General features: G+C 40.3%; 1 protein-coding gene and 1 long non-coding RNA gene across 2 annotated transcripts; one reads left to right on the top strand and one right to left on the bottom strand.

Annotated features, from left to right (window-relative positions):
• Positions 1 to 11,301: 11,301 nt before the first annotated feature.
• LOC122872278 (beta-1,3-galactosyltransferase 1-like) lies at positions 11,302 to 112,481 on the bottom strand. Its single transcript, XM_044188277.1, has 3 exons — positions 112,143 to 112,481; positions 67,915 to 67,970; positions 11,302 to 13,619 (listed from the first exon to the last, which is right to left on the bottom strand). The coding sequence occupies exon 3, from the start codon at positions 13,351 to 13,353 to the stop codon at positions 12,367 to 12,369; it is 987 nt and encodes a 328-aa protein (XP_044044212.1). The 5' UTR covers positions 13,354 to 13,619; positions 67,915 to 67,970; positions 112,143 to 112,481; the 3' UTR covers positions 11,302 to 12,366.
• LOC122872279 lies at positions 36,914 to 39,881 on the top strand. Its single transcript, XR_006377062.1, has 3 exons — positions 36,914 to 37,035; positions 37,756 to 38,136; positions 38,597 to 39,881. It is a non-coding gene; the product is annotated as an uncharacterized LOC122872279 (long non-coding RNA).
• Positions 112,482 to 115,377: the final 2,896 nt, after the last annotated feature.

Below are 115,377 nucleotides of genomic sequence, written 5' to 3' on the forward strand. Positions count from 1 at the left end.
ACAACAACACCATGTCCCGAAAACTGGCCAGCTACACACAGACTGCATAAATCCCATCAAATGATGATTTTACTGCACAATAAACCTGACTCCGAAAGGACAACGACCTGTTAAATAGGGGCACGGCCGCCCATCAGATACAAATCTCCTTGAAAAAGCACTTGTGCTCACCTACAAGTGTGTTACAAGAAATTTAAATCTAACACAATCCGATTTTAGGACTAACATCATACCTAGCTTGCTATCCGAACGTTACTTGCTGCATGGTTGTCGACTCAGTTTGTCAGTCTTGACAGATTTTGCGCCTCAACTAGCTACCGTATAGCGTATCGTTTCGTCACGTGATCAAATAGACTTGCCATTGGACAACGTCAACATACATATTACCCAGCAATCATCATTGCATATCTGTATATGACAAAAATATAAAAGAAAATAAGCAATTATTAGTTTAATTAAATCGTTTTCTTTATAGTTTATGTAGAATAAGAACATCATTTTATTATAGATTGCTACTGACTATTTGACCAAAATAAAGTAAAAAACCATGATGGAGATGGGTTCGCCTTTTCCATGGCATATATAGCAAATGGCAACCATATATCATAACATTTGAACTGTTCTTTGAACACAGGTGTAATTCCACGGTGGCATTCGATATCAGTAACAAGCGCCGTTTTTCTACCATACATGTTATCGTAGGGCCGCTCTCTAGGTGGGCTTTATCTGTGTTTAAGCCCCTGTGGCAGGGTGTAATTATTGTACTAGGCCTATTTGCATAAGTAGTTAGTGTCACAGTGTTTAGTCAGCCAGCTGAATGCTAACAAGGGGAAGGACTAACTGCAAACGCTGAAAGTGAGTGTTGGCTGTTATCCTAATTTGCTATTAACATGCAAGAAAAAAGCAATACATGAAAAACAGGTTAAAAAACTAATGTCAAAACATTAAAATTCAATGCCACACAAATTGTGAGATTAAACTGCATCAAATTGCCAGCTCTTCAGCGGCTGCCTCACCCAGGAAGACACCCAACAAGCAGAAAAAATAAAATAAAGATCAACTGAGATGAAAACGAGCCAGAGCTGTGTCATTTCTTGAGAAACTTTGTTTGGCTGTAATCTCTGTGACAAAACCTCAAAGAGCGCGATGAAATAAAGCAGCCCAATAACATGAAAGTAAAAGCGGTTGCCAGGTTCAATGATTCCAGGTTGGTGAGTCACCTATTTCCTCATCTGAGCTGACACTGTTGTAACAGCCTCCTGAGGTGGGACAGCCGGGGGAAAGGGTGATTTGTCATGATTGGAGAAAAATGTACACTCCTTCCGAGTGTGTGTGTGTGTGTGTGTGTTGGAGTCGATATTGCTCCTGACAGTGACATAATTCACATGTGTGAGCTTCTGTCTAGTGTGAGAGAGAGGGATGTTAGTGAGCTGTGATGTGTTTGCAAGAGCGTGTACCCACGAGCGTTTGTGTGTATGCGTGCGTCCATGCACCCAAACAAAATGTTTGTGCCCACATATTTGACTTACCTTACAGTGCCAGGCAAGGTTACGGTTATTATGACCATAAAGAAGCCTGGAGCAATTCTCTTGGCAACGGTTATTGTGTCCTGCGATTATCTCCCATCAGCCCTGAGCCGTCACATCCTCCACAATCCCCCACTGACGCGGGCCCACCGCCACTTAATTTCATTGTCGATTATCTTCCAGAGAGCAGGGAAGAACAGTTCGCCTGTATTAAGTAAATTGGAAGCGACAGGAGTGAGGAAGAAGCCTCTGATGTAATGTAACGGTTGACCTTGTCTCCTACCCCCAATCTGACCTCAGCCTGCTGGGTAATGATCCCCCCCACACACACACACTTTTCAAAGTAACGGCACTTTGTTGAATCCATTTTGGTGTTTGATTATTACTAAAAAATGTTACAACTGCACAGTCTCTGTAGAGGTAATATAATCTATTTCTTCACTTTCCTCTCCATCTCTTTCACCCACACAGACACATTCATACGCTCACATAAGCAACACACGCACAGCACCTTGAGTCGAGTATGAATAATGGCAACTATTAATCTCACGGACACTTGAGGTTTGATTGAATTTTCCGTCAAGTTAGCCTTGACACCGGGCAGGATTTTTCATCTATTCAGGCTTCACATTGTCAGTCATTTTTTTGCTGTATACCTGCGTGCAGCACATATTTGTGTGGTAGATGGGAAGGACTGCAAACAGAGCAAGCTTAGCAGTCCAGGGACGGTAGAGGGAAAATGAGATGAGATGATTACAGGAGGTCAGGCAGAGCAAGACCGACACAACGCATCATGTCGAGAAGGGTTGAGAAAGGGAATTATGTAAAAACTAACCACATCATGTGGACAATCAGTTGCTGTTAGTCGATAATTCCAGTATGGGATGTTAGACCTTGGTTTTGTAAGTTTGGCCTCTCACCAAATGCAGCAACTCTGCAGAGGGAGCGAAGGCCATGTTGCCCTGCAGGTGCTGGAAATCTTCCTGACTGGCAATTGTTATCTCAAAGCAGTGAGGAGTGAAGGTCTCTGAAGCGGGAGCTGCATCTCCGTTGCCTGATATCAGACAGAATTGTCAACTCGTTATACTCCATTTCCATCTTCACTCTGACATTGCCTCCACTTTAACCGATTTCTGTGTGTGTGTGTGTGGTGGTGGTGGTGGTGGTGGTGGTTGGGGGGGTGGGGTGGGGGTGGGGTGGGGGTGGTGGTGTTCGATTTTCCCTAACCAATCACTAGAGACCAACGTATCCGCCTGAATCTAACTTCATTTTAAGTCGACACTCACAACTGTTGTTGTTCTGCATTCAGACACTTTCCAGATTTTCTATTGTACTTTCTGCAATCTGAAGAATAAACTACTTTGTACTAAAGTGGAGAGTTTAGTTCTCCTGTATCTCAGTGTTCCTACAAACCTGTTAGTGGGGTTTTTGTTTTTTTAATTTATAGAAGACTGAAGAAGAAGAAGAAAATCAACCATGACACGACATCACTAAAAAGTGGTCAGACAGGGCAAGAAACAAAGCCAGTCAGATGATCAGACAGGTTTTATACAAGCTCCAAATTAGCCAAATTTATTTAAAAGAGAAAACAAAGGCTAGCATTAAAATTATTTCCCAAAATAAACAATAAACAACATCCTTGTTCAACTTTGAGGAATTATTAACAACGCTATGGTATATACCGTTTATCATCTCACCGCTTCTGTTTTTGCAAACCTATCACCAGACAAGAACGATGATATTAGACAGTTATTCTGCAAAACCCCGGATTACATTCAATGACAACCTTTTTTGTGTGTCTGTGTGTGTGTCCAAATGTATACATTTCTCGCTTTCTACAATATCTGTGCATGGCAACTACGGTGTGGTTTAGGTTAGGGAAAGATCGTGGTTATGGCAACTAAAATATGGTTAAGGTATGGTTAGGGCTAACTGAAGTTAAACTGGTTAGAGTAAAAATCTGTCTATTGAAGTTCACATTTGCTGTATCTTCATTCTTTTTCGATGCAGAAGAGTGACAAGCACAAACCTTTTGGCTGATGTCTTCCTCAGTGTGCAGGCTCAGTGACTGTCACAGTCCATCCTCAACAGGTAAGCAGTGTCAGGTGCACATAATTAGAACAAATCAAGCGCTGGCATATAAAAGGAACATATAGAGCAGATTACAAGGGAACCAGGTGGCATTACATTGACTTGGGGAACTGACTATTGGAGAAAATAGAGAAAAAGAAAACAAAAAAAGAAAACTAAATTAATGTTACGCATCTAAAACACCTGGTGAAGGTTAGGGGAAAATCATGGTTACGGTAAATAAAAACACAAATGTTAATTGCAGGTCTGCGATGGGACATGATCTCTGGTGTCCTGCATGGAAGCCAGATGTGTTATAAACACATCCACCACCCCGACCCTCCACACCATCACTTTCTGCCTCGCTACATACAGGACACACTGCTTCCTCCATTGCCACTGAACCTTGGCAATAGACGTAACTCTTGAGGTGCAGAATAGCCCAATACGGACGTTATGAATTTGTCTCAGATGTAATCTTAAATGTAATTGGGAATCATGGTGGTATTCTGCCTGTTTGAATTATCTCTAAATTTGTGTCATCTTGTCAAAGCCTTTGGCAATTTTGGTCAAGAAAGTGGCATTTTATGTAGCTAATACTTGAATTGGCAATGACTTGAATATGAACCAGAGTACTGGTGGTTCTTTCCATCTTGCTGAATTTAACAACTGGTTGCAAATGCTGTGAGCTATAGACAATTAGTAAATGTAAGACTGTTGCTGTGAAATGCAGAAAAATAGGAACTTAGTTTTTGATGCGTATTTACTGTATATGTAAAGTGTCAGGATAAAAGCCCTCACCTTGACAGGCACAAAATGTTTGCATTTTCCTCCATGCTGTTCCCACAAAGCATTTTGTGTTGACAAGTTCGGAGAAAAATGTCAAACAATTCAAACAAGAAAGCGTCTGTGAGGTCCCCCCCCCCCACTCTCTCTATAAATTCATGCATTCCATCTCTGCAAAGCCTGCTCGAAATAGCCTTGTTTTCACATTTAAAGCTGTGTTGTCTGTCAACAGCATGGATCCAGCCAAACAGTCTCTCAGGCATCTGCTGAGGATTTCTCAGGCCTCGCAGTAAGAACGGAATCAGACAGGGGGAAACTTAGAGAGAGGGAGGCAGATAGAGTAGATGGAGGCTTAAACCTGGCTTAGATTATCTGAGACAGAAAGAGATGGGAAAGGCAGTGGGAGACAGAGAAATGAGGCCAGAAAGTGAAACGCAAAAAACAAATGGAGAAAGAGACAGAAAGCAGACAAGTATGCAGTTAAAGAGAAAACATAGCCTGCCATTATTCTTGTGAAACACCTTTACGTGTCACAAGTGAGATTATAAATCTTTTTCAGCCATCCATCTCCACTCTGTACTTTTTTCTGTCTTTAAACTCTCCTCATCTACCCCTCCTGGAAAGCAGTCATCTTCTCCTCCTTTTCCTCGCTCTCGAGGCATGTTCCCAGTGGTTTGTGCTCTGAGGCGCAAAATTGCCTGTGAGCTGTGGATCAGGTAGGGAGTGAGATGGCTGTTTTAATAGAGATTAATTACATCCCAAATTAGGCAATAAACTCCCCACGGGTCCTCTCCAGAGTGGCTTGGACCACGGTTAATGACTGAAAAAGTCCATGTTTAGTCTACAAGCACACTACGCTAGCATCTTAGACCCGAAGTGTGGTCAAAAGTAACTCAATTCGCTATTGCAGATGCGACGCATGAGATGTAAAAGTGACCAAACCTGATAAATCAATGTTAAAAGTCTTAGCACAATGGCTTGTAGGAACTCAATGAAAGTCAGTGACCCAGTACAAAAGACCATGGGGCTTTTACAGCAGGCAGTGAGAAAGAAAGAGAAGTTTGGAAGTAGCAAACTTCAACTATGGCTGTCAAATATCATGTAGGAATAGTTCTACATTTTAGGAAATAGGTTTATTCACTTTCTAGCTGGGAGTTAGAAGAGAATATTGATGCAACTCTCATAACTCAACATATTTATCTGTTAAATTGGCTAGAGCCAGGAGACAATTAGCTTAACCTAGCATAGAAACTGAAAACGCGGAAAAAGCCAGCCTTGCTCTCTCCAAATAAAAAAAATGCCTCTAAATATCACTAATTACAGTAACAAATTATATTTCATTTGGTTAATCTGTACACAATGTAAAAATAATAAGTTTTGGTTTTATGTGGAGTTATGTGTTCACTTTGTGACTAGCTGTTTCCCCATTATTTCAGTCTTTATGCTAAGCTAATCATCTCCTGACTCAGCCAGATTTAACGAACAGACATGAAAGTGGTATCAATCTTCTCATGTAACTCTCAGCGGTCTCTGTTTAAAGTCTCGGAAAGGCTAACGAAAACATCAGTATGGGACTTATTTAATGTTATTTTGCGACCTTGACATACAGTAATAACACAAAGGTGATCATGAAAATAGAAAATAAAAATGCCGCCAAAACCTCTTCATGGTCACAGAAAACATAAAAAAAACCCCCACTGAAGAATGTCAGAACATTCTCTTAAGATCTCAGTATGATTATTTAGTGACCAAAGCAAAGTAAGCCTTAATGTGCTTATCATGAGATTCCAGATAAGTCCATCTGTTGATCTCACATTGGAGAATTGGCCAACAAAGGCAAGATGTGAAATAAAGTAGCTCTGGGATGAAGTTAAGAATCCTAAATTTCAACTGCAAAAAGAGTTCATGTTGTGGCAAGAGTTTGACTCTGTTCTTTGAGTACATGCAATAATAACTAATTAACTATTTTCCCAAAAGTATCTTACAATGTAGCTTCAGGCTTCAGCAGCTTCATTTCACTAAGCTCTAATTATGACAACAAGGATTTAGTATCCTCCTATCACATTAGCCTGATGATGAATGCAAAGTGGCCAAATTCTGTATCTTTAGAGTCTGGGAATAAATATGAAAGGATTGCAATTGCTACTTTTGTGTTTTTAAGGAAGTTATGTAGCTTATGTATATTTAAGTTTGAGATCTTGTTGTTGAAGCAAAGATTTTGAATCCCAAACCCGTTTTATGCTCAATAACTGAGTTACTAAGCCTCTGACATCAAATCTACAGCAAGCCTGTTACGGGTGCCTTGTTCCTTTACCTGCTCTCTGAATCAAGTGAACCTGATATTCACAAGCCCATCAGGTATTTATGAGACTCCACTCTCATGCAAATGTTCCTGCTAAGCTTGCAGCTGGTCATAAATATGAGCCTGCTGCTTTCGGAAGAAAGTGAGATTGAGCTCCGAACCTCCATCAGTTCCAAGAGATCGGCTTCCGTCCCAGGGCATTAAGAGTTAATTTATCCCTCACGCAATTCGTATTCAGCCTGGCTGTCACACTTATCTCTGTCAAGCACTTGTGCTGCCCCTGCCTCACGTCCTGATGTATGCGTCCTATTTAAACCCCATCCATCTGTTGTGGATGACAGAAAATAATTCATGCTGTTGAAATGCTGTCATCGACATGGACAGATATCAATATTAATGCCAGATATCAATATTAAGGTTTGGTTTTACATAGCTGAGTTGTTCTGCAGCAGGGGTTAACTTTCTGCTACTGGACACACTTGGAATGATCGCAAGATGCGAGCCATGCAGAATGTGATTGCCTATAAAACACAGAGTGACAAGTACGTCATTTATGCAGCGATGCAAAGGCGAATGCAACGGGAAGCACAAGTCTGGAGCTTATTCTGCCCCGCTGCCATTGATTTGTTTTGCAGAGAAGTAATTTCAGAACAAATTTGAATGTTCAGTCTCAGAGGCAGCCGGCATCCAAAATCGACTTTTGTTTGATGTATATTTATCAAATGTTTAAAACCTGGCAGACAGGACGAAGATTAATAGCTTCTGTGCTTTTGATCGCTGAACTGCATCAAGTTTTGACCTTTGAGTCTTAGTCACACGGAAATATCAGTTTCACCTTCCTCCTCCAGGTGGAAAAACTAGTGACTGCTGCCTGGTGCACGTGCATGCATGGACATAGACATCTACATGCAGGGTCAGTTCAATGGAGAGGTATAGAGTGGCAGATTTTTGTAGTGGTCCTGTCTGTGTTTGCCATGTGCTCTTATGTCCATCTACTTCTTTTAAGCAGGCATTTTGGTGCAAAACTCGTGAGTTGACACTAATAAAGGAAACGGACAACAAATAGGATTTGAAGTTAAAACCACTGTGCTAAAGTGATGCTAATGTCCCTTTAACTACGGGAGACTTTATTCCTGAAGCTCTCAGCAAGGATTTAGTCCAATAAAGCCTGAAATGACTGTTTTCATGGCGTGATTTGAAATCGCTGATTCACACCTCACACTACAAACTGCATTGACTGTATATGGCAGACTGCAACCATCAAGGAGAGGGTCACGTGAACGCATTGCTTGAATCACAGTTTGTCCAAACTAAATAGAGGTGAAAGAAACGCGGCAGGTTGATTAACAAGCTTTACTGTGTTTTTCCTTTTGCTGTACTGTTTTACTAACTTTTCAAGAACTTCTTCACCTTTTATCCTCTTCTACAGTTTCAGTAGAGAAGCTGGGATTTCTGTTTCCAAATTAAAACAGAAAGCGTTAGAAAACAGAAAACTTTATGCAAAAATAAAATTCAAAGTAATTGTGAGGGGAATGTGAGGGGTTTGTGAATGGGCTTGTCAGCTACATTCGCACACTTAACACGAAACTACACATCCTGACATCACAGCCAGTAATCAAGCAACAAAAGACTATCCTATCATTTCAGGCCACGTTGAAAGCCAAACCACACGCACATCAAGTGGTCATTAAGGGAAGCTGCAGCGTCGCGATGCATCCCAGCACCGCTCTGATGGCACTTTTCCTGGAGGAAGAAGAGGACGTTCAGCGTCTCCCCAGCTGCTCTTAATGAGCGCTTCTCTCTCACCTTGGTATAACTGCACCTGCACACATGGCAGATTGCACACCGCCAATTTATTCCACGGCTATTTACTCGTAAACACACATCTTCTGTGCCTCAAAGGACAGGTCAGGAGGAGGTCATGCTGACTGAAAGGCTAAGGAGAATGTATTTAGGACAAAAGAGTATGCATAAGAATATGAATATGTATACGAGGATTAAAAAACAATGCTTTTTCATGAGATGTTCTCTGCAGCGGCTTATGCAGCATTAAGAAATTTGCCTCCAACCTTTACACCATCTAACGAGGCTACAATGCCAAACCAAGGTCTACTCTGTGCCCAAACAGTTTTTTTATTTCAACTCAAGGCTCCACAGGCCAGCCTTTCGATGCTTTGTTTTGAAATCTGAGTGTTCCCAATTGTCTAGCACTCCGCCTCGCTCGTTATGAGGTTCATTTACCACAAGCCCCGGAATAATCACTCGCTTTTCATTTTCCCCAAGCTTTAGCCTTTTAAATGCTCTACCACTGGGTTGTTTGGCCAATTACAGAGCAGACTTTCTATTACTCAGCATATTGTATCAAATTGCATATGCCATAGGGGGTGATCAGAGGAATGCAAAACACAGCACTGAAGATAAGAAGCTGTGAATAACAATTATTTCACATGTATACTACTAGACAGACTATGCTTGTACATTTTTTTGGGGAAAAAATAAAGTCATTAACTGATAACATACTGTGGCTGTTAGGGGTTGAATTCTTTTCTTTCTCACACAATAAACCTAAAGAACAAATGCACCCTAAACTGATACACTGGAGTAAAACTGTTACAATTATATTTTAGTTTTCGAAAACTGTTTTAGAAACTGATCAAAAAGAAGTATTTCACGTAAAGACACCAACCGGGAATAGTTTTATTATGAAGAAATCATAACAGCAATGGTGTGTTTTCTGCCTACAAGCTCCCACAAGATTTTCGAGCTAAAGTGTTTGAGGAAAGAGCCTCGCCACAAGTGCTTCCACATTTTTATGTTTATCTTTGCAAGTACAGAACAGAAGACATTTTTCATTTCTCCGGCACCAAATCCTGCAGGAGTGTTGCTGCTCCCTCGGATGATGATGCCTGGAACAAAGAGTTCACAAATCCAATGCGCGCGCACACTCACTCACACACACACACACACACACACACACACACACACACACACACACACACACACACCTGTAGGCACACGCAAACAGTGATGTTGCCTGGTGCAGCTTTGTCCATACACACACATGCCTACACACATGTATCTGTGCACCTAAAATGCTAAAGATAAAAAGCTCTTGACCTATGAGGAAAATGAACAGAACAGATCAATATTTAAGTTTTCTGTTTTTTGAAGGCATCAAAAATGTGTATAACAAAACGAAAAAACAAGTCTTATTTCTGTTATTCCGTTTTGGGAATTTCATCACCGTGCACGCGCTCAGAAAGTCATGACTGCTGAGAAGTGCACGCTCCTTGTAAGAAAAAGGCGAGAAATCAGACATGTGATGATTTCAGAGGAGAATTACTATTCATGACAGATAAATAACCTAGCAGGTTCACCAGTGATGACACAGGGCCATATAGGCATTATTAGACTCAGCAGATATCCTGGTTATAGGGTACGGCTGAGCATTGTAATGATATTAAATCAATCATGGGCTACGTTTTGGAAAGACATTCAGGGTTGGTCACTGAACTCTCACTGAACTGTACAATAATTTATGCAATAATGATCGCACAGTATTAAACTCTTAATGAAGCTGCTTTGATGTCCCTGTAGAAGGCAAACATGTCAAATCAAAGAATCATTAAGGAAAACAGGAGCATTTTCCCTCATTGACTCATGATAAAACTACAAACTGGACAAATCTGCACTGCAAGGACAACTGTGAGGACAACAAAGCGTAAAGAAATCTTAGACATTTTTATTGCCAGACAGAATTTCTGGTGAGTCTAATAATGCACCTGTTCACTCTTAGGTTTATAAAGTAGGCTACAGTCCATCTGCCATCACTGATGAACCTAACAGTGAAGGTTAGCATCTGTAGTAACTGTACTTCTCCTCTGAAATAATTCAAATCCCTAAAATGTACCATAAAATGGAAATAAGTGACTTCATTTTCTATTTCAAACTGCAGTACAATTTGCAGTTTGTGGCTTCGCATGCACATGGCAGAGAAACAAAGTAAAAAAAGAACAGAAGAGGAAAACACAACAAATGGAGAAATGAATTAATCTGTTTTCATATTTCAGACTGAATGAAATAATTGAATGAACGGATGATACACCAACCTATATGGCACACTGAAAACAAAGAAGGTTTATGTATTTTAACAAAGAAATCCATTCGCCTCAGTAATTCCTCTTGTTAAGACATTATGGTTGAAAACGGCCACTCAGCTGCCAATTACACAGATGCTACATTTGATTTAATCACACATTGCATGCAGTCTGCTCGCCACTTACACACACACACACACACACACACCAACACCTGCATGGAAGAAGAGCGCGGCTGTGTTGTTTCCAGAGTGGCACTCAGCATTTGCCCGTCAGTGACTTGACGAGAGCTGGGACCCGCTTCAAACTGAGCACAGCTGCTGCAGTGAACAGCAGTCCTAATGAGACGCTTTCATTTCTACGGCTCATGTTTTCCAACAGTCATACCGAAGCACCTCAGTGTAATCTTGTTTCCACATATACACGCGGCGCGGGGTGTATTCATTTACAAATTCTGTGTATTAAATCGAACAGAATAAAAAACCTTTATATTGAATTCTGTAATAAATACAATATCAAATCTTATAAAAGCGGTTTATTTAATCTCAAGTAATTGAAAAGAAGAACGCACTCAAAATTGTAATATTTGTCCTTGGTACCCACAGCTCTAACAGTACATCTGTTCTCCTTCATGTTCAAGTAATAGAAAATATAATAGTCTGCAGCCTGTTCACAGCACTGCCTGAGACAAATAACTGCACATTACACATTGACAGAAGTAACATTCACTTGGGAACGCAAGCAGCCGATATCTTCACGCTGTCCGGACAACATTTTTTTCATTGTACAATACAATGACCTGTGGATCTGTTGTAAGAAAATATGTCTGATTCTGAAAAGAATATTACAGAGGCAAACAGGTCCGGTCATTAATACTCCTAATTCCGCTGTTTTCCTAGAGTAAGAGCAACATAATACATGTGTTTCAGCCTATTTAAATGAGTCATTACACTGTAAACTCACCATGGTCCTCACGATGACGACAGCTGCTGCAGTGCCTGACAGTACATCCAACATTAACACCTTGTTCAGAAAGTACAACAACTGAAAATACATGAGGAACATTCATAATTAGTGCTTCTGATCAACCCAAGAGACGAATGTCTGAGTTCAAAGAAGTGTTGGCATTTATTTAATCTGCAGTTGAGTAATTGGGGACAGTTTGTGTCTTGTATAAATGAGTAGTATAACACAAGCCTGTAAGCTTCCTGTCTTGTATTTCCCTATAAAAATCATAGCGCTGCTGGCAATGACAACCAACCAGCTGAACATTTTGCACATTTTTGGAAAACATATTTCCAAATTTGTGCCTACTTTGTGAGTCTGAGCTGAGTCGCTCTTATAAACACTTTGAAAGTGAGGGAGGACATAGAACACAGAGGACTTTGCTTTGGCCTTGCACTATAGAGACTCCTGGCAAAGCAAACAAGTGCCTGGACAAAGGCCTGGATGCTTCGTCAGTACTCTTCCTCCAGCTCAGTGCTGCGTGCTGAACAGTATTTGCCAATGCCGATGATGGAGAAGCAGGTGATAGGAGGACATTCATTTCCTCCCGACTCTCCCACGGGTGCTACTGCTAACAGTCCTAACATTTAAGGTGTTTCTTGCTGGTCATGTCGTTCCAGATGCGGTGCATCTCCTCGGGGGAGATCTGGTGGACGGTGACCACCCGGCGGTAGCGGCAAAGGCTGTAGGCCATCTTCCAGTGGTTGAAGCCGCTGTTCTGGAAGGGGTGGATGCCCAGCTTACGGAGGCACACACCGACGTACACGTCCTCCAGGTGCAGCAGCCTGGTGTGTAAGGAGGTCTTGTATATGAGCTCGGCCACGTCTGCCGAGAAGATGTAGCCGGTGCCGGAGCAGAAGGGTGGGTACTTGCTCTCTGGGTACAGATCCCTGGGCATGTACCACTTGCTGCGCATGTCTCTGATTGGCCCACCATTGATGACGTAGCCGGTGAAGTACCTCCTTCTGGGCTTGGTTGTGGGCTTCAGAAGGTTATAGATAAGGTTCTCCATGTTGACAAAGATGTCACTGTCTGTCTTGAGGACATATTGAGCCTTAGAGCAAAATGTGGCCACCCAGCGCATGCCCATCAGCGTCTTAAGTGTCAGGTTGTGGTAAGAGTCGATAAAATCCTCCACTACAACATCGTGAAAGATCTGACTCTCCTGCTCCACCATCTGGTTGAGGACAGCATCAGTGCTGCGGCCCAACAAGAAGAGCGTGACCACACGCACGTCCGGAAACGTGCTCTCGTCACCCCATGTCTCTCGGATGGCCTGACGGGCGTCGAATTCCTTGTGGGTGGTGCTGATCAGGATGACGAGGAAGGGGGGCTCTGCTTCGCACTTCTTGGCCTCGTTGATGAGGTAGCCGAAGTCGTGCGGGTTGAGTGAGCGCGTGCGGATGTTACTAAAGGTGGCGTTCTTGTTCACCTTTGGTGTTTTGCGTATAGGGATAGTCAGCTGGCCCATGTAGGAAGTGGAGGGGCGGGACACACTCAGGTACCACAGAGCGCTGGCCCAGCAAACCACTGTCAGCAAATATAAGCAGGAGACCTTAGAAGGCATCGCTGTTCACTTGGCTGTTGTTACCAGTGGCAGCAGCGTTGGAAACGTTGAGGCCACGCCTCCATGGGTTGTCTTAGATTTGGCGGCGCAGCTTGAGGCTGCCTCCGCAACACAGCTGACATTAATTTTAGATAATGGACTTCTCTACTGTGTAGTGTTGGTGTTGTGATTGAAAAGGCGTACTGCAGAGATTTCTTATCATGTCCACGGCCTTACTGTGTCCCATTACAGCTCGCACGAATGCTTTGAGCTCTCTGTGACAGCATCTAAAAAAAGATGAGAAAACAGACAGTCAGTGGCAACATAAATCATAACTACATAATGAAACCGCAGCAGTGAGATAAGCATGTTGACTGGAGGTGTAACTTTTAACATGCCCTATCTTATTTTCATGAAAAGGCATTTATGGCAGCGAGGAGTGTGACATATTTAAAAATATTTTTTATCCCCTTATTCATTACAGCCCATAACATCAGTCCACTAGTAAGGCAGGAGGCACTGTGCCACAGCCAGTTACCCTATCCTTCTATCACTGCCTCTGATAAGAGCTCCGAGGTCTGAAGAAAGTGAATATCCCAGGAAACTCTCTCCATTGATAGGGCCTGCTCAGCCTCAGCTCCGTCCACTTTCTGTTTGCAAACTCTGTTTATCTCCCTCTTATCCCCCTTGGACCAGACAAATGCTGGCAAATCAGAGCCACTCCGGCAGTCTGAGAGGAGGAGGAGGAGGAGGAGGAGGAGGAGGGGTGAGACAGAGAGGGAGAAGGATCAAGGCAGAGAAGGTGAAAGTGAAACGTTCTCATGGGAAAAGATTAATATCCACTTCCTGTCATTCTCCCGGTCTCACTCCCCATTTACACCCACCATTTCCCATCTCACCCATCCTTTCCATACCTCAATGTCAAGCTGAACTTGGGATGTAGATTTTTTACATATTTTACTCTGTAATGAGCTACTCCTTCGTTAGCTGGAGAGGCACTGCTGTGGAACTGCAGCAACTTTTAGAATCGCTGCTCTAATTGGACACACTGACAGACCATAAGGGGATGAATTTAAGCTCTAAATATGGAATATGATAAAATGCACATTTATTATACTCAAATGCTGTGTGCTTCCTGTATTTAAATGTCACTTTGTATTCAAAGGCACTGATGGATAACCAATTCACAGGATTTGTGGTGTCTGAAAGCCAAACTAAATCTAATCCTTCTTTACAAACAGACTTTTATTTGCTACAGACATAATCTCTTTTGATGTAGCAGCAGCCCTGTTCTTATTCTGGGGGAATACATTTTTTTTTATACCACGCATAACTGATGATGAACAAAAAAGTGGTTTAGATCCTATTAGAGATACTGAAATGTGCAAAGATGCTGCTTGTGCTCTGTTTTAAGATTGAAGGGCTGAGATAAAACTGGCTCATTCTTTTTATCAGACTCCAGATATTGTCGTGTCTTGCGGGGCGCAATGGTTCTTTTCATCAGGACTTTTCTCTTATTCCTCCCCCCTCGGTTTCTACTATCTCTTCTCTCTCTTTCACTCCCTCTCTCTTTTTCTTTCTGGAGCAGAGTCATCAATCTCATGGTCCAGTAGAATCCATCTCATCATGGCTGCTTTTCCACACCTCCTCCCTCTCAATCACTCCCTCCTTCTCTACTTCAGTGGGTGCTTGATCCATCTTTATATGTCTGTCTCACTGCCTCCCTCCCTGTCTTTCTTTGTCTCACTCTCTATCCTTCTGGCTTTTCATTGTTTTTGTCTGTGGGACTCCTTGTTTCAACTTTCCCCCTACTCCCTTGTTTTTTCTTTGTATCATCTTGAGCTACCTTTACATTTTTTTCTGGGATTCATCTCCTCACAGCTCGCCTCTAACTTATTGACAGCTTCTATCGCAATCAGTCTCCCTAAAGCCACTCAATCTCAACTTCCACCACTTCTCCTCCTCCCTCTCTCTCTGACAAAATCACTAAATCATCACATTCATCCCCTTTCCTTGACATTGCTTCCCCCCATTCTCCTCATCCTGTTTGCAGAGCAGCTTGTTGTCATTTCCTGAGGAGGGTCTATTGGTTTCATAATCCTCCAAAACTACTACAAGCTCATTTACTGGAACCCAGAATAACTGATATCCTCATTTTGCGATGCACCTCACGAAAAATCCTGAGACCTAACTTCCCGTCAGAACAAATTGAAAGATGGCTGTATCATTTGGTGCTCTTGCTTCACTTTGAATTACATTAGTACTCAGTAGAAGTCCTCTCATGAATATGTCACACTTCCAATAATATTAGGACATGGGATCATAGTTTTAAATTGTGGTGACACAGTTCTTGCTGTGGGAAATAACAGTTTTAATTTGCGGTTAGCAGAAGCTAATTATGCATGGCCAAAACAGACCACACAGTCTACCAATAGTCTGGGAGAGGTTCAAGTACCCATTTGTTGCCAGATGAAGGACATGGAATGATAGCAGATAGTATAGAAGTGGATCCTTGTACATGTGTTTTGGAATTGCGCATTATGTTGCTTGTGAGGGCAGACCCGGACTGGCCATCGGGAGCACCGGGAGAATTCTCAGTGGCCTATGTGTTGCTAGCATAAACAACAGAAAAAATATTTCAACAAAACACTTACAGTATATTTGGTCTATTGTGAATGGAGTGAATGTGGAGATTGGCCTGGACTGAATTATTATCCCAGTCCTGCCCTGTGTGGGGGTGTAAGCTACTATCTGTATCTGTTTATTTCACAAAACCATCTGTATTCAGAGTCATACTGGGAGTGGATGAGGACTACGCCAGAAGTAGTTAGAAATGGTCTGCTTTATTTTTTTGTGTTAATATGTTTTCTACTTATACCTCGTTTTATATTTATACAAAATTGGTGCAGCATGTCATGCTGTTATGTCATTTTGTTAATGCTTAATGCTTCTTATTGTGTGTTTATTTATCTTCTCTGGTGTCACAATGATGACAGATGAATACTGACAACCAAGTAGAAACAGGATGGAAAAGAGACGCCTGTTACCAACATATTACAGGGGGAGATGGTTACTGTGTGGTTGCTATGTTTCATTCACTTCACACTAATGAGGAACTGCTAAAATATGTGGAATACAACACAGGCACATAACACCTCTTTATAAAGACTTTTTCACTGTCTGATGTATCAAGGAAAACCCCCACACTCAATGTTGATGCGGTACCATGGTTACCAAATTATTTGCATAAATATATACATTGCTTAAAGGTCGCTTATGTGATCACATGTAAGGTTGTTTCCGTGACAGTTCACGGCCATAAGACGGATTTAATGTTAGTTTAGCTTTTGAATTCATGCTAAAATCACATATCTACACCACACACCACAAACAAACTGAACCAAATGGGCAAACACACCAGACAGGTTGGGTGTGAATGCATCCTATGATAGAAAATTAGAATGCTATCGATGAATAAAACAGGTCAGAATACCTCACTGGGCCATACATGACCCATTAGTTTGAAGTGTCTATAACAAACACTGAAAAAGCTATTGAAAAAAATCTGAAAAGCTCTCTTAGCCATTTTGAATACAGGTAAAAGCTTCATCCTGTACTGACCAACAAATCTGGTAAAACTGATGAAAATTACTGAACCCCGCTGAATGTCTGAATATCAAACTTACAACTATCTATGCCTCTGGGTTTTTATTTTGGTAAATCTGTACCATGGAAAGTCGTGCTGATTTGGCTATTAGCAGCTCATGTTCACACTGCACAGACACTGTCTTGACAGATTTATTAACATTTATCCTCCATGGATATCAAAGTTCCACCACTGTCAAGATTAAGTTTACCATTTGATTGTAGGAGTGTGTGTATGATCTCTGTGTGTTTCCTTTTGACTGAGTTATTAAGAAGTGGTGTGACATTTGTGGCAAATTGCATCAATCATGTGACAGAGGCAGCACATTAACTGTTCATATCCGAATAATGTATTTGTTTACACCTTAGTTGCTTGTGATGTTAATGTAATATGGAACTGCCTAAGAATAGGATTTAAGTACTACAACTACTACTTCGCCAGCAATACTATAGATCATAATAATGACTACCCTGCTAAAAAAATGGCAGTTAAACATGAAACAATGAATAACTCCAAAATACCATAGTGCAATAAAAACAGGCATTAATGTGTGAAAAGCGAAGGAAAAAACCATTGAAGTGTAATAATTATTAACACCCATTCACAAGGCTTATTGCTAATCTACTAATCTGAACTGGTTGTCATGACAGCACAGTGAAAGGCCATAGGGGGAGAGAAAGACTAGTAGGAAATGGTGGGGGAGAAATGCAGTCAGTCTGCTGTATGGCAGCATTAAGTGCTAAAGAGTTTTGAATGTAGCCCCCAAGGAAGTCAATTTAGCAACCTCATACTGAGCTCTGCTGCACTGGTCGCTGCTTCATTACGCCTCACACTCCCCATTATGATCACCTCTGTGTGGAGAAGAAGACAGCTCTAAACATACTTTTGTACAGTGATCAAACATTTATCCGGTTCTTGAAAGGTAGCCACTGAGAGTAAGGGAAGGCAGTGCTTGGTACTGTCTAGTGCTGAGACAACTGCTTGATTGACAGAAAATCAATCTAATGTACAACAACTTTGATAAATGATTAATCATTCGTCATTTTTCAAGCCATAAATGCCCAACATTGACTTGTTTCAGCTTCTTAAATGTGAGGATTTGCTGCTTTACTCTGTTTTATATCACTGTAAATAAATATCTTTGGGATTTGGACTGTTGATCAGACAAAGAAAACAATTTGAAGAGAGCTATGAAATGTTGATTAAATGTATCTGACTCATAGATGTAGGCTACTAAGCTTTAGAATACATTTTTTTCAAGCTACTTCCTCCAAATACTGGTGTTCCGGACGCAGAAAGTTAAGAAGGTTAAAATATTGATATTCAGTAGAATTTAACTGGAAGATTCTCCTGAAATTGACGTGATGATGAGCTAGATCAATTCTCTAGAGAAGAGTCACCACTCTGTTGGTCTTGTTGAACTACAAACAATGGACGAATTAACGTTAGTTAGCAACAGCTGATATAATAACGCAAAATGCATATTTCCCCCCCGTGCGTCTAGTCTGTCTGTCAAAATATAAACAGTGCATCCCTGTCATTGATTGACGTGTGGTGCAGAGTGATGTGATGTGTGCAGATGCTGTGCCAAATCGACAGCGAGTTAATGACAACAACATTAGAGTAAAATAATAGACCTATGGACACACTTTATTTAAATTCGGCAGAAAGGAAAACACACTGTCGTAACGGGAGACGGAGAGACTCCCTGTGGCTACAAATAAGGTGGGAAGAATACAACCAACCTGAAGAGACACCTTTGAAGTTGCTAACTGTAAGTTCTAATGCTAACTAAACATATACATTTGCTAACGTTAAGTCAGTGTTACTGGGCAGTCGGCTATGACAACTTGTGACAAATTTGCTAGCAAGCCACATTGGCTTAACAGTTAGCTAACATCAGTTCGCTAGCTTCAAAGCTTGTGAGTGAAATATGCAGGGCTTGCCAATTAACATTATAACTTGTCCTGGACAAGTAAACTTTTTGGTCAGACAAGTGAAATGCTTTTTCATATATTGAAACATATGGGGAACAACCGTGTCGGCTTTTCAGACCTGTTCCCCAAAGTGTCAGTGCGCATCACGTGTTGCTGCTGTAACGTTTATAGCCTGCAACTTTATTTATTTATATATTTGGACAAGCAACTTGTAATTATGCTCGAACCGTTTTCGCTTACTTGTCCTTACTCCAGACCTTACCAGAAAAAGCTTAATGGCAAGCCCTGAACATGCATTGCAATTACTATCGAGTCAAACTGTTGTTTCTAAGATTACAAAGCAATTTATTTGGAAGATATCTGTGTATGATTTCTTAGCTCTAAGGCCAGGTAGGCATATCAATAGACTAATTGTTTCAGCACTAGTGTGATTTTAATGGTACTGAATTAGTTTAGTTTAAAGAGAGAAAACACTTTGACTAAAAGTTGACAAAAACGACTTTTCATCGACTAAAATGTTTTGAGATGTCGTCGACTAAAACTAGACTAAAAGTTTGAAGGATAAAAATGACTAAAATGTGACTAAAACAAGCATTTACGCCTAAAGACTAAGACTAATCTAAAATAGCTGCCAAAATTAACACTGGTCTCTTTGTTAGACCCTTACTGTCTTTCAAACGCCACACTTCCAGTTATAATGCAGGCTCTCTGTTAAAAACTTTAAGTCTCCAAGCCCAAGCCGAGATAACCCTGATGAAATCACGATGACATCAACAGGGCTGATGTAATAAGACTTGTCCTCTGACGTTATGCAACAGTTTTAACAGGCTGAGTAGCACTCCACATGACGAGTAAACTGATCTTTAATGTTTACAATTGGTGGTCTCCCTTTCTTTCCTAATTAATTGGCTGATAAATCATAAGCGGAAATAATTATCATAATTATCACCCTAGTACTGTCCACTGTTCATTAATTATACTAAATAGCTTATATTTATTATTTAATTAATTAAAAAAAAAAGCGAGCAGGGCCTTGTTATCATACATTAAAGAAATCAATTACACATTTTACTGTTATATAGTGTTTCTGCTTGGCGGATCACAGGAACTTTGAATAGACGTGAATCATTTGCTCAGTTGTCTTTACAATCAGGTGACCTCTATAAACCGGAGAAAAATGCCCAAGGGCAACAGAGATGTGGGAGTTTCAGTCTCGTTTAATGTTGCACCAGATAATTGATTGCAGTCATTAGTGCAGCATAGAGTGACCTTGCTCGCGGGGGGGGCATAACAGAGAAAAAAAAGAGCTAAACAGATGTGTTTCTGCAAGGTGGTTTAATGAGACTGCAATGTCTACTGTCTTTGTTGCTTTGGAGGTACATGTGTGTGAGAGATGAGCTTAGAGGGCAGACACATCTGAAGGTAAATAAATCATTTTCAGAGCTCAGGGATGACATCTAACATTCACGCTGCCTGCTTCAATATTGCAGATTTAATGATTGGCAGAGGAAAACAGGAAGCAGTCCCCATCACTTGCGGTTTTCATGTCTGCTGATTTAAGCAACGCTGTCAAAACGTTTTGCGTTGACAAATTCTTTACATTGCAGCATTATGATGTGGTAATAGTATCTGAAAGCGAGGCATGACCTGTATATATCGTAATAACAACAACAAAATAGATAATGGAAACAAAAGATGATTGCTTCTTGTGTATGAGGGAGTTGAAAGTGTTACTCAGGACCAAATTATATTTATCAAACCCACAATGACTCTAGGATATGTGACATTGTCTTAGAGTGCCTGCATATGCTTTATGATTACTGAACAAACAATAGCTTCTCTGGAGTGATAGACTTAAACACACTTTCCCCTCGACCACTGAAACAAAACAGACTCTAAGGCCAATGAGAGCTGCATATGAATATTGTGATGATATATTGTGATTGTGATATTTTTCAGAATTTTAACTACATTTCAGGATTTGAACAAACCTTTCTTCATTGATTTAAAGTATATGAGCTAGAAATGTAAACATATCAAACACACACAAAGATTCGAGGAAACCTTCCTCGCAGATGCTGACATGAGCTGTCCATAGCCCATGACTCAACACCTTATCTCAAGCTCCTGCTGTTGAATATGTGATAAGCTCAACAGGAGGTTTATAATTGTCAGCAACAAAAAAAAAAAACTGTCTTCTGTTCAATGTTTGATCCTCTTTTCCTCCAATCTTCTGCCAAGTCTAAAACCCATTATGTCGGCTTCTAAACATTCAAAAGAGGAATTAATGTGTGAGGAATTTAACAGCAATGTCCAAATTGGTTCATATCCCACCTAATATGAGAGAAGCACAATTAAAATGTCAGGGCTGGAAGACTCCCAGTGTGGCAATAACTATGCTTTTGTTTCCTGGATAATAAAGGACTCAATGATTGCTGTGGAGCAGCACAGCCAGCCGTATAGTCAGTATTACAGGCCACAGGCTGGACACTCCGGGTTTAGTGGAAAGCCTCTGAATGCAAAGCAGCTTAGGAGTGACAGAGGAAATGGGATATCAATAGCAGCCAACAGATTTGGCTGCTGTACAGAAGCCTGATGCTCCATCCCCACTTCAGTGCTGACTTGAGCCCAAACTGTGCTGGGGCAAATCGGTCTGCGGCCAAGCAGCGCTTGTTTTAACTCACTCAGAGAACTGATGCTTGCCTCAAAGGACATTATAATGATTGCCGAAAGTTAAAACTTGTTTAAAGGCAGCTGAACTTATCAGACAATACTTCATTTGTGGTGAGCTGTGACTCCCACCCACCAGGTGCTTCAAGCAGGTTAAAACGAGCTGAGAATTTTGTGCGAAGGCTACTGTGCTGGTGGATGAGTAAGCATGAAAAAGGCATGGGGTTTGGTCCTGGAACACAGCTGCATTTCATAATTACACAGTCAGTGTTTTCGCAAGAAAAATGAGTAACCACAGTTGCATTTGGTTTGTTTTGCTGCGTCACGGACCTTAATGAGAAATAGCACTACGTGTTGCTGAGGAGGTTCGGAGAGGGGTTTTTCACAGCAAACAGCTTCAGCCGGCTCCCCACACTGGCCAGACCTGTGCTCTGAATGCTAAGCTCCCTCATAAATTGGAAATGACAACTTGATTCATGCAGGTAATACATTTCACTGTCCGACTGGGTGACATTGCTGTTGTACAATATTCAAGCTCGGTGCTGCATCGGAGTAAGAGAGGACGTTGTTCCGAGAAGACACTGGAATTATGCTGATGCCATTGAGGCATACTAAGCACCCAAAATGAAACATTATGTGATAACAGCGGGTGAGGACAAATGCTTGACGAACAAGGAAACAAGGCAGTAATAAGGTTTCTGTTAACGTGCTGCTGAAGGAAAGCAAAGGTTAAAGCAGTTGAGGATTGATATGGGAGAATAAGGTGGTGATATCCTTCATAGATCTGGCTGTAGAAGTCAGACTTTTATAGTATTGATGAAATGTATCAGCTGTAGTCACTAGAGAGCCCTGGTGCCAGGGGCAAGGCAGTGTTTGCTTTTTTAAACTTTTACATTATCCAGGGCACAGTTTTGCTGAGCACACACTCTCTTCAGAAGTGGCCTGCCTCACATTCGTACACTCACACCTGAGAGCAGCTTGGTTACTCAGTACAAGCACCATGAATTTATCCATTTTGACAGATTCCCATTAGGATTTTGCCTTATTTTTGCATTATTGCACCAAAACAGCGATTATTAAGGTCCTAAATGACATTTGAATGAACACTGGCTCTGGCAAAATTCCTATTCTGGAATTATTACATTTCACTGCTGTTTTGACATAGTTGACCACATCCTATTGTTGGACAGGTTGGAAAAGTGGGTTGGGCTCACTATGGAAGTTTTTACCGGACTTTATTATTTGTAACCCACAGAAGACAAATCTGTAGCATAATACACAAATATTTCACTATTGACAAATGTATTTTTTAAATTAAAAAAAAAATACAGAGCAATTTGCAAATATGCATAGGGTTAGGCTTACTCTAACCCTTTAGTGAAAACTCTGAGGGAAACTCTGGGTTTTCAGTTCCAGAAAGAAAGGTAACTTAAATTCTGGATCAGTTACCATGGTAACTGACTCTTTGAACCTAGCCTGCTTGCTGGAAGGTTTCTCTGTGTCTCCTCCATCTTACAGAGCCAGACACGCCATTTCATTTCCTCATTCATTCACTCTGTATCAAAGCGCTATCGAAGCGCATTAGTTAGCAGAGGTTTACTGTCAGAATCTAAATCCTGGTTGGACTAACTGAAGTTACTACTTTTGTGCGCTGTCAGTCATTTCTTTGAACAGCAGTTTTTGCCCTCACATTCAAATATTACACAGCATCAAGTCAGCTCAGAATAAAACCTCTGCATGTCCTTCTGTTAGACAGCTGTCAGTTTGTTTGAGCAGTTCCACTAAAATGTTTACTGCACATAAAATGTAATCTCAGTTTAAATGGTAAAGAAACTGACAATAATTTAAAAGTGAAATGCTTTGTAAACCACGATGTCTCTTGGTGTGTTTCTACTACATGATTATGGGAATGATGTGACATGTGGATTTTCTCCAGATATCGCTGACCCTCTCATCCCTTTCTTTCTCTCCGTCCTCTCAGCAGCACCTTGGCCTCATCTCTCCTGTCCTGTTACCATCAGCGGACTCCAAGCCACCATCAGCACTGCATTCTACTGCTGCTCGACGACGCTGGACTCTTCTCTGATTTTCATCTCCATCTAAACTTTTCTGTACAAGTGTATAGTTTACTTTTGAATAGTTTATCACAATGTATTTGTTTTACAGTTATATTTAAATAAATACGAGCCTACTTTTGAGAATTGTGTCTTGTAGTAAGCAGTCTTGTATGAACAAATTATAAACCCAATTATGGCAAAAGTGTTGTCTTCTACTTGTTTGTTTCCGGATTTTAAAGGCTGCACTAACCCTACTTTACTGAATTTATTACACTGTTGTAGCTGTTCTGTTATTTGCCTCATGCCATGCCATATCCGCATTAATAGGGGCTGGCCAGCTCTGTTGACGGCCCCTATTGTATTAACTGGTGTTATTATTATTTTTGTATTTCTTAATAAAACTGCCTTCCCATGCATTAAAATGCACAAATATGGCACATGATGATGGTGCTACAGCACTAGTCTGAAGTTTAAAGTGTTTAAAAAATCATTTAAAAAAATCAATGAAACATGCGTCAGCAGGCTGTTAGTCCAAACAAGAGGAAACTTGTGTACACTGGTACCTAAACTTAACACATGCATACTCAAATATACATTTCTCTTCACCCAATGACTATGGTCCCATTGACACACTTTGTCAGTCCACTGAAAAAAATGAATGACTGGATGTTCCAGAATTAATTTGTTATATAAAGACCAAACTGAGGTGATTATCTCCAATCTAGATTTTAGCAGCAATATTAAATCTGTTACAGCATTAGCCTTTTATCATCTAAAAATATAGTAAGAGTAAGAGTAAGAGGTCTACCAAGGTAAAATCGTGAACTTGGCAGCTTCAACTTCAACTGCATTTCTGACCAAGTCAGAGAATTGACTTTAACATAATGCTACTAGTCTACAAATCACTTACTGGGCAGCAGCCAAATTAGATTTCTGACATGCTTTCTCCGTATGAACCTTGGAACATTCTGCTGACTGTGTCAGCACAAAACACAGGGAAGCACAATGCTACACATACAGTATATGGAACAGCCTCCCTGATGATCTTACACACTGTCCAAATCTGACCATGTCCAAACTTAAAACCTACCTGTTCACTGCCTATTATTGAGTTTCCCCCTGCTTTGGCTTCCCCATTCACTATTTACTGATCTCATTTGAAGGTTGAATAGTATTAACAGGATAATTAAGTTTAAAGCTGAATAAGCAGATAAAGATTTTATATTCAGTCATATCAGATAATGTGTAAATCAGATGTCTCTTGGAGTCTCAACAGATGCAGAGGAACCTTTGTGTAAGACTGAAAAACAAACCGAGAAGGGAATCAATACAGCGGCATCCTGCAGCCGATGTGCAGACACATCGAGTAGCACCAACCTCTTCAGTCGACTGTTTTCATTTAAACACTCTACCCTTCCTTCATCACTATGCTCTCTCCCTTTCACTTGAACACTGACCTTAAACCTGTGAAAGTGCTTACAAGAATCTTCAACACTAAAGGCAGCAGTCTCTGACGAGCTTGTAAATTCTCTGCTATTGATCCGGCTCTGGAGGGTCTCTCAGGGTGTTTCTCTGTAATTTTATTTTCCTTTTGTTATATCCATCAGCAAAGCAATGAATCAGACTTCCAAAATATTGTGTGAGTATAATATCCTGAAGACAAGGAATTCCATCAAAAGCACCAAATGCACACACAACAGACATACACACAGTAAACATAAAAAGATAAACAGTGAGTGACAGTGAGTAACAGACATAGACTGATAGAAAGAGAGAGAGCTGAAAATATTCAAATCACACCACTAACATTATCATTCTGAGTGATCACCTTTCTCCCATCATGCTCCTCTGTCCATATGGCAGCAGTTTCTATGGGGATGAAAATGCCTCAATCTACCAGACACTTAGCGATGTGGATTGCATACATATTACTTTATTCATATGAAGTGTTTCACTCAAAAAAGGAGGCAACCACCAATCAAAAAAAGTGGCACTTATCAGCTCATGATGAATAGGACAAAAATTGAGATAAGCGATGTTCCATTCTGAACACAAATGGGTCATTTCAGCACTTAGTTGATAAAATTAGATCACTTTTAAGTACACAATCCTCTCTACTTTGAGTATAATGAATAATATGAGACAAAAAAAGATGGGAAAAAGAAAAATACCAGGGACTGTTGCACTACAGGCATCAATTACTACTAACACACATCTGCACACAGATACACACAAAACCGCAACACCAATTTTCAAGTGGAGCTCTAATATAAGGCTAATTAACTCATGGACTTCTGAACAGATGCATTTCTATACACAAATATTATTCACATTAAGTGATTTACCTAGGAAAACACCTGGAGGGAGCTGATGGAGACGGAGGCTTAGCACTAGTCCAAACATATGAGTTGTGCTGCTGCCCAATGGCAGTATTCCTCCACTGTGCTTCACCCTGCTGCAGAGCTCCAACCTCTATCAGGGGACGGACGAGGAGTTATCGGGAACACCATCTCAGTGCTAGCAGATGGGTAGAGCGTGGAACAGGCTGAACACATCCCATTATATAGCAGGGCAGGACAACTGCACCTGTCTAGATAAGACAAGCGATGCTGGGAGAACGCACAAGATGCAGAGGCAGAGACGGTACAGGCAGACACACTTGCAGGTTTTTTTTATCTGACATGCTCACCTGCAGATGTCCTCCACTGTCTCTCCAGGTAAAAAACAGTTGTGGTCTTCATTTTTTAGGCCTATGTGCACACACACAAGTGCCTCCCCACACACACCTGCTTGGTGTCTTCGCTGTGAGCTTCTGTTAGTTGCTCTGTTGAACCTGAGAGCTGAACGGATGCCAGATGAAGGGTCCTGTGGTAATTACCTTGTCTTCTAGCCTGTCCACCACACACACACACACACACACACACACACACACACACACACACTTGCACACACACATCCCTGCCACTGCTGATGGCAGCACAGGCTGAGGACATGCAACTTCAGCACTCCTTCCGGTAAATAACACTCCTCAGGGGCACTGGGCACACCACACACATGCACGCGCATGCACGCACGCACGCACACACACACACACCCACACACACACATACACACACACACACATGCGCTACTAGAGTGCAGTGTCTCCAGAGCTGAGGTCTGCACTGTCTTCTATACTGTGTCCAGGTATAACTATTATAAGTGCAAACACAGGTAAGAATTAATATTATGATGGATATTCACTTATATGAGTGTGTTTTGTCCATAAATGTGGGTTTAGGCAGGGAAGCACCGGACAGCTGCTCAGTGAGGACACTCGAGGCTCAAATGATTTGCCTGCGGTGCCAATCAAAACTGAATCCATACAAAACATACATGTGCCGAGACACATTTCTTCACACTCTTGTTGTCTCTTCACAACAGACTTGAACAGACAGTAAATATGGCAATGCTGGTAACAGTATCTGGTAACAGTTTTGATAGAATGACTCAAATATAGGGTTGGGATTTGATTGCATTTTATTGAATCTGAATCCTTGTTAAATCCCTTATCGAATCTAATTAGGCTCAGTTTTCAGCAACTAATAATAAATAACTAAAACTGTTCTGTGATCAGCTTTTGTTATCTGATAAGGCAGAAAGTTTTTAGTGGCAGCCAAATTAATGTTGTCAAGGTCAAACTGAGGTGTTCATTAAATGTACAGCTATCTGACACATTGAAGTAACAGCTATAGCCTACTTACTTTCACAACTCTTTTTCTGCTGAGTCAGAATTATTAAGTTGATGAGCTTAAAGTATTGATATTATATTCACAAAACTTAAAAAATCAATACAGTTATTAATCAGAGCACTCACATAAGAACGTAGCACTAGCAGAGCACTAAATATTTTTGGAATTTATGAACGATTCTCTGTCAAAATCAGCAGGGGGAGGCGCGTGGAAACAGCTGTTTGCGGCTTGCTCGCTCCCTGCGCTGTCCATGGTTCGGAAACAACAGCTAAGCAATAGTCACATGTATCTCGGCCAATAATCTGACGTAGGTAATTTAACACACTGTCCACTCTAGAGCTGCAATGATTAGTCGATTAATGGATTGAAGTCAATCAACAGAAGTCCAGTTACACTATGATTTTATGGTTGTATATGTCTTCTACTCCTCACATCTCCCATATATTCATGCTGAAGTCTATTAATACTTTTGACAGACTTGTTAAATGTGAGTGTGTGATTTGACAGGCATAAGTTGTAGATATGAAAGGTGGATAATTAGATTTTCATTAGAAATTCACTTTTAAATAAAATGTTTCTTTCTGCTGCTCTAACCTAATTCACATTCTTGTTTCATTTTGAAATCCATGACCATAAACTATTCACAAATCCTTGGCAACCAATTTCAATGACTATACAGTAAATCAGGCTGGTATTAACTACAAGATAACAACCATTTACATTGAAATGGTACATTTGCATAAATATGAGCTAAGATGCATATCTCCTACATGGTGAAATGACATTTCTAAAAATCAATTAATAATAATAATAATAATCCAGACAAATGGTGGCCGGTGGATGTCAAGGGAGGTAGATAAATATTAATGGACACGTTCCTCTCTCCCCACACACACACAGTGATGCACATGAACAAACATACTAGGCTGCAGAAATCGTAGCAGGTACTTTAGCCGCTCTGATGTGTGTGTGGATGGCGTGATAACCCTCGGGCCCTCGCAGGTGATGCTGCCTACTCCAGCCAGCATGAGGTCCGGTCAGAGGCCATGCTGCTCAGTATGCCCTCTGTAAATAAATGATTCCACCTGTCAGACCCGCTAAGCTTCAGCTTCACAGAGGTGAGACGGGGGAGAAAGCATGTCTTTGAGTCAATTTTTCTGTTTATGTGCCATGTATATGTGTGTGTGTGCGTGTGTGAGTGAGAGAGAGAGAGAGAGAGAGAGGGAGAAAGAGTGAGCAACAGAGGGCAGAGCAAAGTGTGGATACTTTTAGCTGAGTTTGGTTTCGACCTAAACCCTGACAGAAATACACACTCTGGTTTTCATTGTTCTGTCAGCCTGTCGGACACAGTTTGGCTTAAAAAAAACCGCACACATACCCTATCAGCATACACATATGCACACACACACACACACACACACACACACACACACACACACACAAACAGAGCAGACTGCAATTCTCTGAACTTTTAACCTCTGGCAAACACATCAGTATTGGCTGGAGGAGTATTCAAAGAAGTGGTATTAACCTTAAACTGTGCTTTTTTTTGTGTCAGAGGAGCCCTGAGGAAACACTATGCGATCAGAGGGATTGTATAGTATGTAATGTGTGTGTGTATTAATGTGTGGAGTGAGAGAGTGTGTTTAAGAGCCGATCCGAGGAGGGGAGGAGGGGAAATACAAGAGCGAGACACGGGCAAGGAGTGTATGTTTGTTTATGTGTATGTTTTACAATATGTATGAGTGATTGTGTAGCCATGATGCCATAATGCACCCTGTGACAGTGTTACCATGGTGACTGCAACACGGGAAGGGCAGGGGGGAAAAACACGGAGTGGATCTAAAGGTCTAAGCATATGTGCGGAAACACAGAGAAAATGATATGCATCTCCTCCAGCAACAGGAAGATGAATATTTATAGTCTTCGGAGTTGGAGAACTGGACAAGGTTAACTGGTGTGGATACTGGCTGACTGTACCTCCAGCTCAATGTCTGGATCTCTGAATGCCACTTTAATGAGAGCTTTTCAAACATTTTCACCTCCAGGTCATTAGAGCCATTGTTACATAGAGGAAGAGAAAAAAGAGAAAGAGAGAAAGGGAGGGAAGAGGCAATCTGGAAAAGCAAGAGAGAAAAGGAAGAAAGAAAAAAATTGGAGATGAAGGAAAGATGTGGGACAGAGTAATGGGGCAACCCTAAACCTCATAAGTACCATTTTTACTGTCCCATAGCACAAAATGACCATAATATATCTGCAGTGGGTTTAATAGGGTTGTTGATCAATACCAGTGACTCAACGATTATCTTGCCAAGTGCTGAGGCTTCAAGTTTCAAACCTTTTAAATAAAACACACATTAGATGATTTAACACTACTTTAAAGTATTTCTCTAATTAGGATTAAGGAGACATGCAGTGAAGTGGTTTAAAGTTAGGCTTTGGGGAAGTGAATCTAGTCCTCACAGGTTGAATCTTACATTTTATTTTATAAAAAAGCCTCCCCGGCGTTATTAATATTTTTGATGGACCCTCCCCTTGACTCAGAAAAAAAAAAACATGCAATGACCTCTCCCCAATAGAGAACATCAAAGCTCCGTGTGACTTTGTAACAGTTCGGTTTATTGAGGAAGAATAGATGATGAAGTGTGTGAGCTCCCCCCACCACCACCACCACCAAAAAATGTTTTAAATAATAATGTAATGGCTTGAACTAACGACTACTAGTCGACTAGGAAAGGGATAACTGAAATAATATAGAAATCTGGGATGAGAAACATTAACCTTTACATTGGAGCACGTCAGTGATGACAGGAAGTGATCCAGTAGCAGTCTCACTGCTTATGACGGCTGTCAGATGGGAGATCCATCTGTGTGATTAGACGCTGGACCGGCTGACTTTCCTCTGGGACCGATCGATCTGAGCTGGCAGCTGCGATAACCCCCCCAGTGTATGTGTAGAATTGTGGGAGAAGAGTGTGTGTAGACGGGGTTGCAATATACAATTTCTTCTATTCTATTCTTCCTAAATTTCTTCTCCATTACATCAACTGGCAAACAAACAAATGATAAGGCCATCATGCAGATGCAGAAAAAATGTAGTTATAAAAAGCACAGAATGCACTTAATTAGAAAGTATTATGATGTACTGAAATCATAGCACATTAAACAACAAATTGACAAAAATATCTTTGACTGACAGACAGAGCCTTCAGTACATACAAAATGTAGAAACTGATGCAAAAGCCTTTAACTTCATCTATCTTTTCATTTTCATTCTACCTCTCAGTCTGCTTGTTTTTTTCCCTTCCTTCCCCCTGACACCTTCATCTCATCTTCCAGCTTTGACCAACTACAAAATGGCCTCCATCAAAGCAGAATCATTCAGCTCCTTGTAGAAGTCACTTGGGTTTAGTCTTGTTGATGGGGCTTCACTAGAGGGGCACCGTGACAGATGAAACCAAAGCGACTTCTCACAGCATCTCTGATTAGACCATCTCTCTCCTTTTGTTGGCTATGTGGCACAGGTCATGTCTAATCCATTTGTCATCAATACGGGAATGCGGCCTGCTCTGTTGGGAAGATAACTAACTGATTTGTCCAGGAATCTCAGAATGAGATAATCCACAACTCATTTCTCAGTTCCTTTATCTGCTGTGACTCTGACTCATTCCTCACAACGACTGGCTGTCTGCAGGAACTCAGGAGCGAATTCACAAAGAATAAATTGCAGCCGCTGATAGCACCATGAATTGCGCATCGTTTGCAACACTGCGCTGTCTCCAGGTCCGATTCACAAAAGATGTGATAATGATATTACAGAGCAAACACGCCCATAAAGTTTTGCAGCTGAGTGCAATTTGCCATTGTTTTGTGTCTGTTAAATGTTCATCTGCAATTTTCTGTAGTGGTCCCAGTAATATTTGTTCTTATGTACAGAAGTAGCCCTGCGACGAGTTGGCCACTGTCCAGGGTGTACCCTGCCTAAGGCCCAAAGTCACTGGGATAGGCTCCAGTCACCCGCGACCCCTAACGGGACCAAGCGGTAGAAAATGGATGGATGGATGGATGTACAGAAGTAGCATATCACATGACATGGTTAAGCAAAGTTTTGAGTCAAAAAATATTACTATAAATGCAGTTGGATAGTTTGATTTGAAAGAGAACTTATTGTAATACTAATTCTAACTATCCTAATTATCTAACAACTCCCCCTGCTCTTTCATTCGTTTCTATCTGCAGGACGTTCTATGACTCACTCTGTATGGAGTGATTGTTATTTGAGGTGCTTTAACTGTGCGCTCTCCCTCGTGCCTCTGGGCGCATAGAGAGCTGTTTTCTCCCCTACTCTGCTCTCTGCTGGACTGTCACAGTGCGTAACCACCGTCTCCGTTTCTCACAGCAGTTTTATGTTGTTTTACAGCTTCATTCCCTCATGGTGAATATCAGCTATTGTGCGCATATGATGTATTGTGATGCGCTTCAGTTACCACCAACTGTCTGAAGAGGGCTGTGAATTTGACCTTGTTTTTCAATGAGGCTCATTCGCATAGAATTTTGCGCCAAATGTATGGATATTACCTATTTTACATACCTGCAAATAACAGCAGAGCAGGGAGACGCTGTTTGCTTGGCAGCGCAGTTAGAGGTGCAGTTTTTGGATTATTTTTGTCGTATTTATGCAGGTTTAGTGGCCGCAAAAGCCGCGCAATCCTTTTGTGAATTCGCCCCTGAGCCTCTTATGAGAAACACCAACACCTCTTTCACCTGGAGATTGTCCCTGCAGCAGCGGCCGTCATGACCCCGACTCAAGTCAACCAGGTGTCAGATCATACTTGCAGATTTGCTGGATTTACTCATGAGCCAACAAGGTGTTATAAGCCTCTATCTGCAGTCCTGAGGTACCGCGCATTAGAAATTTGATATCTTGGCTGGCAAAATTATATAGCTGCTATATTTCTAATTTCTAACCCCTAAAACACAACATCACAAAAGAAAAAAAATTTCCAACGTTTTTAACCCTTTAATGGTTTTCTCTACCTTTTGATAGTGCACATTTTGTGTTCTCATTTCTTGTTGAAAAATTTGGTGTAAGTATCCCTGTGGAGATTTTGACCACTAGTAGCGCTATGGAGAAATGTTTTTATGAGTTTTGTTACTATCATCGATGACGTGATTCACACTCCTGCTGCTGGTTTTATACTATTCCGACTTTGCTAAGCTATGCTATAAAAGATCAGCTTTGCAAATGTTTTATGAGGAAGGAAATCTACTCAGCATGTCTGTTTGACCTCAAGGATACACACAATGTGTTCCTTTCATTTGGGCTTATTACAGTCCTGCGACAGCCACAGATACCAGATTTTCTTTTTTTTCAGGGCCTTAAAGACCCACACTTCCATGCGTGTTTTAGGAGCCGCACAGCAAATTTTGTTGTACAATGTGCAATGACAACAAAGGCATTCTATTCCATTTATTGATTGCTGTCAGGATGTAAAGAGAATTTCAACAAATACAACATAAAATGGTTCTGAAATACATTACCTACCCTAGCTTTCATATTCAGAATCGTGTAAATGCATACCCCAAAAAAGACAAAAAAACATTCTCAACCAATTGGTGTGGGTGATGCTGCTAATATTGTAATATTAATGGTATTAATGTTTCAACTAAGACAGATTTAAGCACACAGGGACATTGACTGTGTCTCTGGGAGCCATGCCCAAAGGGAGCGGTCAGATTGATCTGTATAGGAAATACACAAAAATAGGATCCTGTCTTGCTGTTACACCACCAAACAGCAAGTCTGATCTTTTTCTACAAAGACTGAACCGTATAGTATGACTTTTTGTTATTTTTAGTTTTCTTTTGTTTTTAAATAAAAATATCTTTTATAATATCTTTTTATATCACTTAAACATAGATAAATCTGTGCTGATTGTTGAAATTGTACCTCTGCTGTAAATGGATTGCAGTGACTGAACTATGTGGTCAGTTGTTTTTTGTTGTTAGTGTCCATGGGAACGTTTTTCTGTGTGGGACCAACAGCAATTTTAGTGAAAACATTCAGTCTAACAAAGAAAAACCTTTCTGGAGTCCATGGCCATTTCTTTGGGGTTTCTTTCAAACCATTCTGTTTCCAAGCATCCTCAAATCCCATATCTGTGAGGCTGTCAGGTCAGTGTACTTTTCTCTGCAGCACCTTTATCTTGTTCTGATAAACCAAGTGAAGATGAGGAAAGTAGGAGTCACAAAGTCCACAAAGAGAGAGGACAAAGACTTATTTTACTCTCCTCACTGCACTGACAATCATACCAGCCATTTAAATGAAGCCTCTTTTGCAATCTTTTCAGTCTACACATGACGATAAGTGTTTTAGAGTAAAACAGTTACCCTGACAACAAACTCTGCACATATTCGACACTGCGAAAAAGAGTAGTTCAGTGTGTACTTGGAAAAAAGTGTCAGTTAAATTGTTGTCACCTTTTCACTCATTCTTAAGTATAGCTTTCAGTCTGCTGAGGGCGGAAAACGGGAGGCAGGGGAGGATTGTGTGCAGCAGCAAAAATGGCTGCAACACTTCCCTCCCTCTCCTACAAACTCTCAACCCGCTCACAACGTAAACATAGTTGTTCACTGACCTCCCTCTCTTGCCGCAAATTATTTGTCTCTGTCCTTGAAAAGAGGATGTCTGAGATGTCAGATCAGAACTATCAGCACTTCTTGGTTGCATAATAGCAGTCACACTGAGGCAGAGTGAGTGTTGAACTCGCCGTGTCGAGCCTCAATGAGGCACTTTATATGATTGAGTTTCTGCTCAGTTTTTGATGGAATAAATAGTCGGCTAGGATTTGTTTCCAAATGAAAAAAGCAAAAACCTGTGAATCCATGCCAATAAAGTAAAAGCACTGACATAAAATCAACAAGTAAAAAGGTCTCCCTATGACTACATAATGAAAACAGGTCGATTTTTCTTTCTTTTGGGGCTTGATTAAAGGACTCTGCTAGTGGTTTTGCATGTGCTGTTGTAGCACATCAGTTTGAGCCAGAGTAGAACCATAATCACTGTGAGTTATAAATGTAGGGTAGGAGGCAAAGAACTTTAAGGTGATTGTATCACTTGAACATTTAATTTTGTAACTTTTTCAGCAAATTCAATTCAGCAAAATATTACGAAAGCTAAAATATGGTTGCATGCTTTGGGAAATGACCATAGACTGTATAAAAGAAGTAGAAGCGGATGCGGAAGTGCCTTAAACCTGCATTCTTTGTAATGGCCAGTAGCAACTCCACTGGTTGCAAAAAGAAGTCCGATTGTATAGAAGGCTATGATAAAATTAACCCAATTCTCACTTGATTTATTACCTCAGTAAATGGTTTCCTAATGAGTTTTGGTCTCAATCGCTAGTTTCAAGTCAAAAATTTGCATCCCAATTAATATCACAGTTAGCGTGAATAACGGATGCACCTTGCTAACCAAGCTAGGTAGCTAGCAATAGCGTTTGGCTAGGTAGAAACCCTCGTTCCTCCCCAGCTCCACCCTCTCATTCCAAATATAGTCACTTCTGGGTCCAAAAAAGATGCCAAACTTAAGGCTTCAAAACGGTAGCCAACATACAAATCGGTGACTTCACGGTGGCTAGGTCCACTTCTTTTATACAGTTTATGGAAATGACTGGAAGGTTTAACCAGATAGTAGTTATTTGGCTTAAGCATGCAAAACCACTGGTATGGTCCTTTAAACTGAAAGGAAATCCTGTAAAAAGCCTTTGTTTAAGCATATGCTCAAAATTAGAATGTGTACATGTTGTAGACTAGACAGTTCACCTGAAATGTACTTTCTCCAAGGAACACCTGGGGTACAAGGTTACACATGGTGTTGACAGAGGGGATAAAACAGGTGCTACTGCATATAGATTATGCAGGCTTAGTCTATATACACAATACTAATTAAATCATCTGTTATAGTCATGAAAATTGTCATGAAATATGTAAGATCTAATATTCTTCTACTATGTAATTGTGTCTATTAAATCTGTCTTTTCAGAGCACTGCACTCCAACCATAAAGACAACAGAGACTAACACTTAATACTGTGGGGTTTTCATTTGTTACCGTTCAATAACCAGGCCTGCATTGTAGCTTCCATTAAATCACTAATAAAAACACCCATAGTCAATGTTAAGAGTTCACAGATCATCTTTCTATCAGTTTAATTAGGCTAATTGATATTTGCTACAGTGCTCATTGTAATTTCATTTAATTAAGGGAAGCATTAATAGATGAGAATCATAAAGGTTGTGAACAGGAATCTGCGCTCTATATTCAAGCTTAATGGATTCTTGATCAAAAGGAGAAGAGAATGTGAATGACATTTTATTTAATTTCTTAGTGACAGCTATGGTGAGAGTGAAAATCAAACTACTGCTTATATAGTTGCCCGAGCACCAGCCCATTTGCTCTCTTTGGCTAAGCTGGCCCTCTGGAGAAAAAAATGTTTTATTTATGCTGTTGTGGCTGCATAAATATGAGTAGCCCATGATTGGTAAAGTTAGACTAAATTAAACCGCCATATCATCCAAACATTTATTACTTTTTGATAGGCATGCCTCCGTGGGACACAGAGATGGGGCGGCCCTATGCCTCCTGTCCTGTGACACTGTAGCATCCAAACTCTGTGAGGGTCCTGCGGCTCCGGTGAGTCTTTTGAAGTTGTGGTAATGATTAACGACAGATGGTATAACCAAAGGGATGCCCTGTCAATAAAAATCGCGACATATGCTTCAGAACAATGCGCAGCTTGTCGCATATGCATCTTGTCGCGCAATAATGCCTTATATTATGCTATCACGTGAACCAATCTTAGCTAGCTAGCTAGCTGGCTAACATATAGGCAGTCTGCTGATGGAGGCAGCTAAGGAGCTAACTTTGCAGAGCTGGATTCAGACTATCAGCAGTCCAGCAGGTGAAGCATTATGATAGAAATGTCAAGCAACCATCTCCTACATAATTAATTTAATGTGAAGTAACGATAGGTCAATCAATGATAAATACACGGTATATTAAACCTGTGTGTAGTATTGTTAATGAGTTTCATCTTTAACATAATGTGCTTTTCTGTAGGGGTCTAACTCCAAAAGCTCCAGTTCAGAGCGCAATGGAGAGACCGAATAGCTATAGTGAAATATGGGATGGTAAGGCCAGAAAATATGTTCATGAAATCCTATATGACATTTTGGTCTGTATTCCAATACATATTTTTACATACAAAACTAGATATAGTCTACTCCAGTCTAATTCCTGGGCTTCACCTAGAAGCATTGAGTCAAGCCACTGTTAACACATGGACATAAACGTCCATGAAAATTCTACTGGCTACAATGAAGTGTTCAGTTGTCTTAGTGCATTTTTTTGCAGTGAGAGATGAAAGTTGTACGTTCAGAATTGAAATGATTAGAATTGTTGAACCAACAAAGCATATATAAGGTACTTGCTATTTTAAATAGTAGTTCCCATGCCCAAGTAATTTTGAATGGAATGAATGGAAAATGCTGGTAACAATGGCATTCTTAATTCTGATTCTAATGATTCAATTTAAGATGAGGCGCAACCACAAGGCTCCACACCAGAGAGTGAGGTAGAGCATACTGAGCCACATCAGACAGGTAAGAGGCAGAGGTGGTAATGGCTGTGGCAGAGTGAGAGAGAGTTACTATAAAGGGCCATGCCAGTGTAGAGAAGAGAATCAACTACTTTAATCAAATAATTACACTTTAATACACTCGTTAAGGGGCACCGCCCGGTAAACCAGGAAAAACAAAGCCAAGTTAATTAAAACTTGGATCATTAAGTTGATCAGTCTCTGAAGAAGGGTTGAATTATTTTTGAAAGACTGACCTTGTCTTCTGCTTCCAATCACTTCTGCTTAATCACTTCTTACTGATTAAATGAGGGCATTGTTTTACAGCTAAATGCCTAATAACTGAATGAATGAAAGATTAATAAGGTATATGATAAAATAACAAACACAACAAATGAAATAGCAGATATTGAGTGATGAAATAAACCTGATCTTATTGGCAATAGTGAGGTGAGGTATGTGATTTGATTAGAAAAATGACATGCTAACGTAACACTAGGGCAATTAACTTTTCTAAACAGGAATTCATATATTTTATTCGACATCAACTCTTTATCACAGCAAAACCGTGGTTTAGCCTACTGTTTTGAACTGTTGGCAAAGATGAGGCGATTCCGCAGGCTTTCCGACATGGTGTGCAGGGATGAATGCACTGTGCACCAACAGCTGCCGATGTCATCCAACAAGCTTTTACTAAATAACGGCATAAGTAGGAGACTCCCTCTCTCTGTGTGTTTCTCTGCAGAGCATGTGCGATTGTCAGTAGACCGCAGGTAGAGCGAGGGGAGACTGTCCACCGTTAATACACCTGGGCGGCCCGACCAAGTAAAGTCGATGTGTGGGAAACACTGCTTGATCCTTTGTAACCTCACCACTTCCACTACTGAAGTAGCTCCCCTTTTTGGAACCAACTCAACCGTGGAGCCGGTAGCAATGTTACTTTCGCTTTCAGCCATGCTTGTTGTTGCTGTGCACAACATCATTATGTCAACAAGTCGAAATGTTGCCATTATCACAATATGATTTTTTTTTCATATTAAAAATGATACAGGTATTATCATGAACGATGTGATATGACACACCCCTGCTCATGACTGTACCCTGAATATGAAGCTTCAGCCTGCAGGTGCTTAGCTTAGCTAGTATAACATAACTGTAAAACTCCTGTAAAACCACAACTTCTCGTTTTTACATTTCTGTTTGTGTACGGATTAAACAAACAAGATATAACATGTTTACTTGTAACATTTAGAGCAGCTGGAAGGCAGTTTTCTTTTTACTTTATATGATATGTAAGAAATGAAGAAAAATTCATTCAAAAACTTGAGAGAAAATAATACTAAATATAAATCATGAAACTGTAAATGTGACTGCAAAGTGAAATCTTTACCAGCTGAAGGTGACTGTAAGCACTTTATCGTATCACGCTCATGATTCATACGGTCATGTTGGCATGTTGGAGGAGGTGGCGGACTGTATATGTGTTGACTGTCGGCTTTTACAGCTGGGAGTTAAGGACCTGCTATCTGTTTAAAGTTGACGTTTGTACAGTGCTCATTTGTATCATGCCCCCCTTGTTGTTTTAGTGCCTGCGAAGAGTTTATGGGCCGTACATCAGTTGTATCAGGTGATGCATCTATGAGAGCTACTTGGAGTTATCCATCTTCCCACTGCCAGGCAGAAAGGTTATGCTTAAAATTATGTAACACCATGACTGAGAGAGAAAAGAAGACACAGAAAGACATTAACTGTTACAACCAGATACTGCAGTTTTTTTAATTATTCAGAAACCTCTCGTTTTAGAGAATCATGTTATCCCTGTGTATTACAGTATAAACTGTAGAGTGAAATCACAGAGCTCATTCTTTTGAATCTGAAGAGTAAGTGAGCAACAGCAGCAGACACTCAATATCTCCCAGCACATGTAATCCAATAACGTCTTGTACGGACAGAATCAGGGAGGGAGCGGCTGTGGGTGTAAATCTACCAGTCTCTGATTGCTTAGCTACACCACACGCTGTATAAGACACACACACACAACACACACATATCCATTGCTGAGGAGTAAAGTCAGAGTTTGGATTCCTTTGAATGCAAAATAAGCATAAAGACAACAATGAACCTGATTAAAAACACTTGATAATACTTCGGCACGGATGAGGTGACTTATTTAGATCTGTTCTGAAGATACACTTCAGTCTGTTGGTTTACTGTAAATGGAGTTTTTATTTTTTATTAGGAGAGCTGATGATTTATTTGTAGACTGTGTGTGTGCCCAGAATATATTTACAGCGCAAGCTTGATTCTTGCCACAAAACATTATTTTCATTAGGACATTTGGTACAGTAAATACTGTATTGTTTGTGAACAGGCCTACTGTGTTCTAAATTCGATTAATTTCATGTATTGTTTTTTATGTGTATTTCTTATTGTTATTAAAGAGATATGGAATGACAGCTGTCAGTGAAGAGCTATGGAACCCAGGTGGTATTATGAAATGTCATAAGCTTGGGTTTTTAAATATGATTGATGGTGTGATATTAAGGATTAAGAAAGACACCAACAGTGCCATTTCTGGGCATTTTGGTGCCCTAGGGGATCTATCTTTTCACAGCCAAATATTTTAATATTTTAGTTTGTATTTAATCACATAGTCTGTCAATTAGTACTTTTAGATGTACACTAGTGTCGCTGTTGTGACTTATGGTTTTAATCATATTTAGGATAAGATAAGCAACATGATTGCCGTGCAGGAGTGTCTCTGACTCCTCAACTGCTGATGTGCAGGTATTATCAGTATCTGACTTTCACATATGGATGTTCTGACCATGTCTTAGGATCCAATATTTAATTTAATTCATTTTTTTTTCACTATGCATCTTACAGCACACTTAGCCTACATTAAAATCAGTATAAGTATTTTTGACATATTTGACAGCTGAAAAAGTTCTGTATTAAGAAAACATAACCTGCATAATAGGTTTCCTTTAAAAGGTGCCCTGTGCAGTTTTCTTATAAACAAACAAGAGTTTCTGTTTACATTCAGTGTTACTCATCAAAACATATTGTGTGTATCCTTGAGGCCTGACAAATGTGTTGAATGCATTTCCTTCCTCATAAAAAAATTGTAAAGCTATTAGTGATCAAAAACTCCACAGGGTACCTTTAATGGTTCCCTATAATATTTTGTATAGCATCGTATAGTATATTTTTTAGAATATCCACAGAGGGAGGATGTCAGTGCAGATCTCTTGTGGCAGGAAGGTCTGGACAGAAAGACGCTCCTCAACCGTAGCACTGATAAAATACTTAACTTTTCAACCAACGGCAGCAGCTTAGGGTGTGGTTCACCTGCAAAATGTCACTGAAATATATGCAAAACAACCGTGTTTGACATCTAAAGTGGTTCTGCTGACATTGCTCACTCTCATTGTCATCATCATCTTTTATCATATCTTTTGTTAACCGACTAACTACTGTGTAACTCAAGTTGCACACATACAGTATCCAGTTCCTGAGTCTCATCTCGGTTTTGATCATAATATCATATAATACCATGTTTACATAGAGCTTTAGTAACCTGGTTGATCATGTCCCTGTACACATGATCTGTACACAGCTGTGTGAGCAAATGATCTGCAGCGTCACAAAATATGCAGCAGCGAGCAGAGTGTCGTCCTATTGAGCCAGCCTGCAGACTCCTCTCAGCATCAGGTGCATGGTGCTGGGTGAGCTCCAGGTTTATTTAACAATGGGCTACTGAAATTATTTACAGAAAATTAGCATTTTAAAATGATGATCATTCGGGATCATCAGGATTATTGCATTATACATTTGATTATATTTAGTTTAGTTAGATTAAGGCCAGGTGTTACATGCAGTACAGTCAGAGTGAATGTACTTTTTCATTAAAAATGTAGCCTTTAACTTTTCATTAAAGCTTGATGCTTTGGATACTTGGTTGGTTTAAAAACACTTGACATGACATTATATTTTATCTCTGACCCTCAACATCAATAATTACCTCTTGTAGCTAACACAATATAAACAGTTCAAATTAGCATATTTTATGTACTGAAAGTAGGTGTTTTGGACTAACGGCATGAAATAAACATAAACAGTAGGGCAACTGAAATTTGTCTTTGTGTTTGAAAGTAAAAAGGATCCATTAATGTGAAGTATTGATAAAATGATAACTTAAATGTTAACATACGAATGCTTTATGGGTCATTTTTCCTGTTAGCTCTTTAGTTAAGTTTTTAAAGATTTGAGATTTATTCCTCTCCAGCATGTAGGGGTCAAAACATTCACTGACAGGTCCGTATGTCTCTCATGTTGGCCTCATTTAGCTCTTCAACAAAGTAAGCAGACAAGCTTAAGTTTCAATTTAAATGGAGACCGGCTTAAGCTTGCCTGCCGTGTCAGATGGAGTACACAGGGACAACAGGATGAGATGCAGGGTGTGATTAACACTTTTGATATCCACCACCAGTTCTCAGTTCTGTTGTCTTGCATTCTCTTTCTCTCCTTCTTGGCTTTCAGATTTAAGATAAGATAAAACTTTAATGATCCCTATGTGAAAATTGGGTCGACGGAGCCGCAAACAGTAACGAGACACAGCGAAGAAATAGAGAATACAAGAGCAGAAGCCGGTCTTCTAAACATATGCCAACAATATGTTAAACATCGGTGCATGTTAGGGGAGAGCACTGTGTATAGGTGAGGTGTGGAAGGAATTACACTTCAAAAATATTGTAAAAACATAACTCTGTTTGGCTGCTGTCTCGGACATCTTTAACAAATTGAAGCAGCTGTACAGTCCACACTAGTGCATTTACTCTTTAACTGTGACAGGAACAATCAGGAAGAAAACAGCAAGTCAGTCCCTCTGTAACTCCCTCTTTGGTTCAAGAGTTGCAGTTTGGTTAAAACAAGCTATATATAATACATACGAAAACATGTAAATATAAACAATATGTGTCTCGGACATCTTGGATGTAACACCTTTCCACTGACACTTAAACACAGCAATTAACTAACACCTAAACATGTTCAATGCTTTTGGTGGAGGAAACATCATATATATCAGAGGTTTTCAAACTGAGGAGGAGGAGGAGACGTGAGGCAAAGATACTGAGTGAGGTGAAAGAGAAGTTAGTTATTGTGGTTTGGCTGCTGATTTAGTCCGCTCACCAACACAGTCGGCAGTTGGAACTGCAGCAGAGGATGAGACATACAGCTCATGGACACAATTAAGGTGCTTGAAATAGCAAAATGAAGCAACTTTTGATACTATGGTGTGTTCAGACAGAAAGCGAAGCAAATTTTTGTGCTGCGTCACTGTCACAAATTTAACTGCTGGACTGTTCACCCCAAACAGACAATTTATGAACTTTACATATGGACATTAGCTGTAAGCTAGCTTGCAGCACAGATTTGTGTGTGGGAGTGTGTGTGTGTGTGTTTGAGTGGCAGCTCAGCCTCTGACTGATCTCAGAACTCAGCAATTCATTTCCCTCCACTCTCCTCATTTTCATCTGGCCTCTGTACAAATATGAAGAAGATTCATCAAGGCCTTGGACTCTTTAACATTTTTTTTTTTAAGTTTGAAATTCTTCAACTTGTGCGGACGTGTCCTTGTGTCATTTTGCGCAACGTGGATGAATTCACGTCTAATTGTGAGTTTCCACGGACTCTGTATGAAATCTTGCTGACTCTAAAATTCGCCTTGCATTTTGTTTGAACTAGGGCTGTCAATTTTTCAAAATAGAAAGTTCAAATATATATGAAATAACACGTAATTTGTACAAATTAATTCAAAACCAACCCAGGAAAGTGTCATACCATTGTGGAAACGTTCATGGGGATGGGGACAACCCCTAACATATATAATATATAGAAGAACAAATGGACAAAAAAATTAACTGACTTGGCTTGGGGCTTCAGCCTTATTCACCACTAACTAAAAGGGCCCCTTTGTTGTTCTGCTTCATTTTCTGTCTTGGCCATCAGACACACTATAATAACAACAAGAAATCAGTGAAAAATATCTGAAGAGCTCTTTTTTCCCCCCATAGCAGTGTTCAGCAGGAGCCAAATTCAGATCAAATTGGGTATTGTGTGCAACTGCAGTAGCTAATCAATGTGTCAAAAGGTAGGATTTGGCAGTGTATGCTTTGGTAAGAACCAGAGCAGAGCTAAAAGAACTTTAGTGTGACAGATTTAGACTTTCTAAATGTTCAGACTGTGGTGACACATTGGAAACAATGAACACTGTTTTTGACCTTTGAACTGCACATTTTATTGATTGCCAGACAATGTATTTTCCTCAAGCAAAGGCAGGCAGCATGACCAAGTTGCTAAGCATTGAGAACTTACCCAACCAAGTGTAAAATCTTAATTGGATGGAAGCTGTTCAGGGCCTGTATTTATCAAGCATATCAGAGTCTGAAATCAGTCTTAACTGGCCTAAAAACCCTGAGTGATGCAAGGTTGGCCTTTTGGGGACCTGGAGTAAAAGGATTTTATCAAATTTCTTAACTTCTATCTCGGCTGATATTTAGGAGAGCTCCAGAGTAGTCCTAACCTGTTAGGAGATGCAGGAGATTGCGTCACGGAAAAACGCGCATTATGGCAAAAGATTTATCATTTTTTTGTGCCTGGCCATGTGTGGGATGAAAAAGAGACCACGTGCAAAGACCAAGCTCCTCGCAAACTTAAAGCAACAGGGAAAATGCAGATTTGACACAATGACAAAACAATTCATCAAGAAAATGATGGCTTCATTGCTTGCTTAATCTATAATGAAAATAACTGTTGTTGCAGCCCCAATTTTAAATTTCTGATGGTGTGGTTATAACATTTGAGAAATGTTCTTATTGTTATGGTGTATTGCGCAGAGTTGGGGACATTACAGAAATACCTCAAATTTCCCCCACCTGTAAAGACTCATACGTTAACAAGTGTCACTGAAAGGGGGATTGGACAGTCGAAGAACAACCCACAGAGGGTTAAAACACGTTGTTTAAACATGTATCTTGTTAAGCCACCGAGTGGCTGGTAAGTAAGCTATGCATTAATATTTTTGCATATATAACCTAGCTATATACTTAGTTACCTATATACATTAAAACTACATATAAAAAGGTGCTATTTTCAGCATTTTGAATTGTACCACTGCAACTGTCAGACTACAATACAGTACCTCATCATAGTTTCTACCTCTCCTGGCAGAAAGTCAGAATAGGAAGCTTCATAAATACCTCTCAGTCCTACTCTGAGGTGTTTTTAGTCCTGGTTTAACTTCCAGCACGATTCCTGTGAGAGATTCAGAGATGCTTGATAAATACAGGCCCTGAAGTGCTGTTTCTTTTCCAGTCTCCCTATACAGTTCACTTAAACTTTAACAAATTGAAGCAGCTGTACAGTCCACACTAGTGCATTTACTCTTTAACTGTGACAGGAACAATCAGGAAGAAAACAGCAAGTCAGTCCCTCTGTAACTCCCTCTTTGGTTCAAGAGTTGCAGTTTGGTTAAAACAAGCTATATATAATACATACGAAAACATGTAAATATAAACAATATGTGTAACTATTGCACATGAACAAAACTAGAGTGGGTCCTGGGTATTTGTAGAAATTGTTAATGTGTGTTGAATTGTACATATACACCACATCGCCTTCCTACTGTAGATAACATGGATATGTGCTTTACTGTTCACCTTATCACAGACTCTAGGCAGAGGAGTCTTAACACAGTGACAAAGTGCAGGATTCCCGTGCTTTGTTGCTTGTTCTTATTATCACTATCATCATCTGGATGTAATTTATGGGTGGAAGTAGTGTACATCCAAGATAACGTGTCCCGAGATATGAAGTGATTCATTCATTCACTGATTCATTCATTCATGATGATATTCATGATATCACTGTGAAAGTAATACCCCTTTCAAACCCACATTTTTCCCTCTTCTTGTAGCAACTTACCATGTTTACTCTTTATTTTTTTTAGGAGGAGCTCCATATGTATTATGTTGGTCTGATTTACATGAACCCTTTTTAATCTGAATGAATTAGCATTAAAGTATTTTAGCACACATCTACAAGCACACAAACATAAATCCACACGTGTATGGGAAGAGACCACAGTAGGTGACAATGATGATGGAAAAAACACATTATCCTGCGGCCACAGTGGTAATTGTGGTTTCTAATGTGGGACCAATTAGCAAGAAGACCCATCAAGCTGTACTGCTCTGAATGTGCAATTAGATTTAATTACATGATAGAAATTTGGCTGATAGCAAGCGAGGATGAGATGAAAAATACATGCTTATCTCTCAAAAGTTGCCCTGTCTTTGAAGTTCCATATTGATATGCTGGTTAATATTAGCAATGTATTTCAAAACATGAAGGAGATGGCCTGATACCAGAGAAAATGGCTTGTATCGGAGGGGCGGTGGGGGGCTGGAACACCGCCCTGCCCTGATGATGGCCCGTCAACCCGCCCTTTGGATCGGGTTGTGGGTTGCCAGGTTGCGGTGACAGATGGGTTGAAATTGTATGTAGTGTGGACTGTGTTTCATAGACTATCTGGCAACTTGGGTGTCCCAAAACTTGTATCCGTGTATGACAATTATTCATACGTTTCTCAGGAGAAACAACAAAACGAGAGGGTGCCGGGTGATGGCCTTGAAATATGGGAGAAACCCGGGAGTGTTGGCAGGTTTGTATATGTGCCTTGTCTCTGGTGATAGATAGTAGCTTGAAAAAACTGTTCAAAACCTCAAGGGAGGATATTTTCACACAAGTCAGACACTCTGCTGGAAATCACAGCTGATTCAGGTGAGACACAGCTTGAGCTCACTCACGTATGGTTTGGCTGCCCAGTTAGTGAGAGCTGTCAGCTCTGCTTTATTGTTAGTACAGCAGCAGCGATGTAGTGGGAAATGAAACAGGTGAGCTACCTCTACTCGGTCAATATCACTCATATTTTTTCCAGAATAGTGTAGTTCCTTTTTTATTTTTGTTCATTTATCCTCTAGACTGATACTATGAACCACAATGTTTGCATGAATTTTTTTATTTAACATTTTAACAATTAACCATTCACAAAACCCCTACGTAAACTTAGCAACCATAACTGGGCTCAGCAGGCATGTCGAACAGAGCAGCACCGCGCCATAGCAGCACCGTGCAGGAGCAAGTTATTCAGACCATCAGGGGGAAAGCAAGAAATTTCCACAACTCTATAATATTGTAATTTACTCCCATGCATGCTGCTCAGAGTAATCTCAGTCAGCAGCTTCTCTGGCAGCAGCGCACTGATTTGTAAACTGCTTATGTGCTGTGCTAAAACAATTTGGCATAGCAACAGTAACTAAGGGGGGTTGGGCTCAGTGAAGGGTCAATTCACTCCTAAAAGGAATTAAATATACAGCAAGCATTGCTTGGGTGAAAGTATTTAATACAATAATTGTACAATATTTTTCAATTACTTCACAGAAATGATGATGATCAAATTTGTAATTAAGGAAAATAAACCCATTACCACAATGTCACCATCAACATCTTGATTGGTTTTAACTACACTCCAAATAAAATGTTTGAATATAACTGAGGAAACTACAATCTGAAGTCAGATTTTGCAGAACAGTGTGGCCCTACTGCGCAGTGTTCAGCATTGATGCAGTAAATCAAAGACAAACTGCTGGTCGCAAACAAGTTTGAGCAGTGCTGCTGAGTTTGGCCTTGCTGCCTTGCTTTGTCAATATTTACCTCTTATAGTTTGATCTCAGCTACTATTGTAAGTTTGTCTTTTCCCTTAATGAGATTGTTCTGCTGATTCTTCATCTGCCGCACTCTACGATAACCAGGAGCCATGCAAAGGCGAGCCAATCAGGCCTGGATCTGAACTGAGATGCCATAATGAGCATCATTTTGCAGGCCCGCCGCAGGACAGCGTAATGCCCTGTCAGTAACCTGCTGTGTAGTAATGACTGTGTACGTCACTCTCTAATGCTACGTCCTCAAACATACACGCAAACATAGATATGGATGGAGATGTACACCCATGTGCCGGCAAACAACTGCATTGTTTAAAAAGTGTTTCATTATTTTCTTTAACCCAAATACACTAATGGCCAATTATTTCTGATATTTTTCCAGCGGTAAAGCTAGCGAGTGTTTTAGCTACAAATACCCAGCAGACTTTGTCCTGTGAACTGTGTTGCTTCATGAAGGCTTTGTGTGTGGGAGTAAATTTTCCTGCGGCCAGTGGGAGACGGGGTTCATCTTAAACAGGCCAGGCTTCTCTGCAGCACTGACATTTGTAGGACCTCGTAAAGTATAAAGCTGTATTTCTTTTCCCCTTTAAATAGGACGTGGCTTTCACCCTGGTTCTTAGTTGATAGTTTTTCAGTATCTACAGTGCATTGTTTCCCCCAGAATATTTTTATGCCCCTGGCATTAAAGCGCTCCACTAAATCCAATAGCAGTGACATTGTTTTAGGTTGACTCCAGGTCAGCTCCAAAGCAGGTCTCAAAAGGCCCAATCAGAGCCTTTTTATATTTCGGATGTTGGATGGGATTTATTGATCATTCAATATCCTAAATGAATCCAATTTTTTTGGTTTTTATGTTCAATGTAAAAAAGGAAATTATTTTTCACTTAACAGATTTCTGTATTTGTGTTTTTGTCAGTGCTCTTCTCACTGGAAAAATGTGATGTCACATACACCAATCAGGATTTAGCAATATTTAAATAGGACACTAGCTGAGTGTTTTTTAACTTTAAATATGATTGTTGCTTACTTAGTCATGAATATTTAATGTTATAGAAAGCAAGTTTCCAGGGGCTTTAATGTAGTGATGCTGTTAAAGGTGTGTTTACATCAGTAATTTTGAAAAGAAAGGAGTAAAACATGAATATATTTTCAATTCTGATCATCTAATTTATAAATCAAACTCTTCAAATATATGTGACTCTAACTGTCATTTCATATGGACAAAAAATTACTAACTGGGCCTTTAAGGGTGCCAAAATAGATTTGTAGGAAATCATATCAAATGGGGCCCCGGATTGGTAAAATTCTGTCCTTAACAATAAACAATAATAACTATGATAAAATAAAGTGAATAAAAATACTAAAATATTGCAAACTTGACCACAAGTTAGATTTGTTTCCTAAACTGTGCACATTACGCAACAGACTGCAGTGATGTTTGGAGTGTGTTTGGTTCATTAGCTGCTGAGGTGCTGCAGAGGATGACTGACTGCTCTTTGAACATGTGGCTGCGTCGGTTTGGACTAACGTCGACATATTGGGGACATCAAAGAGAATACGTGAGAGGCTGAGAGGTACGGCACGCCATATTGGGGTGACAGAACCTCCAACACGCACGCCTGCCATCAAAGTGTTTGTGTGTGCATCAGAGAAAGAGAAAGGAATAGATGGAGAGAGAGAAAAGAGGATTTGTGACATTTTGCATATGATGAATATTTGTTTGTTTTTTCAATTTTCAGCTGCTGTTCAACCGTTTGTATTTGTGTTCTTGTGATTCAGATGTTTCTTTGCCTCAAAAGCTTTGACCGTTATTGCTTAAACGAGAAATGTCAATAACGCTCTACTGTCGAGCTTTAAAACAAACATGAAATGTACCAATAATAGTTTTGCACTTTCATGCAGCAATAACACAAAATTACAGTAAACGCTGTTCCTCTGCAACTATACTACTCAGCAGAGATGTATGGAGTGTAGAAGATTCTGAGGGCCTGCACAATGGGTTACAATTACGATACTACTGAAGTAATTATCCTGATTCTAAATGACAATGGAGCAGTTGCTCCAACTTTGCCAGAGGGACGGCAACAGTCATTGATTCATGGGATTCATTTGCATACCGAAAATATATGTGAAACTATGAAGTGAATCACAAAGGAGACGATAGAGAGAAAATATGGGCAGAAAATGACAGAGAAAAAGAGACAAAAGTGGATGTTAGGAGACGGAAATATCACACTGGCGGAACAAACTATAGCGAAACATCAAGAACAGGATTTCTTACCGCCGATGTCACAGGGGATTGGGAGCAGAGGGAACAGAAATACAAGTCTGTGACCTCAGCCAATAAAAATATCTTTTGTAAACCTAAAAGTCCCCTGTGACACCCATTGTGGGGTTTTATGATCTCCTGTTGCAGCGCAGCAGCCTCCTTATTCCCTGTGTGGATGTCACTGCTGTCTGTTTACCCGCACATAAAGAAAGACAACAAAACCCAGCAATAGAGGGGGCTTCCCGTTGAGATGCTGCGCTGGGTTAGAGTGACGGCTGCACTCTTGAACTCTTCGGATTCTCTGTCTTACTCAGACAAAAGGCATTATCACACACACGGGAAGAGCTGCTTCTTGAGTGTAATTTTTGTAGTTATGTATACATGTAAGTAAGATGCACAAATGATTCTCCTTGTTGCCACGGATGCAAGTATATTTTTTACAGCTGACTTTAAACAGCCTGCAAGTGCAAATAGCAAAACCAAGACATAGTGTGTAGGTGTGTGTGCGTGGGTGTAGTTGCACTCGTTATGCGTCCAACTGTTCCTAACAATGCATCAGTGTACGTGACAAAGTGTCTCACCATTTAGTGGGCCACTATTGAACTCCAATACTCTTCTGTTTTGTTTCAGCTCAGAACAATTTGCACCCATGATGGATTCAACACTGTTCCTTCTTATAAATTTGTTAAATATTTAAAGCTAGCGAGCGTGACCTACAGTGTCTTGTTACTGCACTTGAATGACAACGCCGACCCCGTGCTCTGGGTGAAATGAAACGGAAAATGAACAAAGCTCTCGCGGAAAACGTCTTAATGACTCTTAATTATCTTTGCCGTGGTGCCAAGTGATACACTAGTCATGTAGGACACGCTAATCCCTCTTTCGCTAACTACAAATATTGAGCAAATGTCTTTATCCACAACTTGGTGTAGAGAATTTAAATTCCTCTGCAGGTGTGACAAAGAAATGCTGACAAGACAATAACTTAACTCCCACACACTGATCTGTTTATTTAAATGTCCTGTGGAATGAAGAATGCCTTTGTCAGTTGTCTCTACATGAAACTGTTTTGCATGCCAAAAATATGTCGGTGTTTTTGCACGTGGATATTTCTATATCAAAATCTTGACCTTTTTCCTATCCATCTACATAGATGGAGAACGTGTTTCCGTACAGCCAATCAGATGGCTTTATTTTAAACAATGTTAGCATAAAACAGTAACATCAGCGTTCTATCATGGATGGTCTCACTGACAGACAGCATAGCAGCCAGCTGCACAAGAGCCAGACTCTGAACAACAACCCGCATTAGCTTTCCTGCTTAAGTCTCCTTCTTATTGAACCTAAAAACACGAACACACGTCTTGTCCTGCACCTTAGCTTGTTGAACGAGCGACCAAACAAACATTCACCGGGGGAAAAGTGCACTGCAGTTTGCAGGCTAGATAGCTAATGAGCTGCTCAGCTGCAGCACATTAAACAGCGTGTAAACGTACCTGCAAATGTCACTTGGGTTCGGTTAGATGCTGGTGTGGTCCTTACTCTTTAATACCACTGCTAATAAAAGGCTGTCTGTCCAAGGCTTGTACGCTGCAGCGCAAGTTTGTTTACTTTGTCTCTCATTACCCACGGTGTAACACCGACACTCTGGCGGCCTGCCAGCTGCTGTCAATCAAACACAGACACCAACACGACCCTCCAGCAGCTGAGAGGAAAAGGACAGTACACACCCAGGTTTAAAGGCCATGCACAGCTATGGTCCACCCACACAGGTGATTTCACTTATTCTTGCTGACCTATGCTCAGGATGAGGTTCATATGCGCAAATAAAAATCAGGTTCATCAGGTGAGGGAGATGTCAATCAATAGGCATTTTTTTTTACAGAAGACATTTTGACACATCACAGCAGGAAAAGCACAGGTGTAAATAATCAAATTAAGGCTGAATTCCATTTAGTAGCTTCAGTGTCAGGGTCCTGGTATAGTGCAGTGCACGCTGGCTCACTGTCACACTGTCATGGCTTACTGGGGCACTTGAATACAACACAGCCATCGATAATGTTATTAGTGCTTGTCCACACAGCCCAAAAGAGAGGCCTGATCAGACAAAATAAGTGAAAACACCTATATGAATGCACTTATAACCTAATCTGTACGCTGGAGTTAATCACCTAACACAAAGAAATGAAAGAAAAGCCATACAATCAAGTATGCATCAAAGATGATGGCTGTTTCTGTGAGAGCAAGCTTTCCCTCAGAGAAAAATTAATTACTTTTCACATCCCCATCAGTGTCTCTCTCATGACCCTACATGTAAAGCATTATACGTTACACGAGCACAAAGTGTGTCCTGCAGAGCCAGCGTTAAATTACACAGGCGTAGGAAGGCAAGTCTTTACACTGTATGACAGATAATTTTCTGTTCTATTCACCCAGGGTTGTTTTACTCCCTCCTCTCATTTCATGCACAATAACCTTCTTAGATCAAGGGCTTATAGTTGGAGTGATATAACACATGAACTATTACTGAATATCTTATAGCACTTCCATATTAAATTTTTAATTACATTTTAAATGGGCTGATATTTAGAGATTCCTTTTAACCACTTACATCATAAGATTCTAATATGATCAGTAGGTTGAAGTTATTTTTGTGCAAATATCTTTATCAAAAGCCTTTGGGCAGATTTGTTCATGACACACATTTAAACACATGTTTACACTGCTGTGGGCGGCTGTCTGAGTTCAAAGATGTGTGAGAGGATTTTTAGTGTTCCTTTATGGAGAAATAATAATGGAGTGGGTGTTAATTATGCTTAAGTAGTTAATTGCTTTTCTTAGCGAGAATTTGATGAGTTTATAACTCTGAAATAAGCTGATTTCCACTCTTAGAAAATACAATTTGGACTAATTGTACTTTCTAGACCCATCGTGAAAAAATGTATAGCATTTGATCAGCAGGAAGGTAAACATTTTTCTTCATCATCCTCCCTCCCAGACTCCTGATTGCTATCACGCCTCCACACAGGTCCGTCAGTATCAGCATCCCTCATAGATAGTTGCTGTGCAGATATGCATCACACATGCACAGCCATAGTTTACCAGGGAATCTATTCATCTTCCCCGTCTGCTGTGTACATTTCATAAGTGTTATCGGGTCCGGCGTGGCATTAAGTCGCCCTGGAACGGAGCAGCCGCTTGTTTGGAGCCCATTTATTTTCTCGTGAAATAGTGTGTCATTACATTCGCTTCATCCAATTAAAGGGGGGATGGAGGAGAGTGAGTGAAGAAATATATACAGAGAAAGAGGGAGGAGAGAATGAATGAATGTATAGTTTGATTTACGTGTCTGGTCATTCACATGACCCATCAATCAACAACAAACCAAACATTCCCATATGTATGTCCACCAGCATGTATTGACCTCATATAAACATGAACAGCCTACATATAATGCCCCAGGAGAGGTCCAATAAGAGAAATTAAATAAATATATGCACACACAGCCTCATAAGTATGAACATAATATACAGACATAAACAATCTTATCTGAGTGAGCTCTTACTTTTAGACAAATGATTCTTCACATTTATAATCTTTCTTAAATAAACAATACATTCTCAAGTTTGGTTTTTGCCAGATTTCTTCTGCCCCTTTTTGTATGCATTCAGCCCTGACATGTTTCCCTGTTTTTTGGAGATCTTTTTCCTGTTATAAATCTGAAATATTCCAGTCAGTCAGTCAAAATAATATAATTGCCCTTTTATGTACATGTTCACAAACCTTCTGTAACCCCATATTCCTGACACACAATCTAAGACAGGACAGATACATGTCTGATACAGTTTGGAATATGTGCAATAACCCATATCCCTCAGCATTTTAGTTTTTCCTATACCAACCAAACACGCTGCAAATACAGAAAACACAAGAAGGATATTTACAAGTACAGATGAGACGTGAAATAGCACCATTTCATTCTATTGAGATGTCAGCTCCTGTTGAGCCATGCCAGTAACACTCCTTCAACTGAACTCTGGGTGAAGCGAAGGGAGGTGGAAGTACACTGTGAGAGTCAGAAGGAAAAAGCAAGAAGAGAAGAGAGAATGGAGAGGGGTAGGGGATCCTGCACATCTCTCCTGTAGGCTTTGACACCGAGCTCTGTCCTTGAGCTTGCGGCCAGCGGAGGGTCCTGTGGTAACTTACTGCGGGAAACAAGGAGGCTAGATCACTGACGCATCCGCCAGCCACAGGACAGGAGAGTAACCCTGCGTTACAGCAGGCAGCATTAAAAAAAGGTGAAAACTAGTGCTGGCCACATCCTTAAATTGATTCTGTACTGTTACTGTACTGCACCCACCCACCTGCTGCAAGCACACATCACCACCACCCACCCACACACACATGCTGAATTACACTACCTTTAACAATTCAGAGTCTCTCTGATCTCTCTAATCTCTGGATGTACAACATCACTCTTTCTCCTGGTGGATTTATATCAAAGCTGAATGCCAGAATAGTGACAATAATAAAGGATAAAGTTTGTAAAGTAATGCCTCGGCATCGTGTACATTTTGAAAAAGTTTGTTGTTTCACAGTTACAAGAACCTGTCCAGCTGCTGCTTTTGGATGTGGTACAAAGCTAATTGTCACTTAGCTGCACACTACCCTTTATGGAAATATGTTGTCTGTGAGGATGAAAATGGTAGCAAATCTCAGCTCACACCTGCCTGAATTACCAACAGTGACCATTTACCACTTTGCTGATGAGTGTTATATTGTTTTTTCCACATTGTGTGTGTGTGTGTGTGTGTGTGTGTGTGTGTGTGTGTGTGTGTGTGTGTGCGCACACAGAAGCTGCTAAACTGAAAAGGATCCTAAAATAAAATCTGCCAATGTGTACAAGGCAGTTCTCTTTTGTGCACCCTGTCAGATGGAAACTTTGTATTTCTAAAATGTCTACTTTTCACAGAGGCAGCCTTGTTTCCAGCCTTGAGCACCATGTACTTTTCACTCAGCTAGTGGGTTTGGAAATAGGTTTGAAAAGACCAAAGTTACATAGCTTTCTGACACAAGAACACCATGTAGTCATTAAGCTACGGTTACAGCTGAAATCTGCATCTTTCTGTCCCTTCTTGATATGTGAAATCATGACATATCATGACAACATGAGGTTTTGACTCTCTCTCTATATACTTGCTGCCTTTGGTGTGCTCCTCATGCTTTTGTTGTGTTATGCCAAGGTGAATGAGCATGAAAAGGTGAGAAAAACTCAGCCCTCGCTACATGACCGTCCTTCCTCCTCGACAGACTCGCTCCTCTAACTTCTCTCAGGGCTCTCAGTCCTTCCTGGCAGCTGGGACTCCAGAGTCCCTTTTGTCATTTCCACTTCAATTACAGCCACCTTCGCGACGGGAGCCCCCATGGCACTGAGCATTTTCAGGTGTCCCTTGAAAGACGAACCTCTTCGCCCGGCAAGAACATATTTGTTCAGTTTACAGAGTGATCAAACAGTCCAACACATCTCTTGAGCCCTGTCTGAGTCCTCCCCTATCTTCCTCGACATGCTGTGAGTAATGAGAGTGAGGTCTGAGCCAAGCCGTTTGGCTGTGTAATCTCTTTCATAATGCCCTTCATTGGAGGGCCAGGGGTCATAAATAAACAACGGAGTGAACGGCAACGCAGCGTCACAGACGGCTGGGAGGCAGCGTCGAAGGCGGGCAGATTGTAAATTGGTCTTGCCCAGGAGCAGGGGTGGGGGGTTATGCCGCCGATGACTGAGAGGGTCACGCAGTGCCATGGTGTGACTGCTGCAGACACTTATTATGCTGAAGGTGTAATGGGCAGGGAGGGAGAGGAAGAGAGGAGGGAGTGCTGAATGGCAGAGCTGTCTAGGGGTTATGTTGACTGCTGGACCTTGTGATGATAGGGAGCCCCCGTGGGGAGATGGGGGACCTAGAAACAGCGTCCCTCTGCAGATGTACTCTTTGTGTGTGTGTGTGTGTGTGTGTGTGTTAGCGCATGACTGGACGTGCATGTGAGGCTGTGTCTGTGTGTGTTCGTGCATGTCCCGGTGTTGGTCCGTCAGCTGCAGGCGTTTCTCCTCCTGTAGCTGTGAGAGGAGCGGCTAGGTGCACATTTGCAAGTAGTGGGCCTCGTTGCTCAGTGTCAAAATGGAGGACAGGAAGGAGGTAGGCAGGTGGGTGTGTGGGGGTGGGAGGAGTGTCATCATTGTCTCTGTGGGGAGGCTCCGGGGACCTGAGTCCTTGTTGAGTCCTTGAACTCCTCTCTTTTCTGCCTGCTCACAAACACAAAATAAGTGCCTGCCTTTCTGAAGCACAGTCCTAAAGAGGAGGAGGAGGAGGACGAAATGTTTTTATGAATGATATGTTATGTGCTCTTATGCTATAACAGGTTCAGCTGTTGTGCAGGGGGGCAACTATAACTGTGACAAGTGAATTTAATTCCCAGGTGAATTAATGCACCTATCCATCTATCATGTGCTAGTTATACTATCCCAGGCAGCTACAATGGCTCGGCCCATCAGCCTTTTAAGTCCAGCTTGCCTGGTTAATGGACTCCTTATGAATGACAGATGGCAGAATCAAATATAGCAAATACAATAGTCCAAAACCTCAGCCCAGTATACCCTATATTAGTCCAGTACGCATACATCTACATACCAGTAAATTTACAAATCACATATACAAATCATATATATTAAGTTAATTTTTAAAGTTGTGCAATAAACATGTACAGGCTGTACATACTGGACAAAGATGTGTTTATATCTACCAGCATGTCGATTATCCACTGTAATCTGCATTGCCTATACAGCATTCATTCCTTTGCACTCCCATGCACTGTTGCACTGCTGTAACCTTGCATACAGTTTACAGTGACAGCTTGACCTGTATATAGACGTTTGTTATTGTCCATGGAAACCGGAGGCAAATTCCTTGTGTGTTCAAACATCAGGGTCCAAAATGAGCAGAGAAGTGGTGCTTCACAGATAAGGGGGTGAGGAGAGATTGGCTTTTTTATGACAGCAACAACAATACAATGAGCTGCAGCGAGTGAGTAAATGAGTTGAGTACACGTGTTTTGTTTGCAGAGTGTGTGTTTGTGTGTGTGACAAATTAACATTTTAAAATAGAAGTTGAGTCTCCTTACAACGGTGTCTGAAATTTTCATTATTATAGTTCTCTTTAAAAAGCTCATTCGATGGGCAATTAGTGATTACATTGTTTTTTTAAGTTATTTTTTTGGGGCTTTGCCTATTATTTTGATAGTGCAGTTGGCCAATAATGCTGATTCTGACTCAGAATTAAGCCCATAGTTCACGATTCTGCACCTCTCAATTTATATCCAATGCCAACCTTCAGTGTATTAATTAATCAGTTAGTTGATTAACAGAAAATTAATCAGCAACTATTTTGATTATCGGTCACTTGTTTGAGTCACTTTTTCAAAAATGCCACGTATTCTCTGGTTGAAGTTGCTTTAATGTAAGGATTTACTGCTTTTCTGAATTTTATGTGATTGTAAACTAAATATCTTTAGCTGTTGGTCGGACAACATAGGACATTTGAAGACGTCACTTTGGGCTCTGGGAAATTGTGTCAGGTATTTGTCACTATTTTCCGACATTTTATAGACTAAACGATTCTCAAAAAAATTATCTGCAGATTCATCAATAATGAAAATAATCATTAGTTGCAGCCCAAAGGTGTGTAAGTTGTTTAATCCTAACCATACCGTAGCCAATTCATTTACCATAACCAAGATTTTCCCTAACCTTAACCATACTGGAGTTGCCATTCGCAGAGAATGTATTTTTTTAAAACGTTGGCATTGGAAGTAAAGAGAAGTTGTCATTGAATGAAATAAGGGTTTTGCAGAATCATCCAATATTCTTGATGTTCTTATGTTCTTACTCTAGTTGGTTATTAGTAAATATTTGTTTGTAATCATTTAAAATGAGCTAAAACGATTAGCTGATCAACAGAAAATTAATTGGCAACTATTATTACAATTGATTAATCCTTTAAATAATTTTTTAAGTAAAAATACTAAGCGTTCTCTGGTTTCAGCTGCTCAAATGTGAGGTTTTGCTGCTATATTTGCTGCTGTTTTATATCGCTGCAAATTTAATATTTTTGGGTTTTACGTTGTTGGTTGGACAAAACAAGCGATTTGAAAATGGCACTTTGGGCTCTGGGATATTGTGGTGGGCATTTTTCACTGTTTTCTAACATTTTATAGCATAAACAACCAATTAATAAAGAAAACATCATGAGAAGCTAACTTAACCACAAATTGGCTATTTACATATAATTTGTAAACACTGGCAAATCCATGATTTAGATAGGAATCTACGATCAGAGTAAGCTTGATATTTTTTTGCTGGTTTTTCCTCCTTTCTTGTGTCGATCTGTTTCCAGTTTGCATTGAAAGTACTGCAAGAAAAAGTGTCACTTCAACTAAAAGCGTGCAAGCACATGCCTACCACAGCCCACAGCTGTGCCACAGCATTGCCCCTTTTAACTGAAATTAGCCCTGGAATTACTTTTACATAACATACCACCGACACAAAGTACTTAGTATGCTATGCAACCCACTTTGAGCCACCAGAGACAGCTACAAAGCCTGCACTCCCACGGATAGGAGTGGAGAGTAAGCATGTGTGGCAGAATGCTTACGTCCAGAGAAATAGTTTTGGGCAGAACTTTGAAAGTTTAGGCTGCCTTTTCCAGTTCAGTGGAAGCAGCAAAACAGAAATGTTCCGAAATGTAAAAGCGAATGTCAATGTGTTTACCAAGACAGAGAGGCGAAACTCAAACTCACAGATGAACATGGTGGAAAAGTGCGGACGAGGAAACAAACACACACACACACACACACACACACACACACACTCAATCTACTATACAGTATATCCTGCACTTTCTCTTTCTTTGTCATTCTGTTCATCTTTTACCTTATTTTCCCTTCTTTCTCACTCTGCCCTATTCTCTTGCTTCCTTTTTACTTCTTCTTCCTCAAAAAACAGAGGGAAAAAATGAAAAATGACCTACTTGATAAAAGTGGATGTAATAAATGGCCATGAAAAATTCTGCCTTTTGAACCTAGTTCTAATTTTATGCGGCATCAAAACACTATTGTGCCAAAGTCCAAGCCCCAGCATTGGAGTAAAAGCATTGCAGTGCATAAAAGCCCCCTTATGAAGGATGCTGTCAGTGTGTGGAGGGACGGCCTATTCATCTACACAGTTTAGCTTTATCAAAGTCATGCATGGTTAAGAGTATGCAATCGCTCATTAAATACACAAAAGACTGAAAGATTTGGGTAAGGAGAAACCCTCACAGTCCACACACCCTGGCTAATTTCTAACATCAAACACCACTGTTCAAAGAAATAGTGTGTTGGGTGTGTGACACACCTCCAGGAAATGGAAAGTGGAGGGAGTGTAAGAGAGAAGCAAGGGCTAAATGGTCAAAGCAGAAGTGGGCAAAGGAGATTTACTATGAAAGAGGAGCAGAGAATGAAAAATGCATTGGCTGTTCACTGAAGGTAGCTGCGCCTGCGTCTCTCTTAGGAAAAACATTTTCATTTTCAAGCAATTTCACCTTGCTACCTTGTCATCAATGGTCAACCTCAAACATAATTAATCATCCTCCAATGTGCATAAACCACTAGAAGGCTTTTTTAAATGTTCAACAAGGCTCTTGAAAGCCAAGTGAGTGGCCCCTTGAGTTCATTTAAATCTACAATACAGCAATGTAGAACGTAACAAACAATGTGTTGTTTATTTTCCTACTCTTAGAACCTTACCAAGTTTGGTTTAGTTCTCAAAGAAAGGCCATGGGGTCTTTAAAACCAAAAGGGTTTATTCCTTTGGGAGATCAAATTATTAAAATCATTACAACAGAAGTCGCCAAAAACATTAGGGTTCATCTACATGTCAAAACTCTGCTGTCTTAGAGAGGGGGCTAGACACGGTAATCATCAAATATGGGGATAACAGCGCACTTATTGAAGGTATTCATTGTGTTGAATTTGTATATGCGAAAAGAGACTTTGCCGTGTAAAGAATGAAAACAGAGCTTGAGTTCAAATCCTACATTCTTTCTCACCTCCACACACCTGGCAAACTGCTGCGTGAAGTGGGCACGCTTGTTGTATTGCTGGTTTCGGATAGTTGAGGTGTGTGTCGAAGGGGCTTCACACGCTGTTCGACGAGTCAAAAAGCACTTCAGTTGAAGCATACTAACGCATTAGGCCCAGGGGTTGAGGGAGAAAACAACAACCTCTATCTTATTCTATTGTTTGGTGTCTGTTAAACTGTGTACAAGTTAGAGCAGAACTGTGATGTTCCAACAAAGCAGAAGTATTTAAAACTGCTCATGCTGGTGACTGACTGCTTATGGACTCCTCACAAGGATGTGTCGACCAAAAACTTTAAATTAGAAGCAAAGTGAAATACAACTCAAATCACAGTGATTCACTCCAGCGATTTCAAAACAAAAGCAGCTCGCGACCTTCACTTTAAATGAAACCTTCATTTATCAAGAGATGCTCTGACTGGCAAGGACCGGCAGAGCTCTCTGCTCAAGTGGATATGCATTACCACTAGACAAAAAACAGTGCTCAAACACTGCACTGCTCTATACAGTGCTGCAAAGTACCAGGTTCAAAGGCCGGTGTAAACACTATTTGCTGCTTCTCTCACAGATTTTAACCTTGCAAACAGGAAGTGACCACGGTTTGACCTCTAGGGGAATCAGAAAGCTTGTGCAGCTCATTTCACAGTTCTGGCTTTGTGGTAAAAGGTTAAAGGCTGCAGCAATACTACCTGTGAGTTGAGGTAGTGAAGACTCGTGGATTGATCTCATTGATATTTCTAAGGAAGGCTTTTGATTTGTTTAACCGGCTCAGAGTGAGATGAGTGGAATTTAACACGGAGGACAAAGCAGCCTGCAGAAAACAGAGATACTGTTTGTGTCGGCATGTGCAAAACTACTGCCAATTCTGCCAGAAAGGAAAACGTGATTCTTCTCTTTACATGAGTGAATATTTCAGCAATGTTATTTTGATGATCCACAGAGAATTGTTGGAATTGAAACCTAAGAAATTAAGATAGGAGAGTGCATGTGCATTACAGCCACATCTAGAAGTGTAGTCTTTAGCCTCGTGCTTTCTTGTGCATGCAACAAATCCTACAAAGTCTTTGACATTCAACTAAAAATATAAGCATTGCTCCACGAGTTGAACAAATGTGCAGCTAAACCCCAGATAGAGAAAGAAGAAAGCAGAATTGCATATATACACACCTTAAGAGGTCAAACTGAAATTAAAATTCAGCTTTGCTAAGACATTAGTATATAAAACATTGATGTTTGTGTAGACTTTTGTTCTTATTTGGTCAAATTGTAATTACCAAAAAGAAGAAATGTAAGTTTTTCCGCAGTGACAGCGTCCCCTACTGCGATGGCGTATTAGGGTTCAAAATATTTAATTACGGAGCAGGCGGAGGGGGGGAATTTTCCGGAAAAACGCAAACTCTACAAACTCAGAATTTCCAAGATTAAAGTGGTAAATTTACCTAAAAACACAACTAAATAGTGTTTCATCCTGGAACCACATCGCTTCACTTTGCAAGGTGGATGACCTAATCAAATTATACTTTGCAATCGGATTCATTTAGCAATAAGGAAATAGGCTTACATTTTTTATTTTAGCCCAGAATCACCATATTATCATAAGCATACGGACTGGGGGGGTCATATCAACTTTTATAGTACAAACAGGGCTATGACATTCTCCAGTCAGTAGCTCACCACACAGTGTTGCCAGATTTGACGGTCTTCCACCCAATTGTGCTAATTTTTATTTAATTAGGCAGGTAAAATAGTTTGCGGCTGGTTGCGATAATTTGGGCTACTTTTTGTACTATTTGGGCAGTTTCCCCTAACAAAGACTAGGCTATATTCCAGTAAATTGGCCCCTCCTCTCCTCTGAGTAGTATAATTTTATAATTGAGATTGACAGTGCACAGAGTTTTGTAGGCTGGGCTTGACACGCAATGACTGATGGCTGCCAAAACCAAATGTCATTTCAATTTATTACAACTAAGTTGAAACTTATTTTCCTACTTAAATATTATTCAGTCATAGCTCTGTGATCAAAGACTTGTAAAAGCTTTTCATATAAATTAATACTTTTAATGTCTAATGTAACATTATCCAAAAGACTTGGAAGAAGAAAATTTTCATTATTGTAACTGTGTAACCTTCAACAAAAGGAAAATTAAAAATTTGGCTACTTTTATGACGACTGGGTGGGTTCTAGGCTTTGAATGGGTAAGTATTTTTAAGTCAAAACTGGCAACACTGTCATCACGGAAGTTGACAGTGCGTCTACTAGCAATGCCACTTCTTATGTTATTATTATTATAGTTATACTGCATTTCCTGACACAAAAAGCGAGGAGAATTTAAATTTCAGTTCGACTTTTATCAACTATGGGCAGAACTGCATATAATCAGAATATATTTTTTACATCCTGACCTGACCTGTTTGCGTAATTTCCTTGATGATATTGGGCTATTGATGGAAATGTATTAATGCAGTGAACTTAGAGTGAGGTTACACTGGGTGACTGGCAGTTTAGCGAACACTATCGGAGCTGTCCTGACGCAGCAGCCTCCATCCATCAACAAGTTAAATTAAATCCTAATTTGCATTTACTACTTGACCCCGGCGCGATCTTCAGCCTGGTCGATCCCAGATATGATTTGAAATCTTGTACATCAGTAGAGAGAGAGCACGGCAGGTGAGGTCCTGTGGGGAGGATGGTGTGATTCTTGTCAGCCAAGACAAATAACCTGGGTTTGAATTAATCACCCTTTCATCCTACTTTTTTGAACCCAGGCACACATAAATGAACTTGCATATGGCTAACGAAAACCTATTAGGTGCATCCACAGTCCTCTGGTTTCTGTTTTTAAAGTTGTGAGATGTTATTGTTCAAATCGGGAGCCTCCTGCTGCTCGCCAATTGAAACCCCACCACAGTTTCATTTAATCTGACAAGTATAATCTTCTGAGATTGCCCTTTCCCACTGCGATGTTTGGAAAGCTTATAAAAGACTCACTTCATTGATCTGAAGACACTTTAAGAGGCCTTATTGTTGTTCCCATGCCATAATCACAAATAGAGCCTTTGAAATGGAATAATGCCAAACAATGCCAGTCAGTGAGAGAGTCAACCATGCAATAAAGGCTTAATAGTTTTATTATTGCTTTGAAATTGTGTGGTCCATCTGTGTGTGTGTGTGTGTATGTGTGTGTTGCTGTCTTCCAGTCTGTAAAGCTGCCAGCAGTTCAAGTACAGCTCCTTTAATGTAACCACAGAAGCTGCTATCGTTGAGGTAGCATAGATTGAAATAAGGAGTGTTTTATAGGGAAAATTCAATAACCTCTTCTATCTTTGGGGATAAATTACTATTTTCATTGACAATCAAAGTCATTAAGTCGACTTCATACAGTCTGAGGGATGCACGCATACATCCTTTCCCACTCATCAAGCCCCTCACCTCCCACTGCGCCAAAATGGATTTCCCCCTGAGGCCGGCATTCAAGGTTTACATTCCTAATGACCCACAATAATTCAACCGTGATTGATCAGCGAAATCGACTAATGAGTTACAACCACCACGGCAAGACAGAGACGTTAATCTCTGAGGCTTCTTCACGACTGTATTAAGCATTGTGTTCCCTGATAGCTCACCATGCGGTCAAATAACTCACTGCCATTGGCCAGACCCAGGCCGATATCTCTCTGTGGTTGGCTGGTTGCTTTACACTGAACACACAGCGTGGAGGAAGCTGTGCGTGACAAACTGCGCCATGCATTCACACTTCATTCGGGGGCAACCGCTTGGCATGAGGACAGCCAGGGAAGATGTATGAGTTGGTGGCATAATGTATTCATAGGGAAAAAGATGGAGAAATCAGTCTTGAGACATGATAAAGTGCCTGCTGAGGTGTCTTGGATAAATTATGATGAAGTTATGCAAATAGCGCCTGCAGCTGGATCTCCAGCGTGTACTGTTCAATTAGCCCATCACTGTGGTGGTAGACCTATACTTGGACCGGGTGAGCAATGAAGCCATCTATTACTGAAATTCATACTAGTTTGATATCCAGCATTATGATGAAATCAAAAGCAATATTTTGAGTTTGGTATAATTTATAATTCTGATGCTAAGATAAGTCCATAATCTAAAATCAAGACTTTATGCATGGGACACCTATTAACAAGCCTTACAGCAAGACAAAGACACTCATATTCTTACCAACATGGCTGGTATTGTTTTCATCTTTTGAGTCTGTGTGTGTCTGTCTGTGTGTGTGTGTGTGTGTGTGTGTGTTATCATGGCAAAATGTGGTCCTGGAGACACCTACTGGTTTCTAGGATCCAAGATGCAGTCATGAAACTTTACAGGTGTGTAGTTGAGATGAAAATGAAGGCCACGTTTGAAGATGAGTGTGGTCCGAGCGCCGGCGCCAGGAGTAGGGGGGTAGGAAGTAGTTTTCCCCCCTTGGCCCACATTTGTTTTAATCTACACATAATTATTATCACCCCCACACACACACACACACCCCCACCCCCCAAGACATTTGGCACAGCTCATCTGTCTCCATTGTTCCATTGCAGCATACACACCGATTTGGCGTTGCGGCTGATGTGAGCCCATTGCAAGGAGGTCTCTAGTTTACCCAGTGAGAAGAAACCTCATAATGGAAGTTAAATTATTTAAGCACATTACACTCTTATAAATGGATCTCTGTCAGAGATCTGCAGTGTATCAACTACAGTATAATTCATCATAGTGTCTTTCTATTCCACTAACCAAATAAGAGAAATCTAATCCTCTGACTTGTGAGAAAAATTATCTCAAGGGCTGACTGAATGAATTGAAACCCTCCATCACAGGATTAAATGACTACAGGCCTGTTGCCCTGACGTCTGTAGTCATGAAGTCCTTTGAAAGACCGGTGTTGACCCACCTGAAGGACGTCACACGGTGACGAGTCTGCATACAGACGAGAGGTTGAAAAGCTGGCCCTCTAGTGCGGTCAGAACAACCTGGAGCTGAACACTCTCAAAACTGTGGAGATGACAGAGGGCTTCAGGAGGAACCCCCCAACACCGCCCCCTATCACCATATCCAACAACACGGTGTCTGCTGTGGAAGCCTTCAGGTTTCTGGGATCCACAATCTCCCAGGACCTAAAGTGGGCTTCCAACATCGACACCACTTCCTGCACCAGCTCAGGAAGTTCAACCTTCCTCAGAATCTGCTGATCTACTTCTACTCTGCAATAATCCAGTCTGTTCTCTGCACATCCATCACTGTCTGGTTTGGATCTGGCAACAAACAGGACAGGAAGAGACTACAACGGACGGTCAGGGCTGCAGAAGAGATCACTGGTGCCGACCTGCCCTCCATTCAGGACTTATACACGTGCAGAGTCAGGAAACGGGCAGGAAACATCACTGCAGATCCACCACACCCAGGTCACAACCTGTTCCACCTTCTCCCCTCTGGTAGGCGCTACAGAGCTCTGCACGCCAAAACAACCAGACACAAGAACAGTTTCTACCCACAGGCCATCACTCAGCAACAACTGTTAGCACCAGTCACATGGTGTCAGGAACAATCCCTGTGCAATAACCCTGTGACAGAAACATCCACTGTACCTGTAAATGTATCTCTTTGTTTAGGTAAATATGATCACTTTTTAAATCTACACACGCTGTACATACTGTATATAAAGCAACCTGTTACATTAATTATATTTATTTCAGCACCATTTGCACTCTGCACCATTGTACTAATTGTCTTACTGTTTACAAATCTTACTGTTGTTCCTTTTTGTACTTTTTTAAAATATATATATATCTATATGCACATACTAGCTTAATATTTGTCTACCTTGTTGAGCTTGTTGTCCTTGTTTTTAGCTGTATTTATGTCTATTGTATTCTGTGTATGCATATTGAGAGCAACGAAAACCCATAGTCAAATTCCTGTCCTGATTTTGGAAGTAGGAGAAGCAGTTCAAAAAAAGCTAAATTGCCTCTTGGATACCAACTGTTCCTCCCCAAGGCCCATCGCATTCAGTCCTTTTCACTAAGTATTTCACCATGACTTATGCATGAATAACCCATGCATTCAGATTTTACATTCATGTTACAGTGCAACTTGTGTGGTGCAGACATTTCAGCCACCCCTTTTCAGTATGTGATTAGACGCAGCTTTGAAGCCTAATTTTGTTTTCTTTCCTTGTAGCCAGAGAAGAAGCCACTGCAAAAAGATTAGTATCATCCACTGGAACCAGATGGGTTTCCATCCTTACTGAAAATCTCTTGTATTTCAATTAGGTTACTACTACAAGAATTCCATCTTGAAGCTCTCCTCATTGATGGGTTTAGAAACTGGAATTTCAGTGTGATTAGTGCTTTAAATATCATAATACAGCTGGAAACACAATGTGTCTGGCTGCAGAGACACTGCAATTAAAAATGACATCATGTTAAAATATTCTTCAAGGCTAGAAAATGCAAATTATATGCAGATTAGTAATATGATTCATGTATTAATTTGGCATGCTGAGTGGTGATTAGGTGAGTGGGAGTAAGCAGCAGTCACTAATGCTCAGCAGTGGCTAAAAACAGTATGGTGAGGGGAAGCGAAAGCCGGCGATTTCCTTCATTTACTCAGTGTGAGAGATGACCTTTTCACAGAGCCCCTGCCTGTGGCGCCGCGGAATCTCGCATATGAAGGAGATTTGAACTTTAGCTTGCATGGAGCATCTGACATATGTATGCTAACTGTTTGTATCTCTGCGGGCTATCACGCACACTGGCAGGCACTGAGAAGAAAAGACAGAGGGAAGAAAGAGCAGACAGAATGACGACCGTAATGTCTCATTTAAAGATTTTGTTTCAATGCCCAATAGCCGATTCCAGAATAGGAACAATCACAGAGCGCACCTTTAAGACCGAAACCATGTTCCACCAAATATACACATCACTTTATTCAACATGATTACTCCTACTCAGCCTGTGAAAACACGATGTTGTATGTCTTCTGTAGCTCTGGGGGAGTTTTGCCAAGTCTGAGAAAATAATGCAGATAATGTCATAGTGATGTCCCAAACTGGGGCAAGGGGTTTGAAAGATGTGGGCATTTACCAGGCAAGGGACTAAAGATGCTATTCAGTTGCATTATGGAAAATGTAGGGAATGCAAATTTAGCACTTGGCCGATACTAGGGAATATTTCAGACTCTGCTGCATCAATCTTGACCATTCTTTTTTTTTTATCTATGTGTCTCTTGCGAGCCTCTTCAACGCTCAGCTGCAGTGCCATGTCATTTCCATATTTATATGCATCTTGACCCCATTACAAATAAGTCTATAAATTGATACAGTATGTGATATCAACATGTAAAAAGATTGTATACAAAGGTATCACAAAAAACACACAATTGTGTACCTGCAGTATGATTGCAAACATCAGCGTAGTGCATAGCATACCACTCACTGATCGTGTTCAGAATAGAGGTTGTGAAGACCTCTGTAACAAGCTGTGGAAAACTGAACTGTAATCGATGTGGAAAATTGTATTTTGAGGCCTGAGGACAGTCAGATCCGATACAAATACACCCGAGAATATTTAGACCCATTCCAAAGTATGGTTGTCCCAAACACCAACACTAGCAGCAACATAATGCACCACCAATCAACGAGCAGCCGCGGTCATAGAGTAGCAGTACACGTCACTTTTCCTATACTTTCATACAGTCACGCTCAACGTGATCACAGCTAATAGCAAGTCTGCTCACGTATTAGAAATATAAAAACAGACCAGAGACCCACGGCAATAGAACAGGACTCTACTTAACCCAATTAGACTGATTATCACTTTTTTCTTGGTCTGACTCGTGGTCCCTAGTTGGGTCTTGGTTGCTAGGAACCTAGTGGACCTGTTAAGACCCCTAGTTTAGATTTAATAAGTAGGCCATGAGCTAAATGCCATTCATATGAACAGCACCAGTGGACTATTGCATGAAAGCATTAAAGAATAAACATTTCAATTTATATTGAGTAAAATAGGTTTGATTAAGGTTAGAAAAGGTCTACAAAACAATACATTTCATCCATGGTATAAATATCATTAACATTCTGCCTAGTTATCAGACTTGAAAGCAAATGCAACAAGTCATCCTTGATCAAGACCTCCATTTTGTCCTTTGACGGATTACACCAAAGGTGTCACCAAAATCAGGTTTGTGTTTTAAAAGGCTGTGATAACACAAGACATAAACTAGAAAACCCCATCTACAACAACCTCCTCCTCCTCCGTCATATCTAGTTGAAGTCACATGTAAAAATGTATGTGGGAGACAGGAAAGACTTGAGGAAGGAACTGACATGAACCACTGGGATGCACCATACAGCATATTTTCTCTCCAATAACTAATTTATTAATTCCTTTTGATGACAAAGGGATCCCAGAAGACTTAAATGCATGCAAGGGTGATAAAGCCTCTGCTTCATTAAACAGCCAGATTGAAGCAGTAAACCTCAGAGGCAACAACAACTTTTATTCTGTTTCGGTTCTCAATCTCCTTTGGCTTTTTTCCAGCAGAGAAAGCTCTGTAAAATACAGGACCACTGTGTCTAACTATTAGGAAAGGCCAGAAATAGGCTACATTCCTGACTGAGCAGCAATTTGACAAACAGACAGGAAGCTGAGGTCAGTGTAGCATACCGTACCTGACACAGCTGGCGCTCGTCCAAGGCAATATGGGCTCCGTCTCTTCATACCATCTCTGTAAAAGAGACAGACAGACAGGGCCAGGTCAGGAAACTGATATGAGACGTCAAGAAAGAAAGGATATTGGAAAAGGGAAAGAGGAGATTAGATGATACTGTAAAGATGCAAGAAGAATGTGTGGCTTTAAGACCGGCTGTTGTCATTTTTGCAACCTAAAAAAAAACATTTTACTTTTTAAATAAACATGTTTTACTGAGGCTAAAACATCATTGGGAATCTGTAAAAAAAACAAAAAAAAAAACAGTTGAAAGTTGAACCCATTCTGTCAGAAAATTAAACAATGAATCAGCAGCATATGTTTTCAAGTAGCAGATACACATATGCTTTCCTTCATACAAACTGCATAAAGGCTCAACTCAACTAAAATTTATCTTGACACAGACCATCAGGGAAGTTTTAAGTGTAATCAGCCGATGGCTCATCAGTATGCTGCAGCCACCGCCGCTATCTCCTAACTATGGCAACAAACAGGCGGAGAAGGTGGAGGGATCCAGTGATGTATGCTCTTTTATGAGAACTTATCATTCGCCCAGAAAAGGTCAAATTAAATTCTCACATATCAAATTGAGTTTTTAACTTGATTAATGAGCTTCCGTGGCAGATGCTGCACCCACACGCAACGAATTTCAAAACATTTCCAGGTTTTCATTTACCTTGAGGATGGCACTGAACTCAGATTATACAAGTCTAATTAAATATTTCAATTACCAGACTTGGCACAATCAATGTGACTTTTATGTTTCACTATATGTCTTTACTGAGTGCATTGGTAGCAGCAGTGAGCAGGATGTCTTCCTGTTGTGGTAAGAACAAGACTAAGGCTGTCTGACATCACTCCCTTGTTCACTCGATCACTACTCCCAATATAACAGTCACTCAGTAATTTATTCTATATTGAGAAGTAAACTGAGATTTCATTTACAAACACAAATGACAAAGCCAGGCAGATAATATTCTCATATTTGAAAAGCTGAAACAAGCAAATATTTGACACTTTTGCTTGAAAAAATGACAGAAACGATTAATTGATAAACAAAATAGGCGTCGATTCATTTTCTTTCGATCAACTAATAGAATAATCATTGCAGGTCTAGTTTACAGCCATTCAAGCCGCTCTGTTAGGCTATAATGCTCATTTTAAAGAAAACTAAAGAGGTGAAAAGAAAATTTGTTTTTGATCTGTAGCAGTCGTGGTGAAGTAGTTTTTTTAATATATGCATTATTTATCATTACATTCAATATCGAAATTTAGAATCTGTATTTAGCATATCAGCATGTTACTGTTTGTTAATATGCAAAGTAGCACTAACTAGAAAGTATATAATGAATGCATTATATTTTAAGGTATTTAGTCATAAACCAAAGTACTGGACAAAGTGAAACTGGACTTGGACTTGATGATGGTGCTAGATGAAAAGTTAAGGGAGCACAAAGATGATGACTGTCTGCACCAAATTATTTTTATTATTAGTTTTTTCAATCTGAACCACAAATGTCAACATGCTGGTGGATGAAAAGTTAGGGATTACCAAAGTCATTAGGATTTACCCTCTGGGGAACATGTCCATCTTGGAGTTGTTGAGATATTCCACTAGATAAGTGAAAGATTTGACCTGCTTGTGGTGCTAGATGAAAAGTTAGGAGATCGCCAGAGTCAGTAGGCTTCACCCTCTGGGGACCACGAATGTCTGAACAAAATTTCATGGCAAATGCCTCTTTCCCAGAACTCAAGGTGAAATCTTCAAATGTCTTGTTTCCTCAGCCCAAACCCAAAGATATTCAGTTTACAATGATGTGCAACAGAAAAGCAGCAAATCCACACATTGGAACCAGAGAATGCTTGGCATTTCTGCTTGAGAAAAGACTCAAAAGATTCATCAGTTATCAAAATAGTTACTTATTAATTTTCTTCCTATCGACAAATCAATTAATCGACTAATTATTTCAGTTCTGCAATAGCTGTTGAGATATTTCAGTGTGGACCAAAGTGGTGAACACACAGACCGACATTGCCTTCCCTAGAGCCAGGCTGGTTGCATGCCTAAAAATACGGATGGAAAGAGAAAGGCAAATAAAAGTACAGACCATCATGGTGTGACTATCTCCCTGCCATTAAGGTTAAGAGAGCGAGAGGAAACATCACATCGGGTCAGGATGGAGCCCTGTCACCGCTCCCGCTAACAGGCAGAGAGCAGTGCACGCTGGGTAATTGGGAAGAACTTCCTGCCCTCGGACTTGAGTGGCATGTATCGGGCCGTGGCATGAAGTCAGTTACCTGATCGGAGCTTAGATATACCGACCTGTCAGCTCAGCTTCGAAATAATCACAGCGCTCCATTAACAAGCCGCTCACGCACCAAAATGACTCTCAGAGAGGGAGTATGGTGTGCACACAGACGAAAAAACACAACCAAACACACAAACACACACATTAAATAGCGTAGACACTCATGAGCCCACACACAGACACTCAGAGGAGGCAGCTGATGAGCAATCACCTTGCAAATTGGCTTACTATACAGATGCAGAGAAATACTTATTAGTGCATTACAAACATGCTCTGGTGTCCTTGGCACAATGCTGCCTTACTATAGAAGCTAATTCATACATTTTTCTCATACATTTACCTCATTGTGGAAACATGCCTCTGTTCACTATTAACATCATTTTTCTGACGCTGGAAAAAATTGTGCCATTTGGAATGCATTATGCTCCCCCGTCACCTTGCTAATCAGCATAATATGAATTATTGCTATCATTACAGTGGGTGGCCGAGAAATAACAATAGGTCTTAATTATTCAACAACGAGGAATAATAAAAGGAAAGCAAATGCACCTTTAGTTTCTGCTGCCAACAATCATTAGGGTTTGTCTCTCTTTCTCCTTCGGGAACAGATCTAGGCTCCATTTCTCTGTTGTGGAAATCATTTCTAAGATTGCGATGAGTGATGAGCTTGTTTTTCCCCCCAAATATACTCCTTGTGTTGTTTATCTGTGAGAGCTTTCTGCAGAAATTGCCCTAAGAGCCCAATAAAAATGTGCTTTGCAATATTTTTTCGAATTATAATTTCTAGTGTGTAATTGTTATTGTTTCTGTGTACCATTAAAGTGGTAATTGGGAGGGTAGTTTTGCTGAAGTTACATTTCAACTGATGTTTTGGTCCCAGATTTAAAGGTAACGTAGGTTACATCTTATTTGGATACTTTATCATAATGAAAATATGACTTGTTAGTGTAAGTTTGCGTATGTATTGTACTGTGTATTAGTGATGTTCTTTGAATATGGTTATTCACCACTGATGAATCGACAGAAGAAATTATGCTCCGCATATAATATCTCATTATGCACTTTAAAGGTATAGGAAACTTGACTTAGAATTGAGTTTCTTTCATATCTGTAGATATATAGAATACAAGCATTTCTAGGCATTTGTATCAAAAAACATTAAAAAACAGCTAATGAGGCTAAAGCTCTGTGAGGCTGTACTTAGGCACAGTAGTACTTCGAGCTAAATGCTAACATCAACATGCTAACATGCTCACAATGAGCTGATATTTAGCATGTATAATGTTTACCATGTTCACCATCTTAGTTTAGCATGTTAGCTTGCTAACATTTGCTAATTAGGACAAAACTCAATGCTGTAAAGGCTGATGGGAATGTCCGTAGTTTTGCAGGTACTGGACAAATTGCCATTTCCACCAGAAGCCACGCCGCCAGCATGACTAAAAACTCATCTGTTGCTAAGCTTCACAAAATGCAAGCAACAGAGCTGCTGCGCTGCCTCCTACACTACATTTTTTGCCATTCCAGTCTGTTCTGTATCCATTTGTGCTGACATTCCCATTTCACACAAATAACCTTTCTCTTTGTCATTTGGAATTAGGTCTGTGGATTTATTATGGAAAGAAATCCACCAAATATACATGTTTCACCTGTAACGGACCTGCTCACTGTTCAGCACTTCACAGAAGTCGGGAAGTCACCTTCGGTCAAAATTAATTATCACTATTAGTGACTTTCACACATCAAAGGAGACGCCACGGTCATGTTCCCAATTCAGTGTCCGAAGAAGAAACAACATAGGAACAATTAACAGCAACTGGTGACATTTCTAGAGCTGATGGCAAGACCACAAACAGAATTAACACCTGCAGTATTTAGCTACAAATTCACAATTCCTGTACCTTTAATATCGCTCTAGCCAGCTGATTTTGATTACCTTCAAAGACAAATAGTGAACTCTAATCCATCCTGTAAGCCTGTTTCAAATGGTCTTTCAATCTCTTATTTCAAAGGGATTGAAAAATATGTAATATACATTTTTGTTAACTTCAAACATAAATTACATCAGGGTATCATAATTCCAGGTTGGCGAGGTCAAACTCATTATAGTACTTTCCTTGAGAGATAAAGGCTTTAGCTGAATCCACAAATCCACTAGTACTGCAGGGCTCCTCTGACCTTTCAGAATGAGTTGCCAATCAAATTTCAGTCCGTCTTAATGGAGACATGGTGATTACAGCAGACATGATTCAGAGCTATAAACCATTGCCCTTCAAAAGAAAATGAAGTAACAAAATTAGTTAATATGGCTTCGGAGAAATGACTTCCACATAACAGAGAATATACTTTAATGATTTCATTGGAGTTTTCATGGATCACTGTTTCTCTCTAGTAATGATCTAATGGCTAATCGACACATCTGGCACCACTGGCAACGTCCTATTGACAGTCCAACAATCCTGATTGCTGATCAGTGCTGCTAACCGGGGTTGTCACAATTCAAAGCATGTCTTTGTGTGGTCTGAAAGGTGGAAGCAGATACCGTCAGATCCTGAGATACCTGCCGGGGCGAATGAGATAATTAACTTTCAGCTTGAAGGCATCCCTAAGACTTCCTGTCAGCTGCTGTTAGCGTTGTTGACAAAGTTTCCAATGACAGACAGCAGATACAGAAATGACGTTCGATTTTTTGGGGGGGGGCTTATTTCAATTATTTCGCAGGTGATTCACGCTCTGTAGACACACTGAGCTCAAGATCAACCCACACTGCTGTTCAGTGTATTCACTGAGCCATGGGATATGAAATTCAAGGTCACATTTCACTCCCCTGCTCACTGGATTCAGTTCACATTGAAATTCTACCACATATCCAGATCACATGGATTTTGGTCAAGCCAAAGCAATACTCTTGCTTTATATGAACTACTGCCAGCTTCACACATACGCCTGCTTTCTTCCTTGCAGGTGCAAAATCTCTGTAAAGGCTTTTAGGTCAGGCTGACGGTTATCGTACCGTGAAAATCATACGGTTGCAACCCTGACTGAAGACATCGGGTCAGAGCGTTTGGAACTGCTAGCTTAACATTAGCTTAGCAGAGGTAGCAGAGGTGGACAGTGACAGAATGGGGGATGTGAATGAGTGGTACTGAAGTTGTACATTTTTCACAGATTTTGGGAGGGTCTCGAGGACAGTACTACTGGATTTTCTCTGGAAAAAGGTGAAAAACTTCTTTTGCAATGAACACTGCAGATGGGAACCAGGATCAGTAGATTGTGTAATAAAGTTACTGTACATGTAATTTACTGACTCAAAAGTGGATTTAGTGTTAAGCTACTCTTTAAATTGATATGGGTTTTAGGTCTGTGCAATATTTTGAGTGAACGTGACGAGGGCTTGGTCTTTATTCAGGCAATCAATAGGCAGAAATGAAATTTCTGAGAATATGCCTCATCATGTTAAGAAACTGTGCCTGTTACTTTAAGAGCATTGTACTATGAATGGTGCATTAAGAAATGCTTGTGACTTTTTACTTTAATGGAATGATGACCCAGATCTAATTGGAAATGGCCTAGATCTTGATTACTCTAATTATGCACCTGGAGCAGACAACACAGTATACTTGTCTCAATGTAAGGCCTGTCTGGGTGTTTTTAACATAACTGTAGGCTTAATTGGTTGACCTTTTCAATGCACACATCATTATTAAAGCCATAATTAAGAGTCCCATTAGAATCTAAGCTCCTGTCAATTAAGTCCTTGAACACAAAGATTTAGGTCTCTCTAAGACTCTCAGCAGTCATCATCGAAGGCAAATGTCAGCTCATGCCAGTGAAAAGCCGACCTGTTATTGCTCTGAGGAAAGAAAGATTGTCTTACAGAGAAAGTGGTAGAAAAGACCATACTGGTGTTAAATCTCAAAGCAATTACATTCCTTAAAATTAAATCAAAATGCTAAAATACAGGGTTTTAAAAACTTTTGACTGTGTACATATTTTTTTCTGAAAGTCTAGTCCAAGTAGTGTCAATTAGTGACTCGTGTTAAGATGTTCAAAACAGTCATGTGCTGTAGGCTGGGCAGAGAAGCGGAAAATGTAAGGTTTGAGGAACATTTTTCTCTTCTCCTTATAGTCCTAGCTGAATAAAGTTATGGAACAGAGATTTACACAAGAGACAACCCAGATGAAGACTTGCTCAACATCAATCTATCAACTATTCATAAAACACCCACTTTATGCTCACATTTATATCTTATATCCAGTGGACAGTAAAGACAGCCCTCTTTAGCCTATTTTCAAGCTGTTGATGCATAGTAAATCAAGAAAATTACATATCCTGTATATCGAACTACAGTATGTTCAACTCCTGTTTCTCTTCTTCCTCCATCTGCCTTGAGTGCTAAGCGAGCAGCTGCACTCAGGAGGGAGAAATAGGTCATATCTCCCTAGATCGCCTCTGTAACCTCTCAGTTCATAATAATCATTTTTAATGAGTGCAATGCTCTCCAGGCATTCTACAGCATTGAAGTGTGTCATTTTCATTGTGCTACATACATTTCCTTTCAGCAGGTAAGTACCCCCAACCTTCTTCCCATGCAACAGAATGATTAACTAATATGTTCCAGTCTATGCTGAAAAATTACAAATATGACATCTTGATTTGAGTTATAATTGTAGTTCTACCTAGGGCCAATCAGTGTAATTTTGAAGGCTGAGTGCAGCTGTGAGATGCATGTTTTCCTCAGGTTTTGTCAAAATGAGATCAGTGGAGTCTGACATATTGCACGTAACACATGAATGAGCAAACAAATTATGTAGCCCTCTTCAGTGTAAATTATGATCGGTGTAAATTATGAAAATACTGCATGGTAATAAAGTGGTGAGATGCTCCCTCAAGTTTCAGAAAACTCCAGCAAACAAAAAACAGGATCGAGGAAGTCTTGCTTGATATTAAGTGGTGCAGACAACCATGGAAAAACACGAACATTAAACAGACCAACGCATATTGACTCTAGGTCTTCATCAGGGTCCTAGGGGCGATACACGTTGGTCTGTTGGATTGCCTATATGCTCGAAGAATATATTTATAATATTATTTCACCTAAAGACACAGTGCCATGTTTTTTTTTCCATGGTTGTCTGCACCACTCAATATCAAGCAAGATGTCCTGGATCCTGTTTTTGTACATTCACCTGCCCCACTAAAGACCACCTGTCAGATCAGCCATCATAGCCATGCAGCGCTTCCTCCTTCCACTGTAAACAAATTAGACCAATTAGTGAATTTTCAGGAATATAAAAATGAAGTGATTTTGTCACAATTCAGTAAAATCCAGTAGCATGATGGATAGATGGACAGATATATGTAGACTCAGAAAGTGACAACCTTGAATGTAAATAGCTGCTGTGAATAAATGTTTAAAATAAAAGTTAGGCATTGGTATGGCATTACCTTGGTTACTTAAAGCTAGGCAAGGCACAAAACAGATTAGTGATGTATATTGTCAACACCGCCGAAAACACATGCTAACAAAGAAATACCGGAGAAATACCACAAAAAACGTTTATCATCTGAAGCATCGCCATCCAATACAGCCTCAAACACCAGTAATTAGACCAATCCCCTGGAAGGAGCAGTAAGGCACTCAAGAAGAACATCTTTGATACAAACGGTAACATTACTATCTACTTTTTCCCACATTAATAGACACATCACAAGCTGTTGCTTTTATGATGGCAAAAGACATGTTGCTGAATCGCACGGTCGCAAATTAAGTAATTTAACTAATTAACGTGAACTGACCCAAAATATAAGCTCCCAGGCTTGTAAACATGTCACACTGTGAAATTTACAAGGATTTAGAAAAGATTGAAGAGTTTTGTTTATTGTTTTGTATGATTTATTCATTTAAAATACATTTTCTGTGTGCAGATCCTACCATTCTTGTTAATTTTTCAGGTACGGAATCTACTCCTTGGGAATCTTAACGTTGAGGGAATCTTTGAGCTCAACATAAATAGTGACACAGTTTATATTGTCATCTATCAGCAACACTTTTTGACATACTGCCCGGCGGCAAAATATAAATAGATGTCGGATCTAATTTTCAGCTTTCATTTTCATTGTGGTTTACAAAAGACATGCTAAAACAAATTTTTTAACTACTGTATGGAACGCGGCATGAAAAAATAATTTTTGCAATGCTTTCAGCTAAGGGCGTATCCTGTACATATGCCTGTTACATTACAAATGCATAAAGCTTTCAGGGAGAGTGCGTAGAAAATAAATTACATGGAGAATGTTGTAGCTACGACAAGCTGGAACCAAAGACTGTTGAGAGGAATATACAGAGCAAGATCTACAGGTAAAAGGATTACTCTCTCCTCTTGGGTTTTGTTATAGCTCTACAGCCTCAGCCTACCGTCCTAATCGTCATTGACTTTTCACTGCCTGCCTACCCACCCACACCCCCCACCCCCCACCCACCTCTTTGCCCCTGTCAAAGGAAAGAAGAGACAAGCCCTTGATGAGTGCACCTTTGATCTCTCTGAGGCGCCTCTGCTCCTCCTTCTTTCTTTCTCCCATCAGCCTCCCTCTCCTCTCAGCTGGGGAGCTGTCAAGAGTTCTGAAGGCTCGGTCTGTCCGCTCTGCTCCCTCAACCCACCCGACCATGTCTCCGGGCTCTTTCATCCTCACTCCCAATACTTTATGAAGGCGGCTCGAGTCCCAGAAGGACCTCGCCGCCACCCAAAGTCTAGCCTCAGCCAAGTAACAGCCGCCTCCCTCCCCTCAGCCCACCGGTTAATCTGAGTTGGTTTTCTCTTTCAGTAAAAGCGCAGCCATTAGTCAGGATTGAGGGCTCATTCCTCACTGTTAACAGCTAATTGTTGCAATCGCTCCATTGAAACACTGAAAGTGTAGTGCATGAGTGCTAAGAACAACAAGGTGCCACACTTGATCCTCCAGCATTGATCAGGTTCACACATTAAATGTGCATAACAAACAGACTAACACATTTCTCTCCTTTTCTCTTTATTTATTAAACTGTCAGCGCTGAAATGGCCAATCAATTCAGGCCCAGAGGAAGGTGTTTCAATCATAGCTCAGCCTTTAATTTAATCTTGTTATTTGCACTATGTAGTCTGAGCTCCTTGTTTATCATCACTCCACAGATCTCGAAGCAATATTTCACTTCAGAAGAACATTTGGACTTGTAGCTCCCGTTGTGGGATTTGTGTGTGTCATCTCTCCAGCCCGGCATTTGTTATCTTCCCATGAAGAGAGCCCGTGACTGGCCCATGCTTCAACAATGCAATGAGCCAAGCACGACTTCAATCCTTTGTGCTATTACATATTCAATTAAATTTGTAGTCTCCTCGCTAGTAATAGTGATGAATATGCAGGGCCTTAATTTCTTTGTGTCACAGATTCAGAAGGAGACATTGGGGTTTGACAAAGCGTGCGAGTTGATTGGATCATTTGTTGCCACAGGACAAACTGGTGGAGGTTAATGTTGAAAGCAAGGACGAGGTGTTCTGAATGAGATGTTCCAGAACCCCTGTGTAACTGGCACACTATGCATCGATGACATGGGTCACAGGGAAATCACACATATGAGGAGCAGATGCCTTCCAAGAAAGATGCCTTATGTAACAGTTTGGAAATGCTGTAAGATACAGAAAATGCCTGAATAGAGTCTGCAGCATTAGTACAATACTGACATTTTTAGAAGAAAAAACAAAAAGCCAACAATTTGTGGCAAACAGAAGATCCACCCAGGTACAATGGGCCTCATTCATGAACATTTTTGTATTCTTATAATACTATATATAATATACTGTACTGTATATATATTAATTTTTTATGTGGTTTGCTCATACGAATGTTCCAAGTCGGATTAACCAAACTCTCTTAACTGCACAACCTTGTCATAAATTGCTCATTTCAACTTGATAAATGCCACCTGTTTATGATTTGAAGATTTGATCATTAGTATAATGAATGCCCCAAATTGCTATACCTGTTCCTCTCCATTTGCAGGCAAGTTTCATTCACAGAAATGTTACCAGAGTGAAAAGAAGAATTTCACACCGTGGAGCTTGAAGTCCTGCTGTTGGAAATCAGCAACATATGTGGCAGTGTCAGTAGTCTGCCAACAATGTGTCATCACAGAGCTGTACTGTGACAGAAATAATGAAGGAATAATTTGACATTAGGTAAGATGCTAAAAACCACCTCGTTAAAGCATATTTTGAATTTTAGTTGTTTTCAGTAACAGATTAAATTATAATTTGGAAGTTAAACAAGTGCTGGACTTGTGAATTTTGTTTGAATCTAAGAGGAAATTCTGAATACACCAAAATTGGTGAATGGGTTCTCTTAAATCACTTGTACATGCCACTAAAGAACCAATGTTTCCCCATTCCTTTTTATTTTGCTACCTTTTGTCGGACAAAACAAGACATTTTAGACATTGGGCTTTAGGAAAATGTGTTTGTGAGAAATTCAGATTTTTCAGTATTTTATGACATTTATAGAGAAAATGAAGATAACTGGCAAATTAAACCAGAATTAAAACAATCATTAGTTGTAGCCCTACATGCATGTAGTGTAATGCTTGGTCTACATACTGTATTCTCCTAACTTTGCAGTTAAGTCATAAAATGCTTATTTGGTGCTCTACCATTTTTGCAATGATGCACTGGTTCGTTAAGTTTCAGTGGTAGCAAAGAAGCTCCAAATAAGACAAATAAAAAATTCCAACACAGAAGTTACATGCAGAGGTAGAAAGATACTATCAAGAATGTGTAATCCAATCATGTAAGGTGACATGACTTCACAGATGTTTAATTTATTCAGCATACAAAAAGAACACCTTCTCCATTAACTGTCAATTATCTCATCATTGTTTATTTCTGAATGTATCTTCTGAACAATGTTGAAATAGCTGGCCAACCATGACTCACACCTTGCCAAACAAAAGGAGGCAGCGAATGGTTGCCTTAGGAACCCTCAGAGCAGCAACAACAGTTTGCACTCTACATGAAAGGGATTTGTTCACTCCTATTCCAAAATGATCACTTCTCCTCCAGCACAGCCATTACAAGTTCTGAGGAATTGATGACTTCGATATATCTGTAAAAACTAAAGTTGTGAGCAACTAACAAACTCCAGCGAGCCTTAATTGCTTTTCCCCAGACCAGCGATAGATAAAGCGCTGCCCTAAAAATAAATGAATGTCTGCTTTTAACGTTGTAGCATTACTAAGCTTGTGCTACACTGAGGATAAGTTGGTACATTCCCTTGGCTTGAATAGATAATTTGATCACAGGAGCTGAATTAACACTTGCTACCATCATCCTGACGTGTGAAAAAGCACCTTTTCTCCTTTTGACGAGCACTGACAGTGATAGTGAAAGAAATCACTGGATGATTCAAAGTGGGATTCCAGGTATAGTGCAACAGAGCTCAGGCTTCATTACTGTAGCCATTTCAGTGACAAAAGCTACTGTTAAAGCTGCATGGTAGCACTTAGCAATTGAGTGGAGAGTTTCTTACGTGATTCTCTCCTTGGCAACCCACCAGGTACACTTGATTTCCAGAGAAATGCAAGAACAATCTGACAGGCTTCATATAGGTTGCTTATATAATACATTAAATGAGATTTTAATTTCTTGTTTTTGCCTTTGGGCATCATCCTTTCAACCTTTTATGATGTATGAGAATGCAGTCATGTATTATACTTGCTGGTTCATATAGAGGCATAATTCCATGGATTTAACTTTAATTTGGCTTGTACTTGAAATATTACAGCCATTAAATGAACATAAATAAGTAAAAATTGCTGTGAAATACAACGTTTGAGTAAAAAAGGTCTTCGAACGAATCATTCTGTGAACAAACTCAATGGTTGGGTGACAACAGAAGCAGCAGGAAACACAGTGCTCTTATGAATTGACATCTCAAGAAAGATTTTTTTCTTCTCAGACATTTCCCCCCCCCCTTCATTCGTGACTACTTTGACTGCACTGCAAGTATAACCAGTTTATCTCCCAAATTTCCCAAACCTCTATCTCCCCCTCTCTCTCTCACAGCATACGCTGTGAAAATCGATGATAGTGACAGAGCGTGGGAGGCAGAGGCTGCCAGAACAGTGTCATCCAGAGTCACTGATGTCACCTCCACTGTATCCTGCACTGGGAGCGCTGCCAAAGTGTGACTTTTTACCGCTGATTCAGCCAGCACTCAGCCTGGCAACCATGGTGATGTGCATCGTGGGATGCCTCTAAGTGTCATTAACCGGCATGGATGAGTGTTGGTCGTGGCAGGGCACTGCCACATGCTTTTGCCATCACACACACAGCTGTACTTGGCGCAGGTCACAAGGGATAGACAGAAGGGGGGCAGGAGGAAAAGGAGGTAAAAAAGTAAGAAACAGAGGCAAAGACAGAAACAAAGTGGAGGGAACAGAGAGATGACTGTAGGTTTTAAAGGAGAAATAAATGCGAGGGCATACCAGGAGCAAAACTCCAGAGAGACAGAGAGTAAGAACCCACAACGCAAGGTGAGAAAGTGAGAGGCAGAGTGGGAAGCAGAAAGAAAGGCAAGCAAGTGAAGTCAGGCCGACTCATTCCCCGAGGCTCATCTGGAAATGCTCTTTCGTCTTCTGTTCTCTGTCTGCAGAGTCCACAATAACAGCATGTTGAAAAGATATGCCATCCTCCACAGGAGAAACAAATAATGGATTCATAAAGAACTGCCTCTTCTTAGTTGAGGTACAGTCCTGGACATTCTCTGTCTCTGAAGCAGCTTTGAGATGAACACTGACGGCGGGCTCATGGTGTTGGCTAAGAATTTATAAAGCTGTTGCTACCGGCTCTACTGTACTGTGCTGCACATCACAAAGCCCAACTTTCATGTTACAGGATTAGGAGGGATCAGTTTTCTGGATCAATAGGATTATAGCTGTCGTTAACCCCTCTGAGATGAAAGAATCGCAACCTACAGAGAAAACAAGGGGATGTACAAATAAAAAAGTCTGTTGCAGGGTGGAAGGAGGACAGCTCTGCCAGTACTATGCACACCAAAAGAAACACTAATTCCACGCAGGAATAATCTGTACTTGAAAGCAGACAAAAACCAAACTGCCCACGGCACAACATTACCAAAAGCACTCTGGAAAAGAAAGAAAGAAAGCTCCGATTGTTCGAAGAGCCCAAATAGAAAAATCACTCAGTGTAATTGGCCTGCCTTTCTTCGAGAGGAAGAGAAACATGCTTGGATATGTGCACGGAGAGTCATGTCTTCTAGACTTGCACAATAATTGGCTACTTTGCAGGGCACATACATGAGTCAATACCTACCATCAAATCCACTTTGAGCTGCTTTCAGCCCATTGCGTCCGCTGAGGGTGAGGCTGTTTAAAACTTAAAGCTTGCAGGTAAAGTGTGTACTCCGCAGAAACCTTTATTTGTTCTCTGCTTACACACAAGCTCACAGAAGAAGAAAGCAAAGAGGAATGCTGCCAATGTGTTGTTTATATGCAGAGACAAATGCTTTCTACTTATTGATTTACCAGTGGAGCAGTGGTTTGGCTATTATTTTCCTATTTATTATTATTTGATGCTTCCTGTTTCAACACAGCATCATTGGCCCATGTGGGTGGTAAATGTAATCCATGTGTACGGTATGTGTAAGCTCTCCTCACACCAATGGAGAAACAGAACACTACTCTTGTCCAGTGTGTTTGCAAGTATTTGATTTGTGTGTGTGTGTGTGTGTGTGTGTTTGTGTGTGCATCTGACTCGCTGAGCACTGCTCCCACATCAGCCCCTCACTCTCAGCAGCACCAGATGGATCCTCGGGAAATAGCCAGGGAGAAAATTAAGAACAACAGCTGTCAAATCAGTGAGCAAAGTGAGCAGGAGAAAAAGAAGAACAAGAAGAAGAAGAAGGAGGAGGAGGAGGGGGGGAGAAGAAATCTCTGTGAATTTATACAGTCGCACCTCGCTCAGGTAAAGCCAGACTGACATTCAGCGAATGGCTTATTAGGATGTTTCATCGGAGTCGTGAAGTGATTATCCTGAACCTGTCAGCTGCAAACAGCATGTCAAAATGCCACCCAGGCATTTCCCCCTCCAGGTGGTTGACGCGTTGCTGCAATGAAAACTAAACATGTGTTCATGAGACTGATGTCTGATGAGGGAGTGTGGGAGGGGGCGAGTGTGGAGTGCAGATGGCGGACAAATAATACACACACATCAAACATGAACTCTTACTCTTATGCAAAATGAGCACACGAGCACACGAACACCCTCTGTAAACTGATTTGCTGCGCACAGAGCAGCTAATAAGGGGTGTGAATGAATGAAAGTGTGTCATCCTGTCTCCTCCTCCCCCCTTTATACTGTCACTCTGAGCTGTTTGATCATCACAAATCATCAATAATGTATTTTAATCTACATTCGTAAGCGAAGGCAAAGCAGTTTTTTTGGTATGGTACCTTTCAAACATAGAGGTGATTCAAAGTGCCTTACATACGGTGTACCGTGTTATGGTCACATGGCATGTCATTTGTCCTATTGATTGGTTGCCAAAAGTCAAGAAGGTAGTTCTTATCTAATATGGGACTGTCAGACATCAGAAAGAAAAGGAAGAAAGAGGAAGGAAAGTTGGTGTGCGGCAGATACAGTGTGAAACGCCTTTGTTGAGACCGTGATGGACGTGTCAGTCAATGGTTGGTGGCGCAGCAGAGGACGCAGAGCCAGGTGTACACCGTCCAGACGACGGAAGCCACATTACTGAAACTAAGCAATTTCTACCCTGGCAGTATTTTAGGAACGGACAAACCACTCAACCCAAAATATGTACACCAGGGTTAGTTGAGCTAGCTAAAAACACCACATGCTACACTCAATTTTTTTGTGCTGTACACATAATCACATAGATTCTTGTTGGCATATGATATTAATACAGGTGATTTTTTACAATAACACACCTACTGAGCAGTGGTCAGTTGGTCTCCCCCGCGTCCCCTGACCCCCTGCGTCGAACACTACAAACAGTCCAAAAGGCTAAAGTCCAACACAAAACAAATTGGTGATGTATACTGTTCACACTGCAGAAAACCTGTGCCAACAAAGACAGGAAATACCACAACCTTAAGTTTATCACCTGAAGAATCACTATCCAATAAAGCTTGCTGGTGTTTGAACCCGCAGTCTCAAAAAACCTATCTGCTTGTAATTAACCCAAGGTTACGTGAAAACCTGAGGCATTTCACACTGCGGGATTTATAACGACTTAACAATGACAAGATCTAAGATTTTTGTTTGAAAAACGAGATGAGTGGTTGCTCTAATACTCAACCGCGGATCAAAAATGCGTCGGGTGTACTTGGAAAACGCCGACAGCAAATCAACAGCAAAAACTGGAAGGCAATCCGAGCACTCCGAAATATAAGTAAAAATATCAACGAGGAACAAACACCGACAGCAAATCAGGCCTCCAGCTGCAGTGTTGGACCTCACTAATGCTCTTGTGGCTGAATGGGAGCAAATTCCTGCAGCCAGGTTCCAGAATCTTGTGGAAAGTCTGAAACCAGAAGAGTGGAGGCTGTTATAGCAGCAGATTAATGCCCATGTTGCACATGTTTAACAATCACATGTGGGTGTAATGTTTGGGTGTCCACATAGTTTTGGCCAAATAAACAGGAATTAATCCAACAAGCACACATTTCTGTTACTGCACAAGCTCCACGCATGGGTCCCCTGGCTTTGAAACTTTGAGATAAGGCTAATTAGACGTAGGTAGTCATTGTTGTGTGAACATTTTTCTAGTAACTCTGACTCACTGACAGAATCACAAACAAGACAGAGCTAATCAAAAAATGGGCAAACATTTGCTTTAGTTGAAGTGTGCATAATCACTGCACAGTAATGGTAATAAACTGTCTTCAGTCTGTTTTTTTGGAAAAGATATACAACTGTGTTATTCAAATGAGAAACTTTAAAGACATTATTAAAGTATCAACTTTACTATTCCTTTACTCTGCATGCATCAACCTGAGCAACTTGTCACACAAAGGTTTATTTTCTATGACAGCGGTGATTGCTACTTCTCAATTTCAGGATTTTTTTCATCTCTGCTAAAGTGAAATAGTTTCACAACCTTGATCAAACAGACAAGCTCTTATTTATGCAAAGCTTCTCGCAGCTTTAAATTTCTAAATTAACATAATTCCATGTAGCTATGATCATTTATGCCATTGGGTTTAAATCTGAATTTAGAGTTTAATTAAGTATTCTGTTAGGGTCCTGTTTATTTTTCAAGGCTGAACAAGATAAACTTGAAGTTACCGTTGGGATTATTTTGTGTGCAAACTTTAAGGATACTTAGAGAAGTCATTAAGATATTGATCATACTTTGTGCTGTATGGAACAAATTCTATTTCAAGATTATTTATCTCGTGACATCAACGGGCACATTCGGATAGGTCAGTTATGGACGAGACTTCTTAGCTGTCTGCTGTTAAACTGGATTCCAGCATCTGAGAAAAACAACTTTTTTTCTGGGATTTTCACTCAGTCAAGAATTAAAGTTAAAGAGCAACTTAACAGCAGACTGGAAAGCAGCGTGTCGCTGCCGTTTTTGGCCGAAAGGCTGCAGGCCTGTTTCACCTCTGACCACACCCAGCATCACTGACAACTGAGAAGTGTGCTTTTGTAACCACAGTGCTGTCTGTGACTAATATATTATTATATGCCATTATTTGATTGTGTGATGTATAAGAAGCATTTCCTGCTGTGGAGCTAGTTTTAACTACTTTATATACAGTTAGCTAGTTTAGTCCGGTGGTTCCCAACCTAGGGGTCGAGCCCCTCCAAAGGGTCACAATGAGAGATGTGAGATGATTAATGGGAGAGGAAAGAAGAAAAACTGTTCTGCTACACAAATTTCTATTGATTTATGGACTTTGCTCTGATTGTAACTTTTTTGTAAATACTGGATAATCTGAACAGTTATTGAAAAAGTTTAGAGGGGAAACTGTTAACAAATCATAGACATCTGAAACATGACAAAGGGCCCCAACCAAAAACTGCCACTTTTGTAAAGGTCCACAAGCAAAAAAGGTTGGAAACCACTGGTTTGATCTTAAACAATGTCTGTACCAAATTTCATGGCATGTTCCATGGAACAACTCAAAAGGAAAAGTATGAAATCTGGAAATGCGTAGTTGTCAGCCATGCCATGTTAAAGGTTTTTTAATATACTCAGGATTACTTGTAAGTGCCTTGATTTTCTTTCTCGTTTGCATTTGTTGTGGCCCTTGACTCCAGAGAGCACCTTTGTTCACTGAGTGTGACTTTTTAAATCACTTTAAAATTACTTTCACTTGGAGTGGAAACATGCACTACAGTAGGGGTGGGCGATATGGCCCCAAAATAATATCACGATTCTTGACGATATGACAAAATCCTGAAAAATATTAACATATATATATATATATATTTGTCTATTGGAAGTATTATATATATAATATTTGAAAATCTATTTCTAGTGAATTATTTATTATTTCACCATTTTAATCCTACTTAATGCTCCACCTTATTGTAGTGTTTACTCACAAACTAATCTGCTTTTCCCCACACACACGCCCCGCCTCTTTCTGTTTCTCCCTGTATGTGTTGACTTTCTTCTTCAGCAGTATGTTTTCTAAAGTCGCACAAAAAACACAACTTTTGGACTTTTTCACCCGCGAGTCCTTTTTCACAGCATCTTGGTGAGCCGTGTGTTGAGGAGGCTTGTTGTTAATGACCTAGTCTATCGAAACGACTGAAACCACCGGATGACATCGGCACCAACAGGTGCACTTACAAGCTTTTACTAAATACCGGAATAAGTAGGAGACTCCCTCTCTGTGTGTGTGTTTCTCTGCAGAGCATGTGCGATTGTCAGTAGACCGCAGGGGAGGGGTAGTAGTCGATGTGTGGGAAACACTGCTTGATTCTTTGTAACCTCACCACTTCCACTACTGAAGTAGCTCCCCTTTTTGGAACCAACTCAACCGTGGAGCCGGTAGCAATGTTACTTTCGCTTTCAGCCATGCTTGTTGTTGCTGTGCACAACAGTACGACATCATTACGTCAACTAATTGCCATGATCACGATCTGATTTTTTCTATCATATTGAAAATGATACAGGTATTATTGTGAGCGATATTATATGGCACACCCGTACACTTTCTCGTTTTTTGGTCTGCAAATTATCTCTCAGGGATAAAACAGAAATATTTTTCCAGCTGTGCTGTGCTACTCAGAAATGACACCCAGAAAGGACATCTTTCGTAGGTTTTTTCGTGGGTCATCACACGTAACGTTGAGCCAAGCTCAACTCTGACAAGACAAAGTAAGTGACTAGACGGACTCAGGCAGAAGTGAAGACAGTGTTACTTCGGGGATCATATTTCAGGGCCGCTGCGTGTCAGCACTTTGGGTTTCTAATTAAGGATGAAAACGACAAGACAGCTGACAAGATGGAGACAGCTCACAAGGCATTAAAATGGCTTTGACAAGTCTATTTATTTTTTCTATTTCGGCATTCATAATGTTATTTATTTATATAGGCTTTTTATGAATACATACATTCCTAAATCTGCTTCATTCAATGGTAGCATTATATTTTATGAACCAGAAAATATACTGTGATCCCCAGGAAATCCTCCTGGGTGCTCTCCGTCACCTTTATTATCCTTTCTAATGTATTCTCTTAGGAGCCCCCGCAGATTTTTCATTTTGACAGGTTCAACTCTTTTCTTTTTAGTTTTCACCTTTCTGGAGAGAGTTGCTCAAGTTGACAACACTCATTGGATTCTGGAAATGCCTGAAATACAGCACTGAGTGTGTTAATTCTTGAAATAAGCAATTTAATGACGCCATATGCCAGGAAAGAATAATACCAAGCCAAAGTTGTCAATATGCAAAACAACAGCCAGTATCTGTAATAAGCTGCAGAACACATATTTCCAGTGGAATTGTATGGGGGAAGAATGGATAGAGAAAAGCAAATGTGAAAGGAAATATCAGGCAATGTGATTGTTTAGGCGAGACACACGGGGCGTGTGTGTGAGGTGGTTTTGTATGCAGGGTTGGATGGTGGCTGAGGGGACTGATTAGCAGCAACATCTTGTGCCAAGCTACTTCTTAGCTGTACTGATCCCAGCTATCTGTATTCATTTATTCATGGAGCGACCGTGGTGGATGAGTGGTGTGCAAAACAGAATATTTTTCTTCATAGGGTGTCATTTTCTCTCAATATTCCCATCTCTTCTTTCTCCTGCGTCTTCAATCCCTTTGGTGTTTCACTTCAATATTGTGAGAAATTACATTTCAAGATTTTCATTTTGTCTTTCTTTTGTGTAGGATTCTGCACTAAAGGAGTACATTGTTGTTTAGGGATTTTTAATGCTACTATGCAGCCACCCACTGTTCAGGAACAGTCTTACTGTGAATAATAACTAAATGACTGAGAGGGAGCAAAGCATCTCTGAGTGAAAGCAAACTGCTGTGCATTTCATCTGGCTTTCAGCCCCATTTTCCTCTCACAATAATGCGCCTCATTTTTTAGGTTGTCTTGGGAAAAGAAAAAAACAAAACATGGACATGTATGAACACGCCTTCAGAAGTGTTGTGTTGGATTAACAGATTGATTTGACTTTTGAGACTGATAGTCACTTGTGAAGCTACAGCTGATTCAAGGAAAATATCTAACTGTAATTTTTCTAACCAATATTTCGATTTCAATTGTGATTATTTTCTATAAATTAAACTCAGGCCTGTTTTTGTGGTCTGTTAAACAAGATATGATTGTACCATACATAATCACAAACTTTCTACGTGAATAGAATCAGATAAACTAATGCGGTTGCTTGATGTTTAGGTCCTCCAAGAGTGCACACCATTCAACTTCTAAGGAGACTTGCAACAGAGTATGCAACAGAAAAGTTGTTTGGTATTTGATTGGCAACCCTTAACAATACTGTTTACAGCTCTGTAGCTGCTTAAGCTAACGTTAACGTTAGCTTCACAAACTGACAACGCAAGCTGTTTCATAGCCCTGAATCCTGGAGGTCTCAATTCGGAGCTTTTAATGATGATACGATGTGCTTACACTGGGAGATTCTGCCAACTCTGTCTGCCAGTTGTCTTTATACTCCACAACTAACAAGCTACCTGCTAGCTAACTGTCTGAAGTGATCATCTGGATAATTTGTGTAGATAAATACACACCACTCTGTTGCTCCTTCATGAACAGTAAAAAAAAAAAAAAAAAAAAAGACACAGCCCGTTCTTTTTTCAAACATCAGAAATTATACAGAGTGGTGTCTCTTCTTCCACAAAACCATCTTTAGCCGACCTAAATGTACAGATCCTGGCATGCAGAGAACAGTCCTTTTTCACAGCAGACATTTTGACTTGTCATAGCCATTAACGATGGCTCTGTTCTATTCCAGTGTCCCAGTAAGCTATGACAGTGTGACAGTGAGCCAGCATGCACAATACCAGGACCCTGACACTCAATCAGCTACAATTATTCAGCCATTATTCATTTTAGTATTTAGACCCGTGCTTTTCCTGCTGATGTCCAAACTGTCTTCAGTGAAAAAGGCCTATGAGCATGTTAACCAGAAAAACGGCCAAGAGTTTCTATTTTGTTTTGTTTTTTTGCCAACTCATAGAATTAAACTTAATTAGCCACCACAGAGTAAATTTGCCAGACACAGTGGTCAATACAGCTGGTGAAAAATCCATGCTCGCTGGCTCAAACTTTCACTTCAGCTTCTTAAGACACTGTTGATTATGCTAGATTAAGTTAGTTGCTATTTAAAAATTGCACTCTTTCAAATCATGATTCTGATATTAAAAAATAATCATTTAGCCCTTTGTGCAACTGTGACACCTTTTCTTTCTTTTTATTTTCTGGCTTTTCTAAAGAGCTTTGTGTTTACAATTTGAGATGTTTAGCAGGGCTGCTGACTTCTGGAGGGCTTACACAGCCCAAAAATGGAAAACCCCATGAAGTCAATCAAGTGGACCTGCTCTACTCAGAGCTGATTGCTGTAGGGCTGCCCATATATCCTGCACTAACAAAGTAATAATGGCCCTGGCTCAAACCTTAAAGCTTGCTCACTGCCACATTTGTTAATATGGAAACATTAGTAGCTGAATCTGTCACCGAATGTGGATTTGAAAAATGAACACATGAAGCTATGCAAACTCAGTGTTGGGATTTACAATGTTTAAAGGAGGGCACCCACTTGTGTAGGTGTGATCAATTAATTATCAAAGATAATTATCAGAATTATCAAAGATAATTATAAATAACTTTAATGAATAAAGCACTCAAGGGCACCACTCTTCTTGAAGAAGAGAAATGATAGCCAATTACTTGATTGAGTCTCATAAAATACACTAAACTATCAATTTGGAATTCAGATTAATAATTAAATTAATAACTGTAACTAAAATTACCATTTATAGCTAGTAGGTTGAAGGATTTGGAGTTCAACATAGCAGAGGTTGGCAAATTCCTCACTCTTGTGCAACATTAAAGAAACCAGCATAATTATACACAAACATTTATTAAAAGATAAACAAAGCAAAAACACACAATATGAAGTCTAACTGAATACTAAACTACAGAACATAGGGTGTGTGTGTATGTGTGTGTGCAGGTCTGGGTGCGTGCCAAAAGGAATGTGTGTGTGTTTCTTTGTTCTGCCTCCGTATATCTCGCGTGCACGAGCATGAACCCACGTGGTCAGAAACAAAGGAACATGTGAAGCAAATATAACGGTGCCAAGTTAAAAGTAGTTCGTTAGCATGCAAAGACTCTGTCTGTGTGGAGCACAACATAAACTAACATCAACAAATGATCGCTGACCTTTTTATTTACCTGGTGACATCCGGGTCAGACTGGACAATGCTGCGTTCAATGGCTCTCAGGATTGTGGGACAAAAGAGAATGCAGTTAATACTCACCCAAATGAATGAATTCATCTGTGGAGTCCCAACATCAGCATAACATAACAGAAATGCAGTAGCAGCTATAGGCACTGTGACGACACCTTGGTGACTTTTCAAACTCCCAGCTACAAATATACTGCAAAGATATTAACATGATAATTACCATTTCACTTCTGGTGATTTCTAGCAAATATATAATAAAATACAAGATTTGATCACAGTACCTGCAGGGCAGAAAGACTCCAGAATGAAATATTACTCCTCACTATCAGCATTTACAAGATCAATATTCATCATACTGCAGATGCTGGTTATCTGGCACTGATACTAATATGATATTACCGTGTGATCAAGATTAACTTACACATTTGAACTGAAATCCCTCTAGTCCACGCAGATGTATAAAGGGGGAAATCAACACACACCTTAAGTCCAAACTCCTGGCTCCACAGTAGCTGCTAATGCCGCTGGAGTTAATTCACTATGCTGCCTCAGTGACGCAGCAGCTTAGAAAGATGTGTCTAGTTCAGAGAGGTAAGCCAAGTCTCCCGTTGCTCTCATTAACTAACTAAATAATGATGACAGTAATGACAGTTACTGTGAAACTGAACTGAATGGACACAGACGGGTGACCAATTAAAGGAAGCACCTGAATAAATGAAACAGTGAATGCAGATGCTTCCGTACAGGAAAAAGAGTGACTCTCTGTGTTGACAGCCCTCTCTACCACTGACATCAAAACATTAAATGAAGGAATATCTTTTGGAAGAATGCAGTTCATCCCTCCAGTAGAGTTCTGCAGACTTGGAGAACCTATGACAAAGAGTATTGAAGCTGTTCTGAAGGCCATTAACATACTTCATGTTGGTTTTGCCCTTTATTTGTCAGGCCCTCCGACTCCCACCACGATTGATTGAACGATATGAAAATAGAAACGATCGCCTAACTCTAAACTGGCTGTTACAATTGGTTAATCATCAGAAAATGTAATTTATCAAGCAGACAGGTTGCAGTTATATATATATTATTAATTTTGATCTATTTCATAACTGTTTTCTGTATTTTATTGACTAAACAATTTATGTCTTAATCAAAAAAGAATTGATAATGAAAATAGGGCCTGCGACCGCTGATTATTTTCATCGGCAATTAATCTACCGATGATCTGATTTTTTGCCATTTTTGCTTAGAAATTTTACTTCAACCATTAATGGATTATAAAAATAGTTACTAAATAAATAGTTACTTCTGTCAATAAAATAATTGAATATTTGACTAACTGTTTCAGCTCTAACTGAAAATAATCATTAGTTACAGCCTTATGTTCAGTAAAAAACAGTATAAAATACTAAGTGTTACTATACTATACCGCTGATTGCATTACTATGTGATCAATTACCACTTACGCATTTTGGAATTGAAATGCAACGTGGATTTCCAAACTAAGGGTACTCCGATCAGGATTTTTGGGGGCTGATCATGGGGTCTATTTATTGTCTATTATCTTTATTGTCTACTATCTGCTCACCAAGGGAAGGGATCGTATCGGGGATCGTATCGGCCGATTACGATCGGTGGCTGATCAATCAGAGCACCCTTATTCCAAACAACAGATGGAGACAGTACAGAGTCACACCAAGTAGCCAATTTACCAGACAAAGATATCCTCTATTTCCCAAGATGCAAATTAGTGTCTTTGACATCCAAGGACCCAGTTGGACAGCAGCTGACAGGCTACATCAGTAATTTGTGTGTGCTGGTTAGCTGTAGTCTATTAGCAGAAAATCAGCAAAATGTATTACAGCTTGTCCTCAGGCTAACAAAGGGCTCATGTAGCGTAATGGATGCTGGAATCCACATAATTGTGGTTTATTGATAACTTTCTGTTATTGATGACCATCAAGCAGTATGCCTCTACTGTTGTAATTGTAACTCCCAGGCTTTGCTAGTGTTTTGTTCATCTGGAAAATGTGATGTTTAGAACACAATGGCTAAATGATCAACTGCTGGCTTTCTGCACACCCAGAGGGAGGTATCAAAAGCAACAGCGTTAACAGTCCCTGGCTTTGTATTCATAACTGAATACAATAAGACGCTGGCTTCAATCTCTGCATCCAAATGGAGTTACAAACAGCACATGGGCCATTAAAGAGTGAGCTGTAATACCGCCCCTCCCTGGCACACCAGCATCTTTTGATTTATTATTGGGTTAAACTCCTCACTGTACGATGTAGCAGCCGCGCTGATGTATCCCTGGAGACGCATCGCAATAAAATGAACTGCCGTTGTTTTCTTGCAGAACTGTACAAATTGCCTCATCAAAGCCACAACATGGGTCCTCCACCTCTAGCCATTAATCAGTGGGAGAGACGTAGGCGCCACAAAATGCCTTTGCCTTTTCCTGAGCTGAGAAGCGCATCAGGCTGACAAGTGTTGTTTCCATGTTTTACTTGGGGAGGCAGAAAATGAAGACCAAGCAGTGATGTCAAGGCCAGATGTTTTAAAGCCAAGACATCTGAATTTACTTACTCGAATTGAATATCTTCATACTATATTTTATTCAAATTATATAGATTTAGTTTCAGGTCGGAGTGACAGCAGGTGACGCTCTGCCAGTGTTAATCCCTGACCTGTAAGTCAAAGACAAAGACACCGAGCTAAGTGTCTCGTATTAGACACATCGTTGTTCTAAATGACATTCTGCGATGGAAATCTTGCCACCGCCTTCACCCTAAATATGGAACAGATCCATAAATGAACGACACCACTTTGAGAATAAATTAGACGTGCTGTGGGCTGAATTCTAATGACCGTGTTAACCTTTGCTAACAAAGTTCCATTGACATTCACTTTTCAAAGAAGAGAAGCGAGGGAAGTGGGCCTTCTGTAATTTCCACTTCCATCCAACTGTTCTTTTAATAATTTCCTACCCTTGTATTCATAGTTTTTCATTTCTAATTGGGATGAGAGTTGTGAGGACGAGACACTTGAATTTCATTAAATTACCAAAGATGGATTTAATTCCACACATCCACGGGCTATTTTATGCCCAGGCATGTGTCAGATGTTGAAATCGAAGTCTATGTGCGTGTGGAGGTGGGGGCGGGTACCTTCTTATGACTGGACCGAACGTAGTTCTTCAGTGGACTTATGAGATGTTGGAATCTCACACTGAGATTAGTTCAAATCAATAATTTCCAAGCTCATGTTTCCACTGCAGCAGAGAGGGGTTGTACAAAGTGTGAGTTATGCAAAACACAACAGGATTTGAGCTCCACTGCTCTTATACAACAGAGAAAAACAAACAAGCTATCATCCGGAGTCCTGGCCTGCGTGGCCAGTTAACCTGAAAACACAACGTTCAGACGGGCAACAAATGAAACTTTCTGTATGGCTGAGTCCTCACAAACTAATGGAATGCTCACACATTACAGCGTTTGTCATTTAGCCTTACACTGACTGAAATATCATTACACTTGATAATGCCTGACAGTAAATAAATCAACCTCAGTCTGACCAGGGAATTTATTCAGAGAAAGAACCTACTTTGTCTTTTAAACTCCAGACAGCAGACTCAATGCTGATTATTTTCTGCACACGTTAATGGACTGTATTTATATAGCGCCTTTCTAGTCTTTCTGACTACTCAAAGCGCTTCAACTACATATCACATTCACCCCATTCATACACATTATGAATTGCCATCTGGAGTACTAATCATTCACACACACTCAATTTGGGGTTCAGTGTCTTGCCCAAGGACACTTCGACATCCAATTGGTGGATGACTGCAGGTGCAGAGCGCCACTAACCCACAGTCGCCACACGTGCAGTGCCTGAGCAGGTGGAAGCATGTTAACTATTTTCAAGATGTACACTATTAGGGATGGGTACCGAGGATTGGTCTTAACTTGGAACCTGGTTCCTGACTGTCCAGAATCGTAATACCAATAAGCTCCTGCAGCAGTCGGTGCTGCTGTCAGTATTTGAACGGCATTCATTTATTTGTTTTACGTTCGTCATTTTCAGTTTGCAAGTTAAATTAACTTGAATTTAGAAGGTTGTAATTTTCTGTTTAATAAGAAAAATAGGTGTAAGAATATTTCCTTTCTTGACATTTCGTGAGTGTATTTTGTTTATTTATTAATCTAAGAAAGCAAAAATTGATCAACAACAAAAACGTCATTCAAAGTAACTTACTCAGGTTTTACTCCAGTCAAACCATGTCACTCACTGTTCCGACTTCATTGACGTTAATGGTGTGAATGGTTTAAAAAATATAATAACCAATAAATAACACAGGCAACTGTGAACTCTGGGACTCAACCAAACTTTGATGTGCACACATTGCTTGAACCATCATAAAACACGTAAGGAGGGGTTACAACCAAGAATGATAGCTCATTTTGCCCGTAAGGACCAGATCTATTGACACGTCGACTGACAGCAAGATACACCAATCGGTTCGGGAGCAAGCCTCATTCAAATGTGGGCGGAACGCTGGTGCCGATAAGCAACTCTCTGCTGTTAAATGTATGCCATGCATTTTCATATGCTTCCTTATATCTGAACATATGAGTCTCCATCTGGACACCAAGGCTTGTTATTTTTCCTGTACTTACCACGTTTAAGATAAGTAACCAGTCACACACTAATTCTCTCTCCTTCACAGCAATCAACAATTATCAAACAGTATGACATGATCACGTTACGAAAAAAAATGGAAATAAAGAAAGAAAGGGCTCATTGAGCATCAGTGCGCCTAGTTATACTACTATAATTAGGAGTATTGATACTACTTGCATACTATAAGTCCAGATGATACTAACAGCTCAGCACATGCAGCCAAAGAAGGAAAATGTGGACAAAAAATGGAAATGTTGGCAATGAGATCGTCTGTATCAGTTTTATTTTGTGTCAGTGTTTCTTTCAGGATGTTCTGGCAGAAGAATAAGAGTTAACTTTATTTTTGAATCCTCATATTCTGCCTGTGATTACCCCAAAACCCCCAAACGATTCTTTCTGTGAACCTCAGCCTCTAAATCCCAGCTGCCAATCCAGCTACAATCCCTCTCACACTGAGCGCTTTTCACATAAAAGAGCCGTTTCCCACCAATTCACTAAATATAAACTGTGATGTCCCACAGTGTGGACGCTGAAGATTTATGCCCAGGCTTGATTGCTGTCCGTTTCTCATAATTACTGTGTTACACTTGTTGCCCACAGAGCACGGCTCGCCTTCCATTGGGGCTGTTGTCGGCTCACCTCTATCAGCTGAAAGTGCTGGGAAATCAGCCAGGGAGAGGGTGAATAATGGTGTTTGCATGCCAGTGGCTCACACCTCATTAAACACGGAGACATGTAAATGGAAAGGGCCTTGGTCTGGCGTGATTACAACAGATGGTGACCTCCTACCTCACAGAACTTGAAGAGACATAGAGGGTAGGCATTGCATTACAGAGGTGGTGTAGAAAGAGGGCGTGAAGGGTTAAAATGACATTTGCTCTTACTTTGCTTGAGCCTGATGTTTCCCCTGTCTGTCTGCGACACAGCTTTGCCAGCCTTATTTGGGAACGCGACTGTCAAATAATCTTTTTTATCAATTTGATCAAAATGTCAAGTTCCACCAAAAATGTCAACTTCAAAAATAACCTCAAATGAAATCCTCAAACAAAGTGATTCTGACACCCCTCGGTGTTAGAAATGAACTCAACAGTGCTGTTTGATGGAAACCAATATGGTGACAAACATTAGCTGCAGCAGCACTAAACTGGGACTTTTTATTGCTTCTGAGAGTTACAGTGTAAAGAGTATTATAAAGGCATACACTGGAGATTATGCCACTAATCTGTTCCGACAACCACACTGTCATTGATTATTAAAGGCCCAATCTATAATCCAAAAGCACACAGAGGGGATGCCTCACTGCTAAAAAGCATGTGTAAGCATTCATTCGTTCATTGTCAGGAGTCTTAATACAAAGAATGACAGCTGGAACGGTTGATAACAAGTTTGTGTTGTATACTTGGATGCAAACGTGTATGTTAGTAGAATACAGTAGCTCAGTAATTTGTAGAAATAAACAGCAAAAAGCAGATTTTACAGCCTCTAATCCTATCCTTGAATAAAGGCAAAATCTACAGTGTCAGTGACAGTCAGACAGTGAGGACTGTTGTGGTTGAACTTCAGCCTTTACAATCTACATTGATTGGAATGAAAAAAAATATCTGCACATGGTCAATAAAACTGAGTCAAATGTCATCCCGATGACATTAAAGTTCAAATCGGTGTGAATCCCGTGAAAGATAAAGCTGTCTTTTTACTAGCCCGAATGGAAACTAAAAGGTCAAGATGTCATCAGCAAAGAAATCACTCTTTAATAATGAACTGATGAACAACTTAATGAGGAAATGATATTCAAGGGGGTTAATACAGAAAATTACAATTTTTCACTGCATCATAACTGTGAATCTACTGTAAAATAAAGCTAATTTAGATGTAGATAAGAACAAAAAGGAGAGAACACAATGGTTCTCTCTTTTCTAGCTTTAGCAGATATTTACACATGCTATAATGACAGAGAAATTAAATGCGAACTCTTCTAGGATGGATTCTCTTTGTTAGGAAGAGGTACTGATTGCTGATGAAGGAGGAGGGGATGCCTGTCACAATTAATATCACGCTACTTTTCAGCAGCCTATTTTATGATGACATAGGCCTATCATTTGCTGGAACACGAGGCACCTCTAGGTGCCAAAGTCTGAAGCCTGGCATCCGTCTTTGCTCCCTAGACACCTGTAAAACTGGCGTCTCTGTACAGTCCAATCCATCCTTTTTCATTTTTCTCCATTAATCTCCCAGCCTAGTAATTCAGTTTTCATTTGTTCCTCATCTTGCAGGCTGGTGAATGCCAAGCCTACGTATCAAGACTCATGCCAGATGACTGTTCAGCGCATATTTTTTTCACAGACAGAAAGCCGGGGGACAGATTAGGCTAACCGCAATTAAAGGAGAACAGTGAAGGGGAGGATTCTCTTCGTTTGTTGTGGACCTCAGCTAACCCTGACTAGTATCCGTGCACCTGGCCTGTCCCTCCTGGGCTCCTGTACTTCACTCAATTAGTGAAGATCCTTTATTGCACCTGTGCCTCCCATTCACCAGTCTGTGCCCTTTCCCTTATTGAAGATGGCAAACATCCAACAGCACAGCAGACAGTCCTTTTATCATTGTCTTTCTTTTTATCTCTCTCTCTGCCTCTCTTTCTCCCAACCTCTCAGATATTTAGACTGCAAACAGTTATCAAAAATAGATACTTTGAATGATTCTTGCAGCACCTGGGAAATCTCAGCTTGCCACTTTCTGTGAATATAACGACAGGTGACTGAGTTGAAAACTGTGAAGACGATAAGGAGAAAACCTACTTCAAATGACTGTGACTGCCAATCTTTTTTTTTTTAAAGTGGCTTTTTCATATTTCCATCCTAAAAATAATCGCTGTTGACCCCTGCAATCAGGAAAAGCAGCCTTTTCTGCATTACAGATGATACATCGCGGACTGCTGAGAGCTGGTCTCCACTGTGATTCACACATTATAACAACAGTATAGTGGCCTATCACGTCTAGTTGGCCTTGAGGAACTGACTCCAACCGACTCTTTATCATGAAACACAAGCCCCCGTGAAATTGAAAAAAACACAAACTACAGATAACACAAGCAGAGTGCGTAAATTCACTACACACCCTGCAGCAGGAAGCCAGAGGGGATTTATGGACAAGGGAGATGACTTGCAGTTACGCTATAGGGTGTTTAAGTCCTTTTGTGTTCCCCATAAAAAGAAGATACACACCCCCAGTTTGTTTTGTGCTGAGTTTGTGTTTGTGCAGTCTTTTGTTGGAGGCTTGATATCAGAAGCAGCTATAATAAAGTAAGAGAAAAGCTGAGTTAGCCAGGGCTGTGGAGCTGCAGATACACACTGTTGTGTACATATTAACTTTTTATGCATAGTAGATAAATAATACTCACTGATATTTTGTAATTTTTGGTGTATTCCAAATGGATCAATGAATCATTTCACTGACATACTTGTCTTTATCTTATTTAGTTACCTTATATACTCTGCATTGATAGAGATTTCCCACCGGTAGATTTTAAAAGGTGGTAAAAATCTGCCGAGATGCCTTCTTTATTGGCGGCATATTGTGTAAAATAAATGTATAACAACTGTCCTTATTTTCTCTTTGTAATGCATTATTAACTGTTCAGTTCATATTTAAATCCACAGTACATGACCTGGCTTCTTAGTTTTAAGTTTTCAAGACAGGTCATTTTTTGTGAAGACAATTCCACAAGTGTTTTTACCGTATACCCATGGGCTATTATAATGAGCAACAAAACACCACAGTAAAAAATGTTGTACAGCTCCATAAAACCGCAGGTGAGAGTTAACTACTGAGCCAGAGAGTGAGGTAAAAAAGGATAAACAAGGCCCAATGAACTAAAAAAAAACAATAAAATATGGAGCATAAAAGAATGTAAAATTTCAAACAATAAAACAGAAGTCAATAAAATGAAAAGAGACACTAAAAAGGGGTCATAAAAATACTTTTGCATAAAATTACACATCCAAGGGTTCAGGTTGGGAGTTCCATAGCATAAGATCCCAAAGCACAAAAGCCCCTTAAAGTAGTACTGAGCTGAAAGTTACAAACTGCAAATAGTACTCACATAGACAGTGTAGTTTGAGGTTAATAATAATATGACCTTGTCAATGAGAAGATTTTGGGCCTAGTATTGACCCCTGAAGAACTCCATAAGTAATTAAAGCACGAGAGGAAGGTAGTGGGCCTGACCAACAACAAGAGAGAATGAGCTATTTAGGGTTAGATGTAAAGTGAAGAGTCCTAGTCCATTTTTCAGTGTTAACAGTTAACAGTTACCCAAATTAACTAACTCTAAATTCTAAATTAGATATCAGTCTAAATGTCTTTTGGGGGTCCAGATTGGAGAGAATGTGAGGCCAACATCTTTGAGGAGCCTGGTTGGGATCACATCAAGTAAGCAATCAGAGGATTTCACATGTGAGATAAAGATTTCATTATATCGCAGGCTGGGCGCCATGGGTCTAACATTTTAATTTGTCTAATTGTCACTAATTAATTATCATTTTAATTGAAGTGCTTGGTAATCAGTAATTATCAAGCAATTACATTAGTAACATGATTTGCATTCATATTTGAAAGATTTAACCATGGCAAAATCCAAATCTCCACAGAAAAATTCTGTTGTTATTTTAACACTTTAAATGGAAAATATTTCACATTTCAGTCAATAAATTTATGAATCCAGATACTGACTATTGTCTTCGACATGCTAAAAATACTTGTTAGCAACTTTAATTGGGTTTAGCAATAGGACTAGTTATATAGTTCAGTAAAACACAACCAACACAACAGTTCCAGCCAATTCAGAAAACTGACCAGTTCAGAACAATTCCTCTGAATGATGAGGGAAAATATACAGAATGACACTGAAACCTGCTATAACTTAACAACAAGTGAGGATCACCAGCAGGTTGAAGTTTCTGGGAGGCTGCTCGCTGTTAGCAAATACTACCTGGCCTGTTATTATAGAGTCATGGCTGTTCTCATCAGCATTCACTCTGGGGAGCACCTGCTGCTGAGGTGGATGCTCCAGGAGTTATTGGATAGCTAATCTCTTCCTGGGAGGCCTTTTCAGCCAGGCGGGCAGATGAGGGTGGAAAAGGCAATAAGGCATCTACAGGGAGCAGCTGATGATAAACTTGAGTGAGACGGCAGCAAGAGAAAGAGGGTGGGGGGCAGTAGGAGGAGGAATATGAAATGTATGTCCATATACACGGCTGAGTTGGGAAAGGATGGCTGTCTGGCTTGCTAGGACACGCCTGCCTCCTGATTTCCTTCTCCACAGCCACAGAGTTATTGCTTTTATTTGAAGACCGCTCCAGCTTTCGCCCTCAATATATCATAGCGCTCGATAAAGTGACGGGTGGGGGTCGGGGTGATTGGGGGGGGGGGATCTGGACCTGCCATCTACACTGTGTGCTGCTTATCTCCAGCACCACTGTTTGGTCTCTTAATGGTGATGAATGCACAGGAAATGGCAGGCTTACTACAGTGATGGAAGGGAGCAATAACTCTACATCATGGGACCCTTCCACCTTGTGCAGGCACAACATTACACACTGTCATCATGGAAACACTAAAAGAAGTAGTAACAGTCCAATAAAAGGGGTATGCTCTTTCTGGTGGACTGATCATATTGGCTCTTAGATCATTTATTTTCTGTGCGCTCAGTTCGCATTCGAGTGTATGTTTGCTCAAAAGATGCTCAGACACACAACAAACAAACACACAAATACCATCATATACCATATACCCCGATGAAATGTCAGGGCGGTATGAAGGTATGAAAAAATAGATACTGCCCAAGCCTATTCTAGATGCTAAACGTTGCTTGATATTAACAGCTATCCCAGATAGCATACATGCCTAAAAGGCCCCTTTAGACTGTGTGATTTTGGACTGTCCCAGATGAAAGTTGACAAACATGATAAAAATGTGATGAAATCTTTGGTCATCAATCAAAAACAATGGTTCTGGATTGCACTGTGAGACAAGTCCACTGCCAGCCGATTTAATGCTTTGGCGACCAAAGACAGGCTGTGTCAAAATTCTGACAGTGTCAGAAATTTTGCACCCAGTTCTTACAATGTGACTGCCGCTACGACCCACATTTACAAACCAACCAATCATAATAGGAGATGAAATGATAGCGTGGCAGAATACACTGGTGAGATAGCGCAATGCTACTGCTAAAACACATTTATCTCAAACTCACTTTGAGTCATCATTCCAAGGTGCTCTCTTTTCCCTGGCCATGATCAGGTCCACACTTTGCTCCTCATCCTCTTTTGAGGTTGAGCCAGCACGGTGGCCAAAGCTTGTTTACTGTTTTGCTACATTTTCAAACCATAACAGCAGCACAGATGGGTGACGCAAATTGATGACATGTCTCTAATTGCATCTTTTTTGTGTCTTGTCATAGTGCTACAATCACCAGACGTTCATCCCACAGTCTGGCATACCTCAAAATTTACATTTTGTGACCAAGACTCTATCTATCTATCTCACTCAGAGTGACACACAATAAACCTGCATGATTGTTGTTATTGCACAGCACCGTAAGAAGACCCAGGTGAGGTCATTTTTGATGGTTGTTTCCTAGATCCTCACCTTTTGGTTAGCTGATGAACATGGGCACATGGCATAACTGCCATAATAACAATGAAAAAGAAGCCCTTACAGGAAACAAATGCTAGCGGAATGGCTCTAGGGATGGCAATGTAGTAGACTCTTAGTCTTGTTTCATAAATACACCTTACATAGAATTATGAGAAATACTGCTATTATAATACAGTTATTTATGGCTTCTGCCCAGTTATACTACAGTTTACAGCCTACCATGCTGTTTTCCTGTGTTGCTGTGTATAATGACGCAGCTGAAAAAAGGCAACTGATTCGACTGACAACATGGGGTTTTTAATTGGTGATTGATGATTTTATTAATTGACATTTAGAGGGCAACCATAGTCAACACATCTTTATTTAACATGATGGATTAACAGCCAAGCTTTTCATCGTCAGTGTTGAACAAACTGATAAACTGTAGCTAGTTGCTATACAACTCCTTCTCTGTGTCCTCTTTGGCATGCATGGGGACAGCTGAGTGCTTGGCTTTGAACCTGCAGGACTATTGTGGCATCTTTAGGCATCACAGCACATCAAATACACCTCAAAAGCTGTAGGGAGTCTGAGCTGCAATCCTACAAACCGCAAAGCAGGACTATCATCCTCTGGGTTATTACATATGGGCTGTTTATATGTCATTGTGAATAGGAGAACTATTGTGGCAGCAGCAAATATATGATGGTGACAGGCTGTCCTGTTTTCTCTCTGTATAATAACAGATAAATATGCTTTTATTAGGAGAGTTTTGTGTTCTCTGTAACATGATAGAGCATGGGTGATACAGCAACACTTCCATGGCTGGGACGCATCACTGATAATGCAGCTGAATTCAATGACTCTGCAACAAAATTTCCCCGTAGCGGATTCTTGCCGGAAAGGTCACCAGGTGTCCACGACTGAGCCAATGCTGCTTTTCCCTCAGGCAAGATGGATGATGACAGTGATGAATGAATGAAAAATGATTTGAATATCAAGATTACCTGCTGAGCTGGTGAGCGGGCCAACATCCAGTCACTACATATCCACATGAAGAAAATGGCATTATTTTGTGTTTCTGCATAAATCAGGCAAATTAACATTAAGTATTTTCTTTCCAACTTTTTTTTAGGAACCTTCAATATAAAATTAAATCAGTGTTATTTCAAGATGAATCACTAACTACATATCAATTTAAATTCATTACAGTAGATGAAGATGCTACAGTTATATCAGAGGCTTAACAATAATCCCTCAATAAACAGAATTAGAATCACCAAATGCCAAGTAACAAATACATTATTTCAAATTTCTGCCAGAGCAGCACACTGAAACTACTACAACTACTACGTAAGACCATAAAACAAAGTCACAGTGGTGAATACAAACACAGTAAATGCATGTCTGTAATATGGATGCACTGAATAGTAATGGGCACTCTTGTGTAAGTAAAACCCATAGCGCCTAGAGCTGATTAAATATGAAAAATCATCCAGAGAATGTAATCAACCGCATCGTGAAAAATGCATGGGGTTCACATTTAAGAGAGGACACAGTGTGTGCATCTCAGAACACACATTAGCCCGGCCCTGTTACATTTTCTTTTCTGTGAAGACAACTAGATAAGACAGACATTCTTGAAGTAATTTAAGCAGATAAAAGGATCTTTAGAGCTAGAGCTTCAGAAGTCATTTATAATTTTCAGATCATAGCATTCATGGTTCATGGATGCGGTCAAACCTCAGCAGCTAACGGAGTGCAACATACAGTATTCAAACCAATACACAACATATTTATAGGCGTTTCTGGAAAGATAAGCATTGCTTGCCTGAGTACAAAAATAAAAAAAGTGCCCTAAATAACCTGAGAATAAACACGCTCCAAGAAATGATTATACCAAACAACCCTCAAATGTATTTTGCCTCTATCCCCATGTCTTCTTGAGTGCTCAAGGGGAAGAACTGTTTTTACCCCTGTGCCACTATGAGAGCAGTCAAACAAACAAATAAACTACATCTGGTGCAATAAATATATATAAGTGTGCACACTTGATACTCAGATACTCCCAATATTGTTTTTCATTTGTGTTTCAGCCACATGGGCCTTCATGGTCTACTTGATCATAACACATATCTACATGGTGTTGTTTTGTTTTTGTCATGTACCAGTAGGGCTGCCAACTAATTTTCAATTAATCACTTCGTCTAAAAATGTCAGAAAATGGTTGTCACAATGTCTTGTTTTGTCTGACCAACAGTCCAAAATCCAAATATATTTAATTTACTATCAAAGAACTCTAAGAAAACCAGCAAATAGTCACATTTGAAAAACTGGAAACTCAACATTTTTGCTTGAAAAATGACCTCTGTGTACCACACACATCTGCTATCTTCACAAAGGCCAAAGTGGTCAAAATATCTACAAATGAATACATATTTTATTGGTAGCACCTGAACAAGTGCATGGGCTCTTAACTAGGTAAAATAAAAACTGAAAAATGGAACAAGAGCAAGAATATGTGCTGAATTAAAGTCTTCTCCTATTATCATTCAGGCAGCTTAACTTACTGTTATTTGACCTTTTCAGGCTTCCTCACAGCTGTTCCCAGACAAAGAAAGGAATAAATGAGACAAAACTCTTTGAGAACACAGTATGAACATTACAGATACACTCCAGTCCTGTATGTCCTTTTTTTAATCTTTAAGTATGATTGCTTTAAGTGCATATAGGGTTTCAAATGGAAAGAATAACCTTGCAGCCTACTGTGAAGACTAGGCTATACTGAGAACGTGTACAAACCTCCACCAAGGCTAAAGATTTCACCAACAAGACCCCACCCCTAGTCAAATTTCATTAAAGACACAAGCAGGGCAAATGATAGAAAATTAGAGCGGAAAGATTAGTTGATTAATCGACTAGTTGATCAGCAGAAAATTCATCACAAATTATTTTGATAATCCATTAATCATTTAAGTAATTTTTCAAGAAGAAAAGCATTCACAGTTTCCAGCTTCTTACATGTGAAGATTTGCTGCTTTTCTTTGACTTATGTGATAGTAAACTGCATATCTTTGGGAGTTGGACTGTTGGGTCGAAAAAAAAACTGTGATGGGTACTTTTCACTATTTCCTGATATGTTATAGACCAATTGCAGCCCTACTGACAATGTAGCGCTCTAGGCGGAAGTAATAAACAAAATTTGACCAAATATATACTTTTGGCTTTTAAACCCCTTCTAACTTTTCAAGGAGTAATTGATCCTTTTTGAAATCATCACTATTGAGAGCTGAAGAAAAAATCCTTAATGTAAGCAGTGGCAGTGAATCCCTGAAGCAGCCAGAGCTGGAGTTTGACTACACTTCGCTGACATGTTCCATCAAAGTGAAGCACTGCTCTGTGTTTCAAATAGCAGAAAACCTTCACATGTACAAATCTGAAGTGGAATATAAGTTTATAAATTTGAGCTTTACAGCCTCAACTAGGATAAAAGCCCCTGTGGTATTCAGCATATCGTTCCTCTGTGTGCATTCAGTAACCTGCTGCAGCTTCATTCCATCAACAAGAGCGGAGGCAGAAGAGATCAACTTCTCAACTGTTTGATAGAAAAACATCTGTTCAGTCCAGAAGGTCAGCTCGGAAAGTATATTATCTAGGTCTGTCAGTCTCATGTAAATATATTTTTCTTCTTAGAGCTGAGAGTGGAGGCAGTTAACAAGACCAACTGGGATACGATGGGGATAAGACTGCTCCACATTAAATCTGCCTGCCCTCAAAATCTATTTGGTAGACATCTTGAGAGGCAAATGTCAAATTTACATACAGGCCTCAAAGGATAACGACGCTTAAACATGCATCAAGGGTATCAAACATACCTGAAATAATTGGTGCTGCATCTAGTTAGCCAAAGATTAATGACGTTCTGTATGGTGTTTGTACACACATAATAGTGCATACTAATTAGGCCTAGGAGTCAAACACACAACTATTCAAATGGATTAGTCAGGTCCACTGAAGAATGTTTGCTTGATGAGAGCAGATACTGATTAAAATCAATCATGCATACAGCAGGATATTAATATCACCTATAGAATTACACCAAAAGCAGTACAAAATGTTATGCACACAGCCTCCAAAAATAAAATTAAATACAGTATCTTCCTCTGTGGTGACTGAGGGGCGAGCTGCACTTTCTGTATTTAATTAATTTAGCAGAATAACTAAAAACTGGTGCTTATATATATATCAGTATGGAACCATGAACAACACTAAAAAAATGAGAATGCTTTTTCTAAGACATTTGAATGTGTTTCATAAGCCACAGGGTTTTCAAATATGCTCAACATAATGGACTACATAAACTTTCAATTTAGAACCTCAAAATTAGAGTGACAAGGTACCCATGCGGCAGCAGAGATAAGACGGAAGCATGCCCTAACAAAACAAAGCTTCCTCGTATTATGTCTATAAATTCGGTGCTCTCGGGGGCCAAACAGCTTGTAGAGTTACACAGGGGGACGGCCGATAGTGTCCTCATCCTCTATCCCCGCTATTTGACCACTCCAATGAAAATCCAATCATCAACTTGACCAAGGGGGGAACTGGGAGACATCAGTACTCACAGCGGCCAGCTTGGCAAACCAGCAAAGCCCCATCATCAGAACCCAATTAAAAAAACCCAGGGCTAAGAGACTCAGCTCTGCACTCATCCCATGCCAAGTGTGGTGGTGGAGGGGGCTCAGCAGGCTTTGCAGCAGAGCCTTGCGTGTGTAAATGGGAAGGCAACAGCAGCCAACATGCAACCACAGCTGGTAGAGTATGAGATAACAGGATGCGGGGGAGCGACATGAAGCTAGCACAGCCCTGCTCTCCCTCCCTCTAACCGGCTATGTGATATGGCTACAATCATAAAAATGAACTGCCAAGACCCATACAGCTGTGCAGTGTGCACAAAGGGAATAGAATGCAATTCAGCACTTAACCAAGACTCCCCCGACAAACTCAGCCTTATCGAACAATGTAATCACCTGGCTGTTTTATCAGGCCTGGCTGCAACGATTAATCATCAACCTGAAATGCACTGCAATGAGGACGTGACAGTCATTTTGGGTCAGTCTTTTCACATTGTGCTGGTTTGTTGTCTTCAGTAAAACAAGAGAAGTCATCTGCCAGCTGAGCATTTTGGATAATAACAGCTTATTACTTTGTCATTCCTTATCATTTGTCATTTTTGTAAACAAAAACCAGAAAAATGGATGACAACACACTACTTAGTTTCTCCTTGGCTATGCTATTACTTTAACTATGGCAGGCATTTTTCTGTGTCAAATCCAGTAAATATAACCAGATATAATAACAAACAACAACGCTGTTTATTGTTTTACTCATGTGTTATGTTGTTGAAAGGACTGGTGGGTAAAAATCAGTATGATCACGGTATGGTGTTGTTGGATTTGAATCTATCATCTGTGCCTATGGAGTTATATGCAGAGCTGGGGACACGCATGGCTAAGCTCCGGCCAACAAGATTATCAAATGATCCAATAAACTTTGGACGGCAGTCACAGACATGATCACAACGCGCTAAGCTCGACAGATGAAACACATAGCCGCCTGTGTAGCTTTCCAAACCCTTCCCCACAGAGACACAGAGAGCAGGACTGAAAGAGAGAGGGCAAGAGAGGGAGCCAGTGTGGAGGAACAGCATAGGTCAGAGCACATCAATGTGAAACCAGCGAACACCCTTAGAGAAAGAAAAGAATCAGAGAGAAATCCTACAGCCACAGCGGCACAAAACTCAAGACCTTATAAAAGATGACAGCCTTGTAAGTTACCGTCTCCTCCTATCAGTAATTACAGTGCAGCCAGACAGTCATAATATCTAATGCATTGTAAATTATGAGTTGTTACACAGAAACCATTCATTTGCATGAAAACGGACAACTGGGCAGTGCTCTCCTCCACTGGTTTGCTTCCTCATGTTGTGATTAAATTGAACAATTTGGTCATTGATTATTCAGAAAGAAGGCCAACTGAATAACAATAATCCTCCGAGGGAAATTGTCTTTTTGTTTGCCCTGCCTCAAGAATAGGTCAGGGTCAACAATTCCAGCGCGCCCTGGCGAGACGTTCAAGGATGCTCCAACGGGGCGGGGGGCATTTAAGGAGCCTACTGCTCAGTGAGAGGGACATCATGTGCAAGGAGAAAAATATCTAACTGATTTTTCTGACCGATACTGTGATTGCTACTTAAATTGTAATTATCTTCTTGAATCAGAATACAGGCCTGTATTTGTGGTATATTGTACAAGATATGATTGTACCAAGCATAATCACTATCCTGTTTATACATTAATTGACCAGATTAGCTCACATTTATTAAGTTATTACAATAGCACTATACTTGACAGTGCTCAATAAAAAGTGATGTTATATTTATTGATAATAGCTGCATAACTGGCCACGTAATAATGACAAAATGCCGGTATGTCCCGTCTGACAATGTTTTGATATCTGACTGACGATCCCTAATGCTACTGTTAGCAGCTCTGTACGCTCAGCTGCTTAAGCTAACATTAACATTAGCTTTACAGACTGACAGGACGAGCTGAAAACGATGATATGATGTGCTTAAAAGTTCAACTGAGAGATTCCAACGACTCTAACTAAGCTGTCTGAAATTGACGTCAGGTTATCACCTACGTTGTTTAAGTAGAAAAAACACTCGCCACTACTGTTTTATGAACAGTAAAAAAACACAACCCACTCTTTATTTCTTTCAAACACCAAAAATAAAAAGAGGTGTTTCTTTTTTCGCAAAGCATCTTTGGCTAGGGATGGGGTTCAATAGCATTTTATCAAATACAGTGTAGTGGTATTACAGAGTTATGTGTCGTTTCACTCTCAAACAATCTCTGCCTGAATACAAAGAGAGCACATTAACCAGAGAACAGCCAAACGTTTCATTTTAGCTGTTACCAAATTAAACGTTAATTAGCTACAGCCGGTCTAATCTGCCGTCGGTGATGTCTGTCATTAAGCAGCGACAGCCACAGTCGGCTAAAAATAAGAAGCTGCTATATATTTTTCTTCTTTCCATTGCTCTTTGCTAATAAAAAATAGTGAGGGGAGATAAAATGTTTGCTAAGAGATTAGTTAGCTTCGGAGTTTAATAAATCCAGGTATTTTTCCAACGATGAACCGAACCCAAAATTAAACCCGCTATCCCCATCTTTGACAAATATTAAATGTATAGACGCAGACACTGGCATGGAGAGAGCTCATTAACTGGACAACAGCCAACAGTTTCTTTTTTGTGTTTCTTCCAACTCGCAGAATTCAGCGAGTAAATGTATCTTTTCTCTTCACAGCCTGTGAAATCCACAGCTGTCATCTCAAACTTTCAATTGCTACAGTTTGTTAAAACACTGTAAATTATGTGAGTTATGTTTAAAATTATGGCTCTTGAGATTTGGAAATTGCCCCTTTCAAAAAAAAGAATATATATAAGAGTGAAGTCTCAATACCAGACACACTGAACATAACACAAAGCGCAGTCAAGTGTTGAGGCATTTGTCTTGGTGACACCAGTGCAGGAATATAGTACTGGCATACTATATGTAGCCTCACATCAGATAACACCTTTCTTTCCCTCTATGTATATTTAGCATTTTGTCACTGTCGTTCTTTCACTTAAGCAGCACAACAGCCACCTGGTTGCATACAGGAAAAGGAGGGTCTAGCAATGTACTGGGAAAACACAGTATTAGGATGTACAGTGCTGTGTATTGTACAGTTGCATGTATTGAAGGGAAATTCAGCCTTGAATATTTGAAAGTCATCATCCTGTGATGCTCATGTACTTCCCCCGATTTCTGATGTTTCCCACAATGACAGAATGTGTCTAAACCTGATGATGTCAATCACAGTCATATGGGCATGCGAACATAGCTCGCTCGCCAACTAGTTCGTGAACATTTGGGCATATCTATGATTGCGGCCGTGCCCCTTACTCAGTGGAGAAATTGGTTATCTCTTCCTCTTCTATGATGGATTCCTCCGTGTATGACGGCTGAATGTTGATGCAAATAGATTTTGAGTGACTGACACTAAATCCTGTTGATGAATAGCAGAGCAGGTTTGCCAAACATAAAATTAAACCAATGGTGGTGACAGGGGAAAAATGTCTTGATAGAGCAGCACTTTCAAAAGGACACTCTGACAAAACAGCATACTGTATGCTCCCTGAGGGCACCAAAATACCATTGCACCCGGTAACAAACGGCGACCCACGAACTGACAGATTTTCCCTTTAAATTGTGCTGACATGAAAAGCAGCAGAAAAAGCGTAAGCGCATTGAAATTGTGAACGAGTTAACAAGCTGGTTTGTAATACACTTTTCTATTGCGCTCTTTACAAACGCCATTCATCACTGTCACATACAGTTTATCTCATCTGGTGTTGCACCATAAATCGAATCCCAATCACTTCCAGGATAAAAATATGATGTAATTAAGAGAATCTGGTCTTGCCTGAGGGCTTCATGCAGATTCATTTCAGCCAAAAAAAAAAAAAGTCTTCAATTTCCTCTTCTGCGCTACGAGTGAGAAGGGCATCAAATTATTTAGTGCAGAACATTTCAAAAGATCAATTGTGTGTCACATTCGCCCAATAACTCTGACAGGCAGGATGCCTTCACATATAAAACCCCCACATGAGGGTTAAATGAGTTAAAACAAGCTTATTAGATGTACACCCAGGGGCTTACTTCGTCTCACAGGATGTCAATAAGATGTAGTTCACAACATGGCAGATAAACAGCCTATTTATAGTTAGAAGACTCAGAGGTGTTTAATTGTGATTTATGACTACGGCAGCTTTTTTTAATTATTATTTTTGGGAACTTACAGGCGTCATAAGGAGGGAATTCTCAAGGTGTTGCAGCAGTAACTTACTGACCCACAATCATTCTCATAATCATTTTTCAAAAGGCCAACAGCTGTGGCATGATGAGGAACTTATTAGCTGTGATTCAAACATCCTTAATTCTGGAAATAGTTTCTAAATCTGAATTAGTTGGAGCTTTAGTGACAGAAAATTACTTCTATCAAGATTCAGCTTTATCAAACAGAGGATTTGCAGTCTGCCAAGAGAAAAATGGAAATTGTCAGAGGAAGTCAAGCGAGCTGAAATCAATTAAAATCTTCGTGCTTTTTTAGAAATACAGAATCAGTTCGTCAAACCCATGTTCATCACTGTCATCTGAAATCATCCACGTGTGAGGTACATTTTGATATGTCATTGCCTAATTGAGATTAAACCACTGCATTTCATGTCACAGGAGATGAATGGAGGACTGTGGGACATTTCTCAAATTAAATGGAACATTTTTCCCCCCACTCTTACAATATCAGTATCTGGTCGCGCGCCAGCACACAGGCTTAAATGAGAGAATTTGGCAGGGCTGCCGGTATTAACGACCCAGTCAGCGTTGTAAGGTTGAAAGCCATGGTGGCCACAAAAGAGATGGGCTTGGCTTCTCTGGTATTACTCCACGACAAGAAACAGTGGGAAGAAGTATTGATGTAACCACTTCAAGGTGCAGTGTAATTCCAAAAAAGAAGATCAGTCCTGTAGGAGGGAGATGCGTTTGAGATCCGTGGCATTCATGTTTCAAAGCAACTGTCAAAATAAATCTCTAGAAATGGATTTTTAGAGGCTTAGGCATACTGTTCACAGCGAGCAGAGACACTGGCCGTGAATTGTTGTTATGACCTCTTGACTACAAGGTAAAATCCCATTGAGCAGCTTGCCACAGAGGGTTATATCCCCCGCTTTCCATTTTTACTGTCTCTTTCACTTCCTCTGAGTAGTGTAGCAGTATAAGTGATAGAGCACAGCATGGTGACACTCTTCATGTAATGAAACCGAAGGCTGATGGATTTTACTAGTTCTTGTTAAGTGACATGGATTAGCAGCCAGATAAATCAATGTACTTAATATTAGGCTATAAAGTGCACAGCATTATGAAATGCACAATGCTCTCATCTACTTATCTGGATTTATTCTGTCTCTGCCTTGCTCTCTTTTTCTCTCATATAAACGCCAATAAGCCAGACACAGTCGTGCCAACTTCTTAGTTAAATGACGGCATGCACTTAAAACGACAAATTAAGTCTATCAATGACTTCAGGCTAACCTATTGAGCAGTCTACCTCACACAATAGGTAGCAGCTACCTGGCCGCTCTACAGCAGTTACAATACAATACATTCAGTTAAAATACAAACTAAAATGTATTCAAAGTAAAGCTGCAGTAGCAAGTTTAAAAATACACTGTTACCAGTTAAGCCAGGCTTTAAAAAAAACAAACAGCCTCCTTTACCACAGTAGAGGAGAGGACAAAATTAACTGCCAAGGGTCAAATAGAAACAAAACGGCAGATGATGGACTTAGCAAGCCGTTAACTCAATTTCACTTCCAAAAACAGCATCCGTCCGGTAGCGGGAGAGCACCTGAAGCGAACAATTAGTGCCTAGAAAGCGTGCAGGCAGACCACACACCGGATAACGCAGTATTTTCAGCATTTCTGAACACCTACCGGTGTTGTTCTCCGTGTACCGTCGTTTCAACTTGTCCTGCGTGCCGGGCTCCGTCCGCTCCACAGCGCGCGGATTCCTCCTCTGCTCGGCGTCTCGCGCTGTACGCTCGTGGAGAGGGAGGGAGGCGGCAGGCGGCGGAGGAGAGGAGCTGTCCAATCAGCTGCCGCCCGATGGGGAGGGATAGTAGCCAATCGGCCCCGGCCGGGAGCGAGGAGGATGATGCTGCTTTGTTTCACGGAGATTGACTTTCAAGCAACGGAGCGACCGCTTGTCGTGCCTGAGTGATCTGATGGCATCTGGGCAAAAATAAACCCACGTCCGAGTTTAACTGCAGGGGAGGTTTCAGGGGAGATGTCAGAATGATGGACTGCTTCTGATAAGGGCATCCTCATTTGATTGGAACACTATTAAAGGAAAGGTTTTTTTCAAGCTCATCTTAATTTAATGGTCACGTGCCCGTATGTGTGTCCCCACAGTTTTTGCTGTAATAAGCTGAAACAGTTAGTCAAATTGCTTAGTCAGTTAACAGCAAATTCACTAGTCGATTAATCGTTTAGGTTTTCAGGTTGGTTTTTTTTTTTGCTGGTGTCTTTAGTCTTATATCTTTGGGTGCTGTCCCATTGGTCGGTCAAACCAATCACTTTGAAGACCTCACCTTTGTCTTTAGGAAATTGTGAGTTTTTTTGTTTTTTTACTAAATCACTCCTTATCTCCTGCTGTAGGCAGGCCTACCTGCTGTGAAAAGAGCCCTTCCTATGTGCAACCTGTCTGAATTGGCCAAATCAAGAGGTTATCTTCCACTGTTACTGTCTGATTAGTACAAAATTCCTTCCTTGTGTTCCCCCGAGACAGTTTTCCCTTGCTCAGCTGCAGTGTTGCCTAGGGATAGTAACACAAACAGGAAATTATTCTTTATTATCTTTATTTTAAGTATTTTCTGGTCATTTTATGCCTTCATTAGAAAGTTGACAGGAAACGAGGGATAGGAGATATGGGGAATGACATGCAACAAAGGTCCCTGGTCAGATTCAACCCAGGAACATTGCTGTTAGGTATTAGCTATCAAACCTTCCTGAAATGCTGCTATTAGAGCTCAATTATAATACAGTTTGTTGGACTTTGAAAAAGAAAGAATATTTAATATAACTAAGTTCTGTCAGAGATTCGGGTGCGCTATGCTAGTAGCGGCTGATGTAGCCTGGAGCCTCTGGCCTCCAGCAGAGTTGAGGAGCGGGCTACAGAGGTCTGGTGAGCTCACTTCTTTCTAACTCCGCTCCCCCAGATTTGATTTATTTTCAAACGTGTAGTCTTCAGCCCCAACCGACGCTGAGGTAAGTGACATCACTTGAGGACATTTATCAGACGTCACACAGCTCGCTCTGGAGACACTAAAGGCTTTATACAACATCTTTAACATATACAGTGGTACTCCCCAACACCTGGAAACAGACTGATGTGGAGTCCCACTGTAAGAATTCTTTTTTTTTTTTTTTTTTTTTACACAGAACAAGGACTGTGTATTTTGTCCCCCATCTCTTAGATTGGAATCACTTTATGGAGGATCTCCTCAGGGCCATTACAGGAGGAATATTTGCAGCCACCAGTAACTCTTGTAATGTACATAAGGCAATGTGATTACCTTTTTAAGACATACTTGAAAAAATGTGAACCTTTTTGAAGCTTTGCTGCTTTTTTCATATAGAGCCCTGGACCCCCAAGAGCCCCAGAACACCCTGGTTATCTTACAGATAAATCTGCATTTTCATTGCAAAATTTAACACCATTTTGGGTCTTCAACAGCTGTACACTGGGCAGTTTTATTATCTGTTGCCTATCCTATCTGATTGGATGGGCAGTTGTTTGGGTTTATAATTGCTTGGCAGGGGGATAAAACGATTAAAAATGTACAAAACGGCACCTACTTTGGATTGTCACCGAAAACGTTACGGGGAAAAGAATTGCCCAATTAAAAAGATGCCAAACAGCATTTCAGGAAAGGATGCTGAATTATTGAACCAACAGTGCTTCCACAACTTTAAGGAACTGTCAGCACAATGTAGCATGAGCCACACTGAATTTGTAAAGCCATCACTTTTCTGACACTAAAGTACAGGGGTTTTTTTTGGCTGGTGTAATTAACATTGCAGTATATTCTCTTTGCAGCCAGTTACCCCACATTTTCAAGCTGTAACTGAGAAGGGGGACAAAATCTGTCAGAGGTGACAAAAGCCACCTAATGGAAAAATCTGTAACTCCTACAACAGGCCTGCTCTATCAGTGAAAATCAATATGCCTTTTGCCAAAGAGATCTCAGCTGCACTGTGTTGTCTAGGTAGGCCATAGATCAAACTAGCCAGCCACACAAAGGGGATACAGCTAAGTACCATTACTGCTCGCGCATGTCTGTGCACTTACTGATTAAAAAGTCATATATTGTTGAGTTCATGAAGCTTTATTTCAACCAGAAGGCATGATAGAAATGAAAAAAGGGAAAACCTCTTTATTCAGACACAAAAGAAAGCTGGCAGCCATTCAATCAAATAAAAACACAGTTTGTAATTAATGCACATATTGCAAATTTTGAAAATATAGCCCTGTTTAGATCAGTCAGCAAAAATATAGATATGCATACTAAGTAACATACAAGAGCAAATATCCACTTTCCGTTTCTCTGCACACCAGGTGCATTCAATCAGCATCAAACAAAGCTAGATATTGGATAAAAGAGCAGAAGTATAATTAAAACTCAGTAAAAAAAAAAAAAAAAGCTAGTTTAAATCAGAGCAGTTCATCTCTCCATGGACATAGATGTGAAATTACATGTGGTCAACGCTGCCTGATTATTAGCTGAAATGGCTGAATTCAAGAGTTGTCGCTGTCATCGTCATCATAGTATCTGTTCCTCTTGATCTGCTCCTCCACTGTCAGGGCATCGTCGTCATCCGCCCACAGAGAAGTGCCATCCCTGCCTGTGCTGTAGTTTGTGGCAAAGCTGTCATCCTTTCCCCTCACATCTCCCACTTTATGGACACTTTCTCTCGCCTCCATCCCAAAATCCAAAAGGTCATCCAGTGCTGACACCAGAGACGTCTCCCCGGCAGATTGACTGAAGATGTCGGATTTGAAATCAGATAGCAGGCTAGAGCTGCTGGTACTTAGGCCAGCGAAAATGTCCTCAAGGAAGCTCGATGTGCTAATCTTTGGCTCGATGGCCTCGTTTTTTAAAGCGAACGT

This window comes from Siniperca chuatsi, linkage group LG24 (assembly GCF_020085105.1).
Source record: "Siniperca chuatsi isolate FFG_IHB_CAS linkage group LG24, ASM2008510v1, whole genome shotgun sequence".
Lineage (NCBI taxonomy): Eukaryota > Metazoa > Chordata > Actinopteri > Centrarchiformes > Sinipercidae > Siniperca > Siniperca chuatsi.

Excerpts from the sequence above, each read along its gene's own strand:
- LOC122872278 (XM_044188277.1), bottom strand. The coding sequence starts at position 13,353 with ATGCCTTCTAAGGTCTCCTGCTTATATTTGCTGACAGTGGTTTGCTGG.